Source organism: Mus musculus, chromosome 3 (assembly GCF_000001635.26).
Source record: "Mus musculus strain C57BL/6J chromosome 3, GRCm38.p6 C57BL/6J".
In the NCBI taxonomy this organism is placed as follows: Eukaryota; Metazoa; Chordata; class Mammalia; order Rodentia; family Muridae; genus Mus; species Mus musculus.
This window is the reverse complement of record NC_000069.6, coordinates 106,112,476-106,256,654: the sequence shown is the minus strand read 5'-3', so window position 1 is coordinate 106,256,654 and position 144,179 is coordinate 106,112,476. Positions and strand designations below refer to the sequence as shown.

Genomic DNA, 144,179 nt, shown 5'->3' with positions numbered 1-144,179 from the left:
GGACAGAAGGAAATTGGGAGATGTCCTGCTTCCTCTCTGGCTCCTATGGAGATATTCTTAGGTCTGGTTAGGATATCTGGGTCCCTTTGAGACATTAAGTTCTATTCCCTCTCTGTCTATTGTCTGTCCTTGGTGCACCATTTGTCCATATGTCTGTCTATTTTTGTTTGTTTTGTTTTGTTGTTTGAATGATTGTTGTTCTGTGTTTCATGTTGAAAAAAATATGGTTAAAGCTTTATCTGCTGGCTGTCCATCCTTTGATTTAGTTTAACTTGTTTAAAAGGCAGTCTCAATTTGCACAGCAGAAACTGATAAGTTACACTGAACTGTGGCTCCGAGTCAAGTACAGCTGGAAAAGCCCTGCTGGAGGCTGATTACACAGGAGCTATTAAAGGGTCAGGCAGCCTTTTGCTTGTAACAGAAAGTTAGCTTAAAATTGGTAACTCAGTGTTGGAGTCATTCTAAACAACATATGGCATGAATGAACCCAGGAAAACAGGTCTTTAAAGATACTTCAAAATAGGGTTAATCTTTGGGCCAGGACTCTGGCAGAGTGCTCAGACTGAGAAATGTTTGCATTTGAGTTGACACGGAGCTCAGCTCGGAGCAGCCTCAGCAAGGCTTGTGTGGCATTACTTTTGTTTCGTAACTGTGACTAGGGAAGTTCTTGGGACCTCACCTCTCCCTGCCTTCAGGGAAGCTTCCTTAAGATTCAGAGGCAATATCCTTTTAATACTTAGGGTTTTTAGCTATATTAGAAAATCGTGGTACAGAAAACCTAAGAAGGAAAATTGATTTGCTTCAAATTTTTATTTTCAAAAGCTTCCAGGAGATGCTAATTGGCTAATCCCTCACCTTGAGGCCTTAAAGCGACTTAAACATTTGTTAAGTGCTATCTAGTGAGATTCAAAATTACTGGTGAGAAACAAAAAGGTTTCACAGAAAGCAGAGGAAACTTCTGTGATCAATTGTTATCAATTATAATCAAGGGTAAATAAATATTACCTGCTCATTTTATTTATGTGCCCACAACAGATCTTTGGCAAGAGAAAACATTGTTGTAAAATCATCCTTCTTCACCTCAAAGTAAAGTTTTAGCATCCTATTCGTCCACTGTGGTGCTAATAAAGAATTGTAAGATAAATTCATATATTTTAGAAAAAAACTATAACAAAAACTGTGTCTTAAGAACCTAAATATCTGATCTGTGTTCCAAACAGCCATTAATTTGGTTACTACAGAATATTAATATTAGATCTATTGCATACCATCATTTTAAATAAAATTGATAGTCATTATCCTAAGAGAGTTAAAAAATTGTTTTTATGCATGCTTCTGTATCTTCTATAAATTCATGCATGCATCCCATTTGCTGTGTTTAACAATAGCCCTTCTATGGGAGAAAAGTATATGTGAATTGGATCACACACTTATTCTTTTGAGTTTTCTCCTGCTTCAGCACAGATAATTAAATTGTGTACTGTAGATGGTGTTTTACAATGTTAAACAATCAAACTTTAAGTTGTATATTAATAGTCAATATTATATCTCAGAGCTTACAATTGCTTAAAATTGTTCATCCCTCAGATGCTATTAATTCTCAAGCTTGCAATTGCTTATGCAACTTATAAGAAAAAATACAGTTCCTTTAAGAAGACTGTTTTTGGACAGTTAAGAAATTTTCCTGGGTTGCCTGGAAAAGATCCCCAAGATTTGCTTATGTGTTATAGAGATTTACATAAAGCTTTAACTGATAAGGATTACAGATAGCTCCTGAAAGGATACAAACTCAGGATCCTTATAATTATTTGGGTTTTAGACTTACTAATCAATCTGTTTTTCCCTAGAAGATAGTTATTCACAGAGACAACTTAAGGACTTTGAATGATTTTCAAAAATTGTTAGGTGATATTAATTGGCTTCGCCCCTATTTAAAGCATACTACAAGGGAGTTGAAACCTTTGTTTGATAGTCTTAAAGGGAGTTCTGATCCAAACTCCCCTAGATCTTTAACCTCAGAAGGATTGCTGGCCTTACAACAAGTGGAAAAAGCTATTAAAGAGCAATTTGTCACTTGTATAGATTACTCTTTGCCTTTACATCTGTTAATTTTTAATATGATTCATATGCCTACAAGATCGTTATGGCAAAAGTCTCTTCTAATGTAGATACATTCAAGGATTTCTCCTAAATGTAATATCTTGCCATATTATGAAGCAGTAGCTCAAATGGTTATCCTTGGAAAGAAGCAGGCACTAACTTATTTTGGCAAAGAGCCAGATATTGTAAAACAATGTCCTAAATGTATTACATTATCTTCAGTGCCACATTTAGCAGTTAATCCACGAGGTCTTATGCCTAATCATATTTGGCAAATGGATGTAACTCATTATGCAGAATCTGGAAAATTAAAATATATACATGTTTTATTGATTCTTGTTCAGGATTTCCTTTTGCTTCTCTGCATACAGGAGAGGCCTCTAAAAATGTAATTGATCATTGCCTACAAGCCTTTAGTGCCATGGGATTGCCTAAACTTATTAAGAGAGATAATGGGGCATCCTATTCTAGCAAGCACTTACTTCATTTTGTAAAGAATTTGGCATCAAACATAAAACTGGAATTCCTTATAACCCCCATGAAACAAGGAATAGTTGAACATGCTCATCGTACTTTTAAAAATTGACTATGTAATCTCGTTCTTTATATATTCAAAATAGGAATGGTTTAAGATAATATTTTGGTATTTTTGGAGAATGTGCATGTCAAATTGTAAATATTTGATATTGGTGTCCTCAATTCCTACCTATTTCCACATAATGGTATTAATTCTTGAGGACCTATACATAATCAATTGCTGCAAATGAATGCTCTTCTTTCTGATTATAAATAAATTATACACATGTGACTATAATAACTTTTCAAGCATTCTAGTTACAACCGCTCTTCAAGAGAAACAATTGAAAGTGTAATTATTCACTGCCCATGTTATATTAAAACTGACTATAACAGTCAAATATTTAATGTTTTGTCAAAAATTTAATAATTCTCAAAGACAAGGTATTGTGGAACTTTAAAAACTATCTTGTTAAAAACAAAGAAGGGGAGAAATTATACCCCCCATGCACATTATTTATTTTATTACTTTTATTTTTAAGAATTTTGAAATTTGGATGTGAAAGAACTTAATAAATGCCTCATAGTATCCTAAACTAGACATAATCATGTCTAGGTGAGATGAAAAAGATCCACTTATTAACACATGGCATGATCCTGAACAGAAAGTTAATATGGGAGAGAGAGAGGATGTTTCTGTTTTTTCCACAGAATGCTACAGAAGCATGCTAGCTTCCAGAATGATTCGTATGACAGCCTGACCTGTGAGTTCCTGAGTGCCCTGACAGTGGTGACAAGAAAGCTGTGTTGAGCACACCAAGAAAGAGGAGTCAGGGAGAGCAGCCACTTGCAAACTAGATGAAAAAACTTCGTATCTCCACCATGGACTACAACAAGGAGAGCCGACCTGGTGTCAACTTGGGGAAAACTAAAAATGATGACTCATGAGGCAGAGGGACTGCTACAGTGTATTTGACAAGATTTCGTCAGATACACTGTTTTTGGCCATTCAGGCCAACTCTCCTGAAAGCTTGTGTACCTTACTGTTGAGGCCAGCCAGCGGCCCACATGTCCGGGTTTGAGCCTGAAAGGCATTTTGGAATCTGGAAGAAAAGAGGGAACTAGGTGGCGTGAGAAAGGTTGGAACCAAGACATTAGTCTGATCAAGGTTCAATTTTACTATTCAGAGACACGGGGGTTATGAAGAAGGGGGAGGGACCCATTCCCACCAAATCATCCTTGGAGTCCAGTTGCAGGTGACCACGTGTTGGCTCTGGAACAGCTAGGCAGAAGGCAGTAGCAGTGGGAGTGGCAGAATGATAGGGTGGCAGGCTCCACCCCAGATGCTCTCCTGGTGCTAACAGTCAAACCTGATCAGCCAGATTTCAGGCTGAGGGGGGGAGGTTACATCTCCTCCCTGTTGTTAATATAAAAGAGAGGCTGGGCTGAGGCATAAAATTTATTTATTTATTTATTTATTTATTTATTTATTTATGCTCTATAGTCTTGCCTGAATTCTTAGGACCTAATGAAGAAACCTGTCTCAGTGGAATTTCCTAACTTTTCTCATGGTAAACCCTCATTTGGTTAAGACTGTCCTTTCTGTCCTAGTAAACATTTTGCAGACTAGCTCTGAGCTGTTGGCTCCATCCTTTGTAATGTTAATTTTGTTACTGAATAGGTAACTTCCTTGCTGAATTTCTACTGAATTCCAAGTTGTCAGCTTCACGGTCTTACTAGGACATTGGAACTCTGGCGAAGACTTAACTGTATCATGATTCAATTTTAAAAAGCAGTATAGTAAGATAACACTAAAGGAGAGTACGTGGATCCTCCTTAACAGCCTTGGGTGACAGGCAGGGAACAAAGAGGAGGGGTGACAACTGGCTCCTTAGCACAAGGCCATTTAACTTGTTAGGGTGGGAGGCTGTGAAGGGCTTACCTTTTCACGGTATGGTCTCCAACCTCTCTCCCCTCTTTGAATTACACTTAATAAGGCCACACTTAATTGAGGTGATCAAATGATCTTTTCATCCTTAGATGAGTGGGCTTTAACCATGGCTGGAGGAGCATTGACCTGACTCCTCCTGTGGGTGCTGTCACGACCCACAATCATGGCTCTTGATATCTTTTGGGGAGGGGAGACAGAGCCTTAGAAAGATACTTTTGGTTGTAACTGGAACTAGATACCAACCTCCATCCAAACCGGGTGTGTCTCTCAGGGAACTCAGAAATGGTCAAGTTGGACCTTCCCCTGCAGTGCTTAGCCTTGGACCCACGCTGGTCCCCATACTGTATTCGTATTATCACGAACCAGCATGCACAGTTCTGAGTACTGTGCAGCTCCCAAGGGAGAATTGTCAACCTCAGATTCAGCGAGGCCTCTACAAGATTTATGCCACTTGTAACACAACAATTTGTGGCTCTTAGGCTATATTAGGAGCTTGAGGTCACCCTCCTCACCCCTAATATCTCTACAGCCTGAGGAACCAAGGGGACCTTGCAATAGCAGCAAGGGTGGAAAACTGGAGACCAGCTAAGGGACTAAGCCCGTCTTATCAGAATAAAAACAACATTCTTCTAATATCTGAAATTTCCACCTTTCTAGCCCTAATAGCAAACCGTGATCCCAAATCAGACCAAAAGCCACAATATGTGCTGGAATGCCTTTAGAATGAAAATTAGTAGCTGCCACCTGCATGCTCTTGGGGGTGGGGATGCACGCCTGCTGCAGTCAGGCTGAAGGGTGTTGATTGACCTGCTTGAAAGACACAATACAGACAATGAAAAGTGACAATACAAAGCTTCTTTTGGAGAAGTCTAGGTACTTTATTCAGTTGCAAATTAGCAAGGCTCAAGCTCAGTCTCCGGCCTCCTAGTGGGCTGGCTGCCTCTGAAAATTGCAGGAAAAAAGCAGCTACTCTGGGAGCCTGTGCTCCCAACTGACTTCTAGGCTAAAGAGGATTTTTAGCCCTCATCAGAGTAATACTAGAAGATTCAGGATCTGTGTCCAGTTGATGAATTAATCTTTCAGGCAGCCATCACGTGCCATTTTCTTATGAAAAAACACAGTCTGAACCCTTTCCCCAGATTAGAACCGTATCTGGAGCCTTCCAATCATTAGTTAGAAGAGCCCTCCATTTTACCATGGCATAAAAATTAGAAGTAACTGGATCCAGTGGCGATCTGCTGCAGACTGACCTTTAATATCAGTTTGCAAAAAATTTAGAACAAATAAAGCAAAGGCAAGATGTGCCTTTGGTGACTTTGGGGGATATAACTGCCCCTGTTTTGTCTTAAAAAGCCAAAGACTCTCTGGAAGTGGGGGCTGTGCTCTGAATTAACTTTGCTAGGTAATTAAGAATTTTAGCTATCTACAATAGTAATCTTTAATATTGGACTTAATATTAGACCAGTCCAAAATTGAGTTAGAATAACTGGTCACATTGAAGAAAAGAGAAAAATCATTATGACTCTATTAAATGACTAATCTTACTAAGTCAGAATATACAGTCTCTGATGTTCTTTTTGCCATAAAGTTAAAAGGCTTGAAGCTAGTCCAAACTGGAGAAACGGCAAGCAAGGATGGGTCAAAGACATGTACCCAATTTAGCTTCCTTGTCACTTTAATCAGGGCACTGAGTCAACTCACCTGCCAGCCTGTCACACGAATTAACCATCATGCTTTTGCAGCATTCTGTGGAGAGAGCCTATGTTTTTCCCTTCCCTAATAAGGTAGCTGTTTAGGATCAAACCATATTCCAATAAGTAGGTCCTTTTAAGATATTATAAAGCATTATTAAATTCTTTGATATCTAAATTTCAAAATTCTAAAATAAAAGTATTATTTAAATAGTGTGCACGGGAATGCACTAAATAATATGCATGGGGATATAGTTTCCCCCTTCTTTGTCTTTTAAGAAGTTAAAGCTTTAAAATTTCACAATATCTTGTCTTTAAAATTAATAACTTGTTGACAAAACATCTCAAATACTTGACTGTATTCATGTAACAAGGGCAGTGACTAATTGCACTTTCAATTGTTTCTCTTAATGAGCGGTTGTAACTAGAAAGCTTGAAAAGTTATTAATAGTCACATGTGCATAATTTATTTATTTATTAACTAGAAATAAGAGTATTTATTTGCAGCAATTTATTAAGTATAAGTCCTCAAGAACTAACACTATTATGTGGAAACACGTAGTAACTGAGGACGCATATGGCAGAAATTGACATGCACAATTTCTAAGATTATTAAAATATTATCTTAAACCATAACTGTTTTGAATATACAAACAATGAGATTACATATCTAATCTATCTTATATGTACGAACTATAGACTGCCTGAGATATAAATCCAGCATGGCATAGTTTTAAGATGTCCAGGCAATCCAGAACAATTTATTAAATGTCTAAAAACCACCTTCTTAAAAGGACAGCATTTTATCTATGAGTTATATAGATGCTTATATGCTTATATGCATAAGCAATTGCAAATTTGAGAATTAATAGCATCTGACAGACAAACAATCTTAAGCAATTGTGAGCTCTGAGATATAACATTGGCTATTACTATACAAATTAAGGTTTGATTGTTCAGCATTTTAAAACAACATCTATAGCACACAACTAGATTATCTGTGCTGAAACAAAGGAAACTCAAAGAATAAGCATGTGATCTAATTCACATCTTCTTATTTCTCATAGAGGGGTTGTTTTTAAACACAATAATTAAGATGTATGCATGCATGAATTTATAGAAGATACAAAAGAATGCATAAAAACAGTTTTTAACTTATCTTTGGGATATTGATTGTCAATCTTATTTAAAATGATGGTATGTAATAGGTCAATTATTAATATTCTGTAATAACCAAATTAATTGCTGTATTGAGCAAGGAACAGACACTTAGTCAGGTTTTTAAGACACAATTTTTGTTATAGGTTTTCTAAAAATACACGAATATACTTTGCAATTCTTTACTAGTACCACAGTGGTCCTAATAGGATATTGAAACTGTATTTTGAGGTGAAAGCCACCTCAGCCTTGTTGTGGCTCCATGGTCCTGTGTGCCCCAAGACCCCGCCCCACAGCAGCCAGCAGCTAGCTGGCCCCACATGGGCCAACGATCGGCTGGGAGGATGAGAAGAATGACTTTAAAATAATGTTTTTCCTTGCCAAAGAATTGTTGCGGGCACATTTAATAACCAATAACTAAAATAGGCAGCTAAGATTTAATTACCATTGATTATAATTGATAACAACTATAAAAGCTTTCTTTACTTTCTGCAAGTTTATTTGTGTTCTTTGCCAACTAATTTGTGTCTCACTTAATAGTACCTGACAAAGGCTTAAGTTCTCTTGTGGTGAGTTTAAGGTGAGGTCTTAGCCAATTGATATCTCCTGGAAGCTTTTGAAAATAAAATTTTGAAGCAAATCAATTTTTCCTTCTTAGATTTTCTAGACCACAATTTTCTAGTATAATTCAAAACCTAAGTATTAAAAGATATTGCCTCTGAATCTTAAGGAATCTTCCCTGAAGACAAGGAGAGGAAAGGTTGGAGATCATGGGAAGTTCCTCAGTCATGGTTTGTGAAACAAAGGAGATTTCGCACCAGCCTACCCAAGGCTGCTCTGAACTTGCATTAACTTGAACATAAGAAAAAATTTCCAACTAAAGCATTATGGCTCACCCGTAATGAGGATCAAATTTTTGAACCACTAAGTTTCTAGTAATATTGGATTGTAACTATAACCTTGGGAAAGCAAAACTCAATTTCAAAACAAATTATCACTTTAAGAATCAACATTAAAATTTCACTACTACATTGTGAAATTTGGCTGCCAATTCATATCTATGAATGTATGACAATGTAAACTTTAATGCTTCATTAAAGAGACATTGCTTTAAATCTTATTTTAATCTTACTTTCTAGGATAAGAATCACATTAAATATTATCTGAACTAGAAGTATCCTTAGAGACCCACCCTCTTGGCCTGCCTTATGCCATGTGTTGGAAAGACTCCAAACCTGAGTTACCAATTTAAAGCTAACTTTCTAGTAACCAGTGTTACACCTTTTTGATCATACCCAATAACTTATAAGCCAATACTCTATGATGAAGACACGTAGAGCATATTATACTTCTAGACCAGTAAAAAAACCAAATGAAGTGGCTACACAAGTCTTATGAATTTAGACCAATCAAAGAATTTCAATTTTTCTAGCTATAATTATAAGATAAAAAAGACACTTTGGCCCTTCTGGTCGGCCCCAGCACCGGGTAACCTGGGCACAGAGTTGGCGGACACCCCCAAGGACCCATAGAGGATTCTCCACGTGATCGTGGGACCACCTGTGAGTGGAACACAACTTCTGTTCCAATCCAATCGCACGGGACCTGAGACAGCATTAGAGAAGCAGGAAACCCGACCTGACCAGGGTCACAAGTCCCTTCTGATCAGCGCCAGCACTTGGTCACCTGGGCTCAGAGTAAGTGGACACCCCCAAGGTCCCTAGAGGACAGCATCTGAGACAGACTCCTATTTGGGCTCCAGACATTCAGGCACCTTCCCTGCCAGAGGAGAGGTGTCTGCCCTGCCCAGGAAGGCTTTGCCAGAGCACCTGGGGGAGCCATCTTGGTTCACAGATCCCTCTAAGACTAGTCTGTGCAGGTGAGAATATGAACTACAGAAGCTAACAGCTTCTGTGACAGGGCAAAGCAACACAGCTTCTGGGCCAGGTCCTGTTTCAGGCCTTGATATTCTGCCAGGAAAGAGTTCCGACTGCCAGATATCTGTGCACCTTCCCTGTAAGAGGAGAGCTTGCATGCAGAGAGTGATCTGACCACTGAAACTCAGAGGAGAGAGCTAGTCTCTCAGGTCTGCTGATAGAGGCTAACGGAATCATGAGAGGAACAATCTCTAATCAGAGACAACTATAACAACTAACTCGAGAGATTACCAGATGGCAAAAGGCAAACATAAGAATCTTACTAACAGAAACCAAGACCAATCACAATCATCAGAACACAGCACTCCCACCTCGCCCAGTCATGGGCACCCCAACACACCTGAAAAGCTAGACCCGGATTTAAAAACCTATCTCATGATGATGGTAGAGGATATCAAGAAGGACTTTAATAACTCACTTAAAGAAATACAGGAGAACACTGCTAAAGAGTTATAAGTCCTAAAAGAAAAAGAGGAATACACATCCAAACAGGTGATAGAATTGAACAAAACCATACTAGACCTAAAAAGGGAAGTGGATACAATAAAGAAAACCCAAAGTAAGGTATAGAAACCCTAGGAAAGAAATCTGGAATCATAGATGTGAGCATCAGCAACAGAATGCAAGAGATGGAAGAGAGAATCTCAGGTGCAGAAGATTCCATAGAGAGCATCGGCACAACAACCAAAGACAATTCAAAATGCAAAAAGATCCTAACTCAAAACATCCAGAAAATCCAGGACACAATGAGAAGACCAAACCTACAGATAATAGGAGTAGATGAGAATGAAGATTTTTCAACTCAAAGGGCTAGCAAATATCTTCAACAAAATTATAGAAGAAAACTTCCCAAACCTAAAGAAAGACATGCCCATGAACATACAAGAAGCCTACAGAACTCCAAATAGACAGGACCAGAAAAGAAATTCCTCCCAACACATAATAATCACAACAGCAAATGCACTAAATACAGATAGAAAATTAAAAGCAGTAAGGGAAAGGGGTCAAGTAACATATAAAGGCAGGCCTAGCAGAATTACACCAGACTTTTCACCAGAGACTATGAAAGCCAGAAGATCCTAGACAGATGTTATACAGAAACTAAGAGAACACAAATGCCAGCCCAGGCTACTATACCCAGCCAAACTTTCAATTATTATAGATGGAGAAAACAAAGTATTCCATGACAAAGCCAAATTCACACATTATCTTTCCATGAATCAACCCCTTCAAAGGATAATAACAGAAAAAAAAAAAAAACAATACAAGGACGGAAAACACGCCCTAGTTAGTAAAAGCAAGAAAGTAATCCTTCAACAAACCTAAAAGAAGACATCCACAAGAATAGAATGCCAACTCTAACAACAAAAATAAAAGGAAGCAACAATTACTTTTCCTTAATATCTCCTAATATCAATAAACTCAATTCCCCAATAAAAAGACATAGACTAACATACTGGCTACACCTCCAGGACACAACATTTTGCTGTTTACAAGAAACCCATCTCAGGGAAAAAGACAGACACTACCTCAGAATGAAAGGCTGGAAAAGAATTTTGCAAGTAAATGGTCTGAAGAAAAAAGCTGGAGTAGCCATTCTAATATCGAATAAAATCGACTTCCAACCCAAAGTTATAAAAAAAGACAAAAAGGGACACTTCATATTCAACAAAGATAAAATCCTCCAAGAAGAACTATCAATTCTGAATATCTATGCTCCAAATGCAAGGGCAGCAACATTCATTAAAGAAACTTTAATAAAGCTCAAAGCACACATTGCACCTCATGCAATAATAGTGGGAGACTTCAACACCCCACTTTCATCAATGGACAGATCAAGGAAACAGAAAATAAACCGGGACACAGTAAAACTAACAGGAGTTATGAAACAAATGTATTTAACAGATATCTACAGAACATTTTATCCTAAAACAAAAGGATATACCTTCTTCTCAGCACCTCATGGTACCTTCTCCAAAATTGACCACATAATTGGTCAGAAAACAGGCCTCAACCGATACAAAATTACTGAAATTGTCCTATGCATCCTATCAGATCACCATGGACTAAGGCTGATCTTCAATAACAACATAAACAATAGAAAGCCAACATTCACATGGAAACTCTTCTAAATAATATCTTGGTCAAGGAAGGAATAAAGAAAGAAATTAAAAACTATTTAGAGTTTAATGGGGAAAAAAAGCCACCACATACCCAAACTCATGGGACACAATGAAAGCATTTCTAGGAGGAAAACTCATAACTCTGAGTGCATCCAAAAAGAAACTAGAGAGAGCACACACAAGCAGCTTGACAGCACACCTAAAAGCTCTAGAACAAAGGGAAGCAAATTCACCAAAGAGGAGTAGACAGCAGGAAATAATCAAACTCAGAGCCGTAATCAATCAAGTGGAAACAAGAACTATTCAAAGAATCAACCAAATGAGCAGCTGGTTCTTTGAGAAAATCAACAAGATAGATAAACCCTTAGCCAGACTCACTAGAGGGTGCAGGGACAGCATCCTAATTAACAAAATCAGAAAGGAAAAGAGAGAAATAACAACAGATCCTGAAGAAATACAAAAGACCATCAGATCCTTCTACAAAAGGCTATACTCATCAAAATTGGAAAACCTGGATGAAACGGACAAATTTCTAGACAGATACCAGGTACTAAAGTTAAATCAAGATCAGGTTAATGATCTAAATAGTCCTATATCCCCTAAAGAAATAGAAGCAGTCATTAGTAGTCTCCCAACCAAAAAAAAAGCCCAGGACCAGATGGGTTTAGTGCAGTGTTCTATCAGACCTTCAAAGAAGATTAATTCCAGTTCTTCACAAACTATTTCACAAAATAGAAGCAGAAGGTACTCTACCCAATTCATTCTATGAAGTCACAATTACTCCGATAACTTAACCACTGAAAGTCCCAACAAAGATAGAGAACTTCAGACCAATTTCCCTTATGAATATCGATGCAAAAATCCTCAATAAAATTCTCGCTAACCAAATCCAAGAACACATCAAAACAATCATCCTTCCTGAACAAGTAGGTTTCATTCAAGGGATGCAGGAATGGTTTAATATACTGAAATCCATCAACATATTCCACTATACAAATAAACTCAAAGACAAAAACCACATGATCATCTCGTTAGATGTGGAGAAAGAATTTTACAAAATCCAACACCCATTCATGATAAAAGTCTTGGAAAGATCAGGAAATCAAGACCCATACCTAACCATGATAAATGCAATCTACAACAAACCAGTAGCCAACATTAAAGTAAATGGTGAGAAACTTAAAGCATTCCCACTAAAATCAGGGACCAGACAAGGCTGCCCAATTTCTCCCTACCTATTCAAAATTTTACTTGAAGTCCTAGTTAGAGCAATTTGACAACAAAAGGAGATTAAGGGAATACAAATTGAAAAGGAAAAAGTCAAAATATCACTTTTTGAATATGATATGATAGTATACATAAGTGACCCTAAAAATTCCACCAGAGAACACCTAAACCTGATAAACAGCTTCAGTAAAGTAGCTGGATATAAAACTAACTCAACCAAGTTGATGGCCTTTATTTACACCAAGGATAAACAGGCTGAGAAAGAAATTAGGGAAACAACACCCTTCTCAATAGTCACAAATAATATAAAATACATTGGCATGACTCTAACTAAGGAAGTGAAAGATCTGCATGTTAAGAACTTTAAGTCTCTGAAGAAAGAAATTACAGATTATCTCTGAAAATGGAATGATCTCCCATGCTCGTGGATTGGCAGGATCAATATAGTAAAAATGGTTATCTTGCCGAAAGCAATCTACAGATTCAATGCAATCCCCATTAAAATTCCAACTGAATTCTTCAACGAATTAGAAAGGGCCATCTGCAAATTCATCTGGAATAACAAAAAGCCTAGGACAGCAAAAACTCTTCTCAAGGATAAAAGAACCTCTGGTGGAATCACCATGCCTGACCTAAAGGTGTAATACAGAGCATTTGTGATAAAAACTGCATGGTACTGGTATAGAAAAGGACAAGTAGACCAAAGGAATAAAATTGAACACCCAGAAATGAACTCACACACCTATGGTCACTTGATATTTGACAAGGATGCTAAACCCATCCAGTGGAAAAAGACAGAATTTTCAACAAATGTTGCTCACACAACTGTCATTTAACATATAGAAGAATGAGACTTGATCCATTCCTATCTCCTTGTACTAAGGTCAAATCTAAGTGGATCAAGGAACTCCACATAAAACCAGAGACACTGAAACTCATAGAGGAGAAAGTGGGGAAAAGCCTCGACGATATGGGCACAGGGGGGAAATTCCTGAATAGAACAGCAATGGCTTGTGCTGTAAGATCGAGAAATGACAAATGGGACCTCATAAAATTGCAAAGCTACTGTAAGGCAAAAGACACCGTCAATAAGCCAAAAAGGCCACCAACAGATTGGGAAAGGATCCTTACCTATCCTAAATCAGATAGGGGACTAATAGCCAATATAAATAAAGAACTCAAGAAAGTGGACTCCAAAAATTCAAATGGCCCCATTAAAAAATTGGATGCAGAGCTTAACAAAGAATTCTCACCTGAGGAATACTGAATGGCTGAGAATCACCTGAAAAAATGTTCATCATCCTTAATCATCAGATAAATGCAAATCAAAAAAACCCTGAGATTCCACCTCACATCAGTCAGAGTGGCTAAGATCAACAATTCAGGAGACAGCAGTTGCTGGTGAGGATGTGGAGAAAGAGGAATACTCCTCCATTGTTGGTGGGAATGCAAGCTTGTACAACCACTCTGGAAATCAGTCTGGCAGTTCCATAGAAAATTGGACATAGTACCACCAGAGGATACCACAATACCCCTTCTAGGCATACATCCAGAAGGTGTTCCAACTGGTAAGAAAGACACATGCTACACTACGTTCATAGCAGCTTTATTTATAACAGCCAGAAGCTGGAAAAACCCAGATGCGCATCAACAAAGGAATGGATACAGAAAATGTGGTACATTTACACAATGGAGTACTACTCAGCTATTAGAAAGAATGAATTTATGAAATTCCTAGGCAAATGTTTGAACCTGGAGGGCATCATGCTGAGTGAGGTAACCCAATCAGAAAAGAACGCACGTGATATGTAATCACTGATAAGTGGATATTAGCCCAGAAACTTAGAATACCCAAGATATAAGATACAATTTGTGAAACTCATGAAACTCAAGAAGAACGAAGACCAAAGTGTGGACACTTTGCCCCTTCTTAGAACTGGGAGCAAAACACCCACGGAAGGAGTTACAGAGACCAAGTTTGGTGCTGAGAAGAAAGGACAGACCATCTAGAGACTGCCATATCAGAGGATCCATCCCATAATCAGCCTCCAAAACTGACACCATTACATACACTAGTAAGATTTTGCTGAAATGACCCTGATATAGCTGTCTCTTGTGAGACTATGCTGCGGCCTAGCAAACACATAAGTGGATGTGCTCACAGTCAGCTTTTGGATGAATCACAGGGTCCCCAATGGAGGAGCTAGAGAAAGTACCCAAGGAGCTAACAGGAACTGCAACCCTATAGGTGGAACTACAATATGAACTAACTAGTACCCCGGAGCTCTTGTCTCTAGCTGTGTTTGTCTAAAAAGCTGGCCTAGTCGGCCATCACTGGAAAGAGAGGCCCATTGGTCATGCAAACTTTATATGCCCCAGTACTGGGGAACACCAGGGCCAAAAAGTGTGAGTGGGTGGGTAGGGAAGTTGGTGGGCTATGGAGGATTTTTGGGATAGCATTGGAAATGTAAATGAGGAAAATACCTAATAAAAATATTTAAAAAGAAAAAAAGACATAAAAAATAAAATATCTAATTAAAATAAATTTAAAAATAAGCCAGATACATTGAATCTAATAGATGAGAAAGTGGGGAAAAGCCTTGAACACAAGAGCACAGAAGAAAACTTTCTGAACAGAACACCAATGACTTATACTCTAAGATTAATAGTTGACAAATGGGACCTCATAAAATGGCCACGCTTCTGTAAGGTAAAGGATACTGTCAATAGGACACAATGGCAATCAACAGATTCAGAAAAAAATCTTTCCCAATCATACATCTGATAGATGGCTTATATCCAATATATACAAAAAAGTCAATAAATTAGAATCCAGAGATTCAAATAACCCTATTAAAATGGGGAACAGATGTAAACAGAATTCTTTTTTTTTTCCATTTTTTATTAGGTATTTAACTCATTTACATTTCCAATGCTATACCAAAAGTCCCCCATATCCACCCACCCCCACTCCCCTGCCCACCCACTCCCCCTTTTTGGCCCTGGAATTCCCCTGTACTGGGGCATATAAAGTTTGCAAGTCCTATGGGCCTCTCTTTCCAGTGATGGCCGACTAGGCCATCTTTTGATATATATGCAGCTAGAGTCAAGAGCTCCGGGGTACTGGTTAGCTCATAATGTTGTTCCACCTATAGGGTTGCAGATCCCTTTAGCTCCTTGGCTACTTTCTCTAGCTCCTCCATTGGGAGCCCTATGATCCATCCATTAGCTGACTGTGAGCATCCACTTCTGTGTTTGCTGGGCCCCGGCATAGTCTCACAAGAGACAGCTACATCTGCGTCCTTTCAATAAAATCTTGCTAGTGTATGCAATGGTGTCAGCGTTTGGATGCTGATTATGGGGTGGATCCCTGGCTATGGCAGTCTCTACATGGTCCATCCTTTCATCTCAGCTCCAAACTCCGTCTCTGTAACTCCTTCCATGGGTGTAAACAGAATTCTCAACTGAGGAAACTTGAAGGCAGAGAGGTACCTAAAGAAGTGCCCATCATCCTTATTCATCAGGAAATGGAAATTAAATGACCCTGATATTCCACCTCACACCAGTGAGAACAGCTAAGATAAATAAATAAATAAATAAATAAATAAATAAATAAATAAATAATCAGGTGACAACAGATGCTGGTGAGGATGTGGAGAAAGAGGAATACTCCTCCATTTTTGTTGGGATTGAAAGCTGGTACAACCACTCTGGAAATCAGTCTGGCAGTTCCTCAGGAAATTGGACATAGTACTACCAGAGGACCCAGCAGTACCACTCCTGGGCATATAACCAGAAGATGCTCCAACATCTAATAAAAGACACATGCTCCACTATGTTCATAGCAGCCATATTTATAATAGCCAGAAGCTGGAAACAACCCAGATGTCCCTCAACAGAGGAATGGATACAGAAAATGTGTTACATGTACACAATGCAATACTACTCAGCTAGTAGAAACAATGACATCATGAAATTCACAGTCAAGTGGATGGAACTGGAAAATATCATCCTGAGTGTGGTAACCCAGTCACAAAGGAACACACAGGGTATGTACTCACTGATAAGTGGTTATTATCCCTAAAGTTTGGAATACCCAAAATTCAATTCACAAATCACATGAAGCTCAAGAAGAAGGAAGATCAAATTGTGGGTGCTTCAGTGCTTCTTAGAAGGGGGAACAAAATACAGAGGGAAATGTGGAGACAAAGTGTGGCGTTGATACTGAAGGAAAGGCTAGCCAGAGACTGTTCCACCTGGGGATCCATTCCATATACAGTCCACAAACCCTGATGATATTTCCGATGCTGGGAAGTGCTTGCTGACAGAAGCCTGATATGACTATCTCCTTAGCGGCTCTGCCAGAGGTTGACAAATGCAGAAGTGGATGACCACATCCAACCATTAGCCTAAAAGCAGGGTTTTGCAATGCAGGAGTTTGAGAATGGACTGAAGGTACTGAGGGGGTTGCAGCCAAATTGGGGGAGCAAGAATGTCAACTGGTCAGACCCCTTGGGGCTCCCGGAGACTGCACCACCAATCAAAGAATACACATGGATGGACCCATGGCTCCGGCTGCATATGTGGCAGGGGATGGCCTTGTTGGACATCAGTGAGAGGAGCAGCCCTTGGGCCTGATGGGGTTCAATGCCCCAATGTAGGGGAATGCCAGGGTGGTAATGTAGGTGTGGGTTGTTGGGGGAGCAATCCCATTGAGGCAGGGGGAGGGATGATAGGATAAAGGTTTTTTGGAGGGGATATCATTTGAAATGTAGACAAAATAAAAGAAAATAAAAGGTTGAAGACATAAATAAAAGTCTTTCACTTGATTGTTTATAGTTACCCCAAGATATTTTATATTGTTTAAAGCTATTGTGAAGGATATTATTTCCTCAATTTCTTTTTTCTTTTTTCTTTTTTTTTTGATTTATTTATTTGCTTTTATACTCCATATTTTATTCCCCCAACCCTGTCCACCTTCCAACTGGCTGTTCCTTATCCCATACCTCTTCCCCATTCCACCTGACCTTAAACTCCCTGGGGCCTCCAGTCTCTTGAGGGTTAAGTGCATCATCTCTGAATGAATACAGACCGGGAAGCCCTCTACTGTGTGTTGGGGGCCTCATATCAGGTGGTGTATGCTGTCTGTTTTGTAGTCCAGTGTTTTAGAGACCGCAACGGTCCAGATTGAGACTGCTGGTCTTCTTATAGGATCACCTTTCTCCTCAGCTTCTTTCAGCCTTCCCTAATTCAACAACAAGGGTCAGCGTCTTCTGTCTATTGGTTCGGTGCAAATATCTGCATCTGACTCTTTCAGCTGCTTGTTAGGTCTTTCAGAAGGCATTCATGACAGATACCTTTTTGGGTGAGGGAAAAGGCCTGAAGCTCTAGGGCCAGCAGAAAGAATGGAAACAGGCATCCTCGGAAAATAGTAGGTTGGGAGACACCCCAGAATTCACCAGAGACCAGGGAGGTGAGAGACTCCCAGGACTCACAGGGAGTGACCTTTGATGAAACTCCAGACAGTAGGGAGAGGGAATTTATATCTCCTTAATGATACCTTGGTCAAGAATAAAATAAAGAAAGAAATTAAAGACTTTTTAGAGTTTATGAAAATGAAGCCACAACATACCCAAATTTATGGGACACAATGAATGCAGTTCTACGAGGAAAATTCATAGCCCTGACTGCCTCCAAAAAGAAACTAGAGAGAACATACACTAGAAGCCTGACAGGACACCTAGAAACTCTAGAACTAAAGAAAGAAAATTCACCCAAGAGGAGTAGACTGCAGGATATAATCAAACTCAGGGCTGAAATCAAACAAATGGAAACAAAAAGAACTATTAAAAAATCATCCAAACCAGGAGCTGGTTCTTTGAAAAAAATCAACAAGATAGATAAATCCTTAGCCCTTAGAGGGAACAGGGACAGTATCCTAATTAACAAAATCAAAAATGAAACATAATACATAACAACAGAATCTGAGGACATACAAAATACCATCAGATTCTACCACAAAAGGCCATACTCAATAAAACTCAAAAACCTGGATTAAATGGACAACTACTTAGACAGATAATAGGTACCAACATTAAATCAGGATCAGATTAATGATCTAAACAGTCCCATTTTCCCTATGGAAATAGAAGCAGTCATCAATAGTCTCCCAACCAAAAAAAAAAGCTCAGGACTAGATGGGTTTAGTGCAGAGTTCTATCAGACCTTCAAAGAAGACCTAATTCCAACTCTCCTCAAACTATTCCACAAAAATACAAACAGAAAATAACCTACCCAATTCATTCTATGAAGCCACAATTACTCTGATACTTAAACCACAGAAAGATTCAACAAAGAAAGAGAACTTCAAACCAAATTCCCTTATGAACATCAATGCAAAAATACTCAATATAATCCTCACAAAACTGAATCCAAGAACAGATCAAAATGATCATCCATCATGACCAAGTAGGCTTCATTCCAGAGATGCAGGAATGGTTCAATATACGAAAATCCATCAACATAATCTACTATATAAACACACTCAAAGACAAAAACCACATGATCATCTCCTTAGATGCTGAGAAAGCATTTGACAAAATCCAACACCCCTTCATGATAAAAGTCATGGAAAGATTAGGAACTCAAATCCCATACCTAAACATAACACAAGCAATATACAGCAAACCAGTAGCCAACATCAAACTAAATGGAGAGAAACTCGAAGCAATCCCACTAAAATCAGGGACTAGAAAAGGCTGCCCACTTTCTCCCTACCTATTCAACATTGTACTTGAAGTCCTAGCCAGAGCAATTCGACAACAAAAGGAGATCAAAGGGATACAAATTGGAAAGGAAGAAGTCAAAATATCACTATTTGCAGATGATATGATAGCATATATAAGTGACTCTAAATATTTTACGAGAGAACTCCTAAACCTGTTAACAGCTTCAGTGCAGTAGCTGGATATAAAATTAACTCAAACAAATCAGTAGCTTTTCTGTACACAAAGGTTAAACAGGATGAGAAAGAAAAATGAAAGACAACACTCTTCACAATAGTCACAAATAATATAAAATACCATCATGTGACTCTAACTAAGGAAGTGAAAGATCTGTATGACCGAGACTAAAAGTCTATGAATAAATTAATTGAACAAGATCTCAGAAGATGGAAAGATCTCCCATGTTCACGGATTGGCAGGATTAATATAGTCAAAATGGCTATCCTGCCAAAAGCAATCTACAGATTCAATGCAAACCCCATCAAAATTCCAACTCAATTCTTCACTGAGTTAGAAAGGGCAATTTGTAAATTCATCTGGAATAATAAAAAACATAGGATAGCAAAAACCCTTCTCAACAATAAAAGAACCTCTGGTGGAATCACCATGCCTGACCTCAAGCTGTACTACAGAACAATTGTGAAAAAAAAACTGCATTGTACTGGTACAGTGAGAGACAGGTAGATCAATGGAATAGAATTGAAGATGCAGAAATGAATCCACAGAGCTATGGTCACTTGATTTTGACAAGGGAGCAAAAACCATCCAGTGGAATAAGGACAGCATTTTCAACAAAAGGTGCTGGCACAACTGGCGGTTATCATGTAGAAAAATGCTAATCGACCCATTCCTCTCTCCTTGTACTAAGATCAAATCTATGTGTATTATAAGTAACTCCACATAAAACCAGAGACACTGAAATTTATAGAGGAGAAAAGAAAGCCTTGAAGATATGGGCACAGGGGAAATTTTTCTAAACAGAAGAGCAATGGCTTGTGCTGTAAGATCAAAAATTGACAAATGGGGCTTCATAAAACTGCAAAGCTCCTGTTAGGCAAAAGACACTGTCAATAAGACAAGAAGGCTACAAAGAGAAGGGAAAGCATTTTTACCAATCCTAAATCTGAGAGTGGACTAATATCCAATATATACAAAGAGCTCAAGAACCTGGACTCTAGAAATTCAAATAACCCCATTAAAAATGGAGTTCAGCGATTAACAAAGAATTCTCAACTGAGGAATACCAAAGGGCTGAGAAATACCTGAAAAACTGTTCAACATCCTTAATCATCAGGGAAATGCAAATCAAAACAACCCTGAGATTCCACCTCACACCAGTCAGAATGGCTAAGATCAACAATTCAGGAGACAGAAGATGCTGGTGAGGATGTGGAGAAAGAGTAACACTCCTCCATTGCTGGTGGGATTGCAAGCTTGTACCGCCACTCTAGAAGTCAGTCTGGCAGTTTCTCAGAAAATTGGACATAGGACTACCAGAAGATCCAGCAATACCTCTCCTGGGCATATGCCCAGAAGATGTTCCAACTTGTAATAATGACACATGCTCCACTATGTTCATAGCAGCCTTATTTATAATAGCCAGAAGCTGGAAAGAATGCAGATGTCCCTCAAGAGAAGGATGGATACAGAAAATGTGGTACATTTACATTCAACAATTAAAAACAATGAATTTATGAAATTCTTGGGCAAATGGATGTATCTAGAGGATATCATCCTCAGTGAGGTAACCCAATAACAAAAGAAGTCACTTGATATGCTCTCACTGATAAGTGGATATTAGCCCAGAATCTTAGAATACCCAAGATACCATTTGTAAAACACAAAGAAAATCAAGGAGAAGGAAGACTAACGTGTGGATACTTCAATCCTACTTAGAATAGGGAACAAAATACCCACGGAATGAGTTACAGAGACAAAGTTTGGAGTTAAGTTGAAAGAATGGACCATCCAGAGACTACCCCACCTGGGGATCCATCCCATAATCAGCCAGAAAACCCAGACACTATTGCATATGCTAGCAAGATTTTGCTGAAAGGACCCTGATATAGCTGTCTCGTGTGAGGCTATGCCAGTGTGTTGCAAATACAGAAGTGGATGCTCACAGTCATCTCTAGGATGGAACACAGGGCCCCCAGTGAAGGAGCTGGAGAAAGTACCCATGAAGCTGAAGGGGTCTGCAACCCTATAGGTGGAACAACAGTATGAACTAACCAGTACCCCCAGAGCTCGTGTCTCTTGCTGCATATGTAGCAGAAGATGGCCTAGTTGGCCATCATTGGGAAGAGAGGTTCCTTGGTCTTGCAAACTTTATATGCCCCAATACAGGGGAATGCCAAGGCCAAGCAGTGGGAGTTAGTGGCTTTGGGAGCAGGGGGTTGTGTAGGGAACTTTTGGGATAGCATTTGAAATGTAAATAAAATATCTAATAAAAAATATATATACATATGGAACTGGAGAGATAGCTCAGTGGGTAAGAGCACTGACTGCTCTTCAAGAGTTTCTGAGATCAATTCTCAGCAACTACACAGTGGCTTCAAACCATCTGCAATGGGATTCGATGCCCTCTTCTGTTATGTCTGAAGACAGCTACAGTGTACTAAAATGCATTAAATAATAATATATATAAATACAAAAAAAAGAAACAATGTGCACACAAATGTTTTGATTTTTTTATTTATTTTTTATTTTTTTCTAGAACAATTCATCCTGACTGCAGTACCCCGAGTTTAATGCCTAGTCAATTGTCATCATGAGAGGTTTTCTCCAGTAGATGATTGGAGCACATGCTGAGATTCACAGTCTCTTGCAGAGAAAGAGCTCACATTGGAGATCTCCAGTTGGTCCCTGTCCTTGGATCTTGGGAAACTCAGAAGAAGGGAGGGGAGAACTGTAAGATCCAGAGGGGAATAGGACACTAGGAGATGGTAGCACATTGAATATTTTATTTTTTAAAAGGATGCATTGTTAATTGTTGACTCAGCTGCAATATTTAGCCCATTTATGTTCTATGTAATTACTTGTAGTCCCCCCCCCAAAAAAAAAAACCATCAACATGTGAGTGGCAGAGCTCACAATAGACATTTCTTAAGTGCTAGGACCAGGAAGACTTCTTACCTATTAGCTCAGACTTGAGTTTTGAAGATTATATATCTAACCACTACCTATCAAGTGCAGAGATGATTGGTTTGCCAAATCCTCCCATCCTGCTCCTCTCAATAATAACACTCAATTTAATCTATGCTGTATTTTCTGACTCTAGTATTCTCCTTTCTACTGCCATGACATATGAGTTTTACTATTTTCACTACTCTCTTACTTTGAAGACTCTCCTCATAACAACGCTTACACAGTTCACTTTAGAGCCCCATGTGCCTTAGCCCTTTGAGTTCTGAGAGTATAAGCATAGACCAGCACAGTTAGCTGTAACAGGTAATCTGCATGTTCATTAATTTACTGACACAGAGTCCTTTTATTTACCTATGGATGGCCTTGTATTTAGATTTCTTTTTTACATAGAAAACATCAGTCCTCCTGACTGTTTCTTCTAAGGTCTAGAATTATAGAAATAGGAAAATCATGCCAGACTCTGATTTTATTCCTCATAAAGAAAAAAAAAACCACGTGTCTAGTATTTCATGAATAAAATTATAAGTCCAATGTCTTCTTGATATTTTAGAAGTATATTCTATTTTTTAAGATTATGCCTTACAAACTCCAGTAGAATCTATGTAACAAGTTCCACAGACTGAGTCAAAAACTTCAAAAGGAGGAAGCCTCCTGGAACTGGTAGTGGAACTCTTGGCTTGAACAAAATATTGAGCTGTAATTCTCATGGCAATTTATCTGTTTTATTTTCTTTTATTCCTTATCTTATTTCTGATAGCTTAAGCTAAGATCTTAAGTGAGAAAACTGGGTAAGAAACCATCCCTTGAGATGGGGTGACTAACATGACCTTATCTCCAGGAGAGCCAGTGCTTTACTTCACAAACCATTTACAAATTTATATAAGAGTATTATGATAGATCAAAACGTTCCTAAAAATAACATTCATATGGCTACACGTATGTCATCAGTAGTGGGCTATGGTATGTGGTAAAGAAACACTTAAATAAAAAGAATTAAAATAATTTAAATTTACACTTTAAAGATTTATAAAAAATCAGGCACTAGATGTTAAACAATAATTGACCATAAAAATGTATTAACCTGCTCCTGGAAATATGCCACTAGCCTTGGATGACTGCCCCACTGAGTACACCTTTTCAGATTTGTAATACTAGGATGATTATTGTGTTTCCTGTGCCAAATGACAATGATGGTATTCGTAATTGCTTCATTGAACACATCTTCTGAGAGTTGTAATACTTGTTTCTTTGTGGATAAAAACCCTGGCTTGAGAGCTGCAAAACTACCTCAGTGTTTATTTCTGTTTTTTACCACCAAATCCTTACCCACCTAGTCTTCGAGGACCCTCATCCCAGGGATCCCCATACCCAACTGGGGTAGTCCATGGCAATATTACATCCTGATCAATGCCATTGCTTCTTGGTTAGTCAAGGCTTATTATTTCTATCTCCATTTCTCAGTGCTTTCATTTTATCTGGATTGAACCTATGTCTGCACTATGCATGCTCTCACAGTTTTTTGTGAATTTATGTGTGTTTCTGTCCTGCTGTCACTAGAATCATCCACCACCTATGGCTCTTACAATCTTTCAACTCTTTTTCCAGGTACATCTTTGACTTGTGAGTAGAGTTTATAAGAACATCAAATTTTGGACTGAGTACTCCAGAGTCCACCACCCTCTGCACATTGTCTACATATGAATTGCTATATTATCTACCATTCAGTGAAAGAATGAACTTCTCTAATGAGGTTTGAGTGATACACTAATCTATAGAATAGAAATATCTTTTTAGGATTCATTTTATTGCTATGTTCCTTTAGCAGAATAATAATGGTGGGCTTTCCCCTACTGACTAGTGCTTTTTGGTGCTAGAATGTGCTCTTTATGTACCAGAGGAGTAATCATAAATTTTACCCAGCTGCAAACCTTGCAATTCTCAACAGAGACCTGCCTGAAAGATATCTTGGTCCAATAATGGCAGAGATGTTATGGGAGAAGGAAAGAAGCTTTTCTTATTGGACCTAAGGCTAACTTTAGGAGAAGAAAATATAACTGACACTGGTCAAACGTAGAACAATACACTAGCTAGGTTATGGATGTCAGTGGATACAGGAGGGTTTGATCTCACTTTTCAATCAGTTTATTGCAGAATTCATTTAAAATTTTCATCTAGTTGGTTTATTGCAGAAGTGAGACGGCTAATACCCGAAGTTATATGTTGCTAGAATGAAATATATACACTGCTGTCATTTTGACAGTTCTGCTATATCAGGGTCCTGTCAGCAAAATCTTTCTGGCATATGCAATAGTGTTTGGATTTGGCGGTTGTATATGGGATGGATCCCCAGCGGGGGCAGTCTTTGGATGGTCCTTACTTCCATCTCAGCTCTGAACTTTGTCTCTGTAACTCCTTCCATGGGTATTTTTTCCCCATTCTAAGAAGGAGCAAAGTATCCACACTTTGGTCTTCCTTCTTCTTGAAAGGACCCTGATATAGCTCTCTTTTGTGAGGCTATGCCAGTGCCAGGCAAATAGAGACGTGGATGCTCACAGTCATCTATCGAGTGGAACACAGGGCCCCCAATGAAGGAGCTAGAGAAAGGAACCAAGGAGTAACGTGTCTGGAACCCTATAGGAGGAACAACAATATGAACTACCCAGTAACGCACCCCCCCCCCAGAGCTGTGTCACTAGTTGCATATGTAGCAGAGGATGGCCTACTCAGCAATCAGTGGGAGAAGAGGCCCTTGGTCTTGAGATGGTCGTATGCCCCAGTACAGGGGAATACCAGGGCCAGGAAGCAGGAGTGGGTGGGTTGGGGAGTAGGGTTGAGGAAGAACATAGGGGACTTTGGGGATAACATTTGAAATGTAAATGAATCAATTCACATTCTTCTACGTGATAACCACCAGTTGTGCCAGCACCATTTGTTAAAAATGCTGTCTTTTTTCCACTGGATGGTTTTAGCTTGCTTGTCAAAGATCAAGTGACCATAGGTGTGTGGGCTCATTTCTGGGTCTTCAATTCTATTCCATTGGTCTACTTGTCTGTCGCTATACCAGTACCATGCAGATTTTATCACAACTGCTCTGTAGTACAGCTTTAGGTCAGACATGGTGATTCCACCAGAAGTTCTTTTATTGTTGAGAAGGGTTTCTGTTATCCTAGGTTTATTATTCCAAATGAATCTGAAAATTGCCCTTTCTAATTCATTAAAGAATTGAGTTGGAATTTTGATGGGGATTGCATGGAATCTGTAGATTGCTTTTGGCAAGATAGCCATTTTTACCATATTGATACTGCCAATCCATGAGCATGGGAGATTTTTCCATCTTCTGAGATCTTCTTTGGTTTCTTTCTTCAGAGGCTTGAAGTTCTTAACATACAGATCTTTCATTTCCTTAGTTAGAGTCATGTCAAGGTAATTTATATTATTTGTGACTATTGTGAAGGGTGTTGTTTCCCTAATTTCTTTCTCAGCCTGTTTATCCTTTGTGTAGAGAAAGGTCATTGACTTGTTTGAGTTAATTTTGTATCCAACTACTTCACTGAAGCTGTTTATCAGGTTTAGGAGTTCTCTGATAGAATTTTGAAGAAAATATCTAATAAAAAGTATATAGCTTTAAAAAAAAGACAGTTATGCTTTCTTTTGTCAGATCTCATTTGATAAACTGTTCTGGTTCTGTTTTGTTTTCTCCTGTGCTTTTGGGGACTTATATCTATCTCCAACCCAAAGTTTTGTTTGTTTGTGAATTCTCTGAAGTACTGTTTTGTTTCTAAATTCTTTTAACATCTTTTTAACATACTTAGATTTCATGTACCTTTTTTATAACTTTTATTGTTTTAGAAACTTTGAGTCCTGAGAGTCTCTTACCTCCCACGTTTCTGGTATTTTCTAGAGAGTCTCCCACCTCCCACACCATGCAGTTGCATGTTTCCATTCATTCTGCAGGCCCTCAGGACTTCTTTCCTGTTCCCCACCCTCCATACCTGATCATGTTCCCTTTTACCTGTCCCCCTCCCCTCTTCTACCCATGACTCTCCCTCTGCCTCCCATGATTGAGATTTCATGTATCTTTCAATTTTTATACATAGTATTGCTGGGAATAATAACTTGAGTTGTCAATCATCATGTTCAAGAATTTTGAATACATATTTCTAAGCCCTTCTGTCTGTAAAGTTTCTCACACATAAGTAATTTTTCTGATGGGTCTAACTTCATATGCTATTTGGTACTTCTCTCATATTTTTCAGTAACCTTTGTTCAGTTTGTTGATTTTAGTATCTTAGGTATAATATATGATGCCTAGGTTCTCTTCTGGTCATATCTATTGCTTGTGCTGAGGGAATCTTCTATGAATGTGGGTATGTTTTTACTCTCAATTTCATTAATTTCCCTCTATGATTTTGTTGAAAATATTAAAAATGTCTTTGGCTTTGAACGTTCTTCTTTCTTTATGAAAAAATTCACAAACTGTGGTTTAATGTGTTTTCAAAATTGTATTTTTTGACATTGAAAATATTTTGAATTCATTATTTCATGTGGTACAGTGTTGCTGCCTACCAGCCTCTGAAAGCTTCAACTGATATTAATCCAGTAAATTGTACTTCTGATAAGTCCTGGTAAAATATCTAATGCTCTGACATTTTCTACTTGACGTTCTTTTGTTTTACAATCAGTATATTTTCTTTTAGTGTCCTGTTTCTCCTGTGGTTCATGATTTTTACATGGAAACTGCAATTGGACATTACCATCCTGAACTTCCATTCCTACTTTACCCTAATCCAAAAAAACAATCCAAACCAAAGCAACAACAACAACAAACCACTTGATGTTTGTCTAATCAGAAGCAGGTTTCTGGGTGCATATCTTTGATATAGTAAATTTTTCATACCTCTAAAATATAACAATATGTGCAACCTCCCTGGCTGTATTTTTGGTAAACTTCAATCTTAAGCATAAGTGACTGCTAAAATGTATACATCAATCTGAGGCAAAATACAGTCAGTTCAGAAGACAGACTAATTTAGGAATTATTTAAATCCATTTGGTTTCTACATATGTTATTGGGTAATTGTCTCTTTCTTAAAAATTATGTGATATAAGAATTCTCTACATATTAAGGGAGTCATAATTTTCAACATAATATTTCCTTAAATATCAATATTTGGAGATACCTAGAAGACAGCAGTCTTCTCTTTTATTTCTCTCTCTACACTTCACTTTGGATGCACTGCTTTTATCTTCTTGAATTCACCACATAATGATCAATAGTGTAGAATTTTTATCCAAATGAACCACAGTTGATCTCTTTGGCATATTACAAGTATTTATTTTATCAGAGCCACAGGTACAATGCTAAAGCAGAGGGATGAATTTCTCATACTAACCCAGAATATAACAAGTGCTTCTACAATCTGTTGATATAACTTCAAGTAAATCATTCTTCAAAAAATATCTACTAGATGCTGTATAAACTTGTAAATGGTTGTCAAACAATCAAGTGATATTTATCCTAGAATGAATGCATACATTTAACTTGCAAACTTATTAAGTAGGTGAAATTTTCTGGACTCACAAGAACTTTGGTATTGTAAAAGTTTGGTCTTGGTTCTTCCTCCCAGCCCATGGCCCAAGAAATTAGACAGAGACTCAAAATGTATTCATAAACATCTTGTGCATATAGATAGGTTCTTCTCTGACTAGATATAACTTAAATATTCCATCAATTTTAACCTATGTTCTGCCATTTGCCTGGTTACCTGTACTCAGGTACCATGCGCCAGTCTCTTCCTATCAAATCTTCCCAGCAAATCTCTAGTGCCTGGCACTAACTTAGAATCCTTTCTGTCTCCCAGATGACCTCTTCCTGTTTCCTGTCATCACATATAATTGAAAGGAACCACATTCAGAGAGAAACAAGATATTCTCTCTACATATAAAGGTGCCTATGTGCCATGAGCAATACACATTTTCATCAACTTCATATAGCATATAATCCCATGTCCATACCATACAGAAAACATAGAAAATATACCCCAGAAATTCTATAAGAATGAAAAGGAAGATGATATAAATGAATGATAGATATATAGAATGATCTATAATTTGAAGAGTTACTATGATTAGGGTTGGGATAGAATTTTACACTGTGTGTGCGGTCTTGAATTAGTAAAACTTGAGATTTAATAAGCTAGCATCATATAGAATTTGGAAGAGTAAATTGGAATTGATTTTAAGTGCACAAGCCTTAAAGCAAATGGCTGATACTCTAGTCAAGGAGAAAATTTTATCATAAACATCTTTACATGTTTATGAATAGGAAAGGCTTCTATTTTTTAAAATATATCAGCATACATATTGAAGACTAGAGAGTACTTAGGAGCTGGAAAATAAACATACTTTTGCATATATATTTTTTGAGAAAAAATGTCTTGTAACCTTACCTAGAAATCACTCTAAGGAACAAGAGTTGATTCAGTATTTAGGAAGTGGCTGTAAAAGGTTACAAGTCCCTCAGACACTGGCTTTAAAATATTTATGTGAGTGACTAAAGATAGGGAAATGACTCAAACTTCCATTGAATCACTTCATTACTTTTGAATAAGAATTTGTTTGATTAGATAAGAACCATACACAGTAAAATGAGTTGCTATACTGGAAAAGATTATACATGTCTAGGAACTGCCAAATTTATCTTAAATGAATTACACATTATGATTATAATTTTCACCTACTCTTAGGAAGCAAGGAACTTTTTACCGAACAATAAAGGTATTGGTGATATACTAACAGAGATAAGTAGAGAGTAGGTGAATCTTGGCTTAATAATTAGCCACACACCTGTTCTGGTAAAAACTTACTACCTAGAAAATGTGATAAACAGGGTCTGAAATGATGTAAAAAGCCAAATGAGCATTCTGTAGCACACATGGCCAAGCTCATTTTCACACGTAAGTTAAAAATCAGACATAGAAACTTAGTCTTGTGTAGTTCTTTTTCCTCAATATATGATATCAAAGAAGCAGTGTTAACTCTACAACATTATGTTTTAGAATTCTTCATTTATCATTTTGAACTGTGTCACCTTATTCAGGATATTTCTAGCTCTCATAAGTCCATCTCCTGGGAGAACACTTATGGCTACATTGATGCCATAACCATGGCAATAATGTGTCACCATCATTCAAGGATTATTTGCTATTTTTATTTTGTCCAGCAATTTACTACCCTATTCCTCTTCCTATCCCTCTTACTGAAAGTGTAATTCTGTGACTTTATTCTGATTGCTGACATGCGGCCTATTTTGAGGGGGTGGAAATCAGTACAATTGGAGATAGTACTATCCACATTTCTTGCCACTTCTCTATTGAGAACCATTTCTCATTTGTCCCCCATTTTCCTTTCTCTTTAATGACATAGAACTGACCTAGATTAACATACAATCACCGCTATCGTTAAAGTTAGTAATTTAGCAGGGGTTTTGAAAGTACTTTTAGAATGACAATACAGAAGTATTCTGTATTGCAAATGAGCACAACAAAAAATTTCATAGTAGTGAAAGTACAAGTGGATTTGGATGTAACAGTTGTTTTAAAGCTTCCTCCCATAAAGGCATTGATTATAAATGTTTTACAACATGAAGTATAATTTTTTGTTCTATTGATTTATTTTCAGTTATTGAGAATTTAGATTCTTAGTTTTTATACCCGGAATCTATTATTCATTTATTAAGATATTGATGGTTATATAAGGTAAAACTGAGTAGTGAGCAGGCTTCCTTGTGAAACGTAAATTTTTAATATCCTTCCATCTCTTATCTTCTTTTCCCTCCTTTTTCCTTTTGTACAAATTGTGATGCTATTGATTCTTGAATTATGTAGGGTTTGTTGTGGTCCTGCATCTGCCCCACCACAAGGCTAGTGCCACTTGGAAAGGAAGGACATGGGAGTTTGATGGCTCTTAGCCCACTCTGGTAAATTGGGGGTGTTGGACTATGGGGAAGCTGTGAAACACCATTCTGCAGGTGGGGGAGCACAGTCTGAAGTCCAGGAGACAACCAGAGATGGCTCGGGGGTCCGAAGGTCTGTGACAAGGCCATATAATTCTCAGGCTGCTGGACACCCAGGTGCCATAGGATTCTGCAAAAGAGCTGAGAACAGACTGGGGGCCCCAAGACTGATCTGGCCTGGTGACTTAGGACAAGTGGGGGAGATCTGGCTGTGTCCTTTGAGGATAATCCTTGGCTTGTCTGCTACTAGCTTGGCTTGGTGGTCACTGGGGACACACAGAACCCTCCATAGGAGATTAGATGCCCAGATATCTAGGAGAAGTACCCCATTGCTCCCCATGGCCTATCCTAATCAAATGAGGCAATCCAGTGTTTTAAGGCTTTTTTTGTCATGGCAGAAATTAGATGAGAAAAAACTGTACATCAGTCCTCAGGGAGGCCTGAGTTAAATTCTTTTTTCAAGGAGGAGTGTCTGGGAAGGAAAGCTTAATTGGCTGAGCCCTTCAGGCCTTTAGGTACGTCATTAAGATGGAGATCTGTCTTGAGGCTACATGACCTGTGGTCACATCCTTTACCTATGGAGGGGATTAGGATTTCCCTGTATGACTGATGGCCACAAAGCTATGGAGGGCTATGGCCTTCTGTCAGGAACATGTTGTCCAGGAGCATGGCAAAATGCCTTCTGTCCTTTCGGGGTTACCAAGGTTTCAAGCCTATTCTGGACAAGGAACTAGGCTGCCTTTCAGGGTCCTACAGTATAATATTCAGTCTAATCTTGCTTTTGAAATGGTAGATTGGGGCCTCAATGTGATAAAGTCTTTATGTTTTTCATGTCAGTCATATTCTATTTATCCAGATGGAATGATGTCTCAAAATATGAATAGCCAATAGTCAGACGTCAAAAACAAAACAAAACAAAACTGATACTGAGAAAGAAGTATGCTTGCAAGCATGTGTTGTCATGTCTGCTACAACCTAGAAATCTGAAGGCTAACTTGCCCCATCATTCAGTTCTTCTCTTTATGTGGCTGGATTCCTTTTCCATGTGTTTCTTTGGCCAAAGTATAACCTTACCCGAGACTGGCTACTGAAGTAATACAACATGTAGCTCTCAACAGCCCTTACTTCCAAGGCTAGTTCTTGCACCTCATTCCCTAAATACTTTGTTGGTCTTGCTTCCAAATGAACATGCCTATTTAATAATATATTCCTATCAAGTTGTTCCACTCTGGAACTGTAGTACATTAGGACATGCCTCATAACATAATCTCTGCTACTCTTGCAAAGTAGGAAACACACATTAGTTTTGACCAATTTCTTCCTTTGTGTGTATGACAGATGTTTCTAAAGCTCCTCAAAATATTTCTAAAGGAAATACCATCTAAACAAGAAGACATTTATTATGCTTAACCAAAAGGATAAACAGTATCTACAGGAATACTCTAAACATCAGCGTAAGTGACATCTCAGCTGTCACTGAGTCAGTTACCACCCCATACAGATTACCCCTTCTTGTATAACTGCTGAGTTATTCTTGTGCCCCTGAGATCCCCTGAGGATGAATCTCTGAGAAACGTCTGGTCTTAGGTATTGAAACATTCTTCCTTTGAGATGACCCTGTGACTTCAGCCAATGTCTTCTTGAAAGCTGATTTTATGGTTTTGCTTTTGTTAAATGTCACTCATGTACTTGTTCAGTCTATGCAAGTGGACCAAATAGTCCTCTAACATTTAGAAAACAAGGTTATATATTAGTTTTATTTCAGCCATGCTTTCAAATCTTGGACATTGTAAGGATGGGATTCTATACAAGGCCACTGCAACTGTGTATCTCCATCTTTACTAGACTGTTTAGCAGGGTAGTTTAAATATTCTTTGAAGGTTTCAAATCCTGGGCTTTTCTATATTGTGAGAATTTTATTACTGTTTAAATCTCATAACTTTATGCTTTTGATTTAGTGTGATAGGTCATTTGGGCATAGACATTTATCCACCTCTAAGTTTTTGCCATGGACCACCCTAGTCGGATATGGGGATCCCTGGAATGAGGGTTCTTGAAGCTAGCTGGGTAAGGATTCAGTGGTGACAAACAGAAACAAACACAGAGCCAGTTTAAATCTGAGTGTATTCTGCTACAGCCCTCAAGCCGGGGATTGTTATACATTAAAAAAACAAACATTACATCTCTTAGAAACTATATCCAATGAAACAATCACAGATACCAACAAAAGTTATTTGGAACAGTAAAGCACAAAAATCATCCATGCATTACAACTCTGAAACTATGTATTCAGTGAATCACAAGCAGAACAGGTAACATCATTATAAATCATCAAAATATTACTATTCTAAAAGGATGTATTCAATAGGGGCTGTCGTCCAAGGCTAGTGGCATATTTCCAGGAGCAGGTTAATAAATCTTTAAAGGTCAGTGCTCTTAACCGCTGAACTAACTTTCCAGCCCCATGGTCAATTATTATTTAACATCTAGTGTCTGAATTTTTACAATCTTCAATATAATTTTAAATTATTTTAATTCTTTCTAATTAAGGTTTTCTTTGCCATATCACAAAATCTACCTCTGATGACACACGTGTAGCCATATGAAATTTTATTATTGGGAACGTTTTTATCATCATAGTTTTGTAAATGATTTAGAAAGTAAAGTGTTGGTTTCCCCAGGAATAAGGTCATGTTAGTGGCCCCCTCTCTATAGATGGTTTCTTACCCATTATTCTCACTTAAGATCTTGGCCTAGGCTACCAGGAACATGTAAATAAGAAGAGGAATAAGAGAAAACAAAAGATGTAGATTGCCATAAGAATTAGAGCTCAATATTTTTTCTCAGGCAAAGAGTTCCACAACCAGTTCCAAGAGGCCTCCCCCTTTTGAGGTCAATCGCCTCAGTCTCTGGAACTTGTCACACACACCCTACTGGAGGTGGTTTGGGAATATAGGTTTTTACACTATTCCCTCAGACAGTCAGGCTGTCACTGTGACATCTATATTACTAAATCTCTCTCTCTCTCTCTCTTTCTGTATCCTCTGTTTTCACTTTATTAATTACTAACTGATACTAATCATTTCTTGTCATACACTTGTGTGAGGCTTCAGTTTGATGTTTGTATGTTTATTTGTTTTTTCCTGAATCCTTGAGTTACAGCATTATGTGAAGTTTACCATATGTCTATACATATTTAACTTACATTGTCTCTTGGAACTTCCTTATCTCTACTCCGAATATACTTACAATTTTGTTTTTATATTGTCATTTGACTTTAGAAAATTTTCATTTCTGCACTGATTCTTCAATAGCACATTGGTCATTAAAAAGTATTACTCATCCTTCAAGTATCTGTGCAATTTGTATTTTTCCATGCTATTACGTTATAGTTGTATTTTACTACTTTTACTATTATACTCTTTGAAAGAGCCTCCTGCTTTCTGCTGTCTTTCCAGGCAGGGCTCCATGTTGCAGAAGCTCTGTTCAAACCTGAATACTTTTTATTCAGTGTACCAACTACTTTTCTTCCTTTGTACTTTTTGGGTATTCTGTCACTGAGTTTGTAGCTTCCTGATACTCTTTTTCTCCTTTGGAAATTGAATTATCTTCTTCTCTTTTTATTTCTTGCTTTTACTTTCAAAGTCATGTGGAGGCAGCTTATAGTCCAGAGTTTTACCTGGAAGTACTCAAGAGTGCTATGAAGAGGATAGAAAACAGTTAACTTGTTTTCATTTTTAAGAAGAAAAAAAAAGGAAAATAATACCAGTAAGAAAAATGAAAGGAGGGCAACTTCCAAAATCATAAAGAAAAACAAACAAATGAACAAAATTAACAAAGAAATAAAATTCTCATCATGTTCATACCATAGTCTGTCTGATACACACACACACACACACACACACACACACACACACACACACTACAGGTGTTCAGTGTCGGCCAAGTTCAAAGATTTAGAAATGTGACAAATGGATGGTGATACTCAGTGTCATGGAAGGATAGAGTTCAGGCAAAGGAATGCTTCATTACTGAATGAGGATATACACCTGTTTTACCCTAGTTTTAGTGGTTGTTATCTGAACTTATCTTTCTAAGTATTGAAGTACCAAGGTCCATATTTATATTCTAAAGACACCCACATATGCCAGTAGTTTGAGGAAGAAATTGTTAGCATTGTGCTTTTGTTTGATTCTTTGTAATCAGTGCACTGGAATCACACATGACTAGTCACTGTATACAGTGGTGAGAAGTGAAAATAAAAAGGAGAAGTGAGTTCTCTTTTTTCAGATTTGCTCTGAGGGAGTACATTCTTTGTCCTGAATATTTCTGACCTTCTTTCTGTTTAAAAAATTGTGAAATCATTCCATTGTTGTGAATTAAACATCTGAATTTTACTAATATATATAAAATAAAGTATGACCAAGGAAAAAGAAAAAAACAAACAAAAACTTTAAAGTGTTTTTGTGCACAAGGAGTAGAATACTAATTGTGTTCAAAAGCAGCAAAGTCAGAAATATGATCTGAGTAAAGATTGTTGAGTCCCCAAAATAGGTAATAAGAAAAAAAATATACCAAGGCAATATTGAAGAATGAAGCTTTGTACTTGTGTGCTTGGCAATGTGTCCAAACACCCAGCATATTGTGTAGTTAACAGGCCTACAGGAGCAAACTCGCTCACTGTTTATTCTCAGAGATATGGTAATAGGCAAAAAAATACAGGAGGCTGCACAGTTTATAGACTATTTCATGATCTATGAATGGGGAATGTGAATTCAGTGATTTTCATGTGATCAGGGAACAGTAAAAGGTCCAAAAAAGTTTTGTAAGACCTTAAATGAAGAGTGGAACTTTGGAGCTATACAAAGGCCACGCAAATGAGAAAGGGTATAGTATTGGGCGACATATTATCTGCACTGCACATATATCTTAGGGTCTGATGGCTAATATGTGATGTTCAATGTTGAGGCCACTGTCTGATGACTCCTGATGTGATATCCAGTGATGAGATCTGAATAACAATGAGAAATATGGGGAAGAGTCAGCTGAACATGAAAGTAACAAAAAAGTGTTTGTAATATGATGAATACAACAGAGACAAGGAAAATAAGAAATAGCCAAATTAAAGAAAAACAATTTTGTATCAAGAGAGAAGGCCAAAAAAGACCTGTTTTTCATAATGTGCTCTTACAACTGATTTTAAAGAAGGAATAAGTGTGAAGAGAGGTGCTACTTCTGACTTATGTTGAGTGAAAGAAATGTGCAGTTTGTTGATTTGTTTTCTGAGTGTCCACTCTATATTATCATTAATTTATAACCTCATCTATCATAGTGATTGTTTATCAATATTATTGTTTGCCTTTAGACCAATTTTAATTTCAAAAATATTAAATCAACACAAGATTATTTCACTGTCAATATCATGTTCTCTAAGTTCTCTAAGATCAATTAAAGTAAAGTAATATCTCAACAAGGAAAAGAGAGGAGGAACAGTATTTGAATATAGACAAGGGGTTAGGAGCAGACATTTTGAGACAAGTAGCAATGTTTTCCTTGATTACTAGTAAATGTCTTTCTTAATTATGTGATCCTCAGCAGGGTCTCTTTCTTTTTTCTGCCCCTTGAACAGTTTTGTAGATCATTGTATATGTACTAATGAATCTGAACTTAAACCTTTGACCATATTTAGATACAGAACTCAATTCTTTCTCATACATTTCTGATTACTTGCAACTACTCTGCTCTTTACCAAACCTCAGGGGTGTGTATATCATTAAACTGATTTTAAAAACCAAGCATCACCCATTTTTACCTTTTCACAATTCTTAATTCTCTCAAGAAAACATTTGCCCTGCCTTTGGCTTAGAGCCAGGCAAGTTCTTTGGAACTCTTAGGAAATCAATATCCATGAAAGAATTTTGTAAGATTTACTCACTTCTTTCTTAAGAATAGGGTGTGCCTATATTCCATTTAATTATTCAGTGTCAAAAACTATGCATTCAAAGATAATGATACTACTCTTTCTTATATATTAAACTGATATTCCTCATGAAAAAAAAAACCCACAGGATTAGTGTCCACAGAGTTGCCCATAACATCCAAAATGCCCTTAGATAATTATCTCAGAATTAAAGTGAATGAATGAAGTCAGCAAAATGTCTTCCACAGAATCAACTTGTTTAATTTTCTATCTGAATAAGATTTGCTTAGGTATGAAATAAATACAATAAGCATTAATTCCAGTATCCAAAGATATGCTGAGTCCCTGGGAACTGCTAATATGGTCTTAGCTGGATTATTGATACAGAATGTAAAGAAATACCCACTTCTTAGAAACATAGCTATCTTGACCGAACCGGTGATAAAAGGTGATGGTTATATATTAATGGAGCTTATTCAGCAATGTGAAGCTATTAATTAAAAGATTATTCACAAACACTTCCTGCTCCAAATTTTCCATTTTCAAAACATTATGAAAATCATGGTCTCAGAGTGTATAAAAAGCCAGCAGAAGCTCTCCAGAAGCAATCCTGAAGACACCATGGCCAAGCTCATTCTTGTCACAGGTGAGTTGATAATCTGATGCAGACCTTCAGTCTTGCATGGTTTTTCCCTTACAGAATCTGACAAGGAGGCAATTTGTATACTGCAGCTCTATGCTTTTCTATTATTTGTAATTTATAATTTTCTTTCCTTTTTCAGTGCTTCCCTAGCTCTCATAAGTTCATGAGCTGAGAGAATTCTTCTGCTTTCAGTGGTACCACAGCCATAACAGGAATGGCTTACCTTCATTCAAGGCTTGTTTTGCTCTTCCTTTCCTACTCATTCCTTACCCTGCTCTCCTTGCTATGCCACCTGCCTGAATTTCCTATTGTGTTTATTTCAGTGTTACTGTTCTAGAACAACTTTTTCAGAGACAGGCAGGAGTAGAATCTGAGATAGTGCTACCGCAGGTTTATTTGTCTCTCTCCTTTCAGAATTAGTTTACATTTATCCCTCATTGCCACTTTCCATTGATTACCTAAAATGACACATGAAGAAGCATTAAGTTATTCATAGAGCTAGATTCAGGTGTTTAAAACCAAGTATTTCAAAGCTTATGAGTTGCTTCAAACCTGTGCTCTACACAATTTTTCATTTTGTAAATTCATTCAAATGAAGACTGCCTATGAATGTTCAAAAGACGCCCAGTAGAGGTGTAATCAGTAGATTACATACTGATTCAAATCCAAAATCTTTGCACTGAAGACGCAGTCAGAACGCTCACCAATAAAAATACAGCCATGCATACATGATAAGACAACCTGATTTAAAAAGCAAATCAACACAAAGAGAAACCCTCTTCAAAGCTAAACTGTTACTTTGTTGCTAAAAAATGGCATCTCAGACAAAACATTCTATTTGTGTGGCACTGTTTCTTGACAGATTGATGTAAACAATGGCCAAATTCAAAAGATATTGAATGGTGTATTTTAGATGTTGTCTTGACTTGAGCAAGGCTTGGCTCATTACTACTCTGGAGACTGGGGTTACTATATGTATGCTCACTAATTAGAGGAACGTTTGAATAATCTCATTCTGTATCACATGCAGAAGTAACAGATTTCAAATTTTATAACAATTAGGACACAGAAGGTGGAACATGAGGACATTGCCAGATTTTACTGATCACTGTGGAGGAGTTTGACTGGCATTATGTCTTCAAGGTCCATACCTCATATACCTGTAAAGTTTATAGGGGATGTAATGATTAATAGTCTGTAGGATGGCAAAGTAGGATTTTTTTTTCTCATGATTCCATATTCAATGATCAATAGTCTAGAACGATAAGTCAAATAGGCTATAGCTCATCTCTGTGGTATTTTACTAGGTATTTACTTCATCAGAATAATAGATATGTTACTAACAGAATGACATGAAATTCTTATGCCAACCCAGCACATAATAAATGATTTTACAATTTGTTGTTGTAACTTTCGAGTAAATCATTCTTCCCAAAATACCTCCTAGATTTAGTGTAGTCTTATAAATGGTAATCAAACCGTAAAATATTTCTTGTCCTAGAATATATACATATATTGATCGTGCAAAATTATTAAACAGGTAAAACTTTCAAGATTCACAAGAACGCTAGTTCTGTAAAAGTTTTGTACTGGTTCATCCTGCCAGTTCCATGCTAACAGAAATAAGAGTTAGACTCCAAATGTCTTTATAAATTCCTTGTCCAGAAAGCTTGGATCTTGTGTTATTAGATATAACATAAAAGAATTAATATTATTGGGAGTGGAATTAAAACTTACAATGGACTATGAGTGCTATCTTGAATTAGTAAATACACAATTTTGCTTAACTTGAAATTTAATATGATATACTTGTTTCATATAGAATTTGGAATAGTAAACTGGAATGAACACAGAGTCCTAAAAATATTTGATCAATATTGAAGGAATGGAAATATTTTACCAAAATCAGCTTACATATTAGTGTTTGGGAATGGTTTCTACTTTTTTCCTATCAGCATGCATACAGAACACTAGAGGAAACTTCTGAGCTGGAAAGGGAACATGCTTAGCCCCATTTATCCTTAGAGAAAGAAATGTCTAATAACTGCACCTAGAAATCTTTCTACTGTACAAGAGTTGGCAGAATCATCCATTGGACAGAGCACAAGGTCCCTAATGAAGGAGCTAAAGAAAATACCCAAGGAGCTAAATGGGTCTAATTCCCAATAGGAGTAACATCAATATGATCTAACCAGTACCCCCAGAGCTCCTTGAAACTAAACTACCAATCAAAGAAAACACGTGGTGGGATATGTGGCTCTAGCTGTATATCTAGCTGATGATGCCCTAGTCGATCATCAACGGGAGGAGAGGCCTTTGGTCCTGTGAAGGTATTATGCCCCAGTGTAGGGGAATGTCAGGACTGGGAATGGGAGTGGGTGAGTTGGGGAGCAGGAGGGGGGGGGAAAGCATAGGGGATTTTCAGAGGGGAAACAAGGAAAGAGGACAACATTTGAAATGTAAATAAAGAAAATATCAAATAAAAATAATTAATAAATAAGTAAGTAAGTAAATAAATAAATAAATCAAAGTGGACATTAAAAAGATAAAGACACACACTGGCCTTAGGACTTTCCTGTGACTGAAAGAAGACAGTAAATTGTTTAACAGTGGCTAAATTTTCCACTGAATCATTTTATTACTTTTGAATAAGAATATTAATAGATCAGAAGCATGCACAATAAAAATGACTTCCTATATTTGAAAAGAATATGCATTTCTGGGAACTGTCCAAATAATTTAAAATGAATTGTTTCCTAGAGTGATAGTTTTCATCCATCTTAGGAGTAGGAGACAGGGCACTTTTAGTTATATGGAACTATAAAATTGTTGGTCAGATATTAAAGTAGATAAGTCAACAGTAGGAAACTTGGTTTAATAATTGTCCACACACATATTGTAGTAAAAACTTTATACCATAAAATATGGTATTACCTAGAAAACGTAATAATCAGGGTCTGAAATGATACAAAAAGCCCACTGAATGAAGAATTCTGTAGCTGTCCTGAAGACATCAAAGCCAAGCTCATTGTTGTCACAGGTAAGTTGAAATTCAGACAGAGAGCCTTTGTCTTGCTGAAAGAAATAGTTTTAACTCTACAACATTATGCTTTCAAATTCTTCATCTATCATTTCAAATTGTGTCACTTTACTCAGGATTATTTTAGCTCTCATAAGTCCATCTTGTGGGAGAACACTCATGCCTACATTGATGCCACAGGCTTAGCACTGATACCTCATATACATTCAAGGATTCTTTACTGTTTGTCTTTTGTCCAGCCATTCATTAACTTACACCTCTTCCTGTGCCTCCTTACTGAAAATGCAATTCTGTGACTTTATTCTAATTGCTGTCCTGGAACCTATTTTAAGAGATGGGAATCAGTAGATTCTGAGAGAGAAATGTCTGCATTTCTTGCCTCTTCTCTTTTCAGCATCATTTCACATTTGTGCTCTTTTATCCTTTTTATTTGATGGCATAGATCTGTCCTATACAAACATACAGTTATTCCAAGGGTGAGAGTTAGTCACTGTTTTAATAAAGTTGTTGAAAACTCACTATATTCTGTTCATATGTGATTCAGAAATGTTGTACAGTTTCAGAAAGTTATTCAAATGACTTGATTCTCAATGTTCAGAAGAATCAGATAAGAGGAGGTTTAATTCATGATGATGATTCAAACCTAAAACTCACCTCTCAGAAGTCTTTCCAATAGACAACCAGATTTGGGTAACTACTGAGACACCATTCAAAACACACACACACACACACACAGAGAGAGAGAGAGAGAGAGAGAGAGAGAGAGAGAGAGAGAGAGAGAGAGAGAGAGAGAGAGAGAGTACAAGAAAACGAAAATGCCATCAACAGGAATGATTTTCATCCTAAGCTGCGCACTGATAGTCCAAACTGATAACTGGAGTCAGTCATTATGTTTTTTTCTGGCAATTGCATGTGATCAATGTTTTCAAACATCTGAAAGGTTCCTGGAGATACTCAGTTATGTGCTTTAGATGTGGCATCAGCTGGGGAAGGCTTGATTCCTTACAGCACTAAGAACTAAGATTCATACAAATATGAACATTAAGCAGGTGTAGTTGTAAATAATTTCAATCAGAAATTCTTGTAGTTCTAGTAGACTTAAGGTTGAATAACAATTAGGACATTGAGGGTGGAACATGAAATATTGATAGTGTGGACTAGAGAGTGTAGCAAAGGTTGAAGGCCATGATAACTTTAAAGTCCCCACATTGTTGAAATAGTATTTTCTTTTTTGCCAAAGTCAATTCTCTTGCAAGATGGAATGATTTACAGATAGTAAGATGGTCTACAAGGATTACAAATTTTATGTTATGCCAATTGTTATGGTTATATCAATTGATCCAGGAAAAGAAATGTGTTCTCCCTCTCTTTCTCTCTTTCTAGGTCTGGCAATTCTTCTGAATGTACAGCTGGGTGAGTTCTTGATCAAACCTTTCTTCAACATGAATCTTTAATCCTGATTCATTATTTTTAATGTGATTTTCTGCTAATCATAATTACTTTTTATTTGATATATAGACTCAAATATCAAGAGATAATTGGTTGGTGGAAATGTAGCAGATTTGACTCTTGGGTAGTAGGATAGCATCAGTTTTCTCTGCTGTCATTACTAATGAGATGAGTTGAGAGTTTTGAAATTGACAACTTTTGGATTTTACAGATATTGTACATTTCTTTGGGTTTGGTTTTTTTTTCATGAGGCACAAAAATTTATCTGAGTTTTGACTATGAATTTGTTACAATTGTAAGCAACTGAGTCATTGGCTGGTTAGTAATTGATACTCATTTGCACAAATATTTCCAGCACTCATCTCCTCCTGACTAGAAAATGGCTGATGCTAAATAAGTAAGATCATAAAGGCAAAATTGTTAGCCAAAGATAAGGCATCTACATCAGGACACTATTCCTCTGATAACTTTCCACAGGATCTTCCTACCAGCTGATGTGCTACTATACCAGCTGGGCTAAGGACAGGCCAACAGAAGGGAGTTTCAAACCTGGTAATATTGACCCCTGCCTGTGTACTCACCTGATCTATGCCTTTGCTGGGATGAAGAATAATGAGATCACTTACTTAAGTGAGCAAGACTTGCGTGACTATGAAGCATTAAATGGTCTGAAAGACAGGTAAGGACAGATATATCTGGTTGGTATCAGTTTTCCAATAGTTGCTATATCTCAGTTCTTCCTAAAATGTATGTCAAAATCAACAAAATAAATGATGATTCCATTAGTGTATTCTTCAGTTTTAAATTGAGACAGGCTATACCTTCATCTTTTTATTTATTCTATCACTCATGTCCTTGATTTTACATATACCTCTGAATGTCTCATAACCACATGTTATTTGACCCCATATTTTGTATGTAGGGTTCTTCCTATACATAGTTCTTGAAATATTCTTCCTGCTTCATTTTGTTGTTTAACCAACAATATGTTCCTATTTCTCAGTTAGAATCATCATTTTAGGCCCCGGCATAGTCTCACAAGAGACAGCTACATCTGGGTCCTTTCGATAAAATCTTGCTAGTGTATGCAATGGTGTCAGCGTTTGGATGCTGATTATGGGGTGGATCCCTGGATAAGGCAGTCTCTACATGGTCCATCCTTTCATCTCAGCTCCAAACTTTGTCTCTGTAACTCCTTCCAAGGGTGTTTTGTTCCCATTTCTAAGAAGGGGCATAGTGTCCACACTTCAGTCTTCATTTTTCTTGAGTTTCATGTGTTTAGGAAATTGTATCTTATATCTTGGGTATCCTAGGTTTTGGGCTAATATCCACTTATCAGTGAGTACATATTGTGTGAGTTCCTTTGTGAATGTGTTACCTCACTCAGGATGATGCCCTCCAGGTCCATCCATTTGCCTAGGAATTTCATAAATTCATTCTTTTTAATAGCTGAGTAGAACGCCAGGGCCAAAAAGGGGGAGTGGGTGGGTAGGGGAGTGGGGGTGGGTGGGTATGGGGGACTTTTGATATAGCATTGGAAATGTAAATGAGCTAAATACCTAATAAAAAATGGAAAGAAAAAAAAAAGAATCATCATTTTATTTTCACATTCTATGTGTTCAAATATTATAGATACCATTTGTAATTCAGACCATATTCTATTTGGCTGTCTTACACCTATTTATTTTAAACCTTGACTACAAGTTTCAAAAATACATTTCCTCAGAAACAACACCAATTTTCATTAGTAGTACTTCTGGATATATAGGAAACACAGCACATTGTCCTTTCACCTAAGTTTTGATGATTACTCTGACCTAAGTTGTATTTGTCAATCAAGCTACAGTTGCTCTTGACACACTGCCTCCTCTTGAAAACCCTGGGTATGTGTACTTTGGAGATAAACTGAAGAGTGAGTTTTTTGATCATGTGGCAGATCTACCATTCTAAAAGATTTTCATGATGCTTTTAGTGTAACTGTACTTAGTTATATTTACACCAGGACTGTACAATTTTTTACTTCATTCATATACTTGATGACATTGATTTGGTTTTATCTTCCACTGTTATAGCTACCTAGAAAGACATGAAAAGATAGGCCAATGCAGATGAAATTTAAATTTTCTTTTAATCATGGTGTTAAGTTTGCTAAATTCAACTGTTAAACAGGTGTCTTTCTTTGAGGACATTGTTCCAAGGATTTTCCTTTTTTACAAAATGGTTTATAATCTCGATACTCAATTGCTGGTTTATGCATTTTATAGTAATTCATGATCATATTACATTTTGAAACTCTCTCCAGTCTAAACCTCCTATCTCTATTGACTTTATTTCTTTCCCTAATTTTATTTGTGAGAAAGAAAAACAACAAAGCTATTTTAATCTTTCAATAGTAGCTTGTAAATTTCTGATACATAATAAAAATATTCATGGTCCAAACCAGCCACATGGGGGTGTCTCCATGTTCTTTCAATAATTTAGAAGCTTCATATCTTATGTTTACATCCCACTTCACATTCAGGTAGTATTTATCTGTTGTGTGAGCCTGGGTCACGACTTCCTGTTAGAATTACTTGTATGAACACTATTTTCCTAGGAACCTTCTGCTGTGGGAATTTTGTCACTTAAAAGTAGAAAGCCACATGTTAAATAGCAAAGATGTACAGGATTGTTTTTATTACCTGCTCTGACTTTGTAAAAGATATCTTAGTGTTGGAAACATCAGTGTTGTGGTTCATCTTTTTTTGTTTATTTTTTGGAATACAACAAAACTGCAATCTTTGCAAATTAATTCAGGAAACTAGAAGTGTGGGATATTAGAAAGTAAATATCCCTTCTCCCAAGAATCATGTTTGATATCTATAAAAGTCTTGTTATATTTAACAAAAAACTGAACATTTATTTCCATCAATTGACAGGTTAGGGAGTTTAGTCATACCAACGGTCTACAAGACTCAGATGACATCTTCTTTAGGTAGTAACATTATCTTTAGGAAAAATCTAAGCTATAATTTCCAACTGCAAATGAATTCAATACAAGGTCTTATATCCAATAGTGTCCCTGGCATGCCTTTCACCAAAACTATAAATAGATGCCCGAAAGCAATGCCTATTCCTACCACAGATCACAGGAACTGAATCTCGGAGGAAAGGCAAGGACCTTAGAAGTTTAATGTCTTCTCAAAGTTGCTAATTAATTATTATGGAATTTGATGTGTCAAACAAAGTATTTAAGTGAAGATGTATACTTCCAAAAGGAATGATTTCACTTAAAATATTTACTGATGAGGATTGAGAAAATAATAAAGATCCATATACTTGTCACTTTTGTTACTAGGGAGAATGTGAGTTAATTATGGTTCTAAGTTACTTGAACTGACAAGTAGTCACTACACTACTTGGTAAACACTTCTCAAATTTACTATTATTTAAGTAGCCTGCGCTTAAAGTATGATAATGAAGAACTTTATTAAGAATTACTCAATATTGAAAAACTTCTATAATGTTATGTCAGAAAAATGACTAGTATGAGAAATATTTATAAAAAGCACAGATATGTTATATAATGGAGGCCAAGTGTTTTGATATTTTGCTTTTTCTGTACTTTTTGAGGAACACTGAGCTAAAAACTCTCCTGGCCATTGGAGGATGGAAGTTTGGACCTGCCCCGTAAGTTCTATAAACATGGGCTACTAGGCTTTGTAGGGAGGCTAAAGCTGTAAAATCACATGTCGATTATTTTACATTTTGGAAGGAAATTAAAGGAAATGAATTGAGTATGTAGATTAATATGTAAATAATTATAATAGAGCCTCAAATAAACAGTAAACATTCTTTCCATGTACATGTATGTTCTTCAAATTTTCACATTTGTCCTAATATTTTGGGATGCATCCTCTGAGAGTATTTTTTTTTTACTAATAAATGAACAATCATTCACTTACAGTATTTTATGTTCTCCAGAACAGACGGTTGTTATATTTTGCTCTAGACTAACTTTTCAAGAAATAAAACTATTGCCCCTTATTGGAAAGAAATTTTTGTGTATTAGATATGAACTTGGAATGTTTGAAGACAAATATGGGTTAGGATGAACATAAATTTCAAATACCAGGGAAAGTTGTTAGTAGTTAATATGATGCTTGGAAAATAAAGGGTATTATTTAGATAGGTGATGTGAATATAAATGGAGGATGAGAGAGTAACACAGCACCTAGGTGAAGGACAAAGAGTCAAAAATCAACTGTGAACTGTTTTGTGCCCAAGGTGTCCATGCCATAGAAGTCTAACACTAACTTCTTTCAATATGCATAAGGTTCAGTTCCATGGTCTCTACTCCTCAGAACCGTCAGACATTCATTAAGTCAGTTATCAGATTCCTTCGTCAATATAACTTTGATGGCCTCAACCTGGACTGGCAGTACCCTGGGTCTCGAGGAAGCCCTCCTAAGGACAAACATCTCTTCAGTGTTCTGGTGCAGGTCAGTCAATTGGAAAAATTCTTTGGTCCTAAAAGGTTTAAATCTCTCCATTTCAAGAACTATAAATTTTACTAAACCAAATACAGAATTGTAGAATCTCAGCACTGTTTGTGTCCTAACTTATGATTCCTTTGTTCAACAAACATGTGATACATTACTTTCCATGCTGTTTAAGAACAATAGTACATCATCATATGTCCTCTAGGGAGTGAGTCCAGTGTCATGATCTTCATGTTACCAACAAAACCATTAATGTACAGAGAGTGTTTGAGTAACTTTCCAGGATCACACAGCTAGTAAGTTTCACAACTACTTGTGTTGTTTGCATGCAGAGTTCAATCCTTATAAGCCAGAAGTTAGAGGGTACCTTTTTAAGAAAGGATCAAGACAGAAGGTTTAGCTTCATAAGTCACACATATGAGGTAATCTGGGGCAACAAAGGAAACATCTTGATAACTGGCATGAAACACCAGAGTGCAAAAGAAACTCAACCTTGTGAGTACCTGACTGGGCTTGAAGAAGGGTTAGGAAGCACTTCTGAGTAAGTGAAACTTGCTCTAGGTCTGAGAAGGACTTTGTTGTTATTAAATTAGGTAAGGAGGCATCATTCCCAAAGAGGAGTTAGAGAACTGTGATAAAGTGACTTGGATAGACATGTGAGTTCAAAACAGCATCAAGTTCTGGTCATATGGGAGTTTTATATTTATTTAAGGATCTGTAATTCTCATGCAACACCTTGGTTTACATTAATGGATTGTGCATAATAGTCAAGAAATAGGACAAAATTTAGACTTTTGTGACACTAATTAATAATGTATTGGCAATATACTTACCTGATGTGGGGCATAATCAGATGAAAGCCAAAGGCTGATGACCTTTTTCTTTAACTCTCACTTACTGTACTGGCGATCAGAAGCTGATGGCTTCTAGCAACTTAACTATTCTCTCTTTCTATTCTGGGGGCAAAGAGCTGGTGACTCTTGACAGTTTAACTCTCTTGCTATTCTAGGGCTAAAGGGTGATGGTTTGTGCAATTTTAACCTGCTGTGTTCTCAGGGCAAGAAGCTGATGGATCCTGGCAATTAATTCTATTTGTTTTTCTGAACCCAAAAGATGATGCCTTCTGGCAATAAACTTCTGCTGAAAGCACCAGTAGCTTAATGAAAGAAACTTAATTACTTGATCACTTACTCTCTGAGTCAGGGGGCCCTTTATGGCCAGGATAGAGGTTTGAATTTTTTAATTAATAATACTAATATTTTATTATGTCAACTGAGTAATAAGTAGTGGTTCATATGTGGACCTCCAGTTAATATTCACTGCGCTGCTGTTTACTGAGACTGACAGGGGCTGATAAAATCAGGCACTTGCAGTAACCATCATAATCACCCCATGTTAACTCCTAATCCTGAAGCTATTCTAGTGAAGGCTTACATAGCAACATTGGCTTTAAAAGTTTTCCCTGATCTTAGAGCATAAGCCATTGGTGTCCTGTTCAGGAATTTCTCCCCTTGCCTATGGTTTCAAGGCTTTTCCCATCTTTTCTTCTATTACATTCAGTGTATCTGGTTTTATGTGGAGATCCTTGATCTACTTGGACATGATCTTTATACAGGGAGATCAGAATGGAACAATTTGCTTTCATCTATTTGTTGACTGCCAGTTGAATGAGCACCATTTGTTGAAAATGCTGGCTTTTTTTCCCACTGGATGGTTGTAGCACACTTGTCAAAGATCAAGTGAACATAGGTGTGTGGGTTCATATTTGGGTCTTCAGTTCTATTCCATTCATCTAGCTGCCTGTCACTGTACCAAAATCATGCAGTTTATATGACTATTGTTATGTATTACAGCTTGTGGGCAGGGATGGTGATTGCCCTCAGTATTTCTTTTTATTTTCTGTTTTTTTTTCTTTTTTTCTTTCCCTTCCTATGTTCTTTGGTTTGGAATGCTTTGTCTTTTCCTGAGCCAGAGAGAAAGGAAAAGAAAGAAACAATGTCAGGTACACAAAGATACATGCACACTGGATAAAGCAAAGAAGGGACTACAAAGACTTTTATTTTTGCTTCAGGCTTTTCATAGATGTTTAGACAAATGTTCCTATGTAAGAAAAAGACTACTTCATAGATAATATGTTACACAAAGGGGGAAGTACAGAAGGATATAGATAGTAAGTTCAAAGAAGCATTTCATTCTATAATCTCTTTATAAATTCAAAGCAGCACTTTCACATGGCCTGTTGCAGCATAGTCCATAACTTTGCCTCATCCTTAGACCTCATATAGAATAAATATTTTCCTTCATAAAAATCTCTTGCAAAAATATTTCTCGTCTATGCAAAATTTATGAAAGCTTACTATATCCTTTATTATGCAGCCTTTACTTAACATCCTATCAGGAGGAGCCACATTCTATTTTCAACTCTAACTTTTTTATATCAAGAAGTTGATTAATGTAGTTTTAAGCTTCATGGTTTGAAATGTGATTTCATACCCTGTACTGGAGTTAGCTTCAGGGGTAGGTGAACGCCAATATAAACGAGTAGAATTTAAAGCAATTCTTGTGGTGATTTCTTGCACGCCGTTCATCAGGTAGGAAAACAAAACCAATCAGGGTGAGGAAAAAATGTAACATGGCTCAGCCCACATTTATTGTAACAAGTGCTACACGAGGACTCTAGAGGTGGTCCCAGACCACTTTCCTTTAGTCATATTTAGACACAAAATGATTTTGAAAAAAATTACTCAAATAACAATTAGCTCAGTCAAGGTTTATAACAGTTTAACACATGTTTACCCTAATATTATTTACAAGACACATCTGAACAATTTCATGAGAATGAGTATCGTGGACTCAGAGAAACTGCCCATGCTTCGGGTGTCTCTGCAGCTCTACTGAGGTAAACATAAAGTGTGTGGCTGTCCGTATTGTCTGGATGACATAAGATAGCATACAAGTCACTTAGGCTGTTGTAAAACCCAAATTATATCACTTATAAGGATGGGATTTATAGCCTAAAAGTGATGCTCAATGTTTTCCAGCGAAAGGGTTTGAGAAAAAGGAAATTCTAGCAGATATGGGAAGAGCCTGATTTATTAGAAAACAAAGGATTGCCCGGTGGTACACCTGCATCATTGCTATCAATCCAAGAAGAACACCTATATATCTTAATCTCTTGTAGAGGGAAGCTGTATGTTAAACTTTCCTGGTTTCTCTGGTGCTTATATGCATGTAAAATGCCTTTATGTCTCCTATATGGTCTGAAAAAAATACATTCAATTTCTCCTAAAAGGATTTTTAAATAAAAAGCATTGTTTATGTATTAAAATTTTCATTCTGTTCTTCTAGACACTAGGCAACAAATTATTTTCATAATCTGTACTCAATGTATTTTTACCCTTCCTCTAAAAAGTTTCAATATTAAGTACTAGTGAATGACAAGATATGTTTTTAATAACTTTGATAGAAATAGAATCTGAAAAGTAAACTAAATTATGCTTCTGACTGACATTTACAATAATGAATGATTTCATTAAACAAGACAAAATTTAAACACACATTCTATGATTGATATGCTTAACATCTGAAGTGATCTATGACTTTGTCAAGTAAAATGGTCTCATCATTTAATCCTCTTACCACATGCAACACATGGAGCTATGTTTTCTTTCTTCATTTCATAAAATTTTATTTTAACTTATTTTCCTACCTCTGTGCTCAACCAAATTCATCTCTTCTCCCCACATCTCTCAAAAAAAGAAATAACGCAATGAACAAGACCTATAAAACATATCAGAAGAAAAAATGAGAAGAAAAATGAATACGAGAAATACACATATTCTATTTAAAAAGTCTGTCACATCCAAATAATTCTGCTATGAGAATGAACCTGAATTTGAAGATATGATTAGACACACATAGAATCCTGTGGATTATAAAGAGGCACTGAATGGGACCTCTTACTCAAGTTTTGCCATCTTTTCATTTCAATATTTGATTAGGCAGGATACAGGTTCTATGAGATAGTTCTACCACAGAGCAATGCCAGCATCTCTCTGCACCATTAGAGGATACAGGCTCAGATGGGAGTCACTTCCAAAGTGTGGGATTGAGAATCAGCTTTGGACAGACATTGGAGCCTGTGTTCTAAACATAGATTCCTAAGACAATATTTTTTAAAATTTCTATACAGATGAGGTAGCCATATATTAATATGATCAATTTCAATGATTTATTGAGGTATTTACACAATAAAGTAAAAAAAAATTGTAAACATCCATTGAAATAATTTATAGGACTCATAGTTATCATAAAACTATGAAACAACATGTAAGTACATTGTACATTTTGTAGGAAATGCGTAAAGCTTTTGAGGAAGAATCCACTTTGAACCACATTCCAAGGCTGCTACTCACTTCCACAGGAGCTGGATTCATTGACGTAATCAAGTCTGGGTACAAGATCCCTGAACTGTCTCAGTAAGTGAGGATCCGTCTTCAGGACTCCTGGCGGGTTTAAGCAGAGGTCACTTATTTATTGGTTGCTTCAAGGCACAGTTATGGGTATGCTTTGACTACATAGGAATGAAAATGGCCCTAAGATAGAACTCTAACTTTATATTTATTCATCTTATATATAATGTGCTTATCTATAGAATCATTTCATACATTAATATAATGCATTTTTATCATATACCTTCACTAATAGCTTCCTCTGTAAATCATTCTAATAGCTGTATTTATATTCTTCTGAATTATAGGTTTTTGGCTTTCAGATTGTTTTCTACTTATTTTTTATTAGATATTTTCTTTATTTACATTTCAAATGTTATTCCATTTCCTAGTTTTCCCTCGAAAATTTCCTAACCCCTCCCCCTGCCCCTATGTCCCAACACACCCACTCCTACTATCTGGCCTAGGCATTCCCCTATACTGGGGCATAGAACCTTCACAGGACCAAGGGCCTCTCCTCCCATTGATGACTGACTAGGCCATTCTCTGCTACATATGCAGCTAGAGCCCTGAGTCCCACCATGTGGTCTCTTTGATTGGTAGTTTAGTAACAGGGAGTTCTAGGGTAAATGATTTCAGTTTTTAATGAAGTTAATATTCCCTTACACAAATTCTAAATCCAATATACACCTGGCTCTTGTCTCATTCATGAGAATACAGGCACCTACCAATGGCCACATTCCTACGAGTGCTTGAAACTGATTCATTTTGCAGCCATTAAGCAATACTTTCTTTATAATATGTTGGGCTTGGGTCTGGAACTCATGCCTAAAGTGCTAGAATTTTGTGAGACATGATATCCTGCAGGTATTGTGCATATAACACAAGCTGCTATGACATAATGTTTTCTCATTTTTATTAGATGTTATATGTATTTACATTTCAAATGTTATCCCCTTTCCCAGTTTTCCCTCCAGAAACCCCCATCACATCCTCTTGCCACCTGTTTCTATAAGGTAGCTTCCCCTCAAACCAACCTATACCCTCCTCACTGCCCTGGCATTCCCCTATGCTGGGGAATTGAGCCGTCATAGGACTAAGGAGATCTACTACTATTGATGCCAGACAATGCTATCCTGTGCTACATATAGGACTGGAGCCAAAGGTCTCTTTATCTGTACTATTTGCTTGGTGGTTTGATTTTGCCATGTCTAAAGTTAATGTGCATTGTTCATCAGTATGGTTTTAGCATCAAGTTATGGTGAACATCATAGAGCTTTTACAATATGCTGGATTATTCTTGGTGTCTCTGATGACCGTAAAAAAAAAATAATGTACTACAAGTGAAACATGCCTGACACTGAGGTTTTGATTTAATAGCTCATGTTTCTTTGCAGTAGCAGTATTACTGATTCATATTACACGTATTCAAATATGAATATCATATTTTTATTTAGATTACAAGCTAGTATATTCACTTAATTATCTTTCTATATCCTTTATTTATTTCCAAGTCATGATCTTTTCCCTAGTCTCCCCCAAGCTCCATGCTTAAGTTTATTAACAATCTAATTCCTAAATGTTTTATTTCAATGATGATCTATTTATACCTTTGCTTGATTTTTCTTCTTTGGAGTGGCAGATGATAACTTTACACATACATGTTTTTCAGCCCACATAGCAGTAGAAAAATGTAAACAGAGAACTAGACAGGTGTCCATGGGGAGAAAAATGATGCATATATTAGGATGTATATTAGGGAAGCATACAAGGATGAACTTGAAGAAATGTAACAGAAACACTGATTCTAAGAACTTTCCTTTACTCCAGGTCTCTCGACTATATTCAGGTCATGACATATGATCTCCATGATCCTAAGAATGGCTACACTGGAGAAAATAGTCCCCTCTATAAATCTCCATATGACATTGGAAAGAGTGCTGATCTCAATGTGGTAAGACATTAACAGATCCAAGTGGAATTGAGAGATTAATGCATGAGCCTATGCCATTTATTGTATCTGAAAAACTGTAACTAAGTAATCCATTTTGGAAAACAGATTTTATTTCTTACCTATAAATTCACACAATTTGAGATACAAGAGGGGAGAACTAACCTATATAAACACAGGTTACCAGAGGTTCTAGCAAAAAATTTACTTTCTGTCACTACAGGATTCAATTATTACCTACTGGAAGGACCATGGAGCAGCTTCTGAGAAGCTCATTGTGGGATTTCCAGCATATGGTCATACCTTTATCCTGAGTGACCCTTCTAAGAATGGAATAGGTGACCCTACTGTTAGTGCTGGACCACCAGGAAAGTACACAAATGAACAAGGACTCCTGGCTTACTTTGAGGTCAGTATATTGGTTTTAGTGTGCTTAGTGATTTACAGACCCATTTCTATGTTTGAGAATTTGAATCATCTGAAGTGTATGTTTAGTGTATACAGTATGTACTCTTCCTAAGCAGATACAACATGACAAGTGATTACATATTTTATAGTATACATTCATGTAATTTATAATGAGAGATACTTTAGAATATACAAGTTGGTACAACATACCAAACAATAATATTCATAAATATGACTATAGGATATCTATTTACTGTTGGGATTGATTCTAAAAATACAGAACAAGTATGAGGGCAACATGTGATCATTTTAAAAATAATTCAAGCATTAGTATTCCATTGTGTCCTTGCCTAGATTGATATACTTGACATCAAATTCAATGTACAGAAGTGTGTATACATAGATGGAATCATAGTATGGCAGTATAAGCTAAGAAGATTACTGAGAACCCTCATGATTAATGCTTAGAATATCAACTTTTAGGAGGCTGGGATATAAGTATCATCCGTTTGAATACTACTATCTTAGCTATTAATTAGGACAAAGTTTCAGAAAGTAAAAATGTTGTAATGAGGACTAGTGATGCACCTCAAGTTAGATTACATCCCTAGTCTGGGGAAATGACTAGTTGTGCCCTGTAGAACCAGGATTCAGGGAAATATCTTTTAACTCTAAGACAATTAAAGCATTTTTAGAAAATAAAGAAAACTCCACACGGGAATGGAGAAATGATAAATGACTTGATTGTTTTTTCCCTTCTTGGAATTAATATTTAGAAGATTTGAATCTGTTTATTTAAAGATTTGTACATTTCTGAATGAAGGAGCCACTGAGATCTTTGATGCCACCCAGGAAGTACCCTATGCCTATCTGGGTAATGAGTGGGTTGGTTATGACAATGTCAGGAGCTTCAAGTTGAAGGTAAGCTTAGAACACTGAATGTGCTGAGATTGCAGCCTGATTCCCAGGAAATAAGTGACTAAATGCTCTCTGTTTCAACAGGCTCAGTGGCTCAAGGACAACAATTTAGGAGGTGCCGTGGTCTGGCCCCTGGACATGGATGACTTCAGTGGTTCTTTCTGTCACCAGGGACGTTTCCCTCTGACAACTACTTTAAAGAGAGATCTGAATGTACACAGTGCAAGTATGAGACACTAGAGTTATACTCACAGTGTATAATGCCCTTCATTCCCTCAAAGCCTGTCTGAATACCCTCAATCTAACTCGAGTCATCTTTTCCCATTCATTCATGTGCACTTCTAAAAGTTATATACACCTCACCCCTCTCTTCAATTCCATTAACTCATGTTGCACACTTATTAGGAACCAGGGATACCTTGATGTGAGGCAGGCTTTGCGAGGTCTATTAACTATTCAGGTTATGAGTCTGCAGAAACTATATTCACCCTTACTATCAAATTTTTCTCCTCTTTTAGCCATGTCATTAGAGTGTAAATCTGTCCCTTTGTGACTTTTTTTTTCAGAAATACTTTGAAAATACTGGCATGAATGTGTCTGTCCATATTGATTATATATTCTAGTTTATTCTGAGATTTTTAACAAACTAGTTTACCCAATGGGTATCAAGGAAGTATTGCTTATGGCGTGGATGGTAAAAGCAATATTTTTAATTGCTATTCCAGCGTGCTCTGAGGTAGGTTTTTGAGACCTGGAAATAGGTTAACAACTGGGATGATGTTGCAAATTCCCTAAATACTATGTCTGGATTTATTATTTGATATAAATGGAAAGACACTGAAGTCAAATTCTTATCTAGTTCATGTCCCCTAGATTGTGTATTTCTTTCCCACTTGCCTCCAGGGTAACTGCTGTGTCTTGCTCTCTGTGTTTCAGGTTGCAAGGCCTCTTATCGAGGGGAGCTTTAGACAATGATTTCTACTTGAAACTCTCAGAATAAGAGCAACTTCAACGGTTTTTCCACGATGGATTCTGCATCATGCTTCCATGGAGAATAATAGAACTAAGTCACGATCTTTCCTGAATTGAATCCCAGAGTAGAACTAAGATATATGTCTTGTCTGCTATACCAGCAGAAAAGAAACAAAAAAATTATCTTCATCTGTCAGCTTTGGCTAAGCTCTGAACATTTTTGCTTCCTGTAAAACCACCTTCCTTGTTTCTTCCTTTCATAATAAATTCCAAGTTCAAAGCATCAGCATCTGCAGTGCTTCATGTGAAATTTGGAGGAAATCATTTCTGCTCATAGGGTTATAGTAATAAAATTGCTGTGGGAAGTAGTGAGTAAACCAATTTTCTCTGGATTTTCTATTTGACTCCAGGCTTTGAGATGGAAATGTTTAATGATTGGTTCAGACTGAGAATGATAACATGAAGAGGATGTGTTATGGTGCTTTGTCTATAATCCAAAAATAGCTACAGTAGTCTCAGGATTACAATATACACACAGTGAAATTCGACATAACTAGTTATGCACTCCAAGTCATTTTTATACAGGTCTTGAGAAAACAGAGTTGTTTGAGTCCTTCTTGAGTTTACAGCTTTTGAAAACCTCTAAATATTCCTCATGATTTACTGTCTGCATACTGAGATTGAAACACATTCCTCCCAAAACACCAAATTTCTTAGTGTCAGATTTGTTTGTCACAACTTCTAACTTCTTTATCTTTTGGTTTACTTGGCATTCACTATCAAATGATTTTAAGTCATTTTGCACACTTTGTTTAAGAAGTGAATATAGACTTTACAATACTCACATTCTTTGGATGCATTTGATATCTCTCAGACATATTCATTATTGTATTAAAATGTTATTCACATAGTATCACCAAAATATCTTAACAACATTTTTTATCACAGGACTCAAGGTATCACTAAAACTCAGCCACTTTCAAACTTTTGTATATCAGTCATGGACACACTCATTCTTCTTTGTTATTCTGACTGATTATTTTCCAGTTTAGTTGAGATTGCTGGTATTCTCATGGGGTTGCCCTCCTCCTCCAGCTTTTCCAGAATTCAACTACAGAAGTCCCTAGCTTCAGTCCATTGGTTGAGTGCTAGTTATCTACAGCACAGTCGTTCAGCTGATTGTTGGGCTTCTTGCAAGCCAATCATGCTAGGCTCCTATCTACAAGCACACCACAGCATAAGTAAAATTGTCAGGCCATGGGGCCTCTCCTTGAGCTACAACCCAATTTGGGCCTGTCACTGGATCTCCATTCTATTATTTTTCTTCTCTAATTTTGTCCCTGCAGTTCTTTCTGACAGGACCAATTCTGGGAAAGTGCTTATGACAGTGAGATGAAACTCCCATCCCTCCAATTGATATCGTGTTCCACCACTAGAGGTGGACATTACAATTTCACTCTCTCCACTGTAGAGCATCATAGGGCTAATATCCAGATTATATAAAGAACTTAAGAATCTAACCACCGAAAAACTAAAAAAAAAAAAAAAAAAAACAATCAAAAATAGAGTATAGAACTAACCAGAGAATTCATGACAAAGTAAGCTTGAATGGCTGAAAAGCACTTGAAAAAAATGCTCAAAGTCCTTAGTGATCAAGGAGATGCAAATCTAAATGATCCTGAGATTCTATCTTACACCAGTCAGAATGGCTAAGATCAAAACACAGGTGACAGCACATGTTGGCAAGGATATGATAAAAGAACATTCCTCTACTGCTGGTGGGATTGCAAACTGGCACAACCACTCTGGAAATCAATCTGGAGGGTCCTCAGAAAATTGGAAATAGATCTACCTGAAGAACTATTTGTTTTTAATGAGGAATTCAGATTCTTTGCCAGACATTTGGTAGCTTTAAAATGAGAGTGAAGCAGACTTTTTGATTTATAATCACAACTGAACATAATGTTTCTTACAGTGTATTTTAGTGGATGCCACATAAAAGTCTACAGAGGACAAAGGCTGTGGTGTCAAAACTACATGAGAATTTCTATGTCAAACATCTCAGTGGCATCCATTGTAAATCCTTCTGGCACATACATACACTGTCATTATAGGAATTACCCAAGCTCCCAATAAAAAATGGTGACAAATTATTCACAAATACACTAAAAACTACCAATCCCTACTAGGTACCTGTCACCATTAGTAAATATTTGGTCCACTGGATGGAGTGTTAATATTTTTTTTTCAAACTGCAAGAGGACTTTTTATTTCAAGAGCGCTCTCCGGCCCACAGTCATACACCACGCAGGGTAGAGGACCGTGGCACCCCAAGTAGCTGAATAAGGGGGTATTTAATAGAAGAAACCACAACTCAAGGAGGAAGGTAGGGCATTGTTGGGAAATACCAAAAATACCAGTTAAGAGTCACAAGGAAGTGGAAAGTCAAGACAGTTTTCTAGAAACTTCTAACAATAGCACCTTTGCATAGCATATTACAGCAACAGTCAGGGTGGGTCAGGGTGACTTTCTTTGAATGAACACTTCCTGAATCCAGGAAGCAGGTGGGTGGAGGAATGTCTCTACCTGCTTTATGATTAGCACACCTTGGAGCATTGAGTCACAAAGGTCACATTCTCAAGCCTGGGCCTAAAGGTCTAGAATTTTGCTTTTTACATTATACTTTTTCATTCCCCACTTCTACTTGTTAGTAGTTCTAATCTTAGAACTAGACACTATCTTCTCCCTGACACAGTTGATCCTTTAGGGCATGGTACTGTTGTCTCAAAACTAAAAGCTGCACTGTACTAAGTCTTGCTCTCTAACACACGTGGACCTATAATTAAAAGCAGGAACAAAATCAAAAGGGGTCCCATAAGGGTAGAAAGTAGGGTGGTCAAGAGTACAAAATAACCGGGTGTGGTGGCTCACTCCTTTAATCCCAGCACTCGGGAGGCAGAGGCGGGCAGATTTCTAAGTTTGAGGCCAGCCTGGTCTACAAAGTGAGTTCCAGGACAGCCTGGGCAGAGAAACCCTGTCTCGAAAAACAAAAACAAAAAACAAAACAAAAAAAGGAGTACAAGATAAGGGCCTTTCCACCAAGTCTCAAAGTTTTCTGCATGGTGGTGTGTCTAATGTAGACCAAATCTCTAACTTGGAAGAGATGTGGGGCTTGCAGGTCTCCTTCTCTTCAGCAGTCCTTCTGGAGCTGCATCTACACCAGCTGTCTCACCCACTCGAGTGCCTTGAGCCTAGAGAGCAAAGGCTGGGAAAGCAGCATGTCAGCACTATGTACAGAGGCTATTTTTACCAGTGGTGGTGGCCCCCCATAGAGTGATTCATAGGGGTTCAGTCTAAACTGTCCAGGGGTGTTTCTAACCCTGAAGAGCACAAAGGGTAGGAGAGCTATCCAATTATTAGCACCAGTTTCCACTGTCAATTTGGTAAAGGTGTCTTTAATGATTCTATTCATCCTTTCTACCTGTCCTGAACGTTGGGGCCTCTATGCACAATGTAACTTCTAATCAATCCCCAATATCTTGGCCAGTCCCTGACTTACCTGGGCAACAAAGGCAGGCCCATTATTGGACCCAATTACCTTGGGTATCCCAAACCTCAGGAGATTTCTTCTAGGATCTTCTTGGCTATCACATTGGCAATCTCATTCCTGGTAGGAAAAGCTTCTTCCCACCTTGAAAAGGTGTCTATAAACACTAATAAGTACTTGTTGCCATATCTAGCTGGCTTAAATTCTGTAAAATCTACCTCCCAGTAGGCTCCAGGCCAGTCACCCCTGGGCCTCTTCCCAGGAGTATATACATGGAGTGTCCTACATTAGTAATAGCACAGGCCTTGCAGCTTTTGACTATTTCTTCTGCCAAGTCAGAGAGTCCTGTAACATTGTAGTCGGGGGATCTAAACACACCTTTTAATTTCTAGTACTGAGCCTCAGCTAAAAAGGCTCAGCTGTGTCAGACTTAAGTTACTTATTTGGGATACACCCTTCGAGACAGGAAGTGGTGCCTAAAGGAAGCCAGAAAAAAGGCTAACTCAGATCCCCACCCCAACTACACCAAGGCAAGTAAGAGAATTCTTGGGCACTGCTGGCTTCTGCAGACTGGATACCTGGGTTGGTGACCTTATCTGCCCCATTGTACCCCCTAACCAAGGAAGGGGAAGTGTTTGTGTGGACCCCAGATCATCAGAAAGCCTTTAAAGAAATTAAAAAGGCTCTACTGATGGCCAGCCTTGGCCTTGCCTGACCTAACCAAGCCTTTCACTCTTTGTGTGGAAGAGAGAGCAGGGGTCGACAGAGGAGTCCTTTGGGACCTTGAAAAAGGCTCAGACTTTGGGATCTCCGAAAAAGGCCTGTGGCTTTCCTATCCAAGAAGTTAGACCCTGTTGCCAGTGGGTGGTTTTCTTGCCTGAAAGCTATTGCTGCCATAGTTCTGCTTGTCAAGGATGCTGATAAGCTCACTCTGGGACAGAAAATAATTGTAGTGGCACCCTGCACTCTTGAAAGCATTATCTAACAGTTCCCCTGCCCAATGATGAAGACCAACGATCATATGACACATTATCAGAGCTTTTTGTTCACTAAACAAGTGACCTTCACTCCCCCTGCTGTCCTCAATCCTGCTACCCTACTGTGGAAGACTGACTCAATCACTGTGCTGAAATTCTGGACATGGATGGCAGTAACTTCCTGGTAGAAGGTAAGCAGAAGCCAGGGGCAGCAGTACAGTGGTGGACAGAAAGCAAATGACCTAGGCCAGCAGTCTCCCTGAAGGGACTTCTGCCCAGAAAGCCAAACTTGTGGCTTTGATACAAGCTCTACAAATGGCAAAAAGGATGTCTATCAATATTTACACCAACAGCAGGTATGCTTTTGCCACTGTACGGAGCAATATACAGTAAAAGAGGGCTGTTGATATCTGCAGAGAAAGACCTAAGATGCTGTGGTTAAAGAAAATCAGATGGCAGATTTAACCGCCAAACAGGCACCCCAAGGAGCAATGATCCCAGCAGTCAAGGAGCCTAAAGATTATTATGACATCAGAGAGACCAGCTTTACATACGTCCCTGAAGACTATCAAGTTATGGACAAATTAGGACTAGTAAAGTAAAGCCTGTATGGAGTAGTAGAAATAGAAGAAAGAAAACTAGTCATCCCACTGGAAGAAGGAGTGTTAATCTTATGTTAATCCAAATGGATTAATCTATCTTCTCTACTGAGAGCTGTGTGAAGGAGACTGTGCCACAAGTAATGACTCATACAGTATAGTGGCAGACAAAGTTATGACCATTTATCTGAGTCCTGATTAAAGGTCATGACTGAATACTACATTCCTGTAAACTTCATGAGTGTTTATAGTTTTATGCATACTATATAACAATAACATTTTTGGCATATACCACACTGGCTTTACCAAAACATTGCCAAAATAAAGTAAGAAAAAATAGGTTAAACTCTTTTAAACAGTTAAATATTTTGTTCATGATTACTAATAGATGATTAGATATTGACTTCCCATGGGACTTCTTCAGTTTAACATTTGTGGAATGAATCTGGGAATGCACTGGCAAACATATGGCAGAAAAATGTCACATCAATCACTAACTGACTCTGACTAAGGAAGTGAAAGAACTGCATGATAAGAACTTCAAGTCTCTGAAGAAAGAAATTAAAGAAGATCTCAGAAGATGGAAAGATCTCCCATGTTCATGGATTGGCAGGATCAATATAGTAAAAATGGCTATCTTGCCAAAAGCAATCTACAGATTCAATGCAATCCCCATCAAAATTCCAACTCAATTCTTCAACGAATTAGAAAGGGCAATCTGCAAATTCATCTGGAATAACAAAAAACCTAGGATAGCAAAAACTCTTCTCAAGAATAAAAGAGGAGTCCTTCGACAGTATTCTGCACAGGTGAGAGTGTGGACTACAGAAGCTAACAGCTTCTGGGACAGGCGGGAGTCACAGAGCTTTTGAGGCAGACCCATTTTCAGGGTACAGACATACGGGCACCTTCCCGACGAGAGGATAGGTGTCCCCCCAGACTGGGAGCACTCTGCCTCAGCATCGGCGGCAGACTTCTTGGTTCTGCGACTCTGCCGAGAGTATTCTGCACAGGTGAGAGCGTGGACTACAGAAGCTAACAGCTTTTGTGACAGGCCAAAGCAACACAGCTACTGGGACAGGTCAGGTTTTGGGCCTTCATCTTCGGCTAGGAGAGAGGTCTGAACGCCAGATATCTGTTCACCTTCCCTGTAAGAGGAGAGCTTGCCTGCAGAGAGTGCTCTGACCACTGAAACTCAGAGGAGAGAGCTAGTCTCCCAGGTCTGCTGATAGAGGCTAACAGAATCACTAGTGGAGCAATCTCTAACCAGAGACAACTAAATTAAATAACTCCAGAGATTACAAGATGGTGAAAGGTAAATGTAAGAATCTTACTAACAGAAACCAAGACCACTCACCATCATCAGAACCCAGCACTCCCAACTGGCCCAGTCCAGGGCACCCCAACACACCCAAAAAGCTAGACCCACATTTAAAAGCATATCTCATGATGATGGTAGAGGACATCAAGAAGGACTTTAATAACTCACTCAAAGAAATACGGGAGAACACTGCTAAACAGGTAGAAGACCATAAAGAGGAAGCACAAAAATCGCTTAAAGAATTGCAGAAAAACACAACCAAACAGGTGATGAAATGGAATAAAACCATCCAAGACCTAAAAAGGGAAGTAGACACAATAAAGAAAACCCACAATGAGGCAACACTGGAGATAGAAACCCTAGGAAAGAAATCTGGAATCATAGATGCGAGCATCAGCAACAGAATACAAGAGATAGAAGAGAGAATCTGACGTGCAGAAGATTCCATAGAGAACATCGGCACAACAATCAAAGAACAGATGTTATACAGACATTAAGAGAACACAAATGCCAACTCAGGCTAAAATACCCAGCCAAACTTTCAAATACCTTAGATGGAGAAACCAAAGTACTCCATGAGAGAACCAAATTCACACATTGTCTTTCCAGGATTCCCACCCTTCAAAGGATAAACGGGAAAAAGCCATTACAAGGACGGAAACCATGTCCTAGAAAAAGCAAGAAGGTAATACCTCAACAAGCCTAAAAGAAGACAGCCACAAGAACAGAATGCCAACTTTAACAATAAAAATAATAGGAAGCAACAATTACTTTCTCTTAATATCTCTTAATATCAATGGACTCAACTCCCCAATAAAAAGACATAGACTAACAGACTGGCTACACAAACAGGACCCTACATTTTGCTGCTTACAGGAAACCCATCTCAGGGAAAAAGAGAGACACTACCTCAGAATGAAAGGCTGGAAAACAATTTTCAAACAAATGGTCTGAAGAAACAAGCTCGAGTAGCCGTTTTAATATCTAATAAAATTGACTTCCAACCCAAAGTCATCAAAAAAGACAAGGGGGCACTTCACAAGCTCTCAATTCTGAATATCTATGATCCAAATGCAAGGGCAGCCACATTCATTAAAGAAACTTTAGTAAAGCTCAAAGCACATATTGCTCTTCACACAATAATAGTGGGAGACTTCAACACACCACTTTCATCAATAGACAAATCATGGAAACAGAAACTAAACAGGGACACAGTGAAACTAACAGAAGTTATGAAACAAATGGATCTAACAGATATCTACAGAACATTTTATCCTAAAACAAAAGGATATACTTTCTTCTCAGCATCTCATGGTACCTTCTCCAAAAGTGATCATATAATTGGTCACCAAACAAGCCTCAACAGATACAAAATACAAAAATATTGAAATTGTCTCATGCATCTTATCAGATCACCATGGATTAAGGCTGATCTTCAATAACAAAATAAATAATAGAAAGCCAACATTCATGTGGAAACTGAACAACAGTCTTCTCAATGATACCTTGGTCAAGGAAGGAATAAAGAAAGAAATTAAAGACTTTTTGGAGTTTAATGAAAATGAAGCCACAACATACCCAAACTTATGAGACACAATGAAAGCATTCCTAAGAGGAAAACTCATAGCTCTGAGTGCCTCCAAAAAGAAACTAGAGAGAGCACACATTAGCAGCTTGACAACACACCTATAAGCTCTAGAAGAAAAGGAAGCAAATTCACCCAAGAGGAGTAGAGGGCAGAAAATAATCAAACACAGGGGCGAAATCAATCAAGTGGAAACAAGAAGAACTATTCAAAGAATCAAACAAACGAGTAGCTGGTTCTTTGAGAAAATCAGCAAGATAGATAAACGCTTAGCCAGACTCACTAGAGGGCACAGGGACAGCATCCTAATTAACAAAATCAGAAATTAAAAGGGAGACATATCAAAAGATCCTGAAGAAATCCAAAACACCATCAGATCCTTCTACAAAAGGCTATACTCAACAAAACTGGAAAACATGGATGAAACCGACAAGTTTCTAGACAGATACCAGTTACCAAAGTTAAATCAAGATCAGATTAATGATATAAACAGTCTCATATCCCATAAAGAAATAAAAGCAGTCATTAATAGTCTCCCAACCAAAAAGCCCAGAACCAGATGGGTTTAGAGCAGAGTTCTATCACACCTTCAAAGAACATCTAATCCCAGTTCTTCACAAACTATTCCACAAAATAGAAACAGAAGATAATCTACCCAACTCATTCTATGAAGCCATAATTACTCTGATACTTAAACACAAAAAGACAAAACAAAGATAGAGAACTTCAGACCAATTTCCCTTATGAATATTGATGCAAATGTCCTCATAAAGTTTCACTAAATGAATCCAAGAACACATCAAAACAATCATCCATCCTGACCAAGTAGGTTTCATCCCAGGAATGCAGGGATGGTTCAATATACAGAAATCCATCAAGGTAATCCAGTATATAAACAAACTCAAAGACAAAAACAACATGATCATCTCCTTAGATGCAGAGAATCATTTGAAAAAAATCCAAAACCCATTTATGATAAAAGTCTTGTAAAGAACAGGAATTCAAGGCCCATACCTAAACATGATAAAAGCAATCTACGGCACACCAGTAGCCAACATCAAGTAAATGGTGAGAAGCTGGAAGCAATCCCACTAAAATCAGGGACAAGACAAGGCTGCCCACTTTCTCCCTACCTATTCAACATTGTACTTGAAGTCCTAGCCAGAGCAATTCATAAACAAAAGGAGATCAAAGGGATACAATTTGGAAAGGAAGAAGTCAAAATATCACTTTTTGCAGATGATATGATAGTATATATAAGTGACCCTAAAAATTCCACCAGAGAACTCCTAAGCCTGATAAACAGCTTCAATGAAGTAGGTGGATATAAAATTAACTCAAACAAATCAAAGGCCTTTCTGTACACAAAGGATAAACAGGATGAGAAAGAAATTAGGGAAACAATAGCCTTCTCAATCGTCACAAATAATATAAAATATCTTTGTGTGACTCTAACTAAGGAAGAGAAAGATCTGTATGATAAGAACTTCAAGTCTCTGAAGAAAGAAATTAAAGATCTCAGAAGATGGAAAGATCTCCCATGCTCATGGATTGGAAGGACAAATATAGTAAAAATGGCTATCTTGTCAAATGCAATCTACAGATTCAATGCAATCCCCATCAAAATTCCAACTCAATTCTTCACCGAATTAGAAAGAGCAATCTGCAAATTCATCTGGAAAAACAAAAACCCTAGGATAGCAAAAACTCTTGTCAAGGATAAAAGAACCTCTGGTGGAATCACCATGTCTGACCAAAAGCTTTACTACAGAGCAATTGTGATAAAAACTGCATGGTACTGGTATGGCAACAGACAAGTAGACCAATGGAATAGAATTGAAGACCCAGAAATGAACCCACACACCTATGGTCACTTGATCTTGACAAAGGAGCAAAAGCCATCCAGTGGAAAAATGACAGCATTTTCAACAAATGGTGCTGGCACAACTGGCTGTTATCATGTAGAAGAATGCGAATTGATCCATTCCTATCTCCTTGTACTAAGGAAAAATCTAAATGGATTAAGGAACTCCACATAAAACCAGAGACACTGAAACTTATAGAGGAGAAAGTAGGTAAAAGCCTCGAAGATATGGGCACAGGGGGAAAATTCCTAAGTAGAACAGCAATGGCTTGTGCTGTAAAATCGAGAATCGACACATGGGACTTCATAAAATTACAAAGCAAAAGACACTCTCAACAAGACAAAAAAGCCACCAAGAGATTGGGAAAGGATCTTTGCCTATTCTAAATCAGATAGGAGACTAATATCCAATATATATAAAGAACTCAAGGAGGTGGACTCCAAAAAATCAAATAACATCATTAAAAAATGGGGCTCAGAGCTAAACAAAGAGTTCTCACCTGAGGAATACTGAATGGCTGAGAAGCACCTGAAAATATGTTCAACATCATTAATCATCAGGGAAATGCAAATCAAAACAACCCTGAGATTCCACCTCACACCAGCCAGAATGGCTAAGATCAAAAATTCAGGTGACAGCAGGTGCTGGTGAGGATGTGGAGAAAGAGGAACACTCCTCCATTGTTGGTGGAATTGCAAGTTTGCACAACCACTCTGGAAATCATTCTGGCAGTTCCTCAGAAAACTGGACATAGTACTACAGGAGGATCCCACAATACCTCTCCTGGCCATATATCCAGAAGATGTTCCAACCAGTAAGAAGGACACATGCTCCACTATGTTCATAGCAGCCTTATTTATAATAGCCAGAAGCTGGAAAGAACCCAGATGCCCCTCAACAGAGGAATGGATACAGAAAATGTGGTACATTTACACAATGGAGTACTACTCAGCTATTAAAAAGAATGAATTTATGAAATTCCTAGGCAAATGGATGGACCTGTAGGGCATCATCCTGAGTGAGGTAACCCAACCATAAAAGAACTCGCACAATATGTACTCACTGATATGTGGATATTAGCCCAGAAATTTAGAATACCCAAGATATAAGATACAATTTGCTAAACGCATGAAACTCAAAAAGAAAGAAGACCAAACTGTGAACATTTTCCCCCTTTTTAGAATTGGGAACAAAACAGCTATGGAAGGAGTTACAGAGACAAAGTTTGGAGCTGAGATGAAAGGATGGACCATCTAGAGACTGCCATATCCGGGAATCCATCCCATAATCAGCTTCCAAACGGTGAAACCACTGCATACACTACCAAGATTTTGCTGAAAGCACCCAGATATGGCTGTCTCTTGTGAGAAAATGCTGGGGCCTGGCAAACACAGAAGTGGATGCTCACAGTCAGCTATTGGGTGGATCACAAGGCCACCAATGGAGGAGCTAGAGAAAGTAACCAAGGAGCTGAAGGGATCTGCAATCCTATAGGTGGAACAACAATATGAACTAACCAATACACCCCCGGAGTTTGTGCCTCTGGCTGCATATGAATCAGAAGATGGCCTAGTCAGCCATCAATGGAAAGAGAGGCCCTTTGGTCGTGCAAGCTTTATAGGCCTCAGTACAGGGGAATGCCAAGGCCAAGAAGTGGGAGTGGGTGGGTAGGGGAGTGGGTAGGGTAGCATGTGGGGGACTTTTGGGATAGTATTGGAAATGTAAATGAAAAAAAATACCCAATTAAAGATAAATTCTAAAAAAAAAAAAAAGAAGAAGAATCACATGAATAGTGTTCAATCATAATGACAAGCTACAAAAGTCAAAACCTGGTTATCCTTAGAGGCATGCGAACTACAGTAACTGAAATTAACTCCTTCCTACTTGCTATACCTAGAGAGAGGATGAATGCACACTCCCAAAGCAATTCCTTGTTTTTTGAAGAACCTGCAGTCAGAAGATTGTTGTGTTAATTTTTTTTTTCTCATATGGACTCAGAATTCCTCTCTTATAATCTCCATTATTTTTGTATTTGTACTTTTTTACTTATTTACCTTTCAAATATTATCCCCCTTCATAGTTTCTCCTCTGCAAACCCCCATCTCATCCCCCTTACCCTGCTTCTATAAGGTGCTCCTCCACCCACCTATCCAATCCAACTTCAACAGCCTAGGATTCTTCTTCATTGGGGTATCAAGCCTTCACGGGAAGAAAGGACTCAACTTTCATTGATGCCAGATAAGTCCCCATCGACTCCTTCAATCCTTCCTCTAACCCTTCCACTGGCGTCCCTGTGCTTAGTCTGATGGTTTGCTACAGGCCACTGGATCTGCATTTGTCAGGAACTGGCAGACTCTCTCAGGAGACAGCAGTATCAGGCTCCTGTCAGCAAGCACCTCTTGGCATGTACAGTAGTGTCTGGTTTGGGGTCTGCATGTAGAATGAATCCCCAGGTTGGGCAGTCTCTGGATGACCTTTCCTTCAGTGTCTGCTCAACTATTTGTCCCTGTATGTCTGATATACTCTTCTTATACTCTTTTAGACACAGGCTTTTATTTACACCTATGTAATCTAGTAACTGGAAACAAACTAGATGTCCCATGACAGAAGAATGTATACAGAAAATATGGTTCATTTACACAATAGAATACTATTCTGCTATTAAGAACAATTACAAACTGAGACCTGCAGGCAAATGGATGGGACTAGAAAATATCTTGAGTGAGGTAATTCATACCCAAAAGGACATGCATAGGGTATACTCACTAATAAGTGTATATGCGGGGGAAAAAAAAAGGAGAATACCCAAGATACAGTCCACAAAACTCAGAAAGGTCACCAAGCAGAATTATCCAAGTGAGAATGCCTCAGTCCCACTTTGGAAGAATAAGAAAGCAATCACAAGTAGGGAGGGAGAAAGGGTCCTGGGAGAGAAATTGGACCGGGCAGGAGGAGAATAGGGGAGAGAGGGGACCCTAATCTTCTACTGGGTGAAGGGAAAGAACTGAAGACATGACGGCCCAAATAAAGAATGGAAACAAACAACCTTGGAAGGTAGGAGGTTTGGAGAACTCTCTAGAATGCACCAAAGACCTGGGAGGTAAGAAACTCTCAGAAACCAAGGGAGTGATTTTAGATTAAATGGCCTACAGTACAAAAAGGGGACTTAATAGTGCTCATCTCCAGCAGAAAGAGAGGGCATCAAATGATGGAGAAGGGCAGTATCCCACAGTCACATCTCTGACCCATAATTGTTCCTGTCTGAAAGTACTACATGGACAGAAATGGAGAGGAGCCTGAGGAAAAGAAGGTCCAGATACAGGCCCAAAGTGGGATCCAGCTCAAGGGGAGGTCCCTAGGCCTGACACTATTACTGAGGTTAAGGAGCACTCACAAAATTGGACCAACCATTAGAGCACACTGGAAGATCCAACAAGAAGTTGAAAGAGTCTGAGGCAGATAGTTGCACCCAATCAATGGACAGAAGATGCTGATCCCTGTTGTTAAATTAGGGAATGGCTGAAAGAAGCTAAAGAAGAGGGCGACCCTGTAGCAATACCAGCAGTCTCAATTAATCTGGATCCCTTAGATCTCTCAAACACTTGATCACCTAACAGCATACACCAGCTGATATGAGGCCCCCAGGACACATACCACAGAAGACTGCTGGGTCAGTGTTCATTCAGAGATGATGCACCTAACCCTCAAAACACTAGAGGTCCCAGGGAGTTTAGAGTTCAGGTGGGGCAAAGGGTGGGGACATCTACATGGAGACGGGGGTAAGGAGGATGCATGGGATGTGAAGCAGTCAGAGGGCAGATGGGGGGGATAAATAAAGTATGGAGTGTAATTAATTAATTAAGTCAAAAAATAAGAAAAAAAATCTTACCAAAGGGCTGAAAAGCACTTGAAAAAAATGTTCAACATCCTTAATCATTGGGGAAATGAAAATAAAAACACCCCTGAGATTCCACCTCAAACCAATCAGAATGGCTGAGATAAAAAACTCAGGTGACAGCAGATGCTGACAAGAATGTGGAGAAAGAGGAACACTCCTCCATTGATAATGGGATTGCAAGCTGGTACAGCCACTCTGGAAATCATTCTGGTCGTTCCTCAGAAAACTGGACATAGTACTACCACTAGATCCAGTAATACCTCTCCTGGCCATATACCCAGAAGATGTTCCAACTGGTAATAGGGACACAGGCTCAACTATGTTCAGAGCAGCCCTGTGGAGAGCCATGCCGCGAGCAATCGCGTGCATGCCGTGAGCAATCGCCATTATAAGATGGCACTGGCTTCCACTGTGCCTAACTAGTAAACAAGCCTTATGCGCAAGTGCAAGAGTGAACTCACGCCTAGTCACTGCCCATCTCGCGGCGTAGTAATGGGGTGATGGGCAAGCAACGAATCAGGAGCTGTCACACCACATCAGGTGCTGAAACGTCATGCTGCGGGCTATATAAGCAGCGCCATTTTCCCAGTTCGGGATCTTCCCTCCTAATAAGTAAGCAATAAAAGATTTGCCGCAGAAGGTTCTGGTTGTCCTGAGTGTGTTCTTGCTGGCAGGGACAAAAGCTCGGGCAATAAGTGGCTCCGAGGAACCCAGGAACTGCCATCACACCGGTGCAAGGGAGATCCCTCTTTCGCGAGACGGAACCAGAACTGCGGGACATTACAGCTTTACAAGGTATGTCTGGCCTTGAACTTTCTCCAGTGTTAGAAGCCTTTTTGTTCCTTTTCACATGTCAACAAGTGGTTAAGGCAGGGCAGAGAATTCTGGACGAAATTCAAGACAGTCTATCAGAGGAAAAGCGGGGAGAGAGAGTAGGAGCAAAGAGGAAACATGGTGCACCAATTAAGCATACAGGCCTTTCCACGGGTCTTGAACCCGAGGAAAAGTTAATGTCAGGGAAGAATACCTGGGGAGAGATTGGAAGGAAGGAGAAGGAAAAAGAAAAGAAAAAGGATCAATCAGCAGAGGTTTCTAGGAGAAGGAACTTATACCCACCACTAGATGAGTTTAAGCGGCTAGCTCTTAGTAGCTCAGATTCAGATGAAGGACTTAGCTCCTCTGAAGAAATGGACTTGGAGGAGGAAGCAGTTCGTTATAAGGGAGAAAGGTACCAGCAAGATAAAAAGCGAGCTACTCAGTCCAGAAAAAGGCAGAAAGCGGCTGGCAAAAGCCAGCTTGCTGCTCGGCCTCCAGACTGTTGGCTTCAGGGTCCTAGTGCACCTCATCCCTATGTGCAGAGGTACCATTCAGAGCCTTATATGCAGAGATACCATTCAGAACCTTATGTGCAGAGATACCATTCAGACTCGTTCATTCCAAAAGAGGAACAGAGGAAAATGCAACAGGCATTTCCAGTTTTTGAAGGAGCTGAGGGAGGGCATGTTCATGCTCCAGTAGAGTATATACAGATTAAGGAGCTCGCAGAAGCAGTTCAAAATTATGGAGTCAGCGCTAATTTCACTATAGCACAAGTTGAAAGGCTTGCGACTCACGCTATGACCCCTGGTGATTGGCAGATTGTAGTAAAAGCTACAGCCCCCAGTATGGGAATATATCTTGAGTGGACTCCTGCCACACGCAGGCAAGGGCCAATGCCACCATGGAAGGGGACCAAAGAACGTGGACGTTTGAATTACTTATAGGTCAGGGACAGCATGCTGCTAACCAAACAGATTATCATTGGGGAGCATACGTTCAGATCTCAGCTGCCGCTGTTAAGGCATGGAAGGCACTATCTAAGAAGGGAGAGGCAAGTGGGCATTTGACCAAGATCACTCAGGGCGCCCAGGAGTCATTCTCAGATTTTGTGGCTAGAATGACAGAGGCATCAGAGAGAATATTTGGAGATACAGAAGCAGCTATGCATTTAATTGAACAGCTGATTTATGAAAAAGCTATGCAGGAATGCAGATCAGCAATTACACCTAGAAAGAGTAAGGGGTTACAGGACTGGTTAAAGGTTTGCCATGAGCTTGGAGGGCTGCTTACTAATGCTGGATTGGCAGCAGCCATTCTGCAGGGGAGGAGGCGCTCAGATTCAACTGAGCTCAAACTTTGCTTTAATTGTGGCAAACCCGGACATTTAAAAAAGGACTGCAGAGTCCCTATAAAAAGGACAGCACCAGGATTGTGTACTAAATGTGGAAAAGGATATCATTGGGCTAAGGACTGTCATTCAATTAGAGATATATGAGGCAGGCTCTTGCAGCCTATAAGGTCTTATTGTCCACCCTGGAGTTGTAGATCAGGATTATAAAGGGGAACTTCAGGTTCTCTGTTCTTGTCCTCAAGGTGTCTTTTCTATATCACAAGGGGACAGAATAGCTCAACTAATAATTTTGCCAAGCCTACATGGCTGTTTTCCTTCCTCTGGTATTCCTCGAGCTGCCAGAGGGATTGGATCTACTGGAAATGATTCTGCTTACTTAATAATGCCTTTAGATTTCAGGCCATCCTTGGAGTTAGTTATAGAAGGGAAACAATTTAAGGGAATTTTAGATACAGGAGCAGACAAAAGTATTATTTCTTCTCACTGGTGGCCAAAAACCTGGCCCGTAACTCAGTCATCACACTCTTTAAAAGGTCTAGGCTATCAGTCCTGCTCCACTATTAGCTCCCGTTCTTTGAGCTGGCAAATGGATGTCACACATATTTCCTCCTTTGGGAAAAATCAATATTTACATGTTTGCTAATCTGTCTAGGCAGATTTCTTTGTATCTTGCAGAAAATTGGTCTGAAAGATTCGATCAGACCCTTGAGGCCCTGAGAGCGGCTGTTCTCAGGATCAACTCGACACAAGTGGACCTGTCATTGACAGAGGGTCTCTCCTCCTGGATTTCATCTGCTTTTTTTTTTATTTTAAGGAATGAGTGGGGTTAGGTTTATTTGGTGTTGCCACCTGCTGTGGACTTGTGTTTATGCTCTGGTTAGTTTGCAAGCTCAGAACCCAACAAACAAATGACAAGGTTGTGATTGCTCAAGCACTTGCAGCCATTGGACAAGGGGCCTCCCCTGAAATTTGGCTGTCCATGCTTAAGACCTAAATGGCATCTGAGTTCTCTGCTATTGCGTCCCACGGATTTGTGGATACATTGCACTGGGATGCAAGAGACTCAACGCTCATTGATCAGCACTTACACCTCGCTGAGGTTTACTAATTCATTTTTTGGCTGGCCTCTTTTATAGAGTTCGCCCTAGGTCATTTAGCAGTTACTGTCACACAGTACTGCGGTATCCAGAGATGGGCAACTTTCCTTATGCACAGATCAACCTAAGACATGGGACCCGGTGGCAATAGGGTTACCCTATAACAGGAAAGGCTGTGACATTGGAGGAACGACCTAAGACAGGAGCCACAGCAGATGGACATGACTGCAGAGGCCTAGACCAGCCTCAAACTTTAATAAAATAAAAAGGGGGAGATGTGGAGAGCCGTACCGCGAGCAATCACGTGCATGCCATGAGCAATCGCCATTATAAGATGGCACTGGCTTCCACTGCGCCTAACTAGTAAACAAGCCTTATGCGCAAGTGCAAGAGTGAAGTCACACCTAGTCACTGCCCATCTCGCGGCGTAGTAATGGGGTGATGGGCGAGCAACGAATCAGGAGCTATCACACCACATCAGGTGCTGAAATGTCATGCTGCAGGCTATATAAGCAGCGCCATTTTCCCGGTTCGGGGTCTTCCCTCCTAATAAGTAAGCAATAAAAGCTTTGCCACAGAAGATTCTGGTTGTCCTGAGTGTGTTCTTGCCGGCGGGGACAAAAGCTCGGGCAATACAGCCCTATTTATAATAGCCAGAAGCTGGAAAGAACCCAGATGTCCCTTAACAGAGGAATGGATACAGAAAATGTGGTACATTTATACAATAGAGTATTACTCAGTTATTAAAAACTATGAATTTATAAAATTCTTAGGCAAATGTATGTATCTGGAGGATATCTTCCTGAGTGAAGTAACCCAATAACAAAAGAACTCACTTGATATGCACTCACTGATAAGTGGATAATAGCCCAGAAACCTAGAATACCCAAGATACAACTACCAAAACACAAGAAAATCAAGAAGGAAGACCAACGCATGGATACTTCATTCCTCCCTAGCATACAGAATAAAATATCCATGGAAGGAGTTGCAGAGACAAAGTTTGGAGCTAAGACGAAAGGATGGACCATCCAGAGACTGCCCAACCCAGGGGTCCATACCATAATCAGCTGCCAAACACAGACACTATTGCATATGCCAGGAAGATTTTGCTGAAGAGACCCTGATATAGCTGTCCCTGTGAGGCTTTGCCAGTGCCTGGCAAATACAAAAATGGATGCTCACAGTCATCTATAGGATAGAACACAGGGCACCCTGTGTAGGAGCTAGAGTACCCAAGAGCTGAAGGGGTCTACAACTCTGTAGGTGGAACAACAATATGAACTAATCAGTACCTCCAGAGCTCAAACACCAATATGGAAATAAGGCTAGAAATACAGTTTGAGCCATCAAACTCTGTGTGTGTGTGTGTGTGTGTGTGTGTGTGTCTTTCATAGTGATTCTAGAACCTGCACATATAGCCTTACCAATATAACTGCCTAGATATAAGCTGAATAAGAAAGCAGCAATAGTCTTGCCAAACATAACACCTCAACTCGGTACAAAGAAGCACATGAAAAATAAAGTCTACTGTGAAAAGAAGGAAAAGATTTCCCAAGGATGAGGCACAAAATATGGTTATCAAATATCTAATGTTTATCCTTGAGAGGCAGATATACAAGTAGCATTATGCTTACTAAGTGGGATATATCTGAGATTAGGTATATGTGAATATACAAACAAGTAGAGAGACAGGGCTCAGGAAACACTGAGCAACTGGGGACAGGATCCTTCGGGTTACCATCTCTATCCTGGAGTTAACCCTCTGGCACAGCTCTCTGGGATCTAATCCTGGCCCTGAGAGCTGTTCTTCCAGGAGTGCTGACACATGTAAGATCACAGGCTCCCTAGCTCATAGGAGGGACAGGCTCCAGTCATAGACAGCAAGACCAACTAACACCAGAGATAATAAGATGCTCCATCACATGAAGACACTTTATCAGCTATGTTCATAGAAGCTTTATCCGTAATAACCAGAAGCTGCAAACAACTTAGATGTCTCTCAACTTAAGACTGGATAAAGAAAATGTAGTACTTCTACAGAATGGAATGTTATTCAGCTATTAAAAATGAAGAAATCATGAATTTTGTAGCCAAATAAATGAATATTGAGAATATCATCCTGAATGAGGTCACCTAGTCCCCAGAAGACATGTATGTCATGTAATCTCTTATAACTGGAGATTAGGAATAAAATAAAGATGCTGATAGGATACTCTACAGACTCAGAAGCTAAATAAGAAGTAAGGCACAAACAAGGATGCTTAAATCTATTAGAAGGGGGAATATAATAGGCAAATGGAGGGGTGAACTTGATGGGAGGGGATATAGGGGTGGAGATGGAGGGGTTCAGTATCATATATGGTGAAGGACAGGAGGGATGGGCAGATGGTCATGAGAATGAAAGGAAATCTTCAACTGACCATGGTGGGAGGTCATCTCCAGAATGAGCCACAAACCTGGGATTAGGGAGGCACCCAAAATTCTGTGAGGGTTTCATTAGCTGTGACTCAAAGCATTGGATATATGGAACCTGAAGAAGCCACTTACTGTAGCCAAGCAGGAATCCCAAAGTAGCTATAAGGTCATCCACACACACACAAAACTTTCAACCAATTTATTCTGTCTAAAAGTAATGCAGGGATGGGGAACAGAGCAGAGACTGAGGGAATGGCCAACCAGTAACTAGCTCACCTTGATACCCATCCCATGGACAGGCACCAAAGCCTAACACTAACAATGATACTGTTATGCTTGCCAACAGGAATCTAACATGGATGTCCTCTGAGAGGCTCCACCCAGCATCTGACTTAGATACAGGTATCAATGGCCAAATAGTGGTCAGAGCTTGGGCCACTTATGGAAGCATAGGAAGAAGGAATTTGGGCATTGGAACTCCATGGGAAAGACAAGTCAACTAACCTTGATTCTTGAGGCTCTCAGAGACTGAATCACCAAGCAAAGATCATATAAGGACTAGACATGGGCCTCCCTGCACATCAGTAGAAGATATGAAGCTTGGTTTTCATGTGAGTCCTGGACAATGAGAGTGGGGGGACTGTCCTAAAAGCTGGTGCATGTACATGGGACATGTTCTTCTAGTTGGGCTGCCTTGTATAGCCTCAGTGGGAAAGGAAATGCCTAGCTTATCAGATACTTAATGTGCAATGGTAGGGTGATATGCAGAGTTGTCTCAGATGAAAGAGGAGAGTGATACAGGGAAGGATTGTGGGAGGGGTGTCCAGGAGGTAGGCAGTGAGTGATGTATAAAGTGAACAAGTGAATATGAAAATGATGATGATGATGATGATGATGATGATGATGAGTAAAATATGGAGATCTCAAAACAATGGTCAGGAATGTAATCATGAGGGAGGAATTCAGAGTGTGAGAAAAATCCAAGAGAGGATTCAGAAACAGAATTGGTTTTGGAGTATGCTTTCATCCTTCCTCCAGGTGTCGTAGATAGGAGTGATCTTGTTTCAGCAGTTGTAATTCATATGACTCTAAGTAAAACCATATTTTGGATCTTGTGGGTTGTCCTTGAGATTGAAGACTCTAAAATATGATCCTTAATAACCTTAAGAGTATAAAAATGTGCAGTACTCTGAGAGATATTTGTTATTGTGTGTGACTTTTGTCTGTCTTATTTTATGCCCTACCTTCCTAGGTTCATGCCACCAACTAGAGTGGAAAACAGAGGAAGACACAACGGAAGTCCATTTCTAATCCTTTAATAATAAACACACTCAAAATTTTTAACTTTTTTATAGTGCTTTAATATGTTTTGTATTACTTCATTGTGACAATATACCTTGGTAAAGTCAGTGAGAAATATGCCAATAAATTTTACTATTTTACAGTATACATGTGATTATAAATATTCACAATCTCTACAGGAAACTCCTAGCCAATCCAGACCAGAATTCAGGTCTCAGATAACTGATCAGAAATTTACCTGCTTTTTCACAATCTGAATCAATACTTTTGGCATTATGCTTCATCCAGCCCTCAGTTGAATCCATTTGGACACCACATAGATTATAACATGAGATTAAAATTCCACATAGTTGTGCTGGAGAGATGGCTCAGCAGTTAAGAGCACAGACTGTTCTTACAGACGCCATGAGTTCAATTCCCAGCAAACACTTGGTGGCTGACAACCATCTGAAATGGGATCAGTGCCCTTGTCTACTGTGTCTGAAGAGAGTGACAAAGTATTCTCTTATTTTATACATAAAATTAAAAAAAAAAACTTTAAAAAAGTTCACCCAGTGAAACTAATATTGACCAGTGGTGAAAAATACTTAATACGGATTACTAAGTTTTAGTGTATTTGTGAATAATTTGTCACAACTATTATTTGGGGATTGAGGATAACTTCTATAATGACAGTATTTGTGTGGCCGGACGAATTTTCAGTGGATGCCTCTGAAATATTTGACCTGGAAATTCTCATGTAGTTGGTTGACTCCAGGTTTTGTCTCAAGAGTGAGCTCCAGCGTAACTAACCATCAAAGTTCCAGTGGTCCTGTGTGCACAAACTTCATTGGACTACCTTTGCCCTCTGTAGACTTCACTTGGAATTTACTGAAATATGCTGCAATAGAGATTATGGCAGTTGTGATCCTAAGTCAAAAATCTAATTTACTCTCATTTGAAAGCTACATCAAATGTCTGGCATAGAATAATCTGTATTTCCCATTAACAACAAATAGTTCTATGTAGCTTATATAGTTTAATAAAGTTTAATATGATTTACCTCAAGTTCAATGGCTAGAAGTATGTATAGAAAGATGGAATCAGAGTATGGCAGTATAACTTATGAAATTTACTGAGTGCTCTCATGATTAATACTTAACAATATCAAATTTTAGGAAGCAGGAATATAAGAATTGTCAGTTTGAGACTATCTTAGCTATTTATCAGGACACAATTTCAGAAAGTAAAAATGTAATAATGAAGACTAGTGATGTACCTCAAGTTAGATCATTTCCCTAGTCTGGGGAATGTCTGGATGTGTCTGGTTGAACCAGTAAATTCATGGAAATGTCTATTTTCTTTTTTATTTATTAGATATGTACTTCATTTACATTTCCAATGCTATCCCAAAAGTCCCCCATACCCTCCCCTCCCCAATCCCCTACCCACCCACTCCAACTTCTTTGCCCTGGCATTCTCCTCTACTGAGGAATATAAAGTTTGCAAGACCAAGGGACCTCTCTTCCCAATGATGGCCAACTAGGCCATCTTCTGATACATATGCAGCTAGAGACATGAACTCCGGAGGTACTGGTTAGTTCATATTGTTGTTCCACCTGTAGGGTTGCAGACCCCTTTAGCTCCTTGGGTACTTTCTCTAGCTCCTCCATTGGAGGCCCTGTGATCCATCCAATAGCTGACTGTGAGCATACACTTCTGTGTTTGCTAGGTTTAGAAAATGGAGAAGAGACCATAAGAGAGTGGAAATATGATAAATAAACTGAATGTTACTTTTTTCTTCTTGGTATTAATATTTAAAATATCTAAATCTGTTTGTTTGAAAATTTGTACATTTCTGAATGGTAGAGCCACTGAGAGTTGGGATTCCCCTGAGAAAGTATTTTATGCCTATCAGGGAAATTAGCAGGTTGGATATGATAATGCTAAGAGCTTCAAGATGAAGGCAAGCATAGACTATCGAATGTGCTGAGATTGTATCCTGATTCCCAGGAAATCACATGACTAATATTTTCTGTTTCAACAGGTTCAGTAGCTCAAGGACAATAAATTAGGAGGTGCCATGGTCTGGTAGATGGACATGGATGACTTCACTGGTTCTTTTTGTCACCAGGGAAGTTCCCTCTGACTTCTACATTAAAGAGAGATCTGAATGTACACAGTGCAAGTAAGTGACACTAGTTATACTCATAGTGTACAATGCCCTTCATTAATTCAAAGATTGTCTGGAAAACCCCATACCTTCTCCTCAGTCATTTTTTAATTCATTTATGTGATCTTTCCAAAGTGATAGACACTTCCCCATCCCTTCAGTTCGATTAATTTATGTTACACACTTACTGGGAACCAGGGATACCTTGAGCATAAGGCAGGCTCTTCCAGGTTTATTAAGCATTTAGGTTATTTGAGTCTGCAGAAACTATACACAGCCTCACTATCAGATTTTTCTCCACTTTTAACCATATCCCTAGAGTGTAAATCAGTTCCTTTAGGGGCTTTTATCAGAAATACTTTGAAAGTGCTGACATGTATGTCTGTTTATATTTTCTGTAACATATACTGCATTCTGAGAATTTTAACGAACTCATTTACCCAATTGGTATCGATAAACTATTGCTTATGGCACAGATGGTAAGAATAAAATTTTAATTGCTAGTCCAGCCTGTTATGAGGTAGGTTATAGAGTCCTGGAAATAGGTTAACTCTGGGATGATGTTGCAAGTTCCCTAAATACTATTTAGGAACTTATTGTCTGGTATAACCTGAAAGACACTGAAGTCAATGGCTTCTCTAGTCCATGTCACCAAGATTGTACTTTTCTTCCCCATTTGCCTCCATGGAAACTACTTTGTCTTGTTCTGTGTGTTTCAGGTTACAGGGTTCCTCATCAAAGGGAGCTTTACCCAACAATTTGTCTTTGAAACTGTCAGAATAACAGCAAATTCAACACAAGCTTTACCACAGTGGATTCTGCATCACGCTTCAATGGAGAAAAATAGAACTAAATTCTGGGCTTGCCTTAATTGAATTCCAGAGCAGGGCAACTAAGCTGGATGTCCTGCCTGCTGTACCAGCTGGGAATAAACAAAGAATGGTCTTTATATGTCAGCTTTACTAAGCTCTGAATATCTTCTTTAGCTTCCTATAAAACCATCTTCCTTGACTCCAGCACCGGGGTGCCTTGCCCGCGGAGTCTCCGGACACCCGCAAGGACCCACACAGAATCCCCATGGGATCCTAAGACCTCTGGTGAGTGGAACACAGCGCCTGCTCCTATCCAATCGCACCTAACCTGAGACTGCATTAACTAAGGAAGCAGATGACCCAGCCTGAATAGGGGCACAAGTCACTTCCGGTCCACTCCAACACCAGGGTGCCTTGCCCACGGAGTCTCCGGACACCCGCAAGGACCTACACAGGATCCCCCACGGGATCCTAAAACCTCTGGTGAGTGGATCACAACTTCTACCAGGAGGCAGGTTCTAACACCAGATATCTGGACAACTTCCCTGCAAGAAGAGAGTTAGCCTGCAGAGAATACTCTGACCACTGAAACTAAGGAGAGATCTAGTCTCCCAGGTCTGCTGATAGAGGCTAACAGAGGCACCTGAGGAACAAGCTCTAACCAGAGACAACTATAACAACTAGCTTCAGAGATTACCAGATGAAAAAAGGCAAATATAAGAATCCTGCCAACAGAAATCAAGACCACTCACCAACATCAGAACGCAGCACTCCCACCCCACCTAGTCCTGGGCACCTCAACACACCTGAAAAGCAAGACCTGGATTTAAAAGCATATCTCATGATGATGGTAGAGGACATCAAGAAGGACTTTAATAACTCACTTAAAGAAGTACAGGAGAACACAGCTAAACAGGTAGAAGACCTTAAAGAGGAAACACAAAAATTCCTTAAAGAATTTCAGGAAAACACGACCAAACAGGTGATGGAATTGAATAAAACCATCCTAGACATAAAAAGGGAGGTAGACACAATAAAGAAAACCCATAATGAGGCAACACTGGAGATAGAAATCCTGGAAAGAAATCTAGAACCATAGATGTGAGCATCAGCAACAGAATGCAAGAGATGGAAGAGAGAATCTGGGGTGCAGAAGATTCCATAGAGAACATCAGCACAACAATCAGAGAAAATACAAAACACAAAAAGATCCTAACTCAAAACATCCAGGAAATCCAGGACACAATGAGAAGACCAAACCTATGGATAATAGGAGTTGATGAGAATGAAGATTTTCAACTTAAAGGGCCAGCAAATATCTTCAACAAAATTATAGAAGAAAACTTCCCAAACCTAAAGAATGACATGCCAATGAACATACAAGAAGCCTACAGAACTCCAAATAGATTGGACCAGAAAAGAAATTCCTCCCGACACAAAATAACTAGAACAACAAATGCACTAAATAAAGACAGAATGTTAAAAGAAGTAAGGGAGAAATGTCAAGTAATATATAAAGGCAGGCCTATCAGACTTACACCAGACTTTTCACCAGAGACTATGAAAGCCAGAAGAGCCTGGACAGATGTTATACAGACACAAAGAGAACACAAATGCCAGCCCAGGCTACTATACCTGGCCAAACTCTCAATTACCATAGATGGAGAAACCAAAGTATTCCACGACAAAACCAAATTCACACAATATCTTTCCACGAATCCAGCCCTTCAAAGGATAATAACAGAAAAGAAGCAATACAAGGACGGAAATCACGCCCTAGAACAAGCAAGAAAGTAATTCCTCAACAAACCAAAAAGAAGACAGCCACAAGAACAGAATGCCAACTCTAACAACAAAAATAAAAGGAAGCAACAGTTACTTTTCCTTAATATCTCTTAATATCAATGGACTCAATTCCCCAATAAAAAGACATAGACTAACAGACTGGCTACACAAACAGGACCCAACATTCTGCTGCTTACAGGAAACCCATCTCAGGGAAAAAGGCAGACACTACCTCAGAGTGAAAGGCTGGAAAACAATTTTCCAAGTAAATGGTCTGAAGAAACAAGCTGGAGTAGCCATTCTAATATCGGATAAAATCGACTTCCAACCCAAAGTTATCAAAAAAGACAAGGAGGGACACTTCATACTCATCAAAGGTAAAATCCTCCAAGAGGAACTCTCAATTCTGAATATCTATGCTCCAAATGCAAGGGTAGCCACATTCATTAAAGAAATTTTAGTAAAGTTCAAAGCACATGTTGAAACTCACACAATAATAGTGGGAGACTTCCACACACTTTCACCAATGGACAGATAGTGGAAACAGAAACTAAACAGGGACACAGTGAATCTAACAGAAGTTATGAAACAAATGGACTTAACAAATATCTACAGAACATTTTATGCTAAAACAAAAGGATATACCTTCTTGTCAGCACCTCATGGTACCTTCTCCAAATTGACCATATAAGTGGTCACAAAACAGGCCTCAACAGATAAAAAAAAAATATTGAAATCTTCCCATGCATCATATCAGACCACCATGGACTAAGGCTGATCTTCAATAACAACATAAATGATGGAAAGCCAACATTCACATGGAAAATGAACAACACTCTTCTCAATGATACTTTGGTCAAACAAGGAATAAAGAAAGAAATTAAAGACATTTTAGAGTTTAATGAAAATGAAGCCACAACATACCCAAACTTATGCAACACTATGAAAGAATTTCTAAGAGGGAAACTCATAGCTCTGAGTGCTCCAAAAAGAAACTAGAGAGAGCACACACTAGCAGCTTGAGAGCACACCTAAAAGCTCTAGAAAAAAGGAAGCAAATTCACCCACGAGGAGTAGATGGCAGGAAATAATCAAACTCACGAGCAAAATCAACCAAGTGGAAACAAGAACTATTCAAAGAATCAACCAAAGGAGGAGCTGTTTCTTTGAGAAAATCAACAAGATAGATATACCCTTAGGCAAACTCACTAGAGGGCACAGGGACAGCATTCTAATTAACAAAATCAGAAATGGAAAGGGAGACATAACAACAGATGCTGAAGAAATCCAAGACACCATCAGATCCTTCTACAAAAGGCTATACTCAACAAAACTGGAGAACCTGGATGAAATGGAGAAGTTTCTAGACAGATACCAGGTACCAAATTTGAATCAAGATCAGGTTAATGATCTAAACAGCCCTATATCCCCCAAAGAAATAGAAGCAGTAATTAATACTCTCTCAACCAAAAAGAGCCCAGGACCAGATTTAGTGCAGAGTTCTATCAGACCTTCAAAGAAGATCTAATCCCAGTTCTGCACAAACTATTCCACAAAATAGAAACAGAAGGTACTCTACCCAACTCATTCCATGAAGCCACAATTACTCTGATACCTAAACCACAGAAAGATACAACAAAGATAGGGAACTTCAAATCAATTTCCCTAATGGATATCGATGCAAAAATCCTCAATAAAATTCTCGCTATCAGAATCAAAGAACATATTAAAACAATCATCCATCCTGACCAAGTAGGTTTTATTCCAGGGATGCAGGGATGGTTTAATATACAAAATCCATCAACATAATCCATTATATAAACAAACTCAAAGACAAAAACCACATGATCATCTCATTAGATGCAGGAAAAGCATTTGACAAGATCCAACACCCATTCATGATAAAAGTCTTGGAAAGATCAGGAATTCAAGGCCCATACCTAGACATGATAAAAGCAATCTAAAGCAAACCAGTAGCCAACATCAAAGTAAATGGTGAGAAGCTTGAAGCAATCCCACTAAAATCAGGGACTAGACATGGCTGCCCACTTTCTCCCTACCTATTCAACATAGTACTTGAAGTCCTACCCAGAGCAATTCAACAACAAAAGGAGATCAAGGGAATACAAATTGGAAAAGATGAATTCAAAATATCACTTTTTGCAGATGATGTGATAGTATATATAAATGACCCTAAAAATTCCACCAGAGAACTCCTAAACCTGATAAACAGCTTCAGTGAAGTAGCTGGATACAAAATTAACTCAAACAAGTCAATGGCCTTTCTTTACACGAAGAATAAACAGGCTGAGAAAGAAATTAGGGAAACAACACCCTTCTCAATAGTCACAAACAATATAAAATATCTTGGCGTGACTCTAACTAAGGAAGTGAAAAATCTGTATGATAAAAAACTTCAAGTCTCTGAAGAAAGAAATTAAAGATCTCAGAAGATGGAAAGATCTCCCATGCTCATGGATTGGCAGGATCAACATTGTAAAAATGGCTATCTTGCCAAAAGCAATCTACAGATTCAATGCAATCCCCATCAAAATTCCAACTCAATTCTTCACCGAATTAGAAAGAGCAATCTGCAAATTCATCTGGAATAACAAAAACCCTAGGATAGCAAAAACTCTTGTCAAGGATAAAAGAACCTCTGGTGGAATCACCATGCCTGACCTAAAGCTTTACTACAGAGCAATTGTGATAAAAACTGCATGGTACTGGTATAGTGACAGACAAGTAGACGAATGGAATAGAATTGAACACCAAGAAATGAACCCACACACCTATGGTCACTTGATCTTTTACTAGGAAAGTGGAAAAGACAGCATTTTCAACAAATGGTGCTGGCACAACTGGTTGTTATCATGTAGAAGAATGCGAATCAATCCATTCCTATCTCCTTGTACTAAGGCCAAATCTAAGTGGATCAAGGAACTTCACATAAAACCAGAGTCACTGAAACTTATAGAGGAAAAAGTGGGGAAAAACCTTGAATATATGGACACAGGGGGAAAATCCTGAATAGAACAGCAATGGCTTGTGCTGTAAGATCAAGAATTGACAAATGGGACCTCATGAAACTGCAAAGCTTCTGCAAGGCAAAAGACACCGTAAATAAGACAAAAAGACCACAAACAGATTGGGAAAGGATTTTTACCTTTCCTAAATCACATAGAGGACTAATTTCCAATGTATATAAAGAACTCAAGAAGGTGGACTCCAGAAAATCAAATAACCCCATTAAAAAATGGGGCTCAGAACTGAACAAAGAATTCTCACCTGAGGAATACAGAATGGCAGAGAAGCACCTGAAAAAATGTTCAACATCCTTAATCATCAGGGAAATGCAAATCAAAACAACCCTGAGATTCCAACTCACACCAGTCAGAATGGCTAAGATCAAAAATTCAGGTGACAGGAGTTGCTGGTGAGGATGTGGAGAAAGAGGAACACTCCTCCATTGTTGGTGCGATTGCAAGCTTGTGCAACCACTCTGGAAATCAGTCTAACGGTTCCTTAGACTGATTTCAGCAATACTTCTCCTGGGCATATGTCCAGAAGATGTCCCAACCACTAAGAAGGACACATGCTCCACTATGTTCATAGCAGCCTTATTTATAATAGCCAGAAACTGGAAAGAACCCAGATGCCCCTCAACAGAGATATGGATACAGAAAATGTGGTACATTTACACAATGGAGTACTACTCAGCTATTAAAAAGAATGAATTTATGAAATTCCTAGGCAAATGGATGGACCTGTAGGGCATCATCCTGAGTGAGGTAACACAATCACAAAGAAACTCACACAATATGTACTCACTGATAAGAGGATATTAGCCCAAAACTTAGGATACCCAAGATATAAGATACAGTTTGCTAAACACATGAAACTCAAGAAGAATGAAGACCAAAGTGTGGACACTGTGCCCCTTCTTAGAATTAGGAACAAAACACCCATGGAAGGAATTACAGAGACAAAGTTTGGAGCTGTGACGAAAGGATGGACCATCTAGAGACTGCCATATCCAGGGATCCATCCCATAATCAGCTTCCAAACGCTGACACCATTGCATACACTAGCAAGATTTTGCTGAAAGGACCCAGATATAGCTGTCTCATGTGAGACTATTCCGGGGCCTAGAAAACACATAAGTGGATGCTCACAGTCAGCTATTGGATGGATCACAGGGCTCCCAATGGAGGAGCTAGAGAAAGTACCCAAGGAGCTAAAGGGATCTGCAACCCTATAGGTGGAACAGCATAATGAACTAACCAGTACCCTGGATCTCTGGACTCTAGCTGCATATGTATCAAAAGATGGCCTAGTCAGCCATCACTGGAAAGAGAGGCCCATTGGACACACAAACTTTATATGCCCCAGTACAGGGGAACGCCAGGGCCAAAAAAATGGGAATTGGTGGGTAGGGAATTCGGGGGGGAGGGTATGGGGGACTTTTGGGATAGCATTGTAAATGTAATTGAGGAAAATACGTAATAAAAAAAATTTTTAAAAAAGAAAAGTAAGTTTTTCATATCCTCCCATCTATTTCCCTTTCCCTCCATTTTCCTTCTGAAGAACTTGTGATGCTACTGATTCTTGAATAATGTAAGGTTTGTTGGGGTCCTGCATCTGCCCCACCACAGGGCTAGGGCCACTTGGAGAGGAAGGACATGGGAGTGTGATGCCCCTTAGCCCTCTCTGTTAAATTGAGGATGTTGGACTATGGGGAAGCTGTGGGACACCATTCTGCAGGTGGAAGACCACAGTCTGAAGTCATGGGACAACTAGAGATGCCTTGGGGGTCCCCGGGCCTTTGACAAGGACTTGGCCATATAATTCTCAGGCTGTTGGACACCCAGGCACCATAGAAATCTGAAAAAGAGTTGAGAACAGACTGGGTCCCCCACACTGGATCTATCCTGGTGCCTTAGGACAAGTCAGGGAGCTCTGGCTGTGACCTGAGGGGAGAGTCCTTGACTTGTCTGCTGCTAGCTTTGCTTTGCCATCTCTGGGGACACACAGTGGCCTTCCACAGGAGATTAGATTCCCAAATCTTTAGGAGAAGGCCCCTGTTGCTCCCCATGGCAGATCATAATGAAAAGAGGCAGTCCATTGTTTTAAGACATTTTTTTTGTCATGGCAGAAAGTAGATGAGTAAAAACTGTATACCAGTTCTCAGGGCAGGCCTGAGTTAAATTCCTTTTTCAGGGAGGAGTGTCTGGGAAAGAAAGCTTAATTGGCTAAGCCTTGTAGGCCTTTAGGTACCTCATTAAAATGGAGATCTATTGAGGCTACAAGACCTGTGATCACATCCTTTATTTGTGGAGGGGATTGGGGCTTTGCCCTGTATGACTGATTGCCACAAAGCTATAGAGGGCTGTGGCCTCCTGCCAGGAACATTGTGTCCAGGAGCATTGCAAAACACCTTCTGTCCCTTCTGGGTCACAGGGGTTTCAAGCCTATTCTGAACCAGGAACTAGGCTGCCTTTCAGGAACCTAAAGTATACTATTCAGTATGATCTTGGCTTTGAAATGGCTAGATTGGGACCTTGATGTGATATTATCAGTGGTCCAAGCAGTAGGCTTCAATCCTCAACAGTCTTTCTGTTTTTCATGTCAGTCATATTCTGTTTATCCAGATGGAATGATGTCTCAAAATATGAATAGCCATTAGTCAGATTTCGAAAAACAAAAACAAAACAAAAAAAAAAAAAAAACTGATATTGAGAAAGAGGTATACTTGCAAGCATGTGTTGTCATGTCTGCTACAACCCAGAAATCTGAAGGCTACTCATCCCGTTAACTTGTCCCCTCATTCAATTCTTGTCTTTATGAGGCTGTATTCCTTTTCCACGTGCTTCCTTGGCCAATGTATAGATCTCACCTGAGATTGGCTAGTAAAGAAATACATGTAGCTCTCACCAGCCCTTTCTTCCAAGGCTAGTTCTTGCACCTCATTCCCTAAATACTTCGTTGGTCTTACTTCCAAATGAACATGCCTATTTAATAATATATTCCTGTCAAGTTGTCTTCACTCTGGAACTGTAGTACATTAGGACATGCCTCATAACATAATCTCTGCTACTCTTGCAAAGTAGGATCCACACATTATTTTTGACCAATTTCCTCCTTTTGTGTGTATTACAGATGTTACTAAAGTTCCTCAAAATATTTCTAAAGGTAAAACCATCTAAACAAGAAGACATTTATTATGCTTAACCAAAAGGATAAGCAGTATCTACAGGAATACTCTATACATCAGCATAAGTGCCATCTCAGTTGTCACTGAGTCAGTTACCACCCCATACAGATTACCCCTTCCTGTATAACTGCTGAGTTATTCTTGTAGTGTGCCCCTGAGATCCCCTCAGGATGAATCTCTGAGAAAAGTCTGGTCTTAGGTATTGAAACATTCTCCCTTTGAGATGACCCTGTAACTTCAGCCAATGTCTTTTTGAAATTTGATTTTATGATTTTGCTTTTGTCAAATGTCACTCATGTATTTGTCCAGTCTAAGCAAGTGGTCTAAATAGTTTTATTTCAGCCATGCATTCAAACTTTGGATATTGTAAGCATGGGGTTTCTATACAAGGCCACTGTAACTGTTTCTCTCCATCTCTATTAGACTGTTTAGCAGGGTAGTTTTAACTGTTCTTTGAAAGTTTAGGAATCCTGGGCTTTTCTATATTGGGAGAATTTTTTTAACTGCTTAAATCTCATAACTTGATTTCTACTTTTGATTTTAGTGTGATAGGTCATATGGGCATAGACATTTATCCACCTGTAAGTTTTGTTGGAATAGAGGTTTTTACAGTATTCCCAGTTTTCTGTCACTGTAACCTCAATATTAATCTCTCTGTCTCTCTGTCTCTGGGGGGGGGGGTGTCTGTGTGTGTGTCTTGCAAAGAACACAAGTTTTGTAAAACTGATTCTGTGTATTATCCTCTGTTTTCACTTTATTACTGTTTAACTGATACTAATTATTTCTTCTCATACACATTTGTTTTGTTTGTTTGTTTGTTTGTATTTTCCTGATTCCTTAAGTTACAAAATTAGGTTACTTATGAGAATTTTACAATGTGTCTATAAATATTTAACTTACATTATTTCTTGGTACTTCCTTCCTTATCTCTACTCCAAATATATTTCCAAGTTCGTGTTTATATTTTCATTTGACTTTAGAAATTTTTCACTTCTCCACTGATTTTTCAATAGTGCACTGGTCATTAAAAAGTATTACTCATCTTTCAAGTATCTGTGTAGTTTGTGTAGTTTTCCATGCTATTAATTTATAGTTGTATTTTACTAGTTTTATTATTATACTGTTTGAATGAGCTTCCTGCTTTCTGCTGTCTTTCCAGGCAGGGGACCATGTTGCAGAAGTTCTGTTCAACCCTGAATACTTTGTATTCAGTGTACCAACTATTGTTCCTTCCTTTGTACTTTTTAACTATTCTGTCACTGAGTTTGTAGCTTCCTGATCATTAATTTATAACCTCATCTATCGTAGTGATTGTTTATCATTGTTGTTGTGTGCCTTTAGACCAACATTAATTTCAAAAATATTAAATCAAGACATGTCAATATCATGTTCTCTAAGTTCTCTAAGAGCAATTAAAGTAAAGTAATATCTCACCAAAGAAAGTAGAGGAGGAACAGTATGTGAATATAGACAAGGGGATAGGAGCAGACATATTGAGACAAGTAGCAATGTTTCCCTTGATTACTAGTTAATGTCCTTCCTAATAATGTGATCCCCAGCAGGGTCTCTTTTTCTTTTTTCTGCCCCTTGAACAGTTTTGTAGATCATTGTATATGTACTAAGGATTCTGAACTTAAAACTTTTGACCATATTTGGAGATAGAACTCAACTCTTTCTCATAGTTCTCTGATTACTTGCAACTACTCTGCACTTTACCAAAGCTCAGGGGTGTTTATATCATTAAACTGATTTTAAAAATCAAGCATCACCCATTTTTACCTTGTCACAATTCTTAATTCCCTCAAGAAAACATTTGCCCTGCCTTTGGCTTAGAGCCAGGCAAGTTCTTTGGAACTCTTAGGAAATCAATATCCATGAAAGAATTTTGTAAGATTTACTCACTTCTTTCTGAAGAATGGTGTGTGCCTACATTCCATTTAATTATTCAGTGTCCAAGACTGTCCATTCAAAGATAATGATACTACTCTTTCTTATGTATTAAACTGATATTCCACATGAAAAAAAAAAACCTACAGGATCAATGTCCAGAGAGTTGCCCATAACATCCTAAATGCCCTTAGATAATGATCTCAGAATTAAGGTAACTGAATGAAGGCAGCAAAATGTCTTCCATGGAATCAACTTGTTTATTTTTCTATGTGAATAAGATTTGTCTAGGTATAAAATATATACAATAAGCATTAATTCTAATATCCAAAGATATGCTGAGTCCCTGGGAACTGCCAATATGGTCTTAGCTGGATGATTGATACATAATGTAAAGAAATACCCACTTCTTAGAAACATAGCTATCTTGACTGAACTGGTGATAAAAGGTGCCGGGTTATCTATTAAGGGGGCTTATTCAGCAGTATGAAGCTATTAATTAAAAGATTATTCGCAAACACTTCCTTTTCCAAACTTCCCATTTTCAAAACATTACAAAATCATGGTCTCGGAGTATATAAAAAGCCAGCAGAAGCTCTCCAGAAGCAATCCTGAAGACACCATGGCCAAGCTCATTCTTGTCACAGGTGAGTTGATAATCTGATGCAGAACTTCAGTCTTGCATGGTTTTTCCCTCACAGGATCTAACAAGGAAGCAATTTGTACACTACATCTCTATGCTTTTCTATTCTTTGTAATTTCTAATTCTCTTTCCTTTTTCAGTGCTTCCCTAGCTCTCATAAGTTCATGAGCTGAGAGAACTCTTCTGCTTTCAGTGGTACCACAGCCATAACAGGAATGGCTCACCTTCATTCAAGGCTTGTTTTGCTCTTCCTTTCCTACTCATTCCTTACCCTGCTCTCCTTGCTGTGCCACCTGCCTGAATTTCCTATTGTGTTTATTTCAGTGTTACTGTTCTAGAACAACTTTTTCAGAGACAGGCAGAATTAGAATCTGAGAGAGAGCTATCCCAGGTTTATTTGTCATTCTCCTTTCAGAATTACTTTACATTTATCCTTCATTGTCACTTTCCATTGATTACCTAAAATGACACATGAAGAAGCATTAAGTTATTCATAGAGCTAGACTGAGGTGTTTTAAACCAAGTATTTCAAAGCTTATGAGTTGCTTCAAACCTGTGCCCTATACAATTTTTCAGTTTCATAAATTCATTCAAATGAAGACTGACAATGAATGTTCAAAAGACTTCCAGTAGAGGTGCTCTACTTACATACAGATTCAAATCCAAAATCTTTGCACTGAAGAGACACAGTCAGAACACTCTCCAATAGAAATCCAGCCACGCATAGTGATAAGATGACCTGATTTACAAAGCAAATCAACACAAAGAGAAAACCTCTTCAAAACTAAACTGTTACTTTGTTGCAAAAATGGCATCTCAGACCAAACATTCTATTTGTGTGGCACTGTTTCTTGACAGATTGATGTAAACAATGGCCAAATTCAAAAGATATTGAATGGTGTATTTTAGATGTTGTCTTGACTTGAGCAAGGCTTGGCTCATTACTACTCTGGAGACTGGGGTTACTATATGTATGCTCACTAATTAGAGGAACTTTTGAATAATCTCATTCTGTATCACATGCAGAAGTAACAGATTTCAAATTTTATAACAATTAGGACACAGAAGGTGGAACATGAGGACATTGCCAGATTTTACTGATCACTGTGGAGGAGTTTGACTGGCATTATGTCTTCAAGGTCCATACCTCATATACCTGTAAAGTTTATAGGGGATGTAATGATCAATAGTCAGTAGGATGGCACAGTAGGATTTTTTCCCAAGATTCCATATTCAATGATCAATAGTCTAGAACGATAAGTCAAAAAAGGCCATAGCTCATCTCTGTGGTATTTTACTAGGTATTGACTTCATCAGAATAATAGATATGTTACTAACAGAATGACATGAAATTCTTATGCCAACCCAGCACATAATAAATGATTTTACAATTTGTTGTTGTAACTTTCGAGTAAATCATTCTTCCCAAAATACCTCCTAGATTTAGTGTAGTCTTATAAATGGTAATCAAACCGTAAAATATTTCTTGTCCTAGAACGTATACATACATTGATCTTGCAAAATTATTAAACAGGTAAAAATTTCAAGATTTACATGAACACTAGTTCTGTAAAAGTTTTGTACTGGTTCACCCTGCCAGTTCCATGCTAACAGAAATAAGAGTCAGACTCCAAATGTCTTTATAAATTTCTTGTTCAGAAAGCTTGGATCTTGTCTTATTAGATATAACATAAAAGATAACGTTTATTCTAACCTACATCCTGCCACATTTCTAGTTACCTGTGTGCAGATAGCATGTACGTATCTCATTGTCCCCACCTCCTCTTTTTTACCTAAGTTATAGGTCATCAAATTTATTATCAAAAGGAACCACATCTATTCAGAAACAAGATACTTTCTCTATATGCTAAGATGCACATGTACCATGAAGAATACAAATTTTTACCACCTTAGAATAGTGTATAATCCCATGTCAATACCATACAGAAAATATAGGTAATGTTCTCTGGTAATTCCACTTAAATGTTGTACAGTTTCAGAAAGTTATTCAAATGACTTGATTCTCAATGTGCAAAAGAATAAGATAAGAGGCACTTTTATTCATGATGATGATTCAAACCTAAAACTCGTCACTTAAAAGGCATAATCAGAAGTTTTTCCAATAGAAAACCAGATTTGGGTAACTAATGAGACACCATGATTCAAAACACACACACACACACACACACACACACACACACACACACACACACACGAAAACAAAAAGGCTATCAACAGAAATGATTTCCATCCTAAGCTGCCCACTGATAGTCCAAACTGATAACTGGAGTCAGTCATTATGTTTTCTCTGGCAACTGCAGGTGTTCAATGCTTTCAAACATCCAAAAGGTTCCTGGAGATACTCAGTTATGTGCTTTAGATGTTGCATCAGCTGGGGAAGGCTTGATTCATTACAGCTCTTGGAACTAAGATTCATGAATGTATGAACATTAAGCAGGTGCAGTTGTGAATAATTTCAATCAGAAATCCTTGTAGTTCTTGTAGACTTAATTTTTTTGCCAAATTCAATTCTCTTGTAAGATGTAATGATATACACATAGTAAGATGATCTACAAGGATTACAAATTTTATGCTTTGCCAATTGTTATTGTTATACCAATTGATCCAGGGAAAGAAATGTGTTCTCCCTCTCTTTCTCTCTTTCTAGGTCTGGCAATTCTTCTGAACGTACAGCTGGGTGAGTTTTTGATCAAACCTTTCTTCAACACAAATCTTTAACCCTGATTCATGCTTTTTAATGTGATTTTTCTGCTAATCATAATTACTTTTTATTTGATATATAGACTCAAATATCAATAGAGGAACTGGTTGGAGGAAATGTAGAAGATTTGTGTCCTGGGTAGAATAAGAATATCAGTTTCTCTACTGTCCTTACTAATGAAATGAGTTGAGAGTTTTGAAATTGACAACTTTTGGGTTTTACAGATATTGTACTTTTCTCTGTGTTTGTTTTTTTTCATGAGGCACAAAAATTAATCTGAGTTTGACTATGAATTTGTTACACTTGTATGCAACCGAGTCATTGGATGGTTAGTAAGTTGTACTCCTTTGCACAAATATTTACAGCATTCATTTCTTCCTGAATAATGTATATCTGATACACAACAAATAAGATAATAAAGGCAAAACTGTTAGCCAAGGTTAAAGCATCTACATCATGACACTATTCCTCTGATAACTTTCCACAGGATCTTCCTACCAGCTGATGTGCTACTATACCAGTTGGGCTAAGGACAGGCCAATAGAAGGGAGTTTCAAACCTGGTAATATTGACCCCTGCCTGTGTACTCACCTGATCTATGCCTTTGCTGGAATGCAGAATAATGAGATCACTTACACACATGAGCAAGACTTGCGTGACTATGAAGCATTGAATGGTCTGAAAGACAAGTAAGGACAGAGATATCTGATTGTTATTAATGTTCCAATAGTTGCTATATCTCATTGCTTCCTAAAGTGTATGTAAGAATTCTCAAATTTTCATGATGATTCCATCAATGTATTCTTCAGTTTTAAATTGAGACAGGCTATATCTTCATCTTTTTATTTATTTTATCAATCATGTCCTTGATTCTGCATATATCTCTGTATGTCTCATAACCACATGTTATACGACCCCATATTTTGTATGGAGGGTTCTTCCTATACATAGTTCTTAAATATTCTTTCAGGTTCATTCTGTGGTTTGACCAAGACTATGTTCCTATCTCTCAGTTAGGAAGAGATCATTATATTTTAACATTGTATATGTTCAAATATTATAGATATCATTTGTAATTCAGACCATATTCTATTTGCCTGTCTCCCACCTATTTATTTTAATACCTTGACTACAAGCAAAAAAAACCAATTTTTTGTTTGTTTGTTTGGGTTTTTTGTTGTTGTTGTTCTTTTTTGTTTATTTGGTTCGGTTTGGTTTGGTTTGGTTTGGTTTGGTTTGGTTTGGTTTGGTTTGGTTTGGGTTTGGGTTTTTTTTTATTTTGTTTTTGTTTTTTGGGATTTTGTTTGTTTGTTTTTTTAAGACAGGGTTTCTTTGTGTAGTCCTGGATGTCCTGGAACTCACTCTGTAGACCAGGCTGGCCTTGAACTCAGAAATCTGCCTGTCTCTGCCTCCCGAGTGCTGGAATTAAAGGTTTTTGCCAACACTGCCTGTCTTAACAGCCCCAATTTAATTTTTTTGTTTGAGTAGTACTTCTGGATATATGAGGAACACAGCACACTGTCCTTTCACCTAATTCTTGATGATTACTCTGACTTAATTTGGATTTGTGAATCAAGCTACAGTTAGTCTTGACACACCGCCTCCTCTTTAAAACCCTGGGTATGTGCACTTTGGACATAAACTGAAAAGAGTTTTTTTTTTAATCATGTGGCAGATCTACCATTTTAAAAGATCTTCATAATGCTTTTCTGTATAACTGTACATAGTTATATTTACACCAGGACTGTACAATTTTTTACTTCGTTCATATGCTTGATGATATTGATTAGGTTTTATCTTCTATTATTATAGCTACCTTAAGAGACATGAAAAGATAGGCCAATGCAGATGAAATTTAAATTTATCTTTTAATCATTGTGTTAGGTTTGCTAAATTCAACTGTTAAACAGGTGTCTTTTTTGAGAACAGTGTCCCAAGGATTTTCCTTTTTTTTCAAAATGGTTTTTATTCTCAATACTCAATTACTGATTTATGCATTTTATATTAATTCATGGTCATATTACATTTTGCAACTCTCACCAGTCTAAACCTCCTATCTCTATTCACTTTATTTCTTTCCCTATTTTTATTTGTGAGAAAGAAAAACAACAAAACTAATTTCATCTTTCAATAGTAGCTGGTAAATTTTTGATACATAATAAAAATATTCAAGGTCCAAATCAACCACATGGAGGTTTCTCCATGTTCGTCCAATAATTTAGAAGCTTCATATCTTATGTTTACATCCCAATTCACGTTCAGGTTGTATTTTTCTGTGGTGTGAGCCTGGGTCACAATTTCTTGTTAGAATTCCTTGTGTGAACACTATTTTCCTAGGAACCTTCTGCTGTGGGAATTTTATCACTTAAAAGTAGAAAGCCACATGTTAAATAGCAAAGAAGTACATAATTGTTTTTCTTTAGCCTGATCTGGCTATGTAAAATATATCATAATTTTGGAATCACCAGTGTTGTGGTTCATCTTTTTTGTTTTTTTGTTTGTTTGGTTGGTTGGTTGGTTTTAGGAAGCAATAAAATCTGAAATCTTTACTAATTACTTCAAGAAGCTAGAAGTGTGGGCAATTAGGAGGTAAATATCCCTGCTCCCAAGAATCATAAATGTTTAAATTCTATACAAGTTTTGTTATAGTTAACAATAAACTGAACACTTATTTCCATCAATTGACAGGTTAGGCAGTTTAGTCATACAAATGGTCTAGAAGACTCAGGTGACATCTTCTTTAGGTAGTAACATTATCTCTAGAAAAAATCTAAGTGATAATTTCCAACTGCAAATAAATTCAATAAAAGGTCATAGCCGGGCATGGTGGTGCACACCTTTAATCCCAGCACTTGGGAGGCAGAGGCAGGCAGATTTTTGAGTTCAAGGCCAGCCTGGTCTACAGAGTGAGTTCCAGGACAGCCAGGACTATACAGAGAAACCTTTGCTCGAAAAACCAAAAAAAGAAAAAAAAAGTCTTATATCTTGTGTCTAATAGTGTCCCTGGCATGCCTTTCATCAAAAGTAAATGGATTACTGAAGGCCATTACTATTCCTACCACAGATCACAGAAATTGAATCTCTGAGGAAAGGCAAGGAACCTAGAACTTTAATGTCTTCTCAAAATGGCTAATCAATTGTTAATGATTCTGATGTGTCAAAAAAGTATTTAAGTGAAGATGTATACTTCCAAAAGGAATGATTTGTATTTACTGATGAGGATTGAGAAAATAATAAAGATCCATATACTTGGCACTTTTGTTACTATGGAGAATGTGAGCTAATTATGGTTCTAAGTTACTTGCACTGACATGTAGTCACTACACTACTTGGTAAACACTTCTCAAATTTACTATTATTGAAGTAGCCTGCCCTAAAAATATGATAATGAAGAACCTTAAGAATTACTCAATGTTGAATAAACCTTCTGTAATGTGATGTAATGTCGGAAAAAAATGAATAGTATGAGAAATATTTATAAAAAGCACAGATTTTTATATAATAGAGGCCAAGCATTTTGATATTTTGCTTTTTCTGTCCTTTTTGAGGAACACTGAGCTAAAAACTCTCCTGGCCATTGGAGGATGGAAGTTTGGACCTGCCCCGTAAGTTCTGTAAACATGGGATACAAAGGTAGGCAGGCTAGAGATGTAAAATCACATGTGGATTACTTCACATTTTGGAAAGGAAATTAAAGCAAATCTATTGAGTATGTAGGTTAACATGGAAATAATTGCAATTGAGCCTCAAATAAACAGTAAACATTCTTTCCAGGTACATGTAAGTCATTCACAGGTTGTCCTAATGTTTGTCCTACTATTTTGGGATGCATCCTCTGAGAGATTTTTAACTACTAAAAAAAAAGGGTTCTCTTAAAGTATTTCATGTTCTCCAGACCAGAGGGTGGTGATATTTTGCTTTAGACTAACTGTTCAAGAAATAAAACTATGGCCCCTAATTAGGAAGAAATTTTCATGTATTAGATATGAACTTGGAAGGTTTGAAGATAAATATGAGTTAAGATGAACATAAATTTCAAATGCCATGGAAAGTTGTTAGTAGTTAATATGATGTGGGAAAATAAAGGGTATTATGAGGTAGGTGATGTGAGTATAAAGGGAGGATAAGAGATAAACAGGGTACCTTGGTGAAGGACAAGGAGTCAAAAATCAACTCTGAACTGTTTTGTGCCCAAGGTGTCCATGTCATAGAAGTCTAACACTAACTTCTTTCAATATGCATAAGGTTCAGTGCCATGGTCTCTACTCCTCAGAACCGTCAGATATTCATTCAGTCAGTTATCAGATTCCTTCGTCAATATAACTTTGATGGCCTCAACCTGGACTGGCAGTACCCTGGGTCTCGAGGAAGCCCTCCTAAGGACAAACATCTCTTCAGTGTTCTGGTGAAGGTCAGTCAATTGGAAAAATTCTTTGGTGCTAAAAGGTTTAAATCTCTCCATTTCAAGAACTATGAATTTTAACAAACCAAACAAATACAGAATTGTAGAATCTTAGCACTGTACATGTCCTAACTTATGATTCCTTTGTTCAACAAACATGTGAGACATTACTTTCTATGCTGTGTTAGAACCACAGTGCATCATCATATGCCTTCTAGGGAGTGAGTCCAGTGTCAGGATCTTCATGTTACAGACAAAACCATTAATGTACAGAGAGTTTTTGAGTAACTTTCCAGGATCACACAGCTAGTAAGTTTCACAACGACTTGTTTTGTTTGCATGCAGAGTTCAATCCTTATAAGCCAGAAGTTAGAGGGTACCATTTTAAGCAAGGAGCAAGACAGAAGGTTTAGCTTTCTAAGCCACACATATGAGGTAATCTGGGGCAACAAAGGAAACATCTTGATAACTGGCATGAAACACCAGAGTGCAAAAGAAACTCAACCTTGTGAGTACCTGACTGGGCTTGAAGAAGGTTTAGGAAGCACTTCTGAGTAAGTGAAACTTTCTCTAGGTCTGAGAAGGACTTTGCTGTCATTAAATTAGATAAGGAGGCATCTCTCCCAATAAATAGAGAACTGTGATAAAGTGATTTGGAAAGACATGTGAGTTCAAAACAGCATCAAGTTCTGATCATATGGGAGTTTTATATTTATTTAAAGATTTGTAATTCTCATGCAATACCTTGATTTACTTTAAAGAACTGTGCATAATAGTCAAGACATATGACAAAACTTGGACTTTTGTGACACTAATAAACAATGTATTGGCAATGTACTGACCTGACAGGTGCTGATGTGGGACATAGTCAGATGAAAGCCAACGGCTGATGACCTTTCTCTTTAACTCTCACTTACTGAACTGGGGACCAGAAGCTAATGGCTTCCAGCAATTTAACTATTCTCTCTTTCTATTCTGGGGGCAAAGAGCTGGTGACTCTGACAGTTTAACTCTCTTGCTATTCTAGGGCCAAAGGGTGATGTTTTGTGCAATTTTAACATGCTGTGTTCTCAGGGCAAGTAACTGATGGCTCCTGGAAATTAATTCTATTTGTTTTTCTGAGCCCAAAAGATGATGCCTTCTGGCAAAAAAAAAAAAACTGCTGCTGAAAGCACCAGTAGCTTAATGAAAGAAACTTAATTACTTGAGCACTTAATTTCTGAATCAGGGGGCCCTTTCTGTCCAGGATAGATGCTTGAAGTTCTTTTTTTTAATTATTAATCCTAATCTTTTATTATGTCAACTGAGTAAAAGGTAGTGTTTCATATGTGAACCTCCAGTTTATATTTACTGGGCTGCTGTATACTGAGGCTGACAGGGGCTGGTAAAATCAGGAGAGTACAAATTGAAGCTCCCCAGGCCCTTTCAGTAAACATCATAATCACAACATGCAGTCCTAATCCTAAAGCTATTCTGGTGAAGGCTTACAGAGCAGCAATGGCTTTAAGAGTTTTCCCTGATCTTAGAGCATAAGCCATTTGTGTCCTGTTCAGGAACTTTTCCCCTGTGCCCATGTTTTCGAGGCTTTTCCCCACCTTTTCTTCTATTAGATTCAGTGTATCTGATTTTATGTGGAGATCCTTGATCCACTTGGACTTGAGCTTTGTATAGGGAGATCAGAATGGAACAATTTGTATTCATCTATTTGTTGGCTGCCAGTTGAATGAGCACCATTTGTTGAAAATGCTGGCTTTTTTCCACTGGATGGTTTTAGCACCTTTGTCAAAATCAAGTGACCATTGTTGTCTGGATTCATTTTTGGGTCTTCAATTCTATTCCATTGATCTATCAACCTGTTACTTTAACAATATTATACAGTTTTTATGACTATTGCTATGTATTACAGCTTGAGGTCAGGGATAGTGATTGCCCTCAGTTCTTTTTTGTCTTTTGATTTTTTTCAATTTTCTTTCCCTTCCTATGTTCTTTGGCTTGGAGTTCTTTATCTCTTCCTGAGCCAGAGAGAAAGGAAAAGAAAAAAACAATGTCAGGCACACATAGACACATGCACACTGGATGAAACACAAAGGTACTACAAATACTTTTATTTTTGTTTCCAGATTTTCATAGCTGTTTAGACTAATGTTCCTATGTAAGAAAAAGACTACTTCATAGGTAATATGTTACACAACGGGGGAGGAACAGAAGGATTTAGATAGCAAGTTCAAAGCACTGTTTCATTCTATAATCTCATTATAAATTCAAAGCAGCAGTTTCATATGGCCATGTTGCAGTGTTCACACCTTTGACTCATCCTTGGACATGATATAGAATAAATATTTTCCTTGATCACAAATCTCTTGCAAACCTATTTCTCATCTAGGTAAAATTTATGAAATCTCACTGTATTCCTTATTATGCAGCCTTTACTTAATATCCTATGAGGAGGAGTCACATTCTATTTTCGACTCTAACTTTTTTATATCAAGAATTTGATTTATGTAAAGTTTTAAGCTTCATGGTATGAAATTTGATTTCATACCCTGTATTGGAGTTAGCTTTAGGGGTAGGTGATCACCAATAAAAATGAGTAGAATATAAAGCAATTCTTGTGATTATTCCTTGCATGCCTTTCATCAGATAGGGAAATAAAAAACAAAAAACTGAGAAAAAACTGAAACTTGGCTCAGCCCACATTTATTGTAACGAGTGCTAGACCAGGACTCTAAAGGTGATCCCAGACCATTTTTCTTTAGTCATATTTAGGCACAAAATAATTTTGAAAAAAATATTCAAATAACAATTAACTCAGTCCAAGTTTATAAGAGTTTAACACATGTTTACCCTGATATTATATACAAAACACATCTGAAATTTTTCACAAGAATGGGAACTGTGGACTGAGAGAAACTTCCCATGCTTTGGGTATCTCTGCAGCTCCACTGAGGTAAACATAAAGTGTGTGGCTGTCCATATTTTCCAGATGACATAAGATAGCATACAAATCACATAGGCTGTTGTAAAGCCCAAATTATATCACTTATAAGGATGGGATTTATAGCCTAAAAGTGATGCTCAATGTTTTTCGGGGAAAGGGTTTGAGAAAAGGAAATTCTCGCACATATGGGAAGAGCCTGATTTATCAGCAAACAAAGGATCGCCCGGTTGTAAACCTGCATCATTGCTAGCAATCCAAGAACACCTATACATCTTAATCTCTTGTAGAGGGAAGCTATATGTTAAACTTTCCTGGTTTCTCTGGTGCTCATATGTATGTACAAGGCCTTTATGCCCCAAGAAGTTCTGAAAAAAATACATTCAATTGCTCCTAAAAGAATTTTTTAAAAACCTTGTTTATGCATTAAAATTTTCATTCTGTTCTTCTAGATACATAGCAACAAATTATTTTCATATTAATGCACTCAATGTATTTTTACCCTACCTTTAAAAAGTTTCAATATTAAGTACTAGTGAATGACAAGATGTTTTTTTGTTTGTTTGTTTTTTAGGTTTTTTTTTTTTTTGTTTTTTCAAGACAGGGTTTCTCTGTGTAGCTCTGGCTGTCCTCAAACTCACTGTGTAGACCAGGCTGGCCTCGAACTCGGAAATCCACCTGCCTCAGCCTCACAACTGCTGGGATTAAAGGTGTGCTCCATCATGCCCAGCTTGACAAGATGTTTTTTAAATAATTTTGATAGAAATAGAATCTGAAAAGTAAACTAAATTATGCTTCTGATTGACTTTTACAATGAGTGATTTCATTAAACAAGACAAAATTTAAGCACACATGCTACAATTGATAGGCTTAACATCTGAAGTGATCTATAACACCCATTTTCTCATGACTTTAACAAATAAAATGTTCTCCTCATTTAATCCACTTGCCACACTGCAACACATGTAGCTTTGCTTTCTTTCTTCATTTCATAAAATTTTATTTTAACTTATTTTCCTATCTCTGCGCTCAACCAAATTCATGTCTTCTCCCCACCTCTCTAAAAAAGGAAATAATGCAATGAGCAATACCCACAAAACATGTCAGAAGAAAAAATGAGAAGAAAAATGAATGTAAGAAATACACATATTCTCTTAAAAAATGTCTGTCACATCCAAATAATTCAGCTATGAGAGGAACCTGAATTTGAAGATACAATTAGACACACATGGAATCCTGTAGATTATAAACAGGAACTGAATTGGACCTCTTACTCAGGTCTTACCATCTTCTCATTTCAATATTTGATTAGGCAGGATACAGGTCCTATGAGCTAGGTCTACCACAAAGCAATGCCAGCATCTCTCTGCACCATTACAAGAGGAAACAGACTCAGATTGGAGTCACTTCCAGAGTGTGGGATTGAGAATTATCTTTGAACAGACATTGGAGTTCCTAAAACATTATTTTTTAATTTCTATACATATTAGGTAGCCATAAATTAATATAATCAATTTCAATGATTTATTGAGGTATTTACACAATAAAGTAAAAAAAAAATTGTAAATGTCCATTGAAATAATTTATAGGACTCATAGTTATCATAAAAATATCTGAAATGACATGTAAGTACATTGTACTTTTTGTAGGAAATGCGTAAAGCTTTTGAGGAAGAATCTGTGGAGAAAGACATTCCAAGGCTGCTACTCACTTCCACAGGAGCAGGAATCATTGACGTAATCAAGTCTGGGTACAAGATCCCTGAACTGTCTCAGTAAGTGAGGATCCATCTTCAGGACTTCTGTGTGGGTTTAAGCAGAGGTCACTTACTTATTGGTTGCTTCAAGGCACTGTTATGGGTATGCTTTGACTACATAGGAAGGAAAATGGCCCTAAGATAGAATTCTAACTTTGTTTATTGATCTTATAAATAATGTGTTTATCTATAGAAACATTTCATACATTAATATAGTGTTTTGATCATATACATTCACTAGTAGCTTCCTCTCTAAATCATCCTAATAGCTGTAATTATATTCCTCTGAATTATAGGTTTTCTGCTTTCAGATTTTTTTCTATTTATTTTTATTAGATATTTTCTTTATTTACATTTCAAATCTTGTCCCATTTCCTAGTTTTCCCTCCAAAATTCTCTATCCCCTCCCCTCCCCCTGCTTCCCAACACACTCACTCCCACTTTCTGGCCCTGGAATTCCCCTATATTGGAGCATAGACCCTTCAAGGACCAAGGGCCTCTTCTCCCATTGATGACTGACTAGCCCATTCTCTGCTACATATGCAGCTAGAGCCATGAGACAAACCATGTGGTTTCTTTGATTGGTGGTTTAGTCACAGGGAGCTCTGGGGTTACTACTTTCAGTTTTTAATGATGTTAATATTGCCTTACACAAATTCTAAAGCCAATATACACGTGGCTCTTAGATTATCCATGAGAATATAGGCACTTAACAATGGCCACATTCCTAAGAAAGGTTGAAACTGATTCATTTTGCAGCCATTAAGTAATACCTTCTTTATAATATGTTGCGTTTGGGTCTAGAACTCCTGCGCAAAATGTGGTAATTTTGTAAAACTTGACATCCTGCAAGTATTGTGCCTATAACACAAGCTGCTATGAGATAATGTTTTCTTATTTTATTAGATATTATATGTATTTATATTTCAAATGTTATCCCCTTTCCCAGTTTTCCCTCCAGAACCCCCTATCATATCCTCTTCCCACCTGTTTCTATGAGTCTGCTTCCCCTCAAACCAACCTATACCCTCCTCACTGCCTTGGCATTCCCCTATACTGGGGAACTAAGGACCTCTACTCCTATGATGCCAGACAATGCTGTCCTCTGTTATATATGGGGCTAGAGCCAAAGGTCTCTCTATGTGTACCATTTGTTGGTGGTTTAGTCCTCGTGAGCTCAGGAGGTCTGGTTGGTTGATACTATACTTCTTTCTATGGAATTGCAAATCCTGTCCGCTCCTTCAGTCCTTTCTCTAGCTCCTTCATTGGGGTCCCTGTGCTCAGTCCAATGCTTGGCTGTGAGCATCTGCCTCTGTTTTTGTCAGTCTCTGGCAGAGCCTCTCAAGAGATAGCTATAACAGGTTACTGTCAGCAAGCGCTTGTTGGCATCTGCAATAGTGTCTGCTTTTGGTGTCTGTAAATGGGAGAGATACCTATGTAGGGCAATCTCTGTATGGTCTTTCCTTCAGTTTCTGGTCTGAATTTGTTGTCAAATTATCTTTAAACAAGAGCCATTCTGGGTTGAAATTTGGAGTTAAGTTGGTGGCCCCATCCTCTAACAGAGGGCTATGCCTAACTTTTTGATATGGTCTCTATGGGTCTTCCTCTCCTTTTTTGGGCATTTCATCCCATCTCATCCATGTTAAATCCTGGAAGCCTTTTGCTTTATTGGCATCTGGTCTTGCTGGTGGCTACTGCTAGTTTCCCATCCCCCACTACTACTCACATCTATTCAAATTCCTAAACCTCTATATCATCCCCATCTTCTCTCATACTGATCCTGCCCAACTTTTCCCCCTCCCCCTCCTCTCTTCTTCCCAAATCTCTCATACCCTCTACCTCCCATGAGTATTTCATTCTCCTTTCTAAGAAGGACTGAAGCATCCACACTTTGGTCTTTCTTCTTCTTGAGCTTCACATGGTCTGGAAATGGGGTCTTGGTTATTCCAAGCTTTGGGGCTAATATCCACTTATTAGTGAGTACATACCATGTGTGTTCTTTTGTGGTTGTGCTACCTCACTCGGGATGATATTTTTCTAGTTTCATCTATTTGCCTAAGAATTTCATGAAGTCATTGTTTTTAGAAGTTGAGTAGTACACCATTGTGTAGATGTATGGCATTTTCTGTATCCATTGTTCTGTTGAAGGACATCTGGGCCCTTCCCAGCTTTTGATTATCATAAATAAGACTGCTATAAACATAATGAAAAATGGGTTCTTTTTTATGTTGGAGCACCTTTTGTGTATACTCCCAGAAGTGGCATAGGTTGGCCCTCAAGTAGTACTATGTCCAGTATTCTGAGGAATCACCAGAATGATTTTCAGAGCAGTTGTACCAGCTTGTAATGGAGGAGTGTTCTTATTTTTCCACATCTTCACCAGCATCTCCTGTCACCTGAGTTTTTTACCTTAGTCATTCAAACTTATTTGTGGTGGACCATCAGCTCAGAGATGGAGGGATGCTTCAATATATAGAAATCCATCATTGAAATCCACAATATAAAGGAACTCAGAAAAAAAACCCAAAAGATCATCTCATTAGATATGGAGAAAGTATTTGAAAAAATCCAACACCCCTTCATGGGAAAAGTCTTGGAAACATCAAGAATTCAAGACTCATACCTAAACATAGTAAAAGAAATATACAGCAAACCAGTAACCGACAACAAACTTAAAGGAGCTAAACTTGAAACAATACCATTAAAATCAGGGACTAGAAAAGGCTGCCCACTCTCTACCTACATATTAAATATAGTATAGTCTTAGCGAGAGCAATTGACAACAAAAGCAGTTCAAAGGGATACAAATTGGAAAGGAAGACATCAAAATATGACTATATGCAGATGATATGATAGCATAATTACGTGGCCCCAAAAATTCAACTAGAGAACTGCTACAGCATATAAACAACTTCAGCAATGTGCCTGAATAGAAAACTAATTCAAACAAATCAGTAGTCTTCCACTACTCAAAGAATAAACAGTCTGATAAAGAAATTAGAGAAACAACGACCTTTACAATAGTCACAGATAATATTAAAATACCTTGGTGTGACACTAACTAAGCATTCGAAAGTTCTTTATGACAAGAACATCAAATCCCTGAAGAAAGAATTCAAAGACGATCTCAGAAGATAGAAAAAACTCCCAATCTCACAGATTGGGAGGATTAATATAGTAAAAGTGGCCATCTTGCCAAAAGCAATGAACAGGTTCAATGTTATCCCCATCAAAATTCCCACTCAATTGTTCATAGAGTTCGAAAAAGCAAATTGCAAATTTATTTGGAATAACCAAAAACCCTGGATAAAGAAAACTATTATCAACAATAAAAGAACTGGGGAAATCACTATCTCTGACCTCAAGCCCAATAGTGATTTAAAAAAAAAAAAACTGCATGGTATTGCTACAGAGACAGGCAAGTAGATAAATGGAACAGTATTGAAGACCCAGAAATAAATCCCCACACATATTGTCACTTGATCTTTTACAAAGTATTTAAAACCATTCAGGGGGAAAAAAGACAGCATTTTCAACTAATGGTTCTGGTTCAACTGGTGGTATGCATGTAGAAGTATGCAAATCAATTCATTTTTATATCATTGTACAAAGCTCAAGTCCAAGTGGATCAAGGGCGTCCAAATAAAACCAGGTACACTGAAACTAATAGTAGAGAAAGTAGGGGATGAGCCTTGAACAAATGGGAACAGGGGAAATTTTTCTGAAAACAACACTGACGGCTTATGCTCTAAGATCAGCAATTGACAAATAGGACCTCATAAAATTGTAAAAATACTGTAAGGCAAAGGAATTTGTCAGTAGGACAAAATGGCACCCAACAGATTGGGAAAAGAGTTTTACCAATCCTACATCTGATTGTTGGCTACTAACCAATACATACAAAAAACTCAAGAAGTTAGAATACAGAGAACCAAATAACCTTTTTAAAAATGAGGTATAAAACTAAACAAAGAATTCTCAACTGCGTAATATCAAATGGCTGAGAAGCACCTAAACAATTGGTCAACATCATTAGTCATCAGGGAGATGTTTCCATCAGCCACATATGGTGAAGAAACCAGCACTTCACCATCTTCCTTACTTACTTTAGCAGCAATAAATTCTTCCTTAAACCCTCTTGTATCATATTCTTTGAACCTTGACTATGAGGGATGTTAGTAGAAATGTCATGTATATAGATGAGAAATCAGACTTACTTAAGATCCTCTACTTTAACAATAATGAGTATATGAATTAAGAACTTTTATTCAAGCTGGGCATTGGTGGCACATGCCTTTATTCCCAGCATATGGGAGGCAGAGACAGGCGGATTTCTGAGTTCGAGGCCACCCTGGTCTACAAAGAGAGTTGCAGGACAGCCAGGACTATACAGAGAAACCCTGTCTCAAAAAAAAAAAAAAAAAAAGAACTGTTATTCAAAAAGAGCAGATATTCTGGAAAAAACTCTAAAGCATCATATATCTATGGGAACATTAGAATATTTGAATGATAGTTTAATACTAAGACCGTCTAGCAAAACAACAAATGTTGGTTCCACGTTGGGCCAGTGAGTTTTTAAACCATGAATATTTAGGCAGATTTACTGTGACAGGTATAAAACACACCGAAAGTTGAGCTTCATACACATTCACAAAGCAGGTTATTACCTCCATAATGATAATGCCTGTAGTGTATAACTTGTAGGATGTGAGTAAGACCATTAATGTCTTTTTACCTCAGAAGCCTACCATATATATTGGTCATGGTGTAGGCTTCCTTTAGGAAGAGAGTTTGCACCATAAGTTTCAGATTGATTTCTCTATATCTAGAGCTAATGTGCATTGTTCATCAGTACAGTTTTAGCATCAAGTTATGGTGAATGTCCTACAGCATTTACAATATTCTGGATTGTTTTAGGTGTCTCTGATGACCGTACAAAAATAATGTATTAGAAGTATAACATGCCTGACACTGATATTTTCGTTTAATAGCCCATGTCTGTTTGCAGCAGTAGTATTAAGGATTCATATTACATGTATTCAGATATGAGTATTATATTTTATTTAGATTTCAAGCAAGTATATTAACTTAATTCTCTTTTCTATATCCTTTATTTCTTTCCAAGTCATGATCTTTTCCCTAGCCACCCCAAGCCCCATGCTTACTTAAGTATATTAACAATCTAACTCCTAACTGTTTTATTTCACTGATATTCTATTATACATTTGATTTATTTTTGTTCTTTGGAGTGGCAGATGATAATGTTACACATACGTATTTTTCAGCACACGTAGCAGCAGACAAAATGAAATCAGAGAACTAGACAGGAGTCCATGGGGAGAAAAATGATTCATATATTAGGATGTATATTACAGAAGAATACAAGGATGAACTTGAAGAAATGTAACAGAAACACTGATTCTAAGAACTTTCCTTTACTCCAGGTCTCTTGACTATATTCAGGTCATGACATATGATCTCCATGATCCTAAGGATGGCTACACTGGAGAAAATAGTCCCCTCTATAAATCTCCATATGACATTGGAAAGAGTGCTGATCTCAATGTGGTAAGACATTAACAGATTCAAATGGAATTGAGAGATTAATGCATGAGCCTATGCCATTTATTGTATCTGAAAAACTGTAACTAAGTAATCCATTTTGGAAAACAGATTTTATTTCTTAGCTATAAATTCACACAATTGGAGATACAAGAGGGGAGAACTAACCTATATAAACACAGGTTACCAGATGCTCTAGCAAAAATTTTACTTTCTCCCCCTACAGGATTCAATCATTTCCTACTGGAAGGACCATGGAGCAGCTTCTGAGAAGCTCATTGTGGGATTTCCAGCATATGGGCATACCTTTATCCTGAGTGACCCTTCTAAGACTGGAATTGGTGCCCCTACAATTAGTACTGGCCCACCAGGAAAGTACACAGATGAATCAGGACTCCTGGCTTACTATGAGGTCAGTATATTGGTTTTAGTGTGCTCAGTGATTTACAGACCCATTCTATGTTTGAGAATTGGAATCACCTGAAGTGTATGTTTGTTGTTTCCAGTATGTACTCTCCCTAAGCACATACAATATGACAAGTGCTTACATATTTTTATAGTATACATTCATGTCATTAATAATGAGAGGTACTTTAGAATATACAACTTGATACAACATACCAAACTTATTCACAAGTATGACTATATGATATCTATTTACTGCTAGAGTGGATTCTAAAAGTACAGTACAAGTATGAGGGTAACATGTGATCATTTTAAAAATAATTCAAGCATTAGTATTCCATTGTGTCCTTGCCTAGTTTGATATGCTTGACCTCAAGTTCAATGTACAGAAGTATGTGTAGATAGATGGAATCACAGTATGGCAGTATAAGCTAAGAAGATTACTGAGAACCCTCATGATTAATACTTAGAATATCAACATTTAGGAGGCTGGGATATAAGAATCATCAGTTTGAATACTACTATCGTAGCTATTAATCAGGACAAAATTTCAGAAAGTAAAAATGTTGTAATGAGGACTAGCGATGCACCTCAAGTTAGATCGATCACATCCCTAGTCTGTGGAAATGTCTAGTTGTGCCCTGTAGAACCAGGAAATTCAGGGAAATGTCTGTTTACTCTAAGACAAGAAAGGCTCTTTAGAAAAATAGACAAAATTCCACAAGAGAATGGAAACTTTGAATGTTTTTCCCTTCTTGGAATTAATATTTAAAATATCTGAATCTGTTTGTTTAAAGGTTTGTACATTTCTGAATGAAGGAGCCACTGAGGTCTGGGATGCCCCCCAGGAAGTACCCTATGCCTATCAGGGTAATGAGTGGGTTGGTTATGACAATGTCAGGAGCTTCAAGTTGAAGGTAAGCTTAGAACACTGAATGTGCTGAGATTGCAGCCTGATTCCCAGGAAATAAGTGACTAAATGCTCTCTGTTTCAACAGGCTCAGTGGCTCAAGGACAACAATTTAGGAGGTGCCGTGGTCTGGCCCCTGGACATGGATGACTTCAGTGGTTCTTTCTGTCACCAGAGACATTTCCCTCTGACATCTACTTTAAAGGGAGATCTCAATATACACAGTGCAAGTATGAGACTCTACAGTTATACTCATAGTGCATAATGCCCTGCATTCACTCAAACCCTGTCTGAACATCCCCATTCTAACTCCAGAGTCATCCTTTCCCATTCATTCATGTGCTCTTCTAAAAGCAATAGACACTCCTCCCTCTTCAATTCCATTAACTCATATTACAAACATATTAGGAACCACATATACCTTGAGGGTAAAGCAGGCTGTTTCAGATCTATTAACTATTCAGGTTATGAGTCTGCAGAAACTATATTCCCCCCTAGTATCAGATTTTTCTCGATTTTTAGCCATGTCATCACAGTGTAAATCTGTCCCTTTGGGGACTTTTACCAGAAATACTTTGAAAATACTGACATAAATGTGTCTGTCCATATTGATTGTATTTTCTAGTTTATTCTGATATTTTTAACAAACTCATTTACCCAATGGGTATCAAGGAAGTATTGTTTATGACATGGATGGTAAAAACAATATTTTTAATTGCTAGTCCAGCCTGCTCTGAGGTAGGTTTTTGAGACCTGGAAATAGGTTAAACACTGGGATGATGTTGCAAATTCCTTAAATACTATGTCTGCATTTATTGTCTGATAGAAACTGAAAGACACTGAAGTCAAATGCTTCTCTAGTTCATGTCCCCTAGATTGTACATTTCTTCCCCACTTGCCTCCAGTGTCATTGCTGTGTCTTTCTCTGTGTTTCAGGTTGCAAGGGCCCTTATTGAGAGGAGCTTTACACAATGATTTGTCCTTGAAACTCTCAGAATAAGATCAAGTTCAACGGTTTTTCCACAGTGCATTCTGCATCATGCTTCCATGGAGAATAATAGAAATAAGTCATGAACTTTCCTAAATTGAATCCCAGAGTAGTACTAAGATGGATGTCTTGTCTGCTGTACCAGCTGGGAAGAAACAAAAAATGCTCTTCATCTGTCAGCTTTGGCTAAGCTCTGAACATCTTTTGCTTCCTGTAAAACCACCATGCTTGTTTCTTGCTCTCACAATAAATTCCACATTCATAGCATCAGCATCTCCAGTGCTTCATGTGAAATTTTGAGGAAATCATTTCTGCTCGTAGGTTTATAGTAACAAAATGGCTATGGGAAGTAGTGATTAAACCAAGTTACTCTGGATTTTCTGTATCACTTCAGACTTTGAAATGGAACTGTTTAATTATTGGTTCAGACTGCAATGACAACATGAAGAGGATGGGTTTATGGTACTTTGTCTATAATCCAGAAGTAGCTACAGTAGTCTCAGGATTACAGCATACACACAGTGATGTTTGACATAACTAGTTATGCACTCCAAGACATTTTTATACATGTCTTGAGAAACAGTGTTGTTTTTTGCCCTTCTTGATTTTGCAGCTCTTGAAGACCTCTAAATATTCCTCATGATTTGCTGCCTGGGTATTGTAGTTGAAATAGGGTCCTCCCATACCAACACATTCCTTGGTATCAGATTTGTTTGTCACAAGTTCAAACCTCTTTCTAGTTTAGTTTACTTGGCATTCACTATCAAATGATTTTAACTCCTTTTGCATACTTTAAGAAGTGAATATAGACTTTACAATATTCACCTTCTTTGGATGCAGTTAATATCTCTCAGACATATTCATTATTGTATTAAAATGTTATTCAAACAGTATCACCAAACAATCCTACAACATTTTTTATCACAGGACTCAAGATATCACTAAAACTCAGCCAATTTCAAACTTTTTTATATCAGTCATGGACATACTCATTCTTCTTTCTTATTCTGACTTTGATTATTTTCCAAACCTGATATTTGTGTGCACATACATATTTTATCAACTTGAGAATTTGTATTGGCCCTAACAATAATGTCTTTACAGATCTTTGGTATTTTATCATTCATCAGCATATTCAGTTTAATGTAAATTGCATGCAATTAACTCTATCTAATCTTTTTATCCCCCAAATAATACTAATTATTTCTTCCTTTATCTCTTGGTTAGACTATCTATCACTCTGGTAAATTTACAAATTTCTCTTCAATGTTAATTTTAGTTTTTGAATGAATACCTAGAAATAAAAGTGCTATATCCTGTATTAAAAAAGAGGAATCTACCATCATGAATACAAGAGTAGATAAACTTTGACTCAGTTATAGGTAGAAGAAAAGTCTATTTGTGATGCTCTAGGCATGTGAGCCAAGATTCCTAGACTTCTTAGGTAGAGCAGTTGATGTTGAATATATTTAAATTTTATTTAAGTATTAGCAAGCTATTCATAAATATAATACATGTGATATACATTTCATATTATATATTACTTTTAAAATATATTCTATATTTTAAATATACATTATGAATTCACAGATATATAGAGATATGCATTAAAGTTGAAAAACAATATAATTCCTTACTTTTTGACACATTTGATCATTCACATTATAGGTTTTATTTTAGAAAAGAGTAACTAAGAGATAGACCCATTGAGTGTCATATCTATCCCTAGTTTCTAACTTCAAAGCCCACTGCTGACAGTGATTACATTGAATTATTTGTGGGTTTTTTTTCATTTTTATTTTTTATATTCTTTAATTCTTTTTAAGAGTCCATTCTTTATCCCCCACCCTTCCTGCCCCCTGAGCACTCCCCATCCTATAGTTCCTCCCACATACCTCCACCCTAGCAAGCCTACCCACACCCTGGGGCCTCAAGTCTCTCCAGGGTTAGGTGCATTCTTTCTCACCAAGGGCAGAGGGCAGATAAAGCAGTCTCTGCTGTATATGTGTTGTTGGCCTCATATAACATATTGTATTCTGCCTGGTTGGTGGCTCAGTGTCTGAGGGTTCTCAGGGTTCCAGGTTAGTTGAGATTGCTGGTCTTCCCATGGGGTTGCCCTCCTCCTCCAGCTTATCCCCAATTCAACCACAGAAGTCCCCAGCTTCAGTCCATTGGTTGGCTGCTAGTTACCTACATCAGAATCTTTCTGCTGCTTGTTGGGCTTCTTGCAAGCCAATCATGCTACGCTCCTGTCTGCAAGCACACCACAGCATCAGTAAAAGTGTCAGGCCCTGGGGCCCCTCCTTGAGCTTTAACCCAATTTGGGCTGGTCTCTGGATCTCCATTCTATCATTTTCTTCTCTATTTTTGTTCCTTCAGTCAGGAGAAATTCTAAGATAGATCTTTTGACAGTGGGATAGCAATCTCCTCCCTCTAGTTGATATCCTGCCCCACCACTCGAGGTGGACAGTACAATTTCACCCTCTCCACTGTAGAGCACTTCATCAGAGGGCTAATATCCAAATTATATAAATTAACAATCTAACCACTGAAAAACCAAAGAACCCAATCAAAAATGGATTATAGAAACTAAGCAAGGAATTCACAACAGAGGAACCTTGAATGGCTGAGAAGCACTTGAAAAAATGTTCAAAGTCCTTAGTGATCAAGGAGATGCAAATCTAAATGATCCTGAGATTCTATCTTACACCAATCAGAATGGCTAAGATCAAAACACAGGTGACAGCACATGTTGGCAAGGATATGATAAAAGAGCATTCCTCCGCTGCCGGTGGGATTGCAAACTGGCACAACCACTCTGGAAATCAATGTGGAGGTTCCTCAGAAAATTGGAAATAGATTTACCTGAAGAACTATTTGTTTTTAATGAGGAATTCAGATTCTTTGCCAGACATTTGGTAGCTTTAAAATGAGAGTGAAGCAGACTTTTTGACTTATAATCACAACTGAACATAATGTCTATTGCAGTGTATTTTAGTGAATTCCGTGCAAAAGTCTACAGAGAACAAAGGCTGTGGGATCAAAACTAAATGAGAATTTCTATGGCAAACATTTCAGTGGCATCCACTGTAAACCCTTCTGGCACATACAAACACTACCATTACAGGAATTACCCCAGCTCCCAATTAAGAATGGTGACAAATTATTCACAAATACACTTAAAAACTGCCAATTCCTACCAGGTGCCTGTCAACATTAGTTAATATTTGATCCACTGGATGGAGTGTTAATCTTATGTTAATCCATAATCTTTCTTCTCCAGTGAGGGCTGGGTGAAGGAAAATGTGTCACAAGTGATGACTCATAGAATATAGAGGCAGACAAAGTTGGGGTCCCGGATCCCATAGGGACTAGTCTATGCAGGTGACAGTATGGACTACAGAAGCAACACAGCTTCTGGGACAGGCAGAAGCAACACATCTTCCGGGACAGGCCCTGATTCAGGCTCCAGGCATCCGGGCACCTTCCCCCACCAGAGGAGAGGTGTCCACGCCACCTGGGAGGGCTCTGCGGCAGAGCACCTAGGGGAGCCATCTTGGGTCCCGGATCCCTCAGTACCTAGTCTACACAGGTGAGTGTGCAGACTACAGAAGCTACACAGCTTCTGAGACAGGCGGAAGAGACACAGCTTCTAAGACAGGCCCAGTTTCGGGCCTTCATCTTCAGCCAGGAGGCAGTTCCGAACGCCAGATATCTGTGCACCTTCCCTGCAGGAGGAGAGCTTGCCGGCAGATGGTACTCTGATCGGGTCTGCTGACAGAGGCTAACAGAATCACAGGAGGAACAAGCTCCGACCAGAGACAACTTTAACAACTAATTCCAGAGATTGCCAGATGGCAAAAGGCAAACGTAAGAATCTTACTAAGAGAAACCAAGACCACTCACCATCATCAGAAGCCAGCACTCCCACCTCAGCCAGTCCTGGATACCCCAACACACCTGAAATGCAAGACTCAGATTTAAAATTATATGTCTTGATGCTGGTAGAAGACATTAAGAAAGACTTTAATAACTCACTTAAAGAAATAAAGGAGAACACTGCTAAAGAGATAGAAGTCCTTAAAGAAAAACAGAAAAACACATCCAAACAGGTGATAAAAATGAACAAAACCATGCAAGACCTAAAAAGGTAAGTAGACACAATAAAGAAAACCCAAAGTGAAGCAACACTGGAGATAGAAACCCTAGGAAAGAAATCTGGAACCATAGATGAGAGCATCAGCAACAGAATACAAGAGATGGAAGAGAGAATCTCAGCTGCAGAAGATTCCATAGAGAACATTGGCACAACAATCAAACAAAATGCAAAATGCAAAAAGATCCTAACTCAAAACATCCAGGAAATCCAGGACACAATGAGAAGACCAAACCTGCGGATAATAGGAGTAGATGAGAATGAAGATTCTCAACTTACAGGGTCAGCAAATATCTTCAACAAAATTATAGAAGGAAACTTCCCAAACATAAGAATGAGATACTGGGATTCCACCAAGACTGGCCTGCACAGGTGAGTGTGGACTGCAGAGGCTAACAGCTTCTGGGTCAGGCAGAAGCCACATAGCTTCTGGGGCAGACCGAGTTTCAGACTCCAGACACCCGGGCACCTTCCCTGCCAGAGGAGAGGAGTCTGACCCGAACTGGAGGGCTTTGCCACAGCATCTGGGGGAGCCATCTTGGTTCCGGGATTCAACCAAGACTATTCTGTGCAGGGGAGAGTGTGGACTGCAGAAGCTAACAGCTTCTGGGTCAGGCGGAAGTCACAGAGCTTCTGGGGCAGACCATGTTTCAGGCTTCAGACACCTGGGCACCTTTCCTGCCAGAGGAGAGGTGTCTGTCTTGCCCAGGAGGGCTTTGCCACAGCATCTGGGGGAGCCATCTTGGTTCCGGGATTCAACCAAGACTACTCTGCGCAGGTGAGAGTATGGACTACAAAAGCTACACAGATTCTGGAACAAGCCCTGTTTTGGGCCTTCATCTTCTGCCAGGAGGCAGATCTGAATGCCAGATATCTGTGCATATTCCCTGCAAGAGGAGAGCTTGCCTGCAGAGAGTGCTCTAACCACTGAAACTCAGGAGAGATCTAGTCTTCCAGATCTGCTGATAGAGGCTAACAGAATCAGAAGAGGAACAAGCTCTAACCAGAGTCAACTATAACAACTAACTCCAGAGATTACCAGACTGCAAAAGGCAAAAGTAAGAATCTTACTAACAGGAAGCAAGACCACTCACCATCATCGGAACCCAGCACTCCCACCTCAGCCAGATCTGGGTACCCTGACACACCTGAAAAGCTAGACCCGGATTTAAAAGCATATCTCATGTTGATGGTAGAGGATATAAAGAGGGACTTTAATAACTCACTTAAAGAAATACAGGAGAACACTGCTAAATAGTTACAAGTCCTTAAAGAAAAACAGGAAAACACAACCAAAGATGTGGAAGTCCTTAAAGAAAAACAGGAAAACACATCCAAACAGGTGATAGAAATGAACAAAACCATACTAGACCTAAAAAGGGAAGTAGACACAATAAAGAAAACCCAAGCAGATAACCCGGGCCTGACCTGGGGCACAAGTCACTTCCGCTCCACTTGAGCACCTGGGTGCCTTGCCAGCGGAGTCTCCCGACACCCGCAAGGGCCCAAACAGGATTCCCCACGGGATCCTAAGACCTCTGATGAGTGGAACACAGCGTCTGCCCAAATCCAATCGCACGGAACCTGAAACTGAATTAACTAGGGAAGCAGACAACCCGGGCCTGACCTGGGGCACAAGTCCCTTCCACTCCACTCGAGCACCGGGGTGCCTTGCCAGCGGAGTCGCCTGACACCCGCAAGGGCCCACACAGGATTCCGCACGGAATCTTAAGACATCTGGTGAGTGGAACACAACTTCTGCCAGGAGGCAGGTTCGAACACCAGATATCTGGACACCTTCCCTGCAAGAAGAGAGCTTGCCTGCAGAGAATACTCTGACCACTGAAACTAAGGAGAGAGCTAGCCTCCCAGGTCTGCTTATAGAGGCTAACAGAGTCACCTGAGGAACAAGCTCTAACCAGAGACAACTATAACAGCTAGCTTCAGAGATTACCAGATGGCAAAAGGCAAACGTAAGAATCCTACTAACAGAAATCAAGACCACTCACCATCATCAGAATGCAGCACTCCCACCCCACCTAGTCCTGGGCACCCCAACACAACTGAAAATCTAGACCCAAATTTAAAAATATTTCTCATGATGATGGTAGAGGACATCAAGAAGGACTGTCATAACTCACTTAAAGAAATAAAGGAGAGCAATGCTAAAGAGGTACAGGTCCTTAAAGAAAAACAGGAAAACACAACCAAACAGTTAGAAGTCCTTAAAAAAAAAAAAACAGGAAAACACATCCAAACAGGTGATGGAAATGAACAAAACCATACTAGAACTAAAAAGGGAAGTAGACACAATAAAGAAAACCCAAAGCGAGGCAACGCTGGAGATAGAAACCCTAGGAAAGAAATCTGGAACCAGAGATGCGAGCATCAGCAACAGAATACAAGAAATGGAAGAGAGAATCTCAGGTGCAGAATATTCCATAGTGAACATCGGCACAACAATCAAAGAAAATACAAAATGCAAAAGGATCCTAACTCAAAACATCCAGGAAATCCAGGACAAAATAAGAAGACCAAACCTATGTATAATAGGAGTTGATGAGAATGAAGGTTTTCAACTCAAAGGGCCAGCAAATATCTTCAACAAAATAATAGAAGAAAACTTCCCATACATAAAGGAAGGGATGCCCATGATCATACAAGAAGCCTACAGAACTCCAAATAGACTGGACCAGAAAAGAAATTCCTCCAGACACATAATAATCAGAACAACAAATGCACTGAATAAAGATAGAATATTAAAAGCAGTAAGGGAGAAATGTCAAGTAAGATATAAAGGCAGACTTATCAGAATTACACCAGACTTTTCACCAGAGACTATGAAAGCCAGACGAGCCTGGACAGATGTTATACAGACACTAAGAGATCACAAATGCAAGCCCAGGCTACTATACCCGGCCAAACTCTCAATTACCATATATAGAGAAACCAAAGTATTCCATGACAAAACCAAATTCACACATTATCTTTCCAAAAATCCAGGCCTTCAAAGGAAAATAATAGAAAAAAAAAAAAAAAAAAAACAATACAAGGACGGAAATCACACCCTAGACAAAGCAAGAAAGTAATCCCAAAACGAACCAAAAAGAAGACTGCCACAAGGAAAGAATGCCAACTCTAACAACAAAAATAAAAGGAAGCAACAATTACTTTTATATCTTAATATCTCTTAATATCAATGGACTCAAATCCCCAATAAAAAGACATAGACTAACAGAATGGCTACACAAACAGGACCCAACATTCTGCTGCTTACAGGAAACCCATCTCAGGGAAAAAGACAGACACTACCTCAGAGTGAAAGGCTGGAAAACAATTTTCCAAGCAAATGGTCTGAAGAAACAAGCTGGACTAGACATTCTGATATCAAATAAAATAGACTTCCAACCCAAAGTTATCAAAAAAGACAAGGAGGGACACTTCATACTCATCAAAGGTAAAATCCTCCAAGAGGAACTCTCAATTCTGAATATCTATGCCCCAAATGCAAGGGCAGCCACATTCATTAAAGACACCTTAGTAAAGCTCAAAGAACACATTGCACCTCACACAATAATAGTGGGAGACTTCAACACACCACTTTCATCAACAGACAGATCGTGGAAACAGAAACTAAACAGGGACACAGTGAAACTAACAGAAGTTATGAAACAAATGGTCCTGACAGATATCTACAGAACATTTTATCCTAAAACAAAAGGATATACCTTCTCCTCAGCACCTCACGGGACCTCCTCCAAAATTGACCATATAACTGGTCACAAAACAGGCCTCAACAGATACAAAAATATTGAAATTGTCCCATGCATACTATCAGACTACCATGGACTAAGGCTGACCTTCAATAACAACATAAATAATGGAAAGCCAACATTCACGTGGAAACTAAAAAACACTCTTCTCAATGATACCTTGGTCAAGGATGGAATAAAGAAAGAAATTAAAGACTTTTTAGAGTTTAATGTAAATGAAGCCACAACATACCCAAACCTATGGGACACAATGAAAGCATTTCTAAGAGGGAAACTCATAGCTCTGAGTGCCTCCAAGAAGAAACTGGAGAGAGCACACACTAGCACCTTGACAACACATCTAAAAGCTCTAGAAAAAAAGGAAGCAAATTCACCCAAGAGGAGTAGACGGCAGGAAATAATCAAACTCAGGGGTGAAATCAACCAAGTGGAAACAAGAACTATTCAAAGAATTAACGAACCGAGGAGTTGGTTCTTCGAGAAAATCAACAAGACAGACAAACCCTTAGCCAGACTCACTAGAGGGCACAGGGAAAGCATTCTAACTAACAAAATCAGAAATGAAAAGGGTGACATAACAACAGATTCTGAAGAAATCCAAAATACCATCAGATCCTTCTACAAAAGGCTATACTCAACAAAACTGGAAAACCTGGACGAAATGGACAAATTTCTGGACAGATACCAGGTACCAAAGTTAAATCAGGATCATGTTAACGATCTAAACAGTCCCATATCCCCTAAAGAAATAGAAGACATTGTTAATAGTCTCCCAGCCAAAAAAAGCCCAGGACAACACGGGTTTAGTGCAGAGTTCTATCAGACTTTCAAAGAAGATCTAATTCCAGTTCTGCACAAACTATTTCACAAAATAGAAGTAGAAGGTACTCTACCCAACTCATTTTATGAAGCCACTATTACTCTGATACCTAAACCACAGAAAGATCCAACAAAGATAGAAAACTTCACACCAATTTCTCTTATCAATGCAAAAATACTCAATAAAATTCTAGTTAAAGGAATCCAAGAACACATTAAAGCAATCATCCATCCTGACCAAGTAGGTTTTATTCCAGGGATGCAGGGATGGTTTAATATACGAAAATCCATCAATGTAATCCGTTATATAAACAAACTCAAAGACAAAAACCACATGATCATCTCATTAGATACAGAAAAAGCATTTAACAAGATCCAACACCCATTCATGATAAAAGTCTTGGAAAGATCAGGAATTCAAGACCCATACCTAAACATGATAAAAGCAATCTACATCAAACCAGTAGCCAACATCAAAGTAAATGGAGAGAAGCTGGAAGCAATCCCACTAAAATCAGGGACTAGACAAGGCTGCCCACTTTCTCCCTACCTCTTCAACATAGTACTTGAAGTATTAGCCAGAGCAATTCGACAACAAAAGGATATCAAGGAGATACAAATTGGAAAAGAGGAAGTCAAAATATCACTTTTTGCAGATGATATGATTGTATATATAAGTGACCCTAAAAATTCCACCAGAGAACTCCTAAACCTGATAAACACCTTCGGTGAAGTAGCTGGATATAAGATTAACTCAAACAAGTCAATGGCCTTTCTCTACACAAAGAATGAACAGGCTGAGAAAGAAATTAGGGAAACAACACCCTTCTCAATAGTCACAAATAATATAAAATATCTCAGTGTGACTCGAACTAAGGAAGTGAAAGATCTGTATGATAAAAACTTCAAGTCTCTGAAGAAAGAAATTAAAGAAGATCTCAGAAGATGGAAAGATCTCCCATGCTCATGGATTGGCAGGATCAACATTGTAAAAATGTCTATCTTGCCAAAAGCAATCTACAGATTCAATGCAATCCCCATCAAAATTCCAACTCAATTCTTTACCGAATTAGAAAGAGAAATCTGCAAATTCATCTGAAATAACAAAAAACCTAGGATAGCAAAAACTCTTGTCAAGGATAAAAGAACCTCTGGTGGAATCACCATGCCTAACCTAAAGCTTTACTACAGAGCAATTGTGATAAAAACTGCATGGTACTGGTATACTGACAGACAAGTAGACCAATGAAATAGAATTGAAGACCCAGAAATGAACCCACACACCTATGGCCACTTGATCTTCAACAAGGGAGCTAAAACCATCCAGTGGAAGCAAGACAGCATTTTCAACAAATGGTGCTGGCACAACTGGTTGTTATCATGTAGAAGAATGCGAATTGATCCATACCTATCTCCTTGTACTAAGGTCAAATCTAAGTGGATCAAGGAACTTCACGTAAAACAAGAGACACTAAAATTTATAGAGGAGAAAGTGGGGAAAAGCCTTGAAGATATGGGCACAGGGGGAAAATTCCTAAATAGAACAGCAATGGCTTGTGCTGTAAGATCGAGAATTGACAAATGGGACCTAATGAAACTCCAAAGTTTCTGCAAGGCAAAAGACACCATCAATAAGACAAAAAGACCACCAACAGATTGGGAAAGGATCTTTACCTATCCTAAATCAGGTAGGGGACTAATATGCAACATATATAAAGAACTCAAGAAGTTGGACTTCAGAAAATCAAATAACCCCATTAAAAAATGGGGCTCAGAACTGAACAAAGAATTCTCACCTGAGGAATACGGAATGGCAGAGGAGCACCTGAAAAAAATGTTCAACATCCTTAATCATCAGGGAAATGCAAATCAAAACAACCCTGAGATTCCACCTCACACCAGTCAGAATGGCTAAGATCAAAAATTCAGGTGACTGCAGATGCTGGCGTGGATGTGGAGAAAGAGGAACACTCCTCCATTGTTGGTGGGATTGCAGGCTTGTACAACCACTCTGGAAATCAGTCTGGTGGTTCCTCAGAAAATTGGACATAGTACTACCGGAGGATCCAGCAATACCTCTCCTCTGCATATATCCAGAAGATGCCCCAACTGGTAAGAAGGACACATGCTCCACTATATTCATAGCAGCCTTATTTATAATAGCCAGAAGCTGGAAAGAACCCAGATGCCCCTCAACAGAGGAATGGATACAGAAAATGTGGTACATCTACACAATGGAGTACTACTCAGCTATTAAAAAGAATGAATTTATGAAATTCCTAGGCAAATGGATGGACCTGGAGGGCACCATCCTGAGTGAGGTAACACATTCACAAAGGAACTCACACAATATGTACTCACTGATAAGTGGATATTAGCCCAAAACCTAGGATACCCAAGATATAAGATACAATTTGCTAAACACATGAAACTCAAAAAAAATGAAGACTGAAGTGTGGACACTATGCCCCTCCTTAGAAGTGGGAACAAAACACCCATGGAATGAGTTACAGAGACAAAGTTTGGAGCTGAGACGAAAGGATGGACCATGTAGAGACTGCCATATCCAGGGATCCACCCCATAATCAGCATCCAAACGCTGACATCATTGCATACACTAGCAAGATTTTATCGAAAGAACCCAGATGTAGCTGTCTCTTGTGAGACTATGCCGGGGCCTAGCAAACACAGAAGTGCATGCTCACAGTCAGCTAATGGATGGATCACAGGGCTTCCAATGGAGGAGCTAAAGGAATCTGCAATCCTATAGGTGGAACAACATTATGAACTAACCAGTACCCCGGAGCTCTTGACTCTAGCTGCATATGTATCAAAAGATGGCCTAGTCGGCCATCACTGGAAAGAGAGGCCCATTGGACACACAAACTTTATATGCCCCAGAACAGGGGAACGCCAGGGCCAAAAAGGGGGAGTGGGTGGGTAGGGGAGTGGGGGTGGGTGGGTATGGGGGACTTTTGGTATAGCATTGGAAATGTAAATGAGCTAAATACCTAATAAAAATGGAAAAATAAAAACAATGGATTTATGAAATTCTTGGACAAATGGATGTATCTGGAGGATATCATCCTTAGTGAGGTAACCCAATCACAAAAGAAGTTTTTAGATATGCACTCACTGGTGGGTGTATATTAGCCCAGAAACATAGAACACCCAAGATACAATTTGCAAAAAACAAGAAAATCAAGAAAAGGGAAGTCCAATGGGTAGATACTTCATTCCTCCTTAGAATAGGGAACAAAATAACCATGAAAGGAGTTACAGAGACAAATTTTGGAGCTAAGACAAAAGGATAGACTATCCAGAGAGTACCCCACCGGGGAATCCATCCCATAATCATCCACCAAACCCAGACACTATTGCACAATGCCAGAAAGATTTTGCTGAAGGGACCCTCTTATAGCTGTCTCGTATGAGGCTATGCCAGTGCCTGGCAAATACAGAAGTGGATGCTCACAGTCATCTATAAGATGGAACACAGGACCCCCAATGTAGAAGCTAGAGAAAAGTACCCAAGGAGCTAAAGGGGTCTGCAATCCTATAGGTGGAACAAAAATATGAACTAACCAGTACTCCTAGAGCTTGTATCTCTAGCTTCTTATGTAGCAGAAGATGGCCTAGTTGGCCATCACTGGAAAGAGGAGCCCCTTGGTATTGTAAACTTTATATGCTCCACTACAGGGGAATGCCAGAGCCAAGAAGTGGGAGTGGGTGGGTAGGGGAGCAGGGCTGAGGGAGGGTATAGGGAAATTTCGGGATAGCATTTGAAATGTATATAAAGAAAATATCTAATAAAAAAAAGAAAAATTAAAAATGGCCAAGAAAGCAAAAGTGCAATCCAGAGAATATTAGAAAATTTGTGTAAATCGGCTTATCTGGGAAAGTATTAATGTCCATCTCTGTAGAAAATAAATTTAAAACAAAAACCAAACAAACAAAAGCAAATCTCAACAAATAGAGAAAATAGATTAGGAGAATATGGAAGCAAGCCCCGCAACAGAGGAATGGATAGAGAAAATGTGGTACATTTACACAATGGAGTACTACTCAGCAATTGAAAAGAATGCATTTATGAAATTCCTAGGCAAATGGATGGACCTGGAGGGCATCATCCTGACTGAGGTAACCCAATCACAAAAGAACTCACATGATATGTACTCATTGATAAGTGGATATTAGCCCAGAAACTTAGAATACCCAAGATACAAGATACAATTTGCAAAACACATGAAACTCAAGAAGAACGAAGACCAAAGTGTAGACACTTTGCCCCTTCTTAGAATTGGGAACAAAACACCCATGGAAGGATTTCCTGAGACAAAGATTGGAGCTGAGACGAAAGGATGGACCATCTAGAGACTGCCATACCCGGGGATCCATCCCATAATCAGCCTCCAAATGCTGATACCATTGCACACACTAGCAAGATTTTGCTGAAAGGACCCTGATATAGCTGTCTCTTGCAAGGCTATGCCAGGGCCTAGCAAACACAGAAGTGGATGCTCACAGTTAGCTATTGGATGGACCACAGGGCCCCCAATGGAGGAGCTAGAGAAAGTACCCAAGGAGCTAAAGGGATCTGCAACCCTATAGGTGGAACAACAATATGAACTAACCAGTACCCCCCGGAGCTTGTGTCTTTAGCTGCATATGTATCAGAAGATGACCAAGTCGGCTATCAGTGGAAATAGAGGCCCATTGGTCTTGCAAACTTTATATGCCTCAGTACAGGGGAACGCCAGGGCCAAGAAGTGGGAGTGGGAGAGGTTTTGGGGGGTTTTGGGGATAGCATTGGAAATGTAAATGAAGAAAATACCTAATTTAAAAAAATTTATAAAAGAGGATGATTTAGATCAATAAGATCATAATACATGCCGGGCATGGTGGCACACACCTTTAATCCCAGCACTTGGGAGGCAGAGGCAAGCAAATTTCTGAGTTTGAGGCCAGCCTGATCTACAGAGTGAGTTCCAGGACAGCCAGGGCTACACAGAGAAACCCTCTCTCAGAAAACCAAAAAAAAATCATAATAAATTATAGACATGCACGAAATTGTGATATGATAAACATAATATGATGTTACATAAATAAATACTAAAAAGGAAAAAACCCAATTCCAAACCAAGCAAAAGACTTGAATATACTTTTACACACAAAAAAATAAAGATATAGGAAGGACCATAAACAAGTTTTTAAAATGTTCATCAGAACTACAATAGGTTATTCCTTCATACCTAATAGGGTGGCTAAAAAAATCAGATAATAACTAGAAAGTATCAAAATAAAAGAAATTAATAATAGTTAAAGAAATATTTGAACTCTTGTGTTCATAGCAGTATTGCCTACAGTAACTAAAACATGGAAGCAACAAGTATCTATCATGGGTGAGTTGATAAATATTCTGTATTGTGTACTTAGACTGGAATGTTCTTTAGGTTTAGAAATGACATTTAGAAGTGACTCTGAATGTCACAAACATAGATGAAACATTATGCTAAATGACCAAAGTAAATCACAAAATGGTAACACTGTAAGGTTTAGTCAATATTAGAATTTTTAGAAGAGAATAAACTGGTCGTTACTGCGGTTGTTTTAAGAAGGAATGCAGCAGATATACTGGATCAGTGGTTAATGGATTGGTTTTGGTTTGGTTTTTGTATGGAGTTCAAATTCTTTAAGGTGAAAAAGAATGGTAGTGATGTTTGACCAGTATCAATAAACTGAACTATATAATTAAGAAGGATCAGTAAGGCAAATATTAAAGTCATTTTACTACAACACAACATACGAATGAGGACAAGGTACTGTGACAAGTGAATGTCAGTTCAGGAATAGTGACTGCAGCTGTCAGTAAATGAGAGGGCTCTCTTTTCTCTACACCCTCGTCTCTTTTGTTGAGAATTTTTAAACTGTATTTTGATCATATTCACTTCCTCCCCTATCTCCTCCTAAATCCACCCATTTCCTTATCTACACAATTTTGTGTTCTCATGTTTTCAAACTCATTGAGACTAATTTGTGCTGCTTATATATTCTTGAGTTGTGTGACACTTTTAAAAAAACTGACTTCTAAACCCTATCAATTATCAATAGCATCTCAGCTAGGGGTGGAACTTCATGGCCTACTTTCCTCTCAATGGTGGTATTTGTCTGGTTTGACCTTTTGGAGTTCTTATGTATACTGTCACAACTGTTGTTAATTTGTGTGTCCCTACAACTGCTCTGTAGTATTTAGAAAACAGTTTCCTTGTATTTATCCTCTGCCTCTGGCTCCTACAATCTTTTGAAAACCCCTTCTGTGATGAGCCCTGAGCTGTAGGAGGAGAAGGGATATGACATAGATGTCTCATTTAGGGTTAAGCGCTCCAAGTTTCTTATTCTCTGTGCCTTGACTAGTTGCAGGTCTTTGTGTCAATTGCTATCTACTGCAGAAAGAAGTTTTTCTGCTAAGTTCTGGAAAGGCATTAAGTCACTAGGAGTCAGTTTGACACTGCTGATAAAGACTCTTGTAAGCCTCTTTGCTGGGCAGGTACTTCATGCTACACAGTCCATAGCGCATATCTAGCCACTGCTTCTAATTTCAGTATTACTAAAACAGTTCCAGATCCCCAGCAAGATTAACAGAAAGTTGTGGATTTTATTCCTCAGCAACCCCAGCAGCATTGCAAATACTACAGAGTCCTTGATAATGGTTCCTAGGCTACTGATTCATCACCAAACATCAAATATCTTCCACAGTAGAAAATGTATGGTGGTTGGCTCCACAATTTCTCTCTCTCTCTCTCTCTCTCTCTCTCTCTCTCTCTCTCTCTCTCTCTCTCTCTCTCTCTCTCTCTCTCTCTCTCTCTCTCCCTCTCCCTCCAACCCATACATAGCTGGTATTTCTAAGTAAAGAAAAGTTTTCAACAAAACTGTGAAAAATCAAGAACACCGATGTTTTGGCTACCAATTTTATTGCATAAGGTTAAAGGGAAGATAGTTACTTTTGGTGAGGAGTAAAGGAGAGTGCAGAAATTTCTGGAAGAATGGCATTAGGTTCATGGCCAGTTGCAGCAATTACAGCTGGTATCAAAAACAAGCCCTGCTTGACAATGCTGCTGGTATGTGATTCCATTGATGCACTGCCAAAAAGCATTTCTGTCATCTGCCACAGGGTAGAGGCCATCTGCTTTGTCGGCACAGAATCCACTGCCTCCAGAGCTTCCTCCGGAGCTTCCACCCCCACTCCCACTTCCTGGAGGAGTAGTCACTGGCTCGGAAGGCACGTCAGGAGCTGTGCAACCTGAAACATACAAGTAGAGTGAGTCGATGGGTGGGCTTGATGAAGCAGTGGCAGTAAAGTAAACTATGTGCATTATAGCCAGAATATGGATGCAATTAGCTGCAGTCTCACAACTGAAGAGGCTGTAAGACATAGCAGGAACTAAGAAAAGATGTAATGTGAATGCATGCCAGCATTATCTTGTTCTCTCTTTTGCTATCTAAGACATTCAAGAAAGACCTAATATGCAAAAACAGATATTTTTAAGATATGACTGTAAATACCTCTGAAAGAAAAACATGGGAACAGGTAGGAAGGTTGAAATATTCCCTGAGTGATGGAGTGGATATATAAGAATACAGGCAAAGCTTCCTGTTAATTCTCCCCAGGAGCCTAAGCAAGACATTGAATAAGGAACACACACCACACACACACACACACACACACACAGAGAGAGAGAGAGAGAGAGAGAGAGAGAGAGAGAGAGAGAGAGAGAGAAACTTGTATGTAAAAAAGTAAGCACAATTTCTTCAGACTCTTACAAACCTTGAAATCCTAGAAAATCTGATCTCACACACTCCAAAAATAAGCTTGGTTTTCCATAATTCCCTTAGAAATTAGGATTTAGGGAATGTCAATAACTTTTCTGTCACCTGGACAAGTGCAACAGACTGAAATGGGAAGAATATCCCAAGACAATAGGAGTGAGAATGCCAAGACTGCCTTTAAATTAATAAGCAGACATTATTAACACATACATACGTACATACATACATACATACATACACACACAGACACACACACAGGACACTAATGCAGTCATTTACCTTCAGTGGATATGCCAAGGGCTTTGTTCAAAGTAGAAGTCAGAGGAAATTTTCCCTGATCACAGAAAGAGCCAGTGAAGTCATCAAGGTCAATGGCCCAGATCATGGCACCTCCAAAATTGTTCTGCTTAAGCCACTGAGCCTGTTTAAGAGTAGAGGGTAGAAGGTTCCTTTGATTTCCTGAGCCTTGGGTCTGTTATGGCAGCAAATCCAAGGAGCTGGCCTTACCTTAACACTGAAGCTCTTGATATTGTCATAGCCAAGCCACTCGTTGGCCTTATAGGCATAGGGCACTTCTTGGGAGGCATCCCAGACCTCAGTGGCTCCACTTCTCAGAAAGGTGCAAATCTTTGAATGTCAAGAGAATCAAACCCTTTAAATATTAACCCCATTAAAGAGAAAACACATTATCTTCTTTCCATTCATATCCCCAGTTAGGGTTACCTAAATTTTACAATTCAGTTTTTTGTAGAAAGTAAAACTGAGTTATTTTCTCTTTGCATTGATGGAGATGAGACCCAGAACTTGCCATATTAAATAAGTACATGCTCTATCACCCTCACTTTATTACATCCCAAGTCTGAGATTCCACATTACACCAATCAGAATGAGTAAGATCAAAATCTCAGGTGACAGCAAATGCTGGTGAGGATGTGGAGAATGAGGAACACTCCTCCATTGCTGGTGGGATTGCAAGCTGGTACAACCACTCTTCAAATCAGTTTGGCGGTTCCTCAGAAAATTGGACATAGTACTACCTGAGATCCCAGCTATACCACTCCTGGGCATATACCCAGAAGATGCTCCAACATGTAATAAGAACACATATTCTACTATGTTCATAGCAGCCTTATTTATAATAGCCAGAAGCTGGAAAGAACCCAGATGTCCCTCCACAGAGGAATGGATACAGAAAATGTGGTACTTTTACACAATGGAGTACTATTTAGCTATTAAAAACAATGACTTCATGAAATTCTTAGGCAAAGGGATGGAACTAGAAAATATCGTCCTGAGTGAGGTAACCAAATCATAAAAGAACACATGTGGTATGCCTTCACTGACAAGTGGATAATAGCCCAGAGGCTCAGAATATCCAAGATACAATTCACAGACCACATGAAGCTCAATAAGAAAGAAGACCAAATTGTGGATACTTCCATCCTTCTTAGAAGGGGGAACAAAATACCCATGGGAGGAGATATAGAGACAATATATGGAGCAGAGACTGAAGGAATGGCCATTCAGAGACTGCCCCAACTGTGGATTCAACCCATATAAATTTACCAGAACCAGATACTATTTTGGATGCCAAGAAGTGATTGCTGACAGGAGCCTGATATAGTTGTCTCTTGAGAGTCTCTGCCAGTGCCTGACAAATACAGAAGTAGATGCTCTCAGGCAACCATTGGACTGAGCACAGGGTACCCAATAGAAGAGCTAGAGAAAGGACCCAAGGAGCTGAAGGGTTTGCAGCCCCATAGGAGGAACAACAATGTGAACCAACCAGTACCTCCAGAGCTCCCAAGAACTAAACCACCAACCAAAGAGTACACATGGAGGGATCCAGCCACATATGTAGCAGAGGGTGGCCTTGTTGGACATCAATGAAAGCAGAGGCCATTGGTCCTGTGAAGGTTCAATGCCCCAGTGTAGGGGAACGCCAGGACAGGGTAAGGGGAGTAGGTGGGTTGATGAGCAAGGGGAGGGGTGTAGGATAGGGCGGTTTCAGAAGGGAAATGAGGAAAGGGGATGATGTTTGAAATGTAAATAAAGAAAATATCTAATAAAAACTCAACAGAGGAGAAGTAAGGTAGAATGGAGATATACACATACATATACGTGTGTGTGTGTGTGTGTGTGTGTGTGTGTGTGTGTGTGTGTGTGTGTGCGTGCATAAGTTAGGGTACATAATTCACAGAGTACTATACAGCCAATATACTGACCTCATAGTAGGCCCAGAACCCAGCCTGTCTGGTATAGGGCCCAGCAGGGCCATCACCAGAGGTAGGGGCACCAATTCCATTATCAGAGGGGTTTCTCAGGATGAAGGTGTGTCCATACTCTGGGAATCCAACAATGAGCTTCTCAGCTGGGGCTCCATTGTTCTTCCAATAGTTCATGACATAATCCTGTAATGGCAGCAGGTTAGACACAGGACCTGACTAGTCAGTGGTCTGTGTTAGGATCCAGGCAAATTATATTGTTCATAATGGGTGGATTTATTTATTGGTAGTTTATTTTTCAAAATTTTGGGGTGAAATTATAGACATGGCCAATAACTTAAGATATTTACCTAAATAAATTAGCATCTGAACTAACATTAATCTGGAGCCTGATTTTCTATATGATTTATACCCCTTCCCCAGTGTGCATTTCTGTAGGGTCTTACCACATTGAGGTAGGCATTGCTACCAGTCTCAGTAGGGTATTTGTAAAGAGGACTATTCTCCCCAGTGTAGCCCTCCCAGGAGCCATGGAGGTCATATGTCATGACATGGATGAAATCCAGGTACCTGAGAGGTAGTAAGATTTAAAATTATTTCTGATAACTGTTTTTCACATCTACGCAAGCAAAGATGCCTTTTCCACAGCAAGTGTGCAGACAAGGTCTTTGAGCACAAGACATCTGAAGAATATGTACAATGCTTGAAAGGTTCTCACAGAAGTTTAGGATAAGGGCACCACTCACTTAGAAAGTTCAGGGATCTCATAGCCAGCCTGGATGTTGGAAATCCCACCAGCTACAGCAGCAGTAACCATCAGTCTGGGCCTGTTGCTCTCAATAGCCTCCTGCTCAAAAGCTTCACGCATTTCCTACAAAATAATTCAAGCATTCTTGAAGTTAATTTCAGCTATTTAAATAATAATAAATACATGTTTACACAGCATCTTTCTTCTCCAAAGTACTTTCAACTATTTTGTCTGACTTCAGTCTATCATATCTTAATAAAATCAATAATATAGATGGTATTAATTTAAAAATTACAGCTATGTTGTATGTGTGGAAGTTAGGAAATTGACACCAGAGTTCCACAGAAAGTTAATGGAATCCAAGATTGCAGATGACCAGTCAGAGCTCACTTGTATCACATCATTTTGAAGATACATTTTCTGCAGTACTCTTATATAGCTTTTAGTGATTTAGAAAGTTGCTTCCATACTCCTTGCAACACAGACATTTTATCCAATGAATTGATGAATTAGCCAATGGAGAAGGTGGGAATGGCTGGGCAACAGGTCCAATTCAGTGTCAGATGTTAATTCACCTACATTCTGTATGTGGTGGTTCTAATAGGTATGGCCTCATAGACTCAGATGTTTGAAAGCTTTGCACATAGAAAGCACCATTAAGAGGTATGGCCTATGTGGAGTTTGTGGGGCTTTGTTAGAGGAAGTGTGGAAAAGGGGGCTTTGAGATATCCTATCTTCAAGATATGCCCAATGTAGCACCCAGGCTTTCCCTGCTATCTAGGAATCAAGATGTAGAAATTTCAGTGCCTTCTCCAGCACCCATGCCTGCCTACACACTGCTATGTTTCCTGCCAGGACAATAATGGACTAAACATCTGAAACTGTAAAACAGCCCCAATTAAGCATTTTCTTTATGAGTGTTGCCATGGTTGACCTGGGGAAGAGACAGCAGAGGTGATCTGCACACTCTTCCCCAAGGTCCATTGTCTGCCTTCCAAAAATGCCACAGAAACATCTAGGTCAGACTGTTCCACATCAATCCCCTGCCTGTCAGGTTCACCTGGAGCACAGTCAGTAGAGATACACAGCACAACAATGGACCCTGAGGTCCATTGTCAGGTCCAAGCCTAGGCCTTTCTCCACCTCCCAAGGAGTCCTGCTTTAATAAAGAACTATTAAGCCAACATCAAGGACAAAGAAATGGTTAAAGATGCTTTAAGTCCAGTGTAAGAACACAATCAACTACAATAACAAGGGCAATATGGCACCACCATAGATCAGCTATCCTACTACAGCAAGACCTCGATATCCTAGCACAACTGAAGCAAAAGAAAAGACTTAAATCCAATTTTGTAAAGTGGATAGAGCTCTTTAAATCAATAAATCCCTTGAAGAAATACAGGAGAATACAATCAAATAGGTGAAGGAAATGAATAAAACTGTTCAAGACCTTAAAATGTGGATAGAAGCAATAGAGAAAACACAAACTGAGACAATCTTAAAACAGAAACTAAAGATGCAGTCAACGACATAATACAAGAGATAGAGGAGAGAATCTCGGGCACAAATGATACAAGAAATTGATGCATCAGTTTAAAATGCAAAATCTAAAACGTTCATAATGAAAAAATTCTAGATAAATTGAGACACTATGAAAAGAACAAACTTAAGAATAATAAGAATAGAAATAGAAGGAGATTGCTCACTCAAAGTCACAGAAAATATGTTCAACAAACTGGTAGGAGAAAATTTCTCTAACCTAAAGAAAAATGTCCCTATAAATGTACAAGAAGCTTACAGAACAACAACAAATACAGTGAGCCAGAAAAGAAAATCTACCTACTACATAAAAAATAAACAAAATGTTAAATGGGCAGAACAAAGAAAGAATATTAAAATATGAAAAAAGGCCAAGTAACATATACAGGCAGACCTATCAGAATTACATATGACATCTCAACAGAGACTTTAAATCCCAGAAGATCCTGGGCAGATGTCTTATAGAGCCTAGGAGATGACATCTGTCAGGACAGGCTACAATACCTAGCAAAACTTTCAATCACCATAGAAGGAGAACCAAGATATTCCATGAAAAAGAACAAATTTAAGCAATACCTTTCCACTTATCCAACACTACAAAGGATACTAGAAGGAATAAAAATCAAACAAAAGGAGAGTAATTACACCTATGAAAACACAAGAAATAAATAATTTCACATGAGCAAAAACAAAAGGAGAGAAACATACATTGTATAATATCAAACTAACAGAAAGTAACAATCATTGGTCATTAATATCTCTAAATACCAATTGACTCAATTCCCCAGTAAAAAAGACACATGCTAAGAGAGGGGATGCCTAAACAGAACCCATCATTTTACTGCATGCAAGAAACACCTTCAGAGTAAAGGGCTCTGGGAAAAGGTTTTCCAAGCAAATTGGCCCAATAAACAAGCTGGAGTAGCCATTCTAATATCTAATAAAATAGAGTTTCAAGCAAAAACAATCAAAAGAGATGGGGAAGGAAACTTCATAACACTAAACCAAAAATCTACCAAGATGTGGCCTCAATTCTGAATATTCTGAATATTTCAATTCTGAATATTAGGGGAATCCCAAACACAAGGGCATCCACATTAATGAAAGAAACATTATTAAAAATTAAATAAAACATTGAACTCCACACATTGATAGTAGGAGCCTTCAATACCCCACTCTCACCAATGGACAGGTCATTGAAAGACCACCAAACTTCTCAGCTGATAAACAACTTCAGCAAAGTGGCTGGATATAAAATTAACTCAAACAAATCAGTTCCCTTCCTTTATGTAAATGATAAATGGGCTGAGAAAGAAATTAGGGAAATAGTACCCATCACAATAGTCACAAATAATATAAAATATCTTGGGGAAACTCTAACCAAACAAGTAAAAAAATCTGTATTACAATAACTTCAAGTCTCTCAAGAAAGAAGTCAAAGAAGACCTCAGAAGATGGAAAGATCTCCCATGCTCATTGATTGGTAGGATTAACATAGTAAAAAATGGCAATCCTACCAAAATCTATCTACAGAATCAGGGCAACCCCCATCAAAATTCCAGCATAATTCTTCAAGTCCAAGTGGATCAAAGACCTCAATATAAAATCAGATACACTGAATCTAATGAGAGAAAGTGAGTCTTGAACTCATTGGCACGAGGGTAAATTTCCTAAACAGAACTCCAATGACTCAATCTCTAAAATCAAGAGTCATTGATAAATGGGACTTCATGAAACTGAAAAGCTTCCATAAGGCATAAGGCAAAGGACATAGTCAATAGGACAAATTGGCAACCAAGAGATTAGGAAAAAAATTCTTCACTCACCCCACCTCTGATAGAGGGCTAATATCCAAAATATATAAAGAACTCAAAAAGCTAACCTCCACAAAGCCAAACAACCAAATCAAAAAAAAAAAAAAAATGGGGTATGGAGCTAAACAGAGAATTAACAACAGAGGAATCTCAAATGGCTGAGAAGCACTTAAAGAAATGTTAAAAGTCCTTAGTCATCAGGGAAATGAAAATAAAATGACCCTGAGATTCCACCTTATACCAATCAGAATAATCAGAATAGCTAAGACCAAAAACTCAGGTAACAGCACATGTTAGTGAGAATGTGGAGAAAGAGGAACACTCCTCCATTGCTGGAGGGATTGCAAACTGGTACTACCACTCTGGAAACCAATCTGGAGGTTCCTGAGAAAACTGGAAATAGTTCTACCTGAAGACCCAGCTATACCACTCTTGGGCATATACCCAAATAACACTCCACCATACCACAAGGACATGTCCTCCACCACATTCATAGTAGCCTTATTTGTAACAGCCAGAAGCTGGAAACAATCCAGATATCCCTCGACTGAAGAATGGATACAGAGAATGTGGTTCATTTACACAATGGAATACTATTCAGCTGTTAAAAATGAAGACATCATGAATTTTGCAGGCGAATGAATGTAACTAGAAAATATCATCCTGAATGAGGTAACTCTGACCAAATAGTCCACACATGGTATGTACTCACTGATAAGTTGATATTAACCAAACGTATCAAATACCTAGGATACAACCTACAGACTGTCAGAAGTGTAACAAGTAAAAAGGCCCAAGTGAGGAGGCTTCAATTCCACTTAGATGGGGGAAGGAAATAATCATGGGAGAAAGAGGTAGGGAAGGTCCTAGGAGTTGGAGGAGGGGAACAGGATCAAACATGGGAGGACAGAAGAGAAACCATGCCCAAGAGAATAAATAGAAATAAGCAGCTTTGGGCAGGGGGCGGGGAGGTTGTGGGACCCTCTAGAAAGTACCAGAGACCCAAGATGTGAGAGACTCTCGGGACTCATTGAGAGCCACCTTAGCCAGAATGCCCAACATTGGGGAGAGGGAACTCAAAGAGTCTACCTCAATCAGATAAACAGGGCCTCAAGTGGAGAAACAGAATAACTAGCCCACAGTCAAAATTTTTGACCCAGAAGTGTTCCTATCTGAATGAACTACAGGGACAAAAATGGAGAAGAGAATGAAGGAAATGACTGGCCCAGCTTGCAATCCATCTCATGGGCGATCACCAAGGCCTGACACCACTACTATGCTATGATGTGCTTACAGACAGGAACCTCATATTGCTATCCTCAGAGAGACCCTACCAGCAGCTGACTGAGACAGCTACAGATACTTACACTCAACCATTGGACTGAAGTCAGGCACTGCTATTGTTAAATTAGGGGAAGGACTGAAGAAGCTGAAAGGGAGAGCAACCCCATAGGAAGAGCAGCAGTCTCAACTAACCTAGCTCCCTCCCCAGAAGCTCCCAGAGAGTATGCCACCAACCAGAAGCATACACTGACCAGTTTGAGGCCCTTGGCACAAATCTACCAGAGATCTACCTTGTCTGGCCTCAGTGGGAGAAAATGATTTTAAACCTCGAGAGACTTGAGGCCCCCAGGGAAGGGGGAGGCCTGCCTGGGGAGGGGAGCACCCTCTCAGAGGCAAGAGGGAGGAAGAATGGAATAAGGAACTGTGAGAGGAGGACCAAGGGAGTCAAAAGCCTCACTTTACCTAGAAAGCTCCTTGTGACCTTGCCAAAGGGAAGAATTAGGTGACTCTATTTGCTTTTGGATTCTGTAGACCTTGGATTTTGTGTATTTTATCACAGCATTTATCAAAATGTGCTACAGTTGCGGCTTATGTTTCAGTTCTCCAGCTACGATGTGTGTTCTTTAAAGTCAAGACTCTGCCTTACTCTTAGTTTTAACCTATTCCCAATAACTACCACAGAGCATAAATTACTCAATAACAACAGGCAGCTTTTGTACAATGATGCTAACCAATGACTCTAACAGACATCACAGGTATTTATGACACCAGCTATGTGATGTCCAAATTACTCTTGCCCTTTTAGTACCTTAGTTATTTATCTGTAAAATAAAGGTCATAATGCTTAAGGAACCTATATTATTTAGTAAATGTCAAGATAAAGTGAAATGTGGTTCTGAAACCAGCATGGAAAGTAATGTGCAGCATATAGATTGTTCAAGGACATCATGATATCTAAGGAACTTTCTTATGCTAAGAATCCAAATCTATAATCCCACAGTCATGTTTGGTTTTATTGTGCAAGCACCTGGTCCTCATTGAAAAAAAAAAAAAACAATAGACTTTGAATATTATAGGGCTAACATCTTTTCGTGGTTTCCTCACCTTCACCAGGACAGTGAAGAGATGCTTGTCCTGAGGAGGGCTCCCACGTGAGCCTGGGTATTCCCAGTCCAGGTCCAGTCCATCAAACCCATACTGACGCAGAAATTTGATGACTGAGGTAATGAAGGTCTGGCGGTTCTGAGAAGTGGAAACCATGGTAGTGAAACTGAGGGAAACCAAAAAAGTCAGAGTAAGGCCTTGATGTTTTTGAACACAGTGGAATAAAAATAGTTTAAAGTTCAATTTTTGCCTCACAGTCCTTGACCAGGACCTGACTGAAGACTAAAGTGTATTCCAGGGCTATCCTGGTTTCTCTTTGCAATCACTACTCTTACCAGCCACAGTACCTCAGCATTCACTTTATTTTGCTATTCTTCCAAACTCCCAGTTCAAACATTTTCCTAAAATGCCTTTGTTGTTTTGAATACCCAACTAACAGTTCAGATCATTCTATCTTCAAATAAGCCCCCAGTTCATATATACTCAAATATGTCTTATTTCATATACATGGTCTCATTTTTCTTTCTTGAAAAGACAGACAAAAGATATACAGGACCTTCACTAGACCTTGCAGCCTTCATATATTTTAAGATATTTTTTCTGAAGTAGGCAGCTAAAGCTCAGAGAATGGTGTCCCAAACATCCATCCAAAATTATCCATATAAATGTCACAGTAGTTAATCTAAAATCTTCTGATAAGTATTGATGATCTGATGTGATAATTTATTAAGTAAAAAAATCATTTAATGAATCTTCATAATATCCATCTGGAATTTTGAAGTATAAAAGGACATGGATTATGCTAAATGAATGAGTGGTTTTCTAGAGAGAACTTACGGAGCAGTTCCAAAGTTCCAGCCTCCAATTGCCAGGAGGGTTTTCAGTTTGCTGTTCCTATAAAGCAACAGAGAAATTTTTAAATTCCTGGCTCCTGACATTTAAAATAGCATTTCTGTTTATGATATTGAGATTGCTCAAATTATTCATGGTAGGACTGATGTGGTACTATTTACTTGACTTATTTGAGCAATTTTTTCCATTACTGAAACTTTGTTTACAAAAGCTCTTTGTATTATCACCATAAATAACATCAGGGATAAGCATAGAAATCAGAGTTATATAATTGTTGGATTTATTGCTAGCAATATTTGCACTACATATAACTTAAAAAGCATAATTGGTGCAATGTCCTTTCCTCACGTAAAATGTTAAATGTTGCTTAAGCATAATCATATTTTATCCTTTATTTAACTAATATAAGCTAATTGGAGTATCACTGCAAACACAGGTAACAAGTGAAAAGGGGGCAATGGAATTATATAAAATTAAAGCTACTACACAGCAAAGGCATAAAGGCAATAAAAAAACATAATATGTAGATCACAGGATTTGTAGCTGGGTGATATCAATAGCTACCTTTCTCTTCGGGTAGCATGCAGAATACCTTAGAGTACCTTCCAACATCACAAATGCTAGGAGGTAGAGGTGAACATTCTAGTTTGACACCAGTTTAATTCCTCCATATTTTATGATATAAGTGATGGTGTACTCAGAAATAGAGCCTTATCATTACACTGTAGAAAATAACCAACAGCCTTAGTAATAGCCTATGATTGAGGGGATTGGTTAGGGACCATTTTGACCAGTGATTTAATACAGTGTAACCCACTCTTGACACATGAAGGTTTTTTTGTTTTTTTTTTTTTTTTTTTTTTGGTGCATAAGATTTTGAGTTGAGACCAGAAACCACAACAGCACCTAGAAAATGACCCCCACACATTCCCTCAGTGCCAGACTTCCTCCAACTGTCCTTCCTCCATTTGTCATCATATTCTCACAGCACAACTCTGGTTTTCTCATGCCACACCAGAGGCCATGCTATCCACCAGAATCCCAGGTAGGCTGGTTGTGTGTATACTGCCCCACTTTCTCAGTGTTTGCCAAGCCCATGGCTACTTGCCCTCCTTGTTACTGTATCCCAGCACCTAACTCCAGAGGAGGCATCCTGATATACCAGAGTATATAGTAGCCACCAAAACAACAGATAGTCCACCCACCGCAGCACTGTCCCTACTCAGTGCCCTGTATCCTAGTCCCTCCCAGTCATGACATACACCTCTATCACCATATCCAGCATCCAAAATCTGATGAGGACCACTGGCTGGACCAGAGGTCATACCTGGCACCAGAACTCCAGGCTCTAACTTGAGTAAGCAACATGTTCTCAACCACAGGCCACTCCAGAGGGCCAGAGGGGATACAGAAATCAAGAGGAAAAACACACACCAAATAAAGACAAACTCAGAAATTATCACCTAGAGCTATAATTATCTCCAAATCATAATCCTAAGTGCCACTGTAAAAACACAATCAAAAACAGCCAAGATAAAGTGTCCCCATCAGAGACAAGCTATCCCACTATGGAAAGCACAGAATGTTCTAACACAGCTAAATCACAAGAAAACAACCATAAAACCAACTTTATGAAAATGATAAAGATCCCCAAGGGGAAATGAATAAATCTCTTAAAGAAATTGAGGAAAAGACAAACAAAACAACTGGAAGAAATAAATAAATATCTTAAAGAAAGCCCAAAAAAGCAAACAAACAGTGGAAGAATTTGAACAAAATAGTTCAAGATCAGAAAATGGAAATAGAAGCAATAAAGAAAACAAAAACTGAGGGAATTCTGTCAAATAATAGTCAAAACACCAAATGCACAAAAAAAGAAAGAATATTAAAAGAAGTAAGGGGGAAATGTCTAAAGGAAGACATACCAGAATTACACCAGACTTCTCAGCGGAGTCTATGAGAGCTAGAAGATCCTGAGCAGATGTTATACAGACCCTAAGAGAACACAAATGCCAGCCCAGGCCACTATACCCAGCAAAATTATTTTTATTCTAATGCATTTTTATTAGGTATTTTCTTCATTTACATTTACAATGCTATCCCAAAAGTTCCCAATGCCCTCCCCTTCACTCTCCTCTCCCCCCCCCCCCCCCACTTCTTGGCCCTGGCGTTCCCCTGTACTTAGGCATATAAAGTTTGCAAGACCAAAGGGCCTCTCTTTCCACCGATGGCCGACTAGGCCATCTTCTGATACATATGCAACTAGAGACACGAGCTCCGGGGGGTACTGGTTAGTTCATATTGTTGTTCCACCTATAGGGTTGCAGATCCCTTTAGCTCCTTGAGTACTTTCTCTAGCTTCTCCGTTGGGGGCCCTGTGTTCCATCCAATAGCTAACTGTGAGCATCCACTTCTGTGTTTGCTAGGCCCAAGAATAGCTTCACAAGAGACAGCTATATCAGGGTCCTTTCAGCAAAATCTTGCGAGTGTATGCAATGGTGTCAGCATTTGGAGGCTGATTATGGGATGGATCCCCGGGTATGGCAGTCTATAGATGATCCATCCTTTCATCTCAGCTCCAAACTTTGTCTCTGTAACTCCTACCATGGGTGTTTTGTTCCCAATTCTAAGAAGGTGACAGCAGATGCTGGTGAGGATGTAGAGAAAGAGGAACACTCCTCCACTGCTGGTAGGATTGCAAGCTTGTACAACCACTCTGGAAATCAGTCTGGCAGTTCCTCAGAAAATTGGACATAGTACTACCAGAGGATCCTGCAATACCTCTCCTGGGCATATATCCAGAAGATGTTCCAACCAGTAAGAAGGACGCATGCTCCACTATGTTCATAGCAGCCTTATTTATAATAGCCAGAAGCTGGAAAGAACCCAGATGCCCCTCAACAGAGGAATGGATACAGAAAATGTGGTACATTTACACAATGGAGTACTACTCAGCTATTAAAAAATGAATTTATGAAATTCCTAGGCAAAGGGATGGACCTGGAGGGCATCATCCTGAGTGAGGTAACCCAATCACAAAAGAACTCACATGATATGTACTCACTGATAAGTGGATATTAGCCCAGAAACTTAGAATACCCAAGACATAAGATACAATTTGTAAAACACATGAAACTCAAGAAGAATGAAGACCAAAGTGTGGACACTTTGCCCCTTCTTAGAATTGGGAACCAGCAAAACTCTTAATTACCATAGATAGAGAAACCAAGATATTCCATGACAAAAATTTACATAATATCTTTCCACAAATCCAGACCTACAGAAATAATAGATGGAAAACTCCAACACAAGGAGGGAAAGCACACCCTAGAAAAAGCAAGAAAGTACTCTTTCAAAAACCCCAAAAGAATATAGCTACACAAACATAAAAATAACATCAAAAATAACAGGGAACAACAATATTCCTGACTATCTCTTAAAATCAATGGATTCATTTCCCCAATAAAAAGACATAGAAAAGCAGACTGGATATGTAAATAGGACCCAGCATTTTGCTGCATACAAGAAACACAACCTCAGTGTCAAAGACACACACTACCTCAGTGTAAAAGGCTATAAAGCAATTTTCCAAGCAAATGGTCCCAGGAAACAAGCTGGAGTAGCCATTCTAATATCAAGTAAAATCAACTTTCAACCAAAAGTCATCAAAAAAGGTAAGGAAGGACACTTCATACTCATCAAAGGAAAGATCTACAAGAAGATCTCTCAATTCTGAACATCTATGCTCCTAATGCAAGAGTACCCACATTCATAAATGAAACTTTACTAAAGCTCAAAGCGCACATTGTATCCCTCTGATCTCCTTTTGTTGTCTAATTGCTCTGGCTAGGACTTCAAGTACTAGAAAGGGCAATTTGCAAATTCATCTGGAATAACAAAAAACCTAGGATAGCAAAAACTATTCTCAACAATAAAAGAACCTCTGGTGGAATCATCATCCCTGACCTCAAGCTGTACAACAGAGCCATAGTGATAAAGCTTACATGGTATTGGTACAAAGACATGCAGGTAGATAAATGGAATAGAATTGAAGACCCAGAAATGAACCCATACACCTATGGTCATTTAATATTTGACAAAGGAGTTAAAACCATGCAGTGAGAAGAAAGACATCATTTTTAACAAATGGTGCTGGTTAAACTGAATGTCAGCTCAAGTTCCAGTGGATCAAGGACATCCACATAAAACCAGATACACTGAAACTAGTAGAAAAGAAAGTGAGGAAGAACCTCGAACACATGGGCACAGGTGAAATTTTCCTGAACAGGACACCAATAGCTTATGCTGTAAGATCAAGACTTGACAAAAGGGACCTCACAAAACTGTAAACTTCTGTAAGGCAAAAGACAGTCAATAGGACAAAACAGCAGCCAACAGATTGGGAAAAGATCTTTACCAATCCTACATCTGATAGAGAGCTAATATCCAATATATACAAAAAACTCGAGAAATTAGACTCTAGAGAAACAAATAACCCTATTAAAAATGGGGTACAACCACTCTGGAAATCAGTTTGGAAGTTTGGGAGGGGAAATGAGGAAAGGGGATAAAATTTGAAATGTAAATAAAGAAATTATCTAATAATTTAAAAGGAGAAAAAAGAAACAAAAAAATCAAATATGTATATATATAAAGAAGTGGAAGGAAGGATTAAGGAGATGTTGCTCAACAAATATAAACTTTAATGAAATAGGAATCAAAAGTTCAAGAGCTCATCTTTAAACACCGTTTCTATAATTCATAGCACTGTGTAGTATTTTGAAAAGCATTAGAAGTTTATTTAAAATATTTTATCATAAGAATGTGTGAAGAATGTTTGCTGTTTTCACATGAACCACACTACAATTTGTACTTATTTCAGAATATCAATGCATGCATGTGGTCAACAAAAAAACAGTAACAAGGAAGTGTCTGTGCAGAGGTTCTTGGCCCTGGTGATAATGACATGTATGTATTTTATCATGTGGATCAAGCCAAAAATGAAACAGAATAATCACAGAAGAGAGGATAGAAAGACTGTAGGAAACAAACAAGAAAGTAGATTACAAGAAAGTGTTTTTTGGACACAACAGAGAAGTTATGCATATGAATTCATAGCAATTATAACAGCATGCACCAACATGTCCACAACCTCAGGCCAAACAGAATATTATCATGGAGAGAGAAGACTGGCAAAAGGTTCCATCCCTCTCTGAAGCAACTAGTGCAGATTGATAGCCTCTGGGAGAGTCTATTTTCTTGTAGGGTGTGATTCCTAATAGGTAAACCTTAATAAACCTTACTGCAGTGGATGACATGTACCCCAAAATATATGGACAACACAAATTATATTCACTGGCTTTAAAACAAAAACAAGAACACTAGGTTGCATAGGTAGAAAAAGGGGGAGCATCTGGGAAGGTTTGGAAAGAGAATAGTATGATTTGAATACATTATACAAATTCTTACAATTAATTTTATAATAGGTAAAGTTACATAGATAGATAGATAGATAGATAGATAGATAGATAGATAGATAGATAGATAGATGATGGATAGATAGATAGATAGATAGATGATAGATAGATAGATAGATAGATAGATAGATAGATAGATAGATAGATAGATGATAGATACATAGATACATGATAGATAGATAGATAGATAGATAGATAGATAGATAGATAGATAGATAGATGATAGATAGATAGATAGATGATAGATAGATAAATAGATAGATAGATAGATAGATAGATAGATAGATAGATAGATAGATAGATACATAGATACATAGATACATAGATACATAGATACATAGATACATGATAGATAGATAGATATAGATAGATAGATAGATAGATAGATAGATAGATAGATAGATAGATGATAGATAGATAGATAGATAGATAGATAGATAGATAGATAGATACATAGATACATAGATACATGATAGATAGATAGATATAGATAGATAGATAGATAGATAGATAGATAGATAGATAGATAGATAGATAGATGATAGATAGATAGATAGATAGATAGATAGATAGATAGATAGATACATAGATACATAGATACATAGATACATAGATACATAGATACATGATAGATAGATAGATATAGATAGATAGATAGATATAGATAGATAGATAGATAGATAGATAGATAGATAGATAGATAGATAGATTAGGCATTGAATTGTTACATATCACAAATCTGTTGGTTATGAATAACATCTTCAGAATCAATGATGGTAGTAACTATTGGTCCAAAAGATATAACTTTGATATCTATTTTCCCCTTTCTTTTACCTGTTTTTCAAGTCATTGAAAGCTTTATAGAGAGTAACATCATTCCATTCTATGGTGGTGATCTCATTGTTCTGCATCCCAGCAAAGGCATAGATCAGGTGAGTACACAGGCAGGGGTTAATGTCATCAGGCTTGAAGCTCCCCAGACCTGGCCGATACTGGGCCCAGTTGGTGAAATAGCATATCAGATTGTAGGCAGACCCTGTGGTGATCAGGAAAAAGTATGATGGTCTGGTATATTGGGTACTGAACTGTGAAAACAGTTGGGGTTCTGCTTCTGTTTCCCTACCTGCCTCAGAGTCCTGATCTCCAAATATAGGTGGCTACTGTGAGCACTGTTACACGGAAATCAAGAGATGGTAAAAATACATTTGGGGATCTTGAAACAAAAATGCCCATAGTTCAGGAAGCTCAGTGGTCTCAGAAAAACTAATGGATAAGAATTATAAACTCATAGGTGGTCAACTTACAGAAACCAGCAATAGCAGCTGAGCTAAAGTCTACTCCCCCATAATGCAAACCCATCTCTCTTTCTCTAATATGTTTTATCTCCTGGTACATTTTTCCAAATATAACAATACTGGAATGTATTTTTACTTAATTTTATTAACCAGACAGTATGTAAATTAAGATATTTAAGTTTTATGGTAATTAACTGTTTTGTCAAAAGTACAACATAGAATCAGTGTCTTACCCAGCTGAGCATTCAGCAGAAGAGCCAGACCTAGACAGAGAAAACAGACAGTTATTGTGAAGCAGTTGCCTGAATCTTCTAGGATATAACTCTAGAGCCTTATGATCCATCCTGCTTACCATGTGTTGTAACAGCCCAAGTGAAACTTTGCAGTTGTGTAAAGTGGTAACCTTTTCAGTAAACATTCTTTGATCTACACTTTACCACTTGGTCAAAAAATGGTCTCTATCCTTTTGGACACTCTGTGCCATAATTTTTGTAAGTGTTAAGTCTACTATGTGTGAATCATGGCAGACTGAAATTGCTCCAAATTCACAGTGCTCAGTGACCAAAGAATCAAATATGCCTCATTTCCCAGAGCTGATATGAGCTCAGTACTTCAACAGAGAAAGCATCCTCAAAAGCAGAGAGTCAAGCTGGAGGAACATGTTGCTAACATCTTCAGAGAAATTTTGCTAGAGAAGATACACATCCAGATACTTCTCCTTGGCTTCAACAGAGAACTTTCTTAAGACATTATCTCCCTCTATAGCCCATGCTGCCCTTGACCTAGAGAACCTCCTGCCTGTGCCACTTAAGTATGGAGACCACAGGTTTGAATCACTGTCAAGAGAACTGGGCCACTTATTTCAGCATCTTTTATATACCAGGCTTTGGAATCCCTTTGAAAGAGGCTTTAAAGCATAACAAAGTTTCTAAAGTACAAATTTAGAGCAGCTTGTAAGTTTTAGACATGAATTGGCTCTAAACAACTACTGAATCAACCACTTATTGAATGTCTGGGAGTGACAGTTATGTCATCATCATCTCAGCAGAATTATAAAGGAAAATAAATAATCCAGCAGAAAGCAGAGCAAAGAAAATTTGCATATTTCTGTGACGATTGCTACTGATTGTTTGTTTGTTTGTTTTTGTTTTATCTCCAAAGGAACTATTTCCTATTTACAGAAAAGTAAATAAACATATCAATTTAAGGCAGGTGGTGAAGGAAGATTAGGAAGGAATGAATGGCTGGAAATGACAGAAAAGAGTAAGACAGGTACCGAAAGACAAGGAGACTTACTTTTAGCACCATAACATGCCAGTGATGTGAGCTTAGAGAGCAAGAGAAAGACTTATTGTATTGTATGAGAAAAGAAAATTTGCAATGAGAAGGAAGAAACAGAAATGCCAGAAGTCATGCACTGACTGTTCCCTGGTTATGAGATCTTAAGAGGAAAGGATGCACGGCAAAGCCAAAGCTCTGGCTCTAACTACAAACTCACCTGTGACGAGAAGTAGCTTGGCCATCGTTCCTCCCGTACTGCTCCAGGAGAACCTCAAATGGCTTTTTATAACACCTGAGTGCTTACTTATCATAAGGGTTTCTAAGTGGTCAGGACTTAAGCCAGATGTGTGTGACCAATCACTTTATTCCTAGATCTCCCTTGCAGATTTGGCTGCTTAGATCTCTCACCTCTGTCATAACCTTTCCTGCCCTGTATGGACAAAATAACACCGTGTCTCCTTCAAAAGGTCATGTAGACCAATAGAAATGACCTTGAATCTTAATAGCCTTTTTGGCAGTTCCCAGTGTGGACAACCACCTGTTCATATACTAGCGTTCTTTCATTGTGTGGACATTTCATGACTGGCGTAAAAGAATGTTCTTATTGGAAAATAAACACTAGAAACCCTTGGAAATTATTAGCTGCTTTAAAACTGTTTTCTTTTATGGAATTTTTATATGCAACATGTATAATCTGTGCCTAAAGAACTTTTCCTCTTTAAGGGATACTTCCTAAACATTCTGTCTATTCCTGTTCTTAAGAGTGACTCCAAGTTAAAATTATAACGTAATTTGGTTTAAAACTTTATGAATGGGAAATTAATCCTGATTACAATTCATTCTAGCAGATTTCTACTTTAGACAAAATGTTTTACTCATTATTCCTGACAATTGCACTAATGTATAGCTATAAACATAAACATTTGGAAGGCAATTTAACACCATTTCCATTTTGCAAAAGATAGAAATAGGTTCTCCAAACTCTTGATTAGTTTTAAAGTACCAAACATAAAGTCCTTGCTGCAGAACAGGCCTAAAATCCAACCAAAAAGGTCACTGGTTAACCCCATAGAAGTCACTTCACACTGGTACCAATAAAATCATCTTGCCTGACAGATGAGTATTAAAATATACATTTTCTACTACCTTGT

The 144,179-nt window shown here is 38.4% G+C and overlaps 3 protein-coding genes across 3 annotated transcripts; 2 read left to right on the top strand and 1 right to left on the bottom strand.

The window, feature by feature from the left end:
• The first annotated feature begins 37,175 nt into the window (after positions 1–37,175).
• Positions 37,176–55,164, top strand: Chil4 (chitinase-like 4). Its single transcript, NM_145126.2, has 11 exons — positions 37,176–37,215; positions 41,636–41,665; positions 42,179–42,380; positions 45,314–45,370; positions 46,017–46,182; positions 50,536–50,660; positions 52,464–52,587; positions 52,808–52,993; positions 53,794–53,913; positions 53,995–54,136; positions 54,847–55,164. Exons 1-11 carry the CDS (start codon positions 37,191–37,193, stop codon positions 54,876–54,878), a joined length of 1,209 nt encoding a protein of 402 aa, NP_660108.2. The 5' UTR covers positions 37,176–37,190; the 3' UTR covers positions 54,879–55,164.
• A 33,926-nt stretch (positions 55,165–89,090) lies between these two features.
• Positions 89,091–109,101, top strand: Chil3 (chitinase-like 3). The gene is made up of 11 exons (NM_009892.3): positions 89,091–89,158; positions 91,823–91,852; positions 92,364–92,565; positions 95,425–95,481; positions 96,122–96,287; positions 100,863–100,987; positions 106,414–106,537; positions 106,758–106,943; positions 107,734–107,853; positions 107,935–108,076; positions 108,783–109,101. The coding sequence occupies exons 1-11, from the start codon at positions 89,134–89,136 to the stop codon at positions 108,800–108,802; spliced, it is 1,197 nt and encodes a 398-aa protein (NP_034022.2). The 5' UTR covers positions 89,091–89,133; the 3' UTR covers positions 108,803–109,101.
• A 15,435-nt stretch (positions 109,102–124,536) lies between these two features.
• On the bottom strand, positions 124,537–143,273 carry Chia1 (chitinase, acidic 1). Its single transcript, NM_023186.3, has 11 exons — positions 143,246–143,273; positions 141,981–142,010; positions 141,287–141,488; positions 134,961–135,017; positions 134,124–134,289; positions 128,381–128,505; positions 128,081–128,204; positions 127,635–127,820; positions 125,917–126,036; positions 125,689–125,830; positions 124,537–124,882 (listed from the first exon to the last, which is right to left on the bottom strand). The coding sequence occupies exons 1-11, from the start codon at positions 143,268–143,270 to the stop codon at positions 124,638–124,640; spliced, it is 1,422 nt and encodes a 473-aa protein (NP_075675.2). The 5' UTR covers positions 143,271–143,273; the 3' UTR covers positions 124,537–124,637.
• Between the last annotated feature and the right edge of the window lie 906 nt (positions 143,274–144,179).

Coding starts and splice junctions, on each gene's coding strand:
- Chil4 (NM_145126.2), top strand. CDS start 37,191: ATGGCCAAGCTCATTCTTGTCACAG. Junction 41,666..42,178: donor TCTTCTGAATGTACAGCTGG/GTGAGTTCTTGA, acceptor AACTTTCCACAG/GATCTTCCTACCAGCTGATG. Junction 52,588..52,807: donor AGAGTGCTGATCTCAATGTG/GTAAGACATTAA, acceptor CTGTCACTACAG/GATTCAATTATTACCTACTG.
- Chil3 (NM_009892.3), top strand. CDS start 89,134: ATGGCCAAGCTCATTCTTGTCACAG. Junction 106,538..106,757: donor AGAGTGCTGATCTCAATGTG/GTAAGACATTAA, acceptor CTCCCCCTACAG/GATTCAATCATTTCCTACTG. Junction 107,854..107,934: donor TCAGGAGCTTCAAGTTGAAG/GTAAGCTTAGAA, acceptor CTGTTTCAACAG/GCTCAGTGGCTCAAGGACAA.
- Chia1 (NM_023186.3), bottom strand. CDS start 143,270: ATGGCCAAGCTACTTCTCGTCACAG. Junction 142,011..143,245: donor CAAGCTACTTCTCGTCACAG/GTGAGTTTGTAG, acceptor TTCTCTGTCTAG/GTCTGGCTCTTCTGCTGAAT. Junction 126,037..127,634: donor GGTTCTGGGCCTACTATGAG/GTCAGTATATTG, acceptor TGACATTCAAAG/ATTTGCACCTTTCTGAGAAG.